Source organism: Schistocerca gregaria, chromosome 6 (genome assembly GCF_023897955.1).
Source record: "Schistocerca gregaria isolate iqSchGreg1 chromosome 6, iqSchGreg1.2, whole genome shotgun sequence".
Lineage (NCBI taxonomy): Eukaryota > Metazoa > Arthropoda > Insecta > Orthoptera > Acrididae > Schistocerca > Schistocerca gregaria.
This window is the reverse complement of record NC_064925.1, coordinates 377,613,691-377,735,586: the sequence shown is the minus strand read 5'-3', so window position 1 is coordinate 377,735,586 and position 121,896 is coordinate 377,613,691. Positions and strand designations below refer to the sequence as shown.

Here is a 121,896-nt window from a genome sequence, read left to right as displayed (position 1 = left end):
TGCCACTGTAGATTCGTTGATAATGGGTGCCCAGACTAAGACACACTTTTTTGTTTGAAAATAATAGCACATTAAAAAACATACATTCTTATCCTGTGTGCCTGCTGCCTCTTCCTCTGAAAGATAGCAACCAGTGTTGTTTATGTTCCAACCGACGACTCAGCACTTGAACTATTTGGTGAGCTGTTGCCTTGCATCACCTTGTTATAATATAGAAGAGAAGAATACAATAACTATAGCCAAATGTCTGAGAATGTTTTATCTTGACGGTACGCATGCACTTCTCTACTTTGCTATTCATGGAGTAATGAATATACCAGAAGTTTCAATAGAGGAGGTACGCATTGATGTTCCAGTTGATGATGAAGTACCATATATTAGATCTACTATCTTCCTGAAAGTGGATTTTAGTTCAAGGAATGAAGAGCTATTGAGCAACTCAGAAATTCTGCCCACATGATGTCTTTGCAATCAGGAATCTAGCATGCTCAAACATTTTACAGATTTATTTTATATATCTGTACAAATACAACTGTCATACATATTTTGTCCAGTAAAGCTTTCTGCTAGGACAATTCATTAACATTTAAAATATTTCTTGTACAAACAGTAAAGCAGGCAAATAACATTTGATAAACAATGTCTCCAGTAACAAAACAATATACATATAAAAAAATTGTGCTCCTTAACATACATAACAAAGGATAAAATCCATGAGATAAATTTTAAAATTCACACAAAAAACTTAAAAATGTCTATCTACAAATATGAAACACAAGTGTAAAAACAAACACAGAAGAAAAGAAATTATTTTCTATAAACAAGTGAGCATTTGCACTGTATAAGACCTTCCTGTCTGTATACACAGTTCATCTGTTGAATCGGAGGAAAGAAAATTGACAATATTGTCTTTCATGCATAACAAAGAATAACCATAGAAGTTAAATGAATATATCATTTTTGCTTCTGAACAACATATGATAAAACTCAGTAGGTGGAACCATAATGTTACAGGTACCATGTTCCTGTATATATCAGGGCACAACCATGATTTATAATAGTGTGAAATGTATAGTTTATCGCCCAGAAACACTCTCGACACCTTTTTGCTCTGTTGTTGCCTCAAGATCACTCTCTTCAATGTCAAATTCTCTTTCCCAGTCATCATCATTACTTTCTGAAACAAAAACAGCAATGTTAAAATTGTGAATTCTTCTTTAACTGGAGTTGTCTTGATGTGTGTTGAAATTATTTTTTTTAAACAGAAGCTGAAAGCTAGGATGTATGGGATGAAAGGGGAATGCGAACTTGCTCCACTTATTTTCCATGTATAAATTACACTACATCCAGGGAACATTTGTCAGTAATAACAGCCTTGTCTTTTACTGTCAGCAGATCTGTCCTTGTACAAGGCTGTCCCATTTTTGTAGACTTCAGCCTGTTTTTGGACTCCCTGCGGTTCTCCAGAAGTCTTAGTAGTATTTTCTTCTTCAACGAACTTTCGCCAAAGTACTACACTCATCTTACGTTTCAACACTCAACTGCAACATCTGTTTAGCCTTTTCAGAAATCTTGTTAACAAAAGTTTTCTTGAAAGTTGAGAAAGCCTTGTACAAGTTTTATAAGTCCATGAAAAAGATATGCATTATAAAAATTATACAGTTTTATGGTGTTGGTGCAATCAGACAGAGTCCAAATGACATTAACATCTGCCAAGTTTAGAGTGTTTGACAGTATAGTCTATTCAGCAACTACATTGTGAATCTAACAAGTGGTGCCAGTTTGTTCCGTCCATTTGTTTCAAATAATAGGCTGTTGGCAGCCAAGTCCATACAGAAAGAGGAGTTAAGGTAACAAATAAAATGCAATGTGACCATGTCAACAGATCTCTATCTCTAATGCGATAGGACTGTGGAAAATGGTGTCAGCAAAAGACAGAAGGTGAGTGTTGGCTGAGAGTCACTGGGAAAATACACACTATATACAAAAGGTACGAAGAGCTTCAACTCAAATACTGTGTACTTGTAAGTCACAAAATGATATGACTATTGTGGCACAGTTACAACCTGGAGAAATCAAACAGTGTGAGTGGATGTTTTTAATGTAGAAGAAGTGGTGTGCATTAAAATTTATGTATTACAGATGACTGGTAAGTGTGAAGTGCACTGTGGTTTCACCAAAACAGCAACAACATTGAGGAATTTCACTTTTGAACAGTGACCGGGAAAAAAATAGAATGTTATAGTTTGACATTCCATGACCACTGAGGTCATTTAAGACTGATCACGGGAATGGAGCAGGAAGTCAGTCTTTCATTCACTCGTTCATTCACTGTCTGCCATTTGATCATATTATCATGGAGAACCCTCTGGGATTACTTGTTGTTGCTATTGTCTTCAGAATGAAGACTGGTTGGATGCAGCTCTCCACACTAGAATATCTTGTGCAATTGTCTCAATCTTTGCATATCTAGGTTGTTTACTTAATTTCAACTTCACACAGTAAAATTAAATAAAAAACAGTTACTTTGGGGGGAAAAAAGAAAGGAAGCAACGAAACAAAAGGAACTGTGCTGCTTCCTCATTTCTATTAAATAGCCATTATTTGTCACCCACCATCGTCCTCGCTTAGCTGTATGACCAGACTGATATTTATCACACACCAACAGTTATCAATGTGCCACAAGAACAGAGGCCAGTTTACAATGATAATATTTACTTCTCACGCAATTAGGGGATATCTTAAATTCTTGAATGCATGCAATAAGATAATTTGTAAATAAAGTGGCTAATAAATTACAGGGTGGTTATAATTAAACTTTTGCTATTAATGCATTTAGATTCCAATGTGTTAATGTACTCAATGTCCATCCTCTCTCTTCTTTCCTGTGTTTCACTTACCCATTATTCCATTCTGGATTTTCAATTGTTTGATTTTGCATAACAGCTTTTCTCCCATCCTGTAACCCAGTAATATTTTCCTTTGTCACTATTTTCCAGCACATTGCTATACTCAATGTCTATCCTCTTTCCTGTTTTTCACTTGCCCATTATTCCATCCTGTATTTTCCATTGTTATATTTTAATTTTCACATTTGTTAATTGAGTACCATTTTTATGTTCAATGTGATGACTATATGCATCAATGACAGCCTGGAACTGCACTAGAGATTGCTCTACAACTGCCTGAAATATCTAAGATGGGATGTTTGCTATCTCCCTCGCTACACTCATCTTCAGCCTTCAACGTGTGTCAGTATCCCATTGATAAACCCTGTCCTTCAGGTAACCTCACAGCCAGAAATCACATGTACTATTCAAAACTGGTGATCTTGGTGCCCAAGAAATTTGGAATGATCAACCAATGACTCAGTTTTCTGCTAATGTATTATGGAGTAACTGAGTGACCTCACGAACAATGTGAAATGGAAATCCATCAAAACGGTATAGTCCGAAGCACCTCTCCCCCACAGAACAGGGGCCACATGATTGGGAAGCAGATCACAGTAAGATGTGCTATTCAAGCTGCATGTCCATGTTCCTTGGGGTACGAATACCAGTAGTGGCACCTAATGCTACTAACAACACAAACTGTGCAGCACTCAGTCTGTACATGATTTTTATAAAGTTGGGTACCCAACTGTAAATAGTTCCCCATCTACAATAGTTTAAGTTGTGAAAGTTTAATTATAACCACAAGGTACACGATTCTTTTTCTTTCGGATTTACAGAGATTCTCTGTTTATTCTTTTAGACCAGATATCAGGCTACAGCAATGACCAGAAAGGAAGGCAATCAACACATTTGTACCAGAATACATACTCCCACTCTGAACCTACACAAGACAGAAAATTTTACACACACATTATTTTTCTGTACTGATTTATAGTTGCTTAAATCATAATTCATCTGAAACTGATTTTAGTAACGCACAATTTAAGAGGTAAATGTAGTACTGGGAAGTGTAAAAATTCCGTTACATCTGAAAAGGCCCCTCCAAGATGTTTGGTTATCTATTTGACAGTATCCCTACTGTTCACCTTTGCTGAGTGCATACTTTCTTTAGTTTAGCTGTATGGCTTCAGAAAATAATCCTGTAAGACAGCATGGAGTGAAAGTATGTGAAATAAACCAACATCATGGTTTTCATGCCAACACAAAAACTGGTATGTGTAAGTGCTGATCTTTTTGATTCATGCATTAACTGCATTTTAGGTTATTATTCAGCAGGACCTCAGGGAATTTTACATGTAATGTTTCATTTAGTGCACAAGTCAACTTATGACACTAGGTCATTTTAATTAATCTGAAAAGGAAGGAAGGAAGATACGGTTTAGCATCCTGTCAACATAGAGGTCATTAGAGACAGAGCACAAGCTCGGAATGTGGCAATGATAGGGAAGGAAATTTGCTGTGTCCATTCAAAAAAACCATCCTCACATTTGCCTGGAGTGGTTTACTAAAATCAAGGAAAACCGAAATCTGTATGGCCAGATGTGGGTTTGAACAGTCTTCCTCCTGAATGTGAGTCCAGTGTGCTAACTACTGCACCACCTCACTCAGTTTCATTACTCTGAACTCATGTAATATGGGTCCCTATAATATTAAGACTTAAAATGTTTACTATAAAGCAGTTGTAAACTTCATCAACTGTAATCTGAGCTGTGTACGGTACTGTTGTTGACTTAAAATGGGGGAGGGGGGGGGGGGGGGGGGGACCAAACTGCAAGGTCACAAGGGAAGAAAGGAAAGAAAGAAGATGTACAGCACAATAATAGGAGAAAGGAAGAACCAGGAGAACGACAAAGGACAACGAACACTACTATGGACAAAACAGGAAAAGAAAACCACAGAGAGAAGCAAGAAACAGGTAGAAGGGGTAAAAACAAGAGAGCAGTGGCTGGCCGACCACGAGATTAAAAAGGTAAAGCCAGCCACTCTGCAACACATTAAAACATCCACCCTAAAAGCATTAGAGTGGAGAACACAAAGGGACAATGGGCATGCACTAAAACTTATATAGAATGGTAAAACCCACTGTTATGTGTAAAACGTAAAACTAAATTACCCGATGACTCATTGCCAGCTAAAATTAATGGCAACAAGTCCGATAACTGAAGAGTCTGTCGCAGGGCAGCCAAAGGAGGACAGCTCACCAAGATATGGGCCACTGTCAGCCGGGCGCCGCACCGACACTGAAGTGGGTCATCATGGTGCAGGAGGTAGCCGTGTGTCACCCCAAGTGTGGCCAATGTGGAGCCAGCAGAGAAACACAGAGTCCCTACGAGAGGCCCGCATGGAGGACTCCCACAAATTCGTAGTCTCCTTAATGGCACGCAGCTTGTTGTGCATGCTGAGGTTATGCCACTTCGTCTCCCAAAGCTGCAAAACCTTGCGGTGTAGCACTGAATGCAGCATTATGTTTACTCAACCCAGTGCACTACTGTGGCATTCGCCTAGCAACAGGAGCTTTTACAACAAGTCTAGTGACCAGAGTCCTTTTGGAGGCCGGAGTCCCTCCTTTCCAGGTTAGGCATTCACAACTGCTCACCAGTTACATTGCACATGTTCGTAGTTCTCCAGTGCATCCCACCCACAGCGGTTCATCTCCTGTGTCTGCGCCTAGGTCAGGGCTTCCAATTGCAGTTTGATCCCTTCTTTCCAAACTGGAGTCCTTGCCTTTACCACCTATACTTTGAGGTCCATTCACTTACACGGTGTACACCTAGGCCGCAGCTGCACAGAAGCACAGTTGCACAGAAGCCGATCTCCATAAGCGGTTTCCGCATAGCCTGTTTGACCAGCCTGTAGCAAAGTTCGTTGCCTGGTATTCCGACGTGACCCGGGGTCCAGACAAACAACACTGAATGACTGGACCGTTCCAGGACGTAGATGGACTCCTGGATGGTTGTTGCCAAAGGATGATGAGGGTAGCACTGGTTGATAGCTTGTAGGCTGCTCTAGGAGTCAGTACACAGAAGAAACAACTACCCAGAGCATGAACAGATATAGCCACCTGCTCGGCAGTGAAAACACTGCAGCCATCGGTCAAGGAATTCTGTTCAATATGTCCTCCACAGACATACACGAAGCCAACATGACCGTCAGTCATCGAGCTGTTGGTGTAAACTACTTCGTGGCCTCGGTGCATGTCGATAATCGAGAGGAAATGGCAGCGGAGAGCCGCGGGATTAACTGAGTTCTTTGGACCATGTGAAAGGTCCAGGAGAAGCTGCGGCCTAGGTGTACACCGTGTAAGTGAATGGACCTCAAAGTATAGGTGGTAAAGGCAAGGACTCCAGTTTGGAAAGAAGGGATCAAACTGCAATTGGAAGCCCTGACCTTGGCGCAGACACAGGAGATGAACCGCTGTGGGTGGGATGCACTGGAGAACTACGAACATGTGCAATGTAACTGGCGAGCAGTTGTGAATGCCTAACCTCGAAAGGAGGGACTCCGGCCTCCAAAAGGACTCTGGTCACTAGACTTGTTGTAAAAGCTCCTGTTGCTAGGCGAATGCCACAGTAGTGCACTGGGTTGAGTAAACATAATGCTGAGGGTGTCACTGAACCATAAACCACACTCCCATAGTTAAGGCGGGATTGAACAATGTCTCTGTAGAGTTGCAGCAGCGTAGAGAGATCTGCACCCCAGTTGGTATTGCTCAGGCAGTGGAGGGCATTGAGGTGCTGCCAGCACTTCTGCTTAAACTAATGAACGTGAGGAAGCCAAGTCAATTGGGGATCGAAAACCAGTCCTAAGAATCGATATGTCTCCACTACAGTTAGTGGAGCATTATTAAGTTAAAGTTCTGGATCTGGATGAATGGTACAACGCGGACAGAAGTGCATAAAACAACGACTTTGCGGCAGAAAACCGTAAACCGTGAGCTAGAACCCATGACAGTGCCTTGTGGATGGCTCCCTGTAGGCGCCGCTCAGCAACGCCAGTACTGGTGGAGCAGTACGAAATGCAGAAGTCATCTGCATACAGAGAATGTGAGACGGATCGCCCTACAGATGCTGCTAGACCATTAATGGCCACTAAAAATAGACAGACATTCATACAAAGCTCTGCAGGACCTCATTCTCCTGGATATGGGAGAGAGAGGGGGGGGGGGGGGGGAGGCACCAACTTGGACACGCAAAGAACGAAGCAACAGGAAATTTTGGGTAAAAATCAGAAGTGGGCTTCGGAGACCCCACTCATATAATGTGGCGAGGATATGATGTCGCCAGATGGTGTCATACGCTTTTCGTAAATCAAAAAAGATGGCAACAAGGTGTCTGCATCTGGAAAAGGCTGTTCGGATGGCAGACTCAAGGGACACAAGATTATCAGTGGTAGAGCGGCCCTGGCAGAAGCCACTGTGTACAGTACTGAAGCAAATGATAGAGGGAAGATTTTGGAAAAGAATAATGAAACACACATTGTATTTGGAGAGTTGAAGGCTTCTGACAATGTAGAAAAAGTAAAGTTTTTTCCATTCTTAGTGGGGTATCAACTACAGGAATAAAATATCTGTCCATTCTCTTTACGAGAAACAAGTGTGGGTGTTCAGTACTGACAGATGGTACCAGAGGCCAAACATGGGATTGGTACAAGGCAGGGTTGTGACCACCGATATTTAATTTGTATATTGAAGAGGCAGTGGGAAAAGGAAAAGACTGTCTCAGTATACGAATCTTCTGTCATAGACACAAAATTGATTTGCTGCAGTTGACTAATGGTCACCAAATATGAACAGGAATAGAGTCAGTTGCTTACTGATTGGTTGCTATATTAAGTATGTTAACAAAGGACGAGGGAGGTGCTCTTGAAGAGATGGACAAATTTTGCTATTAGGCTGTGATTGAAAGAGAGAGCATGTACCTGCACGTGGAACAGCAACGTTTGTCTTATGAGCTATTATATGATCCAACATCTACCATAAAGCAGGTAGTACAATGAAACCATTCTTTTATGGAAGAAATAGAAATTGGGGTGGCTAAAAAGTAACGTTGTCAGTTCAAGGCTACAGTTTTATCAGAATGAACGTGCAGATAAGTACAATAAGTTAAGCAAAATGGATGACAGTCAGAAAATTATTTCTTCAGCCAAATATAATGTTCATACAAATGGCACAGCTGTCTATTAAAACTACTATCTAATGCAAATAAACTGCACATACAAAAATGTTACCTCAGACTTCATTACTGTGTTGAACATTGTGGGCTGCAGTAAGCTGGGTTAACAGCATAAAAGCATGGCGTAATCCAGCAATGGGAACCAAAAGTTGACAATAAAAAATTTGGTTGTGATTTTACACGTCAAATTATTTTGTGCATATACTTCAACAACAAGCATATGCATCCTATGTCGTAAGTGACATCATGATTTTTTTACTCTCTTTAAGATATGTTATCACAATAAATACTTTCAGAATCAATGAAAGACATACTGATACCGTAACTAGTAATTTCACATGATAATGGTAAAAAAGAAAGGTCTATGTGAATTTTACACGTTTGCCTCTCTGCAGGAGAGACACTCAGTAGCTCGGTATGGGATTTTGTTAAAGTTTCGAGAACATACCTTCACCAAAGAGTCAAGCAGTAAATTGCTCCCTCCTACGTATATCTCGCAAAGAGACCATGAGGATAAAATCAGAGAGATTAGAGCCCACACAGAGGCATACCGACAATCCTTCTTTCCACAAACAATACGAGACTGGAATAGAAGGGAGAACCGATAGAGGTACTCAAGATATCCTCCGCCACACACCGTCAGGTGGCTTGCGGAGTATGGATGTAGATAGATGTAGATACTTGCATACTCAGCTTTCTTAACATTTCTCTGAGGTCAGTATGAAGTAGCTATAACAACATTGTTCAAAATACAATTTTAAATGAACAAAGAGACAAAAGATAGCGACTTAGCACACTGAAAAGAATTGTTTGTTAGTTACATGTTCCACAGGTCATATGAACAACATTCTGTGGAAATGGTGTGGAACCAATCAGTTTATAGGGTATGTACACTTTATTTGTTCCAGTGGATAGCTACATGTTGTCAGTTTATAAGTCCCTAAATCACACACTGGTGTAAATGTAATATTAATGAACATGCTACTTTTCAGTCCTCCTCATGGAGCTGCACTTAAAAATAGTGCTCTCTCTCTTTTTTTTTACAGGCTACACATGCTTAAATAAAAAATTATTTATGGACTAGTTGTTTCGCAGGTGAAATTATTTTCTGTTAGATTTATTACCTCGCAGACATTTTATGTTATTGGGCAAATGATAAAAATTGATCAGATGATCATAAAATAATTTTATGTTACACTTATTACTTGTCAGACATTTTATATATTTGCAGGAGCTATTAAATGGGTTAAGTTCTTAAAATATACTTTCACCATGACCTCTTCCAGGTGAACAGGTCTGTCTTTCATGCTGTCAATAAAAAGGGAGAGATCTAAAAGGCAAACATCAGGCCATCCAAAGGAAGATGAAGGAGAAAGAAGTGTGATTCTACAGCCTTTCTTCCATATGCGGGAAATGTTTCTTCAGAAATTGTCAGAACAATGAAGAAGCATAAAGTGAACGTGATCTTCTGCCAACTGGCTAAGACAGCAGCTCTTCACAGATCTGTGAAAACTGATCTGGTTTTGTGAAGATGGGTGTCCATGAAATTCTTTCTTAGACTGGTAAAAGTTATACAGGGCTAACAAATCTAACAAACTGGAAGTGACTGCACTTCACACTTCCACTGGGCATTCCATGGATGACAAGAAAGTCAAGATACTGGCCACAGCCTCATCCTATTGGCATTCAGTGGTCATGGAAGCTGTAGAAATACATTTGGCGAACCATCTGCTCAACAATGACAACAGGGTTTCTGGCCCCATAATTGGTGGAAATCATTCATTCCAGACCTCTACTGTCAGAGGAATTATTGTTCTAGGTCTTGAATACCTGGAATTCTAGCACTGTCATACATTTCAATCATGAATCACATAATTAGTGAGCACTTTGCATTTGCTGACTTGGTGCATGCTTTATTTTATTCTTCGATACACACATTTTATCTGTGACTGCCGCTACTGTGTCGGCTGTCCTATTTGTAAAGCAGGCATATTTTAGTCTGCAGTATACCATTTCATCACGTAGTTTTAATTCAGTCATTGATTTGTGTTGAAGACTGCTTTGTGGTTAATATCTGAAATATCAGAAGATGAAATATTGCTGTCTCAGACATATGCTTCAAAGATGATTGAATATTCTATCTGCTGGGAAAAGTACAAGATATACAATGCACTACCTCTTTGATCCCATCATCACTCCAAAATCATTGGACTGTCAAATTGTCTTTTGGGAGTTTAGACAGAGAGTAATACTAAGAGGTGGGAACAGAACTGTATAGGGGATGCTGTACAATCTGGAATCAACCAGGATGGCAATTACAATTGTTACGTGTAGATGAGTATTCTTGTGTAGGAGAACAACATATCTAGACTAAAGGCAACTATAATGGCTTTTTACGACTGGTTTCAGGCCCTCATTTTCACACTGCACTGTGCTCAACTGTACCTGACACTACACAGATTTACTCCTCTCCTGATACTGCTTGTAAATCAAACAACTCTTAACACAGCAGAAGAGGCCTTAGCAGTGGAGGGGTGAGGCATGACCATTTCCTTGGGCTGGTAAAGTGTGTTCAGTCACTCTGAAGAGTGTTTTTGTTTGTGGCTAAAATTGCTTAACCCAGTTTCCTTTCACCCTGTGCCATGAAGTAATTTCTTTCAGGATTTTATATCATAAAGGTTGTGAACGTCACTGTGCACATTAACCTCGGATTGTCATTCAACAACCCAAAATTAATGAAGTGCCCAGTTTTCAGTACTTGACATCTTCCATCACAGTAGAAAGAGTGAATATGCTAATATAACTCTCTGGAAAAGGAAAAAACTGTTGCTATAGAACTAGTTTAGTTTTCACATATTATGGCATCAACACACTCTCACAGTCTGCTTAGGAATGACCATGCTGGGATGGCCAGAGTGTTTCTAATCAAAGATATATATGTGACAGTTTAAAATACATCTATCAACATTGTATGGTTTCTCTCTCTCTCTCTCTCTCTCTCTCTCTCTCTCTCTCTCCCCCCCCCCCTTTTTTTTTTTGCACGTTCGACTATCAACATGTCCTTATAACATTCTTATATGAATAATTTGAGGTTTTAAAACTTACGACTACAAAAGACTTACAAATGCTTATTCTTCTATGGCAACCACAGGCCTTCCCAATGCACAGACTATTACATCTGTTCGTAAATGTCAATACCTTCTCAAAGCACGTATCTTTTCTCTGTAGTCATTTGAAACACCTGGCATATTCAATTCATGTAATATTGTGAATTTTCTGTTACTTATTACAAAATTCTCACAATAAAAGTTTAGCAGTAACAATTACCAATAAAAGCACTGCAAAAACTCATTTACTATGACAGATAACTTGTTCTCGTGATATATGACCCTCCATGAATAACATTCAAGATATTACCACCACTGAAGATGTTTGAGATTATTTAAGTGTATGTAACATATAGCATCTGCTTTGTCCCATCATACAACCTACATCTTGCTATACATACAGCTCCTCTAGTTCTAGAATCAGGATGTGAGATATGGTTATTCAATTTATAGTTCACATTATAACTATGATACACATTACTGTCTTTCATCTTGTTCAACAGTATGATGAGAACTTATTAATTATCTGTCCTTTTTTAATTTGACCAACTAATTTGATATTTGTATCACTAATTCAACTCAACAGAGACAACAATGATCAAAGAAGGAGATCCTATATCAAATGGCCAAAAGTTTATTTGATTACACACAGATACTATAATAAAGTCATCATATTCTATTAAAGGTGCTCACAGACATCAAGCAATAGCTTTTCTGACATAATTCACATGACAAATAATATTTTCATGTGATACACACATTTGCATATATTACATTTTTGCTCAAATCTGATGAATACTAATAATAAAGAGCAAAAGACAAAGGGTGAACCCAGGCATTCAAAATGTGTCAAGATTACCTGAAATATATAGTGTCACCTTGAAAGTTAGGGTTATCACCGTCACATGGTCACAGTCCAACTACTTATTTCCCAAATCAGGATAACTAAATAAATATTTCCAAATTGAATACATTTTAATTTATGTTTTCCATTATTTCAGGCTTTTTTCTTTGCATGCATATTTTCACTACATAAGTACAAAAAAAATTATATGTACATTGCAATCGATGATTTTACATTTATGTTTTTGTGCCTTGTGTGTTTTGTAGCACTTTTGTAACAGAAAAATACTAAACTTATGTGAAAGAGAAAAAAATAAAGTGATTCAATGATTATACAGGATTTTAAAATAAAAATTTATTTTCTAGTATTGTTCTATTTACATAACAGCATTTAACTTCAGAAACATGAAATATACTTAAGTGTCAGATTTAAAAAAAAAAAAGTTTTATAGCGCAACAAAATAACTGGACTAGAAAATATTTGCTAGTGAAAAATACAAAGCTTGAAACTAAAAAAGAATTCTTGAAATTCATAAACAATACTTATTACAGTTACATTTACCCATTCTCTCTCATTCAACTGCCTCTCTAGAAACAAAACTAGTGATTCTGTATGGTAGCTAACTGTCTGTTAGTGTCATGCCACCATCACTTCGAGTAGCTTGTTTTTATGCATGCAAAACATAGTGACACAAACAGCAATTGAGTTTTCACTCTTGACAGCGAAATAAAACACCAGAAGAGACATGCAACATTATTAAAGTTATTATGCAAAATTATGAAAGTAAAATATCTTAAACAAAGAAAGCAAACAGACTACCACATCATATTTAAAATCGTAGCAACCATCAAGTCAAACAATTTTCACCTCAAAGTTGAATCACAGGAATGTCAGTTGGAATTAATATACCTCACAGGCTGTAAGGAACACTCTTCTTCCTTCTTTTGTCCACAAAAAATGCAAATCTACTAAAAGCTACTGTACCAAAAACTTTAAATGGGTAAAAAAATCATAAAAGCAATTGCTGAGATACAAACACTGGAACCAGTAAAGATATTCCACTCATTTTATACTGAAGGCATTGAACTGTGGATAGGAACATAAACAAGAACGAGAAAATAGTAGCCTGAGTAAGACTTGATGCCACAGATGGGAATGGATGGTGGAAGGGGGAAGAGTTAGAGCATTATCTTCACTTACAGTAACTCTTTCAGCCTTGACTTTTATTTTAATTCTTAAATCCCAATTTTTTTCCTATATTTGATGTCTTATCTCAGAAAAAACTGTGCACAACCATCTCCTTCCTTCAGGATCAAGCTCTTTAAATTAAAGTGTGCCTTCAATCTGTCTCTTCTAGTTCTTCCTAGCTATCAGTGAAAATACATAAGGAGTTTGAAGGTGTTAGGGGTGCTTTATTGGACTCAAACATCCAACAACCTAAACAATACAACTTCTTTGAGCAAGTATACAGGAAACTTTCAGAAGAGAAATAATTTTGTTGTTGCACCAATACTGCCACATGCGCCCAGAACCTAGTCGCACAAAATATTTGTCAGCTCTGAAACTGAAAAATGAAATCTAGGCTTCAATGTCCTGTTGACTTTGTGGTCACAGAAGATAAGTACAATCCTCTGACTGTAAATGTATGGAGCAGATAACTGGCTGAAGCCTGTTTGAAGACACTATTCATCTGAAATTACTCGGGGAAACCATGGAAAACCTAACTCAGCTTGGCCATACACAGATTTGAACATGGCTTTTCCAATATACGAGTACAGTGTCTTAACAACTATGACACTTCATTTGGTAGCAAACAACTGTAATTTATTTATGGTAAATCATAGCTAATGTTAGCATGGAAGATGAAATGTGAAAGAAATTTTACGCCTCATGTATATTGCAACAAAAGGCTCTGTTTGTTCAAGAAAACTGCCTCACAGTCACAGGCACAAATAATAAATGAGAGAACTGTACAAGGCCTGACGGAGAAGGGGGAAGGAGGGAAGGAGAAAAGATTTGTTTTACTTTGGGTTCAGTAAACACAATTTTTGTTACTGTTTTGGCATGATTGGCTCGAAATGCATTTTGATTTGGCGACCCTACTGGATGTTTGCTTTTCCAGTCAACTGTCAAAAAGATAGCATTTGTTTTGGCATGCTCACAGATATCTAGTCTGTAGACATAATGGAACAAAATAAGAGCATAAAACTGCACCACCACACCAAAAACATTCAATGTTACTTTAGTAAATACTGTGTGGACCAAATAATAATTTACAAATGTTTCCAAGAAGTCAGAGAAGATGCTGAAAATAATGAGAGCTTTCAACATCCCAGCACATCAGCAAACAATGAAAACCCCAAAAAATGAAGAACATGATTACTGAGTTGAAAGGTTCTCAAGCATCGTGAAAACTGTGCAATATTCTACAAGGGAGGTGCTCATCATCTTCAGGTGTGACAGTAGGGAGTTGCAGCGGCTCACAAAGCTGTACAGTTGCTTACTAGAAAAGAGCAGGTAGCAAGACACGAGGCTAAGGTGCCAGCATAGGGAATATACAAATCCAGATCACCCAGCTGCAGAAATGAGCTGCAGCCTTTGCATGCATGATACAGGAACGCCCAGCTGCAATCTGCAGACCCCACCGTAAACATGTGGGCAAGGTGTTGGTATCTAGGCCAGCTGCCCCAGCTTTCAACCCCTTTGGTGCGATCTCATTGAATTCATTGCTCTGCAACTGACATGTCTCGGTGCCAAATCATTACATAGAGGTTGCTGATGTTATTCACATTTTGTGTCACACACGCCAGGCAATTATTTTTAGATGTGTTGAGCATACATCTTATGGCAGAAAAATTTGTGCTGAGACTGTTGAATTTTGACCAAAAGCACTGTCAAATGAATGTCAAGCTGCAGTTGCTGAACCAACAAATGCTCAAATGATAAGTAACTGGTGATGAACATAATTTCAAAACCAAGACACAATCATCCCCATGTAAGCTTCCCACTGGCCTAAGATTGTAAGAATAAAGGGGGGGGGGGGGGCATTTGTAAGTTTGATCCTTTACAAAGGGCAGGTTTACTATGTTCTTTGATTTTAATGGTGTAGAGATTAGTTTTGCCACTATGTCACACAGTGAATATAGAACACAACATGGAACTTTTATTGCATTTGCACGAAAGTTTCCAAGGAAAATTCCTGGGTTTGTGTGAAACAAATCATGGCAACTGCACCATGATAATGTTCCAGATCACACTTTAATGTTTGTTCATAATTTTTCTTTTCCTTTCTTCTTACAAAAACAACTTTATAATGCCTCAGCACCAGTATTCAATAAACAAACACATGTGACTTCATCCTATTACTGGAGCCAAAAAGAAGTGTAACAATGTTCCGTAAGTGTTTCAAAGATTGGAAAAGGCATTGGTATAAATACATATAATTTCACGGGGAGTACTCTAAAGGCAACAACACTAATACTGAGCACCAAATAATGATTTTTGATGGAAACAAAAATTCAGCAGATATTTTATTCAAATTTTATGTGCATGATGACAAGATCAGTTAATTCTCCTTAAACACTAGTTTCAAAGCCTAGAGAAACACTTCAAAGCTTAGGCTTATCACGATTCAGCAAGACATACAAAAAATGACATTAATATCACCTATCACTGATAAAACATCTGCTTGTTGGATGTTTGTGACTAAAGGAACAACCCCAAAGCTTGTAAACTACATGCCTCCTGTCTTCACATCAAACTTTTCACTCACAACAAGGATGAGGTGGTGAACAGAAAACATATCAGAATTTAAGTGTCCACTACCATATTTTACAGACTATAAGATGCACTATTTTCCTCGAAAAATTGCCTTCAAAATTCAGGTGCATCTCATACTCAAAATTAATGTAAAGATGTCCAGTGTTCAATTTAAAATTCCCACCAGTCTTAAAAGTGGTCATATATTCCATGCCACAGGAAGCCTCTTTCTATCTGACAACACTGGATTCAACTGGCAGCAGCAGTGCACCAGTGTGACGCGGGGATTCACAAGTTTGTTAACACTGTTGCCCTCACGAACAGCCAACGCAAACCCAGTACACTGCCTAGCTTATGATGTATCATTGCAGCCTACGGTCCCAGTGAACCTAGATTGCAAGTGATTTGTGTTATAGTTAACACAATAATATTTTTGTTAGTAGCTAGCTTTGAAATGGAAAAAAGTAAAAGGTATTCATAGGATGCAGGCTATAAACCAAAAGTTACAGTATGCGCAGAAGAATATGGAAGCAGTGCAGTTGAATGGCATTTCGGCATCCATCAACAGAAAAAACCATTGGCGACTGGCAGGCTCCTGAAGAAGAACTGAAAAAAATGAGGAAGACTGAATGCAAAATGGCCAAAACTGTAAGATGACATATTAAAATGAATTCAGAGACGCCATCAAAATGACAGTGGAATTAACACAAAAATTATTCAAATACACACTCTTCAGCTATTGCCACAGATTTATGAAGCATGACAGACTTAGCATGAAAACTAAAACCAAAATATCTCATAAAAGGCCACAAGAGTATGAAGAGGAAATATTGTCTTTCCACTGCCTTATTATTCAACATTGAAAGAAAACTAATGTTGAACTAAGCCAAATAGCGAACATGGATAAAACTCCTGTGACATTGGATGTGCTAAGTAACAGATCTATTGCACGAAAGGCACTAAAATTGTAACTATAAAAACATATTAAAAACAAAGATTCCAAGACTTACCAAGCGGGAAAGCGCCGGCAGACAGGCACATGAACAAAACACACAAACACACACACAGAATTACTAGCTTTCGCAACCGATGGTTGCTTCTTCAGAAAGGAGAGGGAAAGACGAAAGGATGTGGGTTTTAAGGGAGAGGGTAAGGAGTCATTCCAATCCCGGGAGTGGAAAGACTTCCCTTAGGGGAAAAAAAGGACAAGTGTACACTCGCACACACACACACACACACACACACACCCCCATATCCATCCGCACATACACAGACACAAGCAGACATATTTTATGTCTGCTTGTGTCTGTGTATGTGCGGATGGATATGTGTGTGTGTGTGTGTGTGTGTGTGTGTGTGTGTGTGTGTGTGTGTGCGAGTGTACACCTGTCCTTTTTTTCCCCTAAGGGAAGTCTTTCCGCTCCCGGGATTGGAATGACTCCTTACCCTCTCCCTTAAAACCCACATCCTTTCGTCTTTCCCTCTCCTTTCTGAAGAAGCAACCATCGGTTGCGAAAGCTAGTAATTCTGTGTGTGTGTTTGTGTGTTTTGTTCATGTGCCTGTCTGCCGGCGCTTTCCCGCTTGGTAAGTCTTGGAATCTTTGTTTTTAATATATTTTTCCCATGTGGAAGTTTCTTTCTATTTTATTTACATCATAACTATAAAAACAAATGGACATAAAAAAAAATTAACTACACTGTTGTACTTTAATGCTGTGCTGATGGTACTAAACTTAATCCAGTGATCATTTCCAAGCTCAAAACAATGTCAAAACCTTCAGAAATTTCACCAGCTGGTGGTGTTCACGTGCATGGCAAGAGCTGCATGGACGACACTGGTATGCAATTATAGATGAACAGAATGTGGGAGAGAATTAAAGGTGCGTTACTGAAGAAGAGTTCTATTTCTGAGCAAAATCAGTTTCATGGCCATTTGAATAATTTGGTGAAAGAGAAGCTGGGACAGGGAAATACAGAACTTGCTGTTATTTTGTGAGAATTTCACAACTGCAACCTCTTCATGTCTCGATAAATAAGCCATTTAAAGTGTATACGAGAGAGGAATTCATGCCTAAAGGGAGGTGTAAAATGACCTACAATCAAAGAAGTGTGTCAGTGACAAAATAGACGTGGCCTAGCGTGAGAGAAGACATTATTATTAAATATTTCAAGAGTGTGGCAGTGGCAGTGAAAACCATCTCACATATGAAAAGGACGATGACGACGACGATGAAGAAGAAGAAGAAGAAGAAGAAGAAAGTCCAGATGACGACTTTCAGGGATTTTAAAGGTCAGTTCAGTTTTATAAACTGAGATTATTTTTTTTAAATCTGACTTTGCAATCTAATAATAAAGATGGAAAAAATGTTATTTTTTTGAATAACTGCCAAAAAATCGTGGTACGTCTTATACCCCATAGCGTCTTGCAGCGTGTAAAATAAGGTATAACATGAATTTAATGTTACAGAAGAAAAGAAGGAAGATTAGGGTTTTAACGTCTCATCAACAATGAGGTCATTAGAGACAGAGTACAAGCTCAGATTAGGGAAGGACAGGAAGCGAAACTGGCTACAACCTTTCAAAGGAACCATCCCAGCATTTTCTTTAAGCACTTTCAGGAAACCACTGAACACCTAAACCTCATTTGCTGGACTGGAATTTGAACCACTGTCTCCCTGTGGGTCCAGAGTGTTACTGCTGTGCCACCTCACTCAGCATCTAGGGTTCAGGACCTCCACTACATGGTAAGAGTGTACCTTCAATCATTCCACTGTTTGTATTCAAGTATTTCCATTACTGCTACAACTGTTAAGATAAATAATAACACTTATCAGTCTACACACCTTTGTCACCAGAGCAAGATGAAGTATGACCACTTGGAGAATATCCAACTACAACCATGTCCTTTTTCTCTCTAGTTTGCAACATTCCAATACAGTCCTTTTCTAATGAATCAATATCATCTGAGTCTTTGTCGCAGTATCCTCTCTTGATGTCATCTGTTGATTCAACAATGTCAACATCTGCCTCTTTTAAAGATGAGCTTGGAAGTACCAAACTGCCATTTATATCTGAGTAGTGATTGAATTTAAAACTGGAATCTAGCAAGGTCTCCTGATCCTGTTTCAGTCTTTTTTCTTCACACTCTTTTTCATATTCTTGTAATATGCGTATCTGCTCCTCTTCTGAAAGCTCTATGTTGGGTCCAAAGTCTTGTTCTGTAAGAAGTCCAGTGAAAGCATTGTTGTGAAGAACTAATTCAAATTAAATGATGCTATTAATACACTTATTTCAGTCATAATTACAAAAAGTTAATACAGTCTGACAAAAGCATTAATTTACTAGAAATTAACATTAATAATACTAATATTTATTACAAATTCTGATGAGCCTTAGAAAAATGTACATTGATTTATGACTAGATTCTACTAAAATGAGCTATAGTTGGCTTCCTGCACGTCATACTTCATTCATTAGCAAGCAACAACAAAGCAGTGAAAATAATATAAATCTACAAGTTCTTACACTACACATTCTGTCTAATTCAGTGTTTGTTAGTTTCAAGTTCCATGGATCATTTGCTCGATAAATCATAAGGATGTGGAATGAGTCATTTTACATTCATATTACAAATTTACATGTAAATATGGTTACATGTTGAATGTGTGGCTTCGACAAGTATCAACTACACACCTCTGCCATCGCAAGTTCTCTGACGTTGAACCTAACGGCCCATGCCATCTTGCTTGTTCAGTTCGCTGTAAGATTTGTTGTAACAGGATGTCTGTATGAAACATACTGAGTATTACAGAAATGAGTGTGTTTCCTTGGGATACAACCCAACAGAAATCCCATAGTGATAAACCTGAGCAAGAATTCGCATGCCATTTCTTCGTAGTGCAAGTATCTTTGCATCTACCACGCCAGTTTTGTTTATGCCTTAATTCGTTCTGCTTGGCCATGTATCCTGCCATGCAGCACATGGATATCGAAGCTCCTGCACCTACAATAGGACATTTCGTCACTTCACCACCATTTGGATTTTAAAGAACATTTCCTGCAGTCTCATTGCCTCTACACTTTCACCATTTGACAGTGCAACAAGTGACTGCAGACTCAGGTTTTGCCTCTGCAGTGACACGTGCATTTCAAAAATGTTAACGAGGAGAGCAATGTTCCTGCATTTCATCATGCTGATGTGGATTCTGCATTTCATGCACAAACTATGTATCAGACGCCGGGCAACCATTACAACAGTGCCGTGTACAACCTCGCCTTTGTTAGGACAGATCACGTGAACCGATTGGCTCCTGAAACACCTGAGTGCTTTGCCACTTCATTGGTTTACAGAGTGGATAACTCCAAGTGTACATCACAAACATTTCCAGGCCAGTTTCTGTCCCCAGTGACCATTCGGCCACTCAGCGCACTTTAAGGGCCCTCACCCGATGTGAACAATGTGCTGCATACTGATATTAACTGTGGTTTCCGCCCCTCCGAACATGCCCCGGCTTGTCATGTTGACAGCCCAGTGGGAACATTTTACTGTGCTGCTCCACGCACGTCCACTCTTCTACCTCTACATCTACATATACGAGATTACTCTGCTATTCACAATTAAGTGCCTGGCAGAGGGTTCAATGAACCACCTTCAAGCTGTCTCTCTACCATTCCACTCTTGAACGGTACACAGAAAAAACGAGCACTTAAATTTTTCGGTGCAAGGCCTGAGTCCTCTTATTTTATCGTGATGATCATTTGTCCCTATGTAGGTGGGTGCCAACAGAATGTTTTCACACTCGGAGGAGAAAACTGGTGATTGAAATTTCATGAGAAGATCCCGTCACAAAGAAAAATGCCTTTGTTTTAATGACTGCCACTCCAATTCACGTATCATGTCTGTGGCACTATCTTCCCTATTTCGCGATAACACAAAATGAGCCATCCTTCCTGTGAACTATTTCAATATCATCTGTTGGTCCCACCTGATATGGCTCCCTCAGTGCACAGTAATACTCCAGAATAGGGCAGACAAATGTGGCGTAAGCAGTCTCTTTAGTAGATGTGTTGCTCCTTCTAAGTGTTCTTACAATGAATCTCAGTCTTTGATTTGCTCTACCCACATTATCTATGTTATCGTTCCAACTTAGGTTATTTGTAATTGTAATCCCTAAGTATTTCATTGAACTTACGTCCTTCAGACTTGTGTGACTTACCGCGTAATCGAAATTTAGCAGATTTCTTTTAGTACTCATGTGAATAACGTCACACTTTTCTTTTTCAAGGTAAATTGCCACTTTTCGCACCACACAGATCTCATATTGTAATTTGGTTTGGTCATCTGATGACTTTACAAGACGGTAAATGACAGCAACATCTGCAAATAATCTAAGAGGGCTACTCAGATTGTCTCCTATGTTTTTAACATAGATCAGGAGCAATAGAGGGCCTATAACACTTCCTTGGGGAACGCCGGATATTACTTCTGTTTTACTCGATGATGTTCTGTCTATTACTATGAACTGTGAACTTTCTGACAGGAAATCACGAATACAGTCGCACAACTGGAGCAATATTCCATAGGCACTCAATTTAGTTAGAAGATGCTTGTGAGTTACTACCACAAGTAAACTTGTAGGGATTTTGACTGCAGCCGTTCACCCACTCGCTTTTCACATGGTGCTGGCCATGCCTTCCGCACCGGACTTCCAGGCCACGAACATTGCATCGGATAGTTCTACAGCATCATTTACTAGTGGTTCGGTACCTTTTCTCATCCGCTCCGACAGACTGTTCGCTCGCAACCTATGCAGTGCCATCTGCATTGACTGTGCCGATCCGGCATCCACATGATACAAGGGACTCAGATACAGAACTAGCTCTGCCTTTGTCATCACCACCAGGCTGCTTACCGACCCTGTCCTCGCTATCCAAGGACAACCCAGCAATATCGTTTACACTGGTGGAGAACTTGTTCAAACTGTACCACATCACCAACAACAATTCAGAATTCCTGTGCCTCATGACTCAACTGCAGGGGCACACAGACCTGATCTGCGATCTATTTCTGATGCCGCTGCTAACTTCGAAACATGATTTTTCAAAACAGACTATCATTAAGCACCTCTAGTGTTTCCCACAAGAGGTCATTCTGCGAATACTGTACGAGAAACATCTCGACGAGCACATCCCATCTCAGCTTTGGCACCAGCTACAGTGACCAGATAAATCCAGACAAAACCCTGTGGTCGGTGTGGTTATCAAAACTACCTGCAGATCTCCAGGTTCATCTCCTCCCCCACTCCCTGGAATCCATCGGTTTGCATCTGCAGATGGCTGGCAAGGTATATTTGCTCCCCCACCAGCACCACCAGCAGGAGCTCGCACAACAGGTTGGCTCTCCTGCACCAGTAGCTCGCCCAGCTGCAGGCACGGGCAGGCTGAGCTCTGCCCCCCAGACTGCTGCGCCACCTGGCACCCAGCAGGTGCACTCTTTGCCCACTGAGGCACTGCATATCGCACCTGTGCCGACCACCCCAGCGTACGAACCCGAACACATATAGAGGTTGAACGGCCGTCTCCTCTCCCAAAGTATCCTCACTGTAGGTCCGTATTCATTGACGACGCAAAAAAATGAGTTCCACATTACAATAGTAAAGGACCCTCTCTCATCAAACGGGGTCAAGATCAATACTGAGCAACTGCAACTGCATCAACAATCTGTCCAATTCTTGTTGTACATAGCCACCTGTATACAGCCCCCTGAATCGAAGGTGCAATCAATCTTATCCATGTCACTCCATACCACATACATAGAGCTCTGTCGGTTCCTGGGAATGATAAACTACTGCCGTTGTCATTTGCCTGCAGCAGCCGACACCCTGGTTGCCCTCACTAGCACCCTCGGCAGCAAGCAAACTTGAGGGACGCGCCCCATTCTGTGGACGGAACCAATGTGCACAGCCTTCCAGGCCCTGAAAGACTCTCTCACACTCATCCAATCTCGGATGCTGAACTCTTTATCACCATGGATGCCAGCGACTCTACGGTAGGTGCGGTCCTAAAACACCACCACAATGATGTGGTTACGCCGCTTCAGTTCTTTTTGAAGAAACTTCCACGCCGCCCAACAAAAATACTCAGCCTTAGACCACAAACTTTTAGCAGATTATGAGGCAGTGAAACACTACTGCTGTGATGTCGAGGGCCAACCTTTCCTCATCCTCACCGACCATAAACCAGTAGCAGATGCCATATGCAACTCTCCTCTCAATGCCCCCCCCCCCCCCCCCCCATGCCCATGCTTTCAGTATTTCAATTTCATCTCTCAGTTCTCTAATGACATCTGCCATATCAAAGTTGCCGAAAACATCATTGCAGATTTCCTTTCCCGCATTACCACCATCTCAACAGTCGTCAACCTTTCTGAGCTTGTGTCCCTACAGAACCAGGTTGAGGATACACGGTAACTTGTCAACAGCACCTCCACTTCGCTGTCTTTCACTACATCAAAATTCACCGGTGTCGAAAACAAAGTCTGATGTGACTTCTCCACCGGCACCCTCCGACCCCCCCCCCCTCCCCCCCGCCACCATTCAGTGTTTGACAGACTACATTCTTTAGCAAAACCTAGAATTAATACATCGACACAATTCATGTCATGAGACACAACGTATGATTGTCAGACCTGGACCCGGAACTGCTTCACCTGCCAGCACAACAATGTCACCAGGCACACTGTTCCACCTGTCTGCTTTCTCCACATACACCTAGACCTCATTGGTCCCCCTCCCCCCTAAAAGGGCTTCCGTTATGTTCTTTCTTGCATCGATTGTTTATCTCAGTGAGTAGAGGCCGTACCTCTCACCAACATAACAGCCAAAACAGTGACTAAGGCTTTTGTTTCTTCCTGGATTTCCCACTTTGGCTGCCCCACTACAGTCACCACCAACCAAGGCCGGCAGTTTGAATCAGCACTCCTTGACCAACTCTGCCAGCTGTGGGGTATGAACAAATGTCACACGACTGCCTACTACCTCCAAGAATACAGACTGGTGGAACGATGGCATCGCACTTTCAAGACAGCGCTGCAGTTTCATGGCCGTCTTTGGACTGAGCCCCTCCCGTGGGTACTCCTCGGCCTATGGTCACCATACAAACCAGCATGAGTTTATCTATGGTAAAAACCCTGGTCTCTTCCCTGGGGAGCTGTTAAGCCTACCTCCCCCAACAAGCCCACCCTCCTTCCCGACATCATAAGCTGGATTCGAATTCATTTTGCAAATGTTTCCATGTCACCCTGTCCAGCCATATCCCCCCCCCCCCCCCCACTTCTATGTGCCCTATGATCTACTTTCATGGAAGTTTGTTTTTCTCCGGAATAGCACTGTCCGGACCCCACTTGCCCTACCATATTCAGGCCCATACGAGGTCATAAACTGTACCATTAACGCGATGGAACATCCGGGCTAATGATTTGCCACTCACTGTTTCTCTCCACTGCGTGAAACTGGGACACCTCAAACCAGCAATTTTTACACCTGACGACATTATGTGGCCTCTCAGCACTGAGGACCATTGCAGCCCTCACCAGAACATGCGACTGCGACACCAAAACTGTTCCTTGGGTTCTCGCCCTCTCTACCTCCTCCCCCTACTGCCTCTAGTGGTTCTACAAACTGATGTACCACCCAAACGTGTGGAGGATGTCAATATCCTCACAACCACATCTTCATCCAGCTGCAAGACAACTTGCCCCACCCAACTGGGGCCCAGTTCGTCAGTCAATTAACTGCTCCAGCATGGGGTTGACCACATGCTTCCCTGAGCTACGTAACCCTGTTAGGGAAGGTTACAGTTTGAATGCTGCCAGCCGATCACATGGGGGACACAATCACTCCCGACACTGCTCCATCTTCACGGGTGGGCCAATGCCTCGTCCGCCCACATCACCTACAAAAGTTCCACATCGATCTCCCAGCGTGGTCCCTGCTGCAACAACCTCTGGAGATGGGCATCCCCAGCAAATCACTGCCATCTCCCTGATCACCTACACTGTTGTACACACTCCCATTCCACTGCGCTCAAACCGTACTCCGCACTGTCAGGCAGGGGGTCTGGGGTGCGGGGGAGGTCTGTGTGGCATTGACAAGTACAAACTACGTATCTCCAACACCGCAAGTTCTTTGACTCTGAACCTAAGGCCCATGCCATCATGATTGTTCAGTTCGCTACATGATTTGTTGTAATGTGGACGTCTGTATGAAATATACTGAGTATTACAGAAATGAGTGTTTCCTTGGGCTACAACCCAACAGAAATCCCACCAATGTTTATAATATTTACAATATTCCTTGTCCTTTTTTAATTTTGTCATGAATATCCTGTCATAAGAATGCCATTGAAATGTAGAACCTATTTTGAAGGGGCAAAGCTTAGGTAGAAACAATAAAATCCCCATTAAACAGGATAATTCGCCTTTCTAAGCTGATGGAGCAACATTACTGAACCAATATAGGCATTGCCATTCAACAGTTTCAACAGGTTTTCTGTTAATTTGATGGATGGTGGTCTGGCATGTGTTATCAACGAATAATAATGACAAATAAGATGCTTTTTAGCCTTATATAAGTGTATATTTACAACAGAAGTGGCGCAATAATTTTTTAGAAATATATGATGTAGAGCAGGGCTTCCCAACGTGTGGTGTGCAGACCCCTTAGGGGTCCGCCAGTTCTTTCTAGGGGGTCCGCGGCCACCCTTCACCAAATCGTGTAAAATAATGAGTAAAATTATTGAATAAAAATGTGAAAATCAAATTCATCACTATTTTTTTTCGTGTGAAAAAAATGTCTACTTTTACTTCAGGTCGTATTCCCAAGCAGCCTTTGCAGTTCTTAAGTGAGAACGCATACACAGTTTAGTGCTGGAGAATGCGACTTCTCTGATCAACTGTTTCGCAACAATACGGGGGTCGTTTGTGCACTGTCTCACAGCGGTAGATGTGCTGAAACCTTTTATGCATGTGTGAAGTGAGGTTTGTCGACCAATCACAGCACTCGCTGGCACGTATGCCGCTCCAGACACCATTAAATGTTAAACTTGCTTGGTCAGTACACTACCTCTTTCATAAGTCGATTTTTGACCTTCAAGTTGTTTTCATTTATCTCTAAACCTATTGATACTTCCGGGGGGGGGGGGGGGGGGGGGGGGACGACACATTGGGAACATGGAACTTGCTTTAAGAAGCTTCCAGTCCCCATGGGTTTCGCTCTGAAATTTAAAGTTACTGTGCTCTTGACTGACTAGGGGTCCACCATGGATTTTCGACTGAAGAAGAAACTGACTGTAGAAGTGAATAATAGATGTACTTTACTACAAAATTATACGGAAAAAGTAAAAATATTATTTTTAATTACCATATTAATTTTTAATTGCCCAGAAAATGTAACGTAAGGAATGGTATTAGAACATCCCAAAAATTGTCAGGGAAAGTTGAAATGATCTTGCAATAAGTTACTATTGTTATACTTTTATTCGATTAAAAAAAAAAGTCAGTACGAGTAAATGTCTTGCCAAGTAAATATACCTATGCTTTATTTTTAAATGATGAAATGATAACCTTTAATATCTGGCAATGAGTTAATCATTTTAATACTACTACATTGAATACTTTCTTGAATCACAGTTAAAAATTCTTTTGATCACAAATGAAGGTCATCCTACCCTCTGGCTCCTACCCTTGCAACCGCCCCTGGTGTAAAACCTGTCCCATGCACCCTCCCACCACCACCTACTCCAGTCCTGTAAACCGGAAGGTGTACACGATCAAAGGCAGAGCCACGTGTGAAAGCACCCACGTGATTTAGCAACTAACCTGCCTACACTGTGAAGCTTTTTATGTGGGAATGACCAGCAACCAACTGTCCATTCGCATGAATGGACACAGGCAGACAGTGTTTGTTGGTAATGAGGATTGCCCTGTGGCTAAAAATGCCTTGGTGCACGGCCAGCACATCTTGGCACAGTGTTACACCACCCGGGTTATCTAGATAGTTCCCACTAACACCAACCTATCAGAACTCCGGAGATGGGAACTTGCCCTTCAATATATCCTCTCTTTCCGTTACCCACCAGGCCTCAAACTCCTCTAATTTCAAGTTACCGCCGCTCGTACCTCACCTGTCATTCAACAACTTCTTTGCCTCTGTACTTAAGCCTCGACTGACATCTCTGCCCAAACTCTTTGTCTTTACATATGTCTGCTTGTGTTTGTATATGTGCGGATGGATATGTGTGTGTGTGTGTGTGTGTGTGTGTGTGTGTGTGAGAGAGAGAGAGAGAGAGAGAGAGAGAGAGAGCGCGTATACCTGTCCTTTTTTTCCCCTAAGGTAAGTCTTTCCGCTCCCAGGATTGGAACGACTCCTTACCCTCTCCCTTAAAACCCACATCCTTTCGTCTTTCCCTCTACTTCCCTCTTTCCTGATGAAGAAACCGTGGGTTGCGAAAGCTTGAATTTTGTGTGTGTGTTTGTGTGTCTATCAACATACAAACACTTTCGTTTGGTAAATTACTTCATCTTTGTTTTTAGATATATTTTTCCCACGTAGAATGTTTGATTTATTAATTACTTTGCTTAATAGTGCACAGTACTATTTGTGATGATTTAACTGGTCAGGGGTACATGAATATATTGTTTTGGTGGAATATAAAAGGTGTCTCAAATCTTCATAGTTAAATTTACACACATGATACAGGGTCCTAAATGTGCAGTTTGAGACAGGAAACCAATGGTCAAATATGAATAAATATTTTTTAATTTACTCTTTTTTTTACTACCAGTTTTGGTATGTGTGTTCCAATGGACATAAAACTCTCAACTGTCATAGTTACCTGCTGTATAAGGAGACAGACAACTAGGATCCTATCAACCACTTAATCTTCTATTCCTATTGGGGTTTTATATGCCAGCATCCTAATGTAATCGCATGGTAAAAACAATTTGTTGGTCAAGTTTTTATTAATATCAATTGGGATATGGTACCATCATGTCAAAACTGCATCCTCTTGCAAATCTCAACAATTTTATCAGCACACTGTGGATGAGCACCAGGGAATTTACACATGAACAAGTGGCAGCTAATAAGGTCCTATCAGTTGAGGTTTTAGCACTCCAGCCTGCAAGTTGACAAAATCAGTGGGGTTGATATGAGACAAGTGTGCCCTAGGGATTCTCAAAACTTCAAGCAGGGCCATTTGTAGTAGGTGAGAACACCATCATGAGGTCTCATCTGTGAACAATTAAAACTGCAGGAAGTCTAGCGCTACAGTAATGCACTGGATAATTGAGTGACAGAGCTGAGACTGTATTCAATATCAATTGGCTCAATCACTTGTAAATGTTATTTTTGGTAAGGGTTTAGTTACTGGTTTCTTACAGTTCTCATTTTTGTTTCAAGATATCTTTATCAATGTGATCCCCCCCCCCCCCTTTTTTTTGCAGATCCTTTTCATTTTGTTGTTAGACAAATTATAATTGGAACCTTTCTCATTAAAGATATGTCCCCCTTCTACATACTGGAGGCCTGCCGTGAACCCCTAATCACATCCCCATTTCTTCACAAGTTTAATTCTTGCCCATCACGATCAGGGAGACCATCCACAGTTTTACCCCATTATTTGCTTTCCCTTGGTCTCTAACAATATTGTCAATTAGTGTGCTAGAACTTCAAGTTAGGAAAACTGACTGTAGTCTTAAGACTGTATGTAACAATCAAATTTTCTAGGTCTTGTCTCTAGTGTGTTTTAGGCAACTTACATCAGATTCCTTGAGAAACAAGGAGTCTCTTTCACAGGATGAACAAAAACTCCACTGACAAACTTTCTGATGTTGTTTAGGAATTCGTCCAGAGTATTTTTGTATAAGAGACCTACAGTCTCTGGCAGCTCATTAAAGAGTAAAAATGTAATTGTGATATATTCAGTTTGTGCCTGGAGTCATCATTGTTTCTGTGAAAATACCCTTCACAACAGTGAAGAAGTCTATGATACGCAATAACTAACATGTACGATGCATACAATAGTAATGCAAGAGCTTCCAGACTCAAAAGTATTGTGAAGTGGTTGCCACAGGTGCGAGAACAGCTCAGCACAGCGTTGTCACGCTGTTGTTCTATCGCATTCAGTGACGCCACACATGATGTGAATATTGGCCAACTCTTCATTAGCAAATCTAACCATAGTACTGATATGTATCACGGTTAATGCACAACTGCTGGACAACAAAACCCTACAAAGAACTGATCAGTACTGAATGCATGAACGGAAACTTAAGGGTTCAAATGGCTCTGAGCACTATGGGACTTAACTTCTGAGGCCATCAGTCCCCTAGAACTTAGAACTACTTAAACCTAACTAACCTAAGGACATCACACACATTCATGCCTGAGGCAGGCTTCTAACCTGTGACCGTAGCGGTCGCGCGGTTCCAGACTGTAGCGCCTAGAACCGCTCGGCCACACCGGCCGGCTAGGAACTTATGGGCATTGCGGTAAGAAGGGCATTATTCATATCAACAGCAGGTACTATGTGTGAATAGAAACAAGACACACTGCCAGTACGGTTGACACCTTAAGTACTACCCACTATTTTCAGTGCAAAACAGATAAAAAACTAATTCGGGCAAGAAACAAAATAAAATTCAGTAACTCCCTTATACCAAAATACTCAGAAGGTATCCCTGAAAAACTTCTGAAAGTTCGTCGATAAAACTTAATTAGACAGGTAAAAAATCTACTCACCAAGTCACAACAGGAGAAAACACATACAAAAGATATTGGAATGGGCAAGCATTTGGAGACAGTGACTCCTTCTTATTGCAGAAGGGTTGAAGGGAAAGGAAGATGGATGAAGGGAAAAACCTCATGCGACAGAAGAGTGGCAAGACAACACTATGCTGAGCTGTTCTCGCACTGGTGGCAAGTAAATGGGGAGAGTTATGGAAATGTCCCTCCATCCAGTACGTCTCTGCTGACCAGGTTTCTGGGTAACTTTGCCATGATTCTCATTTCCTGAACCCCGACAGTCCTTTTCCTCCATCTCTTTCCTTTCCCTTCAGCCCTTCTGCCAAAAGACAGACGAAATTGGCTCCAAAATCTTGCACATTTTGATATCTTTTATATACGTTTTGTCCTGCTCCCACAAGGTGAGAAATTTTTTTTTAATCTATCCCATAAAATTATATTCTGAAAGTTTGTCAGTAGAATTCTGGTTCACCCTATATTTCAACCTCCTTAGAGTCATCAGGCGCATTTTGTATGGTGTTTTGGCAGATATTTTCAATTTCATTTTTGCAATATGCAGCTGGAGTCAGACCATACAAATACTGCTCATTATGTTTTTCATGGGATGCTCAGTGTTGATAGAAAGCATCAATTTGTTTTCCGTTACAGTCGAAATTAATTTTGAAGCATAATTTTATGTGCCCATTCAATACAGCACCCCACTCTGGTACAATGTGAAGAATAGCCAGTCCTCCAGCAAGAACTGAGCAGCACTGCTTTACCATGGTAGCAGTCAGTGCAGGCCAGGTTGGTGCTGTCACTGAAGGAGCATTCTGGTTACTCCTTATGTTTTGCTGTCCCTCTTTATATGTATAGATAAAACAAGTATCACACACTAGAATTATTTGGGGATTGCTCTGTCAAATGCAATGTGAAATTCAAATTTAAAAATAATTTTGTTTGTAATGGGAAACAGACAGACACTTTTTGTCAATAGTGGACAAGGCATGAGGGATGTGATGAGCAGTATCTGTTTGGGCTGACTCCTGTGCATATTGTAAAAACGAAATTGAAAAAAATCTGCCTAAACACTGGGGTAAATGTGCCTGATGACTCTCAGGAGGTGAACCCTCTAAATAAGGGTTGAACCAGAAGTCCAACAAAATTTGAGTCTTTTTCACGGATACTTTCTTAGTTTTTGCTACAATGGCTCAGTGCTCTCTGATGGGCTGTTACATGTAATAATGTAATTATGATTTATTTTGTAGTTATGATTTACCCCAATTACCTTTGTTTCCATAAAATACCTTGACAACAGTTAATAAATCTGTAATATGGGATCACTAAATCGTACAACACAGAACACCTCTTCATAGATGCAACAGTGCTGTGACGTGGTTGGCGTTGCTGTGGAAACAGCCCAGTGTCATTGTGCTGCTATTTCACTGTATTCACTGACACCACAAATAGTGTGCATATTGGCCAGCTTTTTGTCAGTGAGCCTATCTGTGCTCCATTTCTTAACAAACATATCACTACCTTCACCTTTCATAGGTTTTCTTCAGTATGATGTCAGTATGTTGTAATCACTTGTTATGTTTCATCACGATCAAAGCATGTATGATGCTAAGTAGATCACAGTAAATGGACACTATAGAGCAATTAGCCCACAAGTTTGTATAATTTACTGCAGCACGGGTTTCTATATTCTTGTGGAATTTTGCATTTTTGGTTTTCTAAAACGGTTACCTAGTTTTGTCTACAAAAACTGCTGAAAACATGTGAGACACATTTTTGTTCTGTGATTTCACTGACCAATTGTCTAATGTAGCTCATCTATACAAGTGTACCCATAGTGTGTGGTTCATATTGAGTTCCTGGCACCATTAATATTACAAAAATTAAAATAGTTTTTTTTCACATCAGTTGAGAAGCAGTTTATTCACTGAGTAATATAGACTACTAAATGCATTTACTTCAATACACACCCTGTGTGTGTTGATGGCAGCAAGTCCAGATATGCATCAGCAGTACACAAAACTTGTTCCAGAACAGGTATGTCATGCATATTGCAGGAAAGAAGAAAGATGATGATGTAACAAGTGTATATTTCAAGGGCTTTATTTAGTATCATTCTAAAAATGCATCTTTTTCTAAAGTACCATAAACCAGACAACGGTTTAAAAAATCCAGACTTTTACTAAAAATCTTCCCTGAGCCTTTACTTTACTTGATTTTATCTGTACATGAAGTAATTACTCTGCACTTTCATAGGGCAGCAATTCACTATTAAAGCAATTGGGAAGGAAAGGAAGGGGAAACAACCGAGACCACATTGTACAGTGCCTATCTCACTGAACAGCCTGTCTGAGTAGTATATGTCCTTTAGTTATCTTCAACCAGTCAAACTTCCAAGTCACTACGAAGTTTGCCTACTTAATTTAGGGCACCTTACAGTTACCTTCAACCACTCCTGTTCTCCTTACGGGTCCATTTCTTACAGAATGTTATCTGATGTCACATGTTGTCTATGTTATTTACTATGTAAATGATGATACAGTGCTCAAAATTTTATTTACTTTGATGAGATATTCTGTTGTGTGTAAGAAATTTGTGCTATTCATTTTATTTGAAGCACAGGCTATAGTTACTAGTAAATACATGTGAAAATAAGCATGAACACAAAAGCGGGTTTCACATACCTTTCTCCCACTGGAACTGTTCAGCTGCTTTTCTTTCTCTCTCCGCTCTTCTTTCAAGTGCCTCTCTTCTTGCCTCCTCATCTTCCAGCAATGCTTTCCGGAATAGGTACCTTTGCCAGAATAATATGTGGGACACCTATGATATACACATTACTTTTATCAGAGGCTGCAGAGTGACATTTTCTATAAGACACAAATTAATGTAAGAAGAACTGAGAGAATTTAACAAAACTGAATGATTTGCTACAAAAAAAATGACAGCACTTACTTAACAACAATCGTACAGAGGTGCCAGAAGGACAATATGCATGACATACCTGTTCTGGAACAAGTTTTGTGTACTGCTGATGCAAATCTGGACTTGCTGCCATCAACTTAGAAAGTCGCTCTGTAGTTAACTGATCTTCAATAATTTCCAACCAAGCTTCATATTGCTGAGTATATTTCTCATCAGGATCAGTAAGAAAAGTGTTGGGGTCAAGAATTATGGAATGCAATTTAGCCTGAAAATTTTACATTGTATATCAGAAGAGAGTGTCAATTACATGTCCTGTATTTGATAAATAAAATGTACACATTATGAAAAAATAATCTATGAATAAAATGACAAGGTATTTTCAAAATTCAGCATTATACAAGCTTCAACAATTTAAATCCACTGTGTGTCTAAACATATTCACATAATACAGTAAAATCGACTTGTAAACATGAACCTGGAAATCAGGCTAGTCTCAGGAAGAAAAATCAAGTTGAATACACTCATAATCAGCTGTAATTTCAACTGCCTTCATGTTCTTCATAGACATATTCTATCAATATTTTTTTCTGCTCTACTATTGTTCACCACCTGGTCTCATCACTACACACACACACACACACACACACACACACACACACACACACACACACACACCTCAACTCAACTCAACTCAACTACTGACTCAAAAACATAAGTACTATCTCTCCATTCCTCCTTCCAATGAAAACTAGTTTAATGTATGGCCAGGAAGGCAAAAGCGGAAAGAAAACTCATCTGCAACAAACACACAGCAATCACCTTAACTTCAAAGACAAAATTATCAACAAACAAAATGGAACCTGACTTTTCTTTTGTACCATTTAGAAGCTGAATTTTTGTGCAATTTGCTGTCAACAAACACAATGAACACATTTACAAGTACAACATTTTTTTGAGGAGGCGTGTTGTCTTTCTCATAAATGGTTCAATGGGCATTACAAATTCAGTATCTAAAATAACATTTCACAATGAAAAGACATATGACTACAAGAAGTCCCCAAAATAGAGTGCTCCAAGTAGTACTGTATTGTACAATAGAATTATACCTGGCCTGTTCCATAAGGGAAACTTCCCAAGGTCACAAACTACATGAAATACTTGCTGCCCATGTAAAAAAATCATACTTCTTAGCTGCCTATAGTAAGATCATCTGAGCTGAAATTGACAGGAAAATCAACTCTAGAGCTTCCTGGAGTCTGTGACTCAGACAAACTTGAAGTGCATCAACTACTCCAGAACCTCCCTTAAACAACTAGTGCGAGTAAAACCAAGACTGAGATAAATTCAGGGGCAGGCAGTCTCCACCAACAGTTTTCAGGAGAGAATACATACAAAAGTGGTTAATTACTTTGCACAGAAAATAACTTAAAATTCTTAAGGATGTTACAATTTGATTTACAAGCAAATGCAGCACTTGTATTGGCATGGTCATAGCACCATAACAATAAAGATTTCACAACATGCACCTGTTAGCAGCTAAAAGGTAGCCATCTTGACAGGTTTCTTTGTGGGCTACTCACCAACAGATACAGCAGACAACATGGCAAGCAAATGTCTACAACCTCTCAGACTAGCTTTGAATACATAACAAGTTGTATACAAACAAAGTGACTGTTAAATGATGGTACTGAATGGAGACTTCTTGTGTTGATCCCACACTCTGAGACTGGGAGACACTCATGATGAGTCAAGGCTGCTGTCAGCACAGTTAGCAGCAATACACTGCAGAACTTACGGATTCAAAGAAAGATTAGTGGAGGTGGATGATCAAATAGGATACAGCAGGGTTATCAGAAGGGTGGCAAAAAATGGAAACCAACTAGATACATAAGGACGTGTTTTATTTCAGAGGAACAGAGCAGGGAGGAAATTTAGATACAAATTTCACTATAAATAAAAGAATTAAAAATATTGCAGGTACTGAATAAATCTCAGACAGATTAGCAAGACTTGTGTTAAAAAAGAAATCGAAAAATATTCAATGGAAATAATTCAAACCTACACACCAAAATGCTTACACTTTGATTAAGACTTAGAAGAACTCTGCAAAGAGTTGCAGAAGTTGTTTAGTAACACCGAATTTATTCTCGAAAATAATAAATCTGCCAAAAGGAGTCAATGACTTTAGAAGCTTGCACATTTCCATTACTTTCATCTGTGTTTTCTCATGCCACTGCTTAGAGAGTAGATTTTGTACCTATAAAATTTATTTTGTAACTTGTAACTGCTTTTTCGCCTTTGCATGCATGCCACACACACCTCTAGCTTAACAGATTCAGCATCTGGTTGACTTAAAACAACACAAAATAATGTTCAGTTTGGCAATATTCATAACTGCAAGTGCTTTAGTTTCTTTTTCTCCTTTATTTTATGTTGTTTGAATTACTGGAATTTGGAAGGCGATTACAAAATATCACTCTCTGGCCCCAGTTATTGTTATGGAGAAACTAAATTTATTTCTGAAATACAGTGTCAAATCTGTAGGACAATTTATGAAGTCTTGGAATTCCCTCATTTCCTTCGTGTTGGCAGTGATAAATACAGTGATGCTCTCTTTAATTCCAACTCCAAATGGTGTTGCGCTCTCTGCAAATGGGCTTTACTTGATTTGTTATAACACCACACTTCATCCTAGACGCAAACCAAAAACACTTACTTTATAATTAATAAGTATAGTATTTTATATGCCTGAATATTTCTCATACAGAGACCAATGATAATGTTATATTTATTATGAAGGCATGTACATCCCACTAGAAATTCCAGCCACTTATAAGTAAGGTGCATGTAGATTTTGTGCTCCTGTTTAGCATGCACTTCCTGATCTGTTAGAATAAGGAGGCATGTTGGGAAGTAAGGAAGGGAGAGGGAGGGGGGGGGGGACCATTTCTGTGACATATATTTTTATCAGAAGCCAGTGCCTGACTTTTTCTCTTACTTTTATTGTTACTGGCATCCTTGCAGTTAGTTTTTGTTTCTACTCTCATATAGAAGTATGTCAAAATTTTTAACATTTATAGTATAGTAATACTGTAATGTGTGTGAGAGAGGTGATTTTGTTGAGTACCCAGTGGTGCCCCACACCATAATGCCAGGAGCTGAACCCTGAAGTGTTATGTCTCAGTCCTGTCATGGAACTGAGCAAAAATGAAGTGTTGAGAGCTTAAGTTATGGTTCATTCCATAGTCACTCAACGGTTGTGGGATCTCTATAGATGTTACCAGTGATTTCTCAGAACGATAACCCACGGTCTCAATAAGCCACAATCCTGCCACTGCCTCATTCCGACAACCACTGTTCAGTTGTTCATTACACACAAAATGTAGATGGCATTACTCCTGTTTATCTTGTGTGATAGTGCTGAAATGTTTACTACTTGCATATCCAAATATGATGCACACTCCATGCCAATTTTATCTCTGTTGTAGGCCATCTTTGTGGTGTTGCAGTTTTAATAGACAGAAGTCATTTTAAACAATGGAGCTCCAGTTGGAATATCAGCATTATAAGGAAAAGACAGCTTGCTACTCACAGTAAAGATGGTACACTGAGTTGCAGACATGAACGACAAAAAACACTTACACATTAGCTTTTGCCCAAAGTTTTCTCAGAAAAGTAAACACACACACACACACACACACACACACACACACACACACACACACACACATATATTCATTCACACAAGACAGCACACCTCATCCACATGTGACTGCCATCTCTGGCAGCTCAGACTGGAATGCAACATGCAACTGTCATGTAGAATGATGGAAGCAGCAACCTGGAAGGGGCAAGAAAGGGGAAGGGAAAATACTGTACAGATAGGGAGAAGAGAAGTGTGCTCTCTCGTGGATTGTTCAGAGATTCGACTGCCAACAGGTGCAGTGTTGGGTGGATGGGGGAGCGGGAAGTTTTGAAGGAGGGAGGGGGAAAAAAGGAGAGGTGTGGGGGAAAGGGGAAGGCGGGCAGGTGTGCTGGCAGAGGGTTCCACACAAAGAGGGTGAGGAGACGAGAACAGGGAGGTGGTGATAGTCCAGAAGGAGTGGAAAAGGTGGATGGCATGGCAACAACAGGTTACTGTAAGGCAAGACTTGGATCATTTCAAAAGCAGAGAACCTGTTTTAAGAATAGCTCCCATCTGCGCAGATCAGAAAAGCTGGTGAAGGAGGGAAGGATCCAGATGGCTCGGGTACTGAAGCAGCCACTGAAATTAAGCATGTTATCCCTTCCCCTTCCCATCCCCCTTTCGACTGCTGCTTCCCTTCTACATGATAGCTGCATTCTGGTCTGAGCTGCCAGAGATGCCAGTTGTGTGTGTGACGTATGCTTGCTTGTGTGAATGAATGTGTGTGTGTTCCCTTTTCTGAGAAAGATTTTGACTGAAAGCTACTGTGTAAGTGTCTTTTTGTTGTGCCTGTCTGCAGCTCAACATGTCATCTTTACAGTGAGTAACAATCTATGTTTTCCTTATACTGTAGAAGTGTATTTCAATAATATAAAGATGCTCCGTCTTACGGTTATACATACAACCATGAAATAAGGGGGAGTGGGCGTTGTCATACAATACTGTTAGTAGTAGTAAGCAATGATCTGTATGTCATTGGCATTTAGCATTTTGGACTCTGAACAGCACTTGCTGCACACTAAACAGTCATTTGTTAAGATCTGGCAAAAACCTCTGGGATGTCTCTCACTTGAATTCTGCATAACAACCTCAGCAAGCCAATATGAACTATAGTTGTTTAAGTGTGTGATGTTTTGGGTGATCATCAATGTACTTACTATTGAATAAATGCTAGGGAAATACTAAATAGATTTTTTTTATGAAAATGTTTATTTTGAACTAGAAAATTTGTTGTTGCAATGAAATTCCTGCAGTAATCAAAAAGCAACATTAATGGGTCAGAAAATTAACAGGGGAATATTTTTCCTCTTCTTAAATTTGGGCTAAAACGACTCTTTTAACAGCTCAGAAAAATTCTAATTTCTCTAAATAGAATGCAATTTAATACACTTAAAATATAAAATTTAGAAAAAGCGACAAACACAAATCTCAAAGTAAATATACTTGTCAAGTGTGAACTGACCTGAAATTTTGTAAGTGGGACAGGTTCGGCATCAAATATGACAATTGCTTCCTCGTCATCATCCTGTGGACTTGGATTCAGCACATTACTCATCTGGCCCAGGAATGACGAGAAACTACGCTTCACTGTGTTCGCTGTTGATTCTGGTTCGTCCAGCTGTAAATGGGAGGAAAAAATTACATGTCATAGCACCTGCAACTCTTTGCTGTTTGATGCTTGATTGGGAATATACAAAATTTGAATTAGCAGTCTTCACCTTTGTGGAACACATTAAAACAGTGGTGTAGAACCGAATAAAGAATAAACAGCTGTAGAATAATGTCTGGATGGTTTACAGCAGTTGGAACGCTGCCTTGGGACAAGAGAACAGAAAAATGAATGAGGTGGACAAATACAACTGTGTGAAGGTGTATGGCATATGGGAAGAAAAGTAAGATCAGCAGATGCACTGATTAAACATGTTACCCAGTCTAGCACACAGTTTTAACTTTTAACACATAGCCAATAAGAACATAGTCAACTAAGAGTGTACCAACACAATTCCTGGTCTGAAAAGGTTGCGAGAACTCCCTCATTACTAATGACACTGTTAAAAATATGTTTTTTTAATATTGTTATGACAGTATTTTGTGTACCCATCTCATGGAGCAAGAAATTCATATAAGAGTGTCTTTGAAGATCTTCACTGCCAAACACAGATGAAGGTGATAATTTTTTAACACCACGCCCACCTGAAATAGATCGCATTACTAACACGCGTCCAACTTTGAAGCTGCAAAGTAATTTCATCTTGAGATTAAGCATGCTATCACATAAAAGTAGGGTGTCACAACAAGTGGCAGAGGGATACAATGAATGAAACACACACAATCTTATCTTCCCAATTCTCAGAAAATGGGAGAATGATAAGGAAATAAACTTCCGAGGGCAAATTTCACATGCCTTTAAGACCAAACGATCAACTGCCATTTCTGATCTACTTCTAAATTATTGAAAGCATCACATGCTTATATCATCACAACTTCTACCTATTCTCTCTTTATCAAAGTTTCATACCTTACGCAAGACATCATTTTAAGATGTTCTGAAGTGGAATGTAATTACTACAGCAATCTTGCAGTCATTAATGGCAGCTTATGTCTCCTTCAATAAGCACCTCAAATGACCTAATCAAACTGAGTACAGACTGTTTCAGTCTTCCTCGGAAGGAAAAATCTATAGTGGGACTGGAAGCCAATCAAATTTTCTAACTTAGGCAGTTACACACAAACCGCTCACCCATAGTTATTAACCCTCTATATTCATCCCTTTTTCCTTTTTCTATTGAAAATTCTGTTGTTTTCACGTGTTAAGGAAAAACTCACGATTTTTCAAAACTATAGCTTGGAAGCTTGCTAACTCTAATTATTGCCACATTTTCATCTTCATTCACTCACTTCTCTCATCTGTTGGGGGAGGTGAGGGCAAAACGAAAGAGAGAAAGAGAAAGAGAGAGAGAGAGAGAGAGAGAGAGAGAGAGAGAGAGAGAGAGAGAGAGAGAGAGAGAGAGATATATATATATATATATTAATTGACGGGGTTTATGGGACTAAATGGTGAGGTCATCACATGAGAGAGAGAGAGAGAGAGAGAGAGAGAGAGAGAGAGAGAGAGAGAGTGGGGGTGGGGGGGCATTCTTTTGCTAACTCTGAGGGAGTACTCTACCTGAAAGTTTAGTGACAACTTCATTTTACTTGTGTGCTTGTTGATTGCTCAACATCTCAACTACATGGTGAGTGGTTTCCTTTAATCCTTACACCATGTGTCTTCTACTTAAACAATCTAGTGTCAAATGATTAAAATTGGCACAACAAATTTAAAACTGTAGTAATACACATGCATTTGGTGTACAAGCAGCAAGCACTGAAAATCAAATCTTTTTTAAGACAAAGTGAAAATGCCAGAAAAATATTGGAGGTTACAAATCTCTAACAGTCTGCACGCTTGAACAATACACTGGCTGATCAGGATCCATACAAGGTTCTTGGTTTCTTGCACACAATTTTTTACCATTTGAGCAATGTAGGCAAGCCACACAGTTGAAATCAAAGCTACAATCTGATAGTACCTTTTTCCTAGCATTTTCTTCATTACACAAAATGGACTTAAACACAAAAAAAAGGAACAGAGGAAAATACTCATGGTCTTTCAATACAAACATGTGCAGTTATTCATAGATCTCAGGAAGGCATATGCTAGAAGTATATGCAATCTGTAAAAGCTTGCAGAGTGTCTAAACAAAATGGGAATAAAATTTTGTCACAGCCTTTTAAAATTACAAGAGGATTAAAACAAGGGTGCTGCTTGTCTTCTACATTGTTCCAGAAACACTAAGACTTGTGGAACAGGAAATATGTGAGAACGTGCATTCAGATAACAGAGACTCAATGTTTGTGTACCTTGCTTTTTGCTGGTGATTTGGTAGTGATGACCAGTGAAAAGGATGATACCTGCATTATGCTCAGAAAATTATTTGAAGAATACAGCGAGTGAGGACAGGTTTTTTTTTTTTTTAACTGTACATCTTTGCAGTGGAGAAAATGTAGGAAAGATAATAACTTGATGGCACGTAACAAATTTAAACTCTCATCAGAAAAGGGAACAATCATATGGAAAATACAACAAGTAGCCCATGACAAAGTAGTAATCCAGAAGCTAAATCCTATGCTACGGTCTTTTCAGTTGTAAAGTAAGGAAGATGTTCTTTAGAAGTATTTCAGAGCCAATGATGACTTACAGATAGGAGTGCTGGGAGCTTACTGGAAAAAATTAAAACAAATTGAGAGTTGTTGAAATGGAATATCTCAGAGGATTGTGTAGAACACACCAGTGAGGTCATGTCAGAAATACAATACTTAGGTAAATAACCCAGACTGATGAAAGCATCACAGATGTCAAATCAACACACTTTAAATAAAAATTTTACCTCACCCTCTTAGATTTTGCTGAAAGTTGGTAAACTTATAGTGGGTGCTGAAAATAAGAAAATACCAAATTTCAATTTTTTACCTCACAGCATTTCTGAAATATGGCTATGTAAGCTTTTCAAAAACCAGCCAAAAATGTGTGAATAGACTTTCTTTAAATTGTCCTAGGAGCTGCCCTAATTGAGCTAGAGAACTGGGAAAGGTGTCATTTTGCAGCATTTTCATGCTCTTTCCAGGGATATACAAAAACACATAGCTTCTAATTAATAACCTTTTCCAAAATACTAATTAATATTTTGATTTAATTTTTTTTACAAAAAGTACATAATTGAAAATTTTCAAAATATTTCTGTAACTACTTCATACTGTTGTAAATCACATGGAAAAATATAAATGTGGGATGATGATGGGTTCATTGTTAAAAAAAATTATTCCGGACTCTTGTGTTTCACTAACGGCCCTAGTTTGACCAAACTGATCTTTAAGGTAGTACGTCAGTAGAGGACCGTATACATAGGGCTTGATGTCTGTACAATAATTCAGAGACTGGAGCCATTGTTGAGATGATGTAGTCTGCATTGTTACCTTCTAAGGCTTCGTGTGCCTAAAGCATTATTGTGCACTGTGGTTTTAGTGTAAATCAATTGTTACCAGTCTGTGTCTATTATATTTAATAGTTCATTTTCAAGTAAATCTATAAATTGAAGGGCAGTTTATAAGTGGTTTTTGTATAAATATGGAACCAAGTAAAAAGTGCAGTGCTGTAAGAGAGCAGCGTGGTAATCCATTGAAGAAGTCAAATCATTTTATTAGAGACAGAAAATAACTGAGAAATGTCACAACATGGATGCCCAATTTTTTTTCTCAAATACCAAGTGGTGCCAAGATTTGTGATAAATGTAGGAAAGATGTAACCAAATTGAAAAATACACCAGAGCCCATCAGTGATGAAAGTGTTGAAGAGGAATCTTCTGGATCAGAGATAACCATCTGAGACCAAGACCCCGATTTCACTCCAACTTCAGTAGCTGTTAAAACATTTAACACAACACTTCAAGAACTAAGTGAGTCCCCAATTGACAAGAGAAAACAAACATCTAGGCATTACAAAAATCAAAAGTGAAGAAAATCTCATCAATGACACATAACCTTTTTGTTGCTCCTGAAACTTCTTCGTCAGATATGGATACCGATGACTCCGTTCTTGAAAATCTTAAAAGAAAGTTTAAAAATTCTATAAGTAGAGCAAAAAAACTAATGATTCTTACAAATTTACCTGAAAAGTGGAGTGTCAGGAAAATAATGAGGGAATTTAATGCTCCTAATTACATTGTTCGGCAGTCCAAAAAAATTTTGAAGAGAAAGGATTCATGGAAGGTCCAAACCCAAAAGCAGGGTAGTGTTTACCAACAGAAACTGTCAAAACTGTACATTCCTTTTATGAAAATGATGAAGTTAGCAGGGCAATGCCAGGTATTAAAGATTGTGTGACAATTACAGAAACAAGTGGAAATAAAACAAAAATATCAAAAAGACTTACTTTGTGTAACCTTAAAGAAGCTTACAAGCATTTTAAAGACATGTTTCCTAACATAAAAATAGGTTTCTCTAAATTTGCTGAGTTGAGACCAAAACATTGTGTATTAGCTGGCCGGAGTGGCACACACACTGTCTGCGTGTGCACAACTCACCAAAACATAAAATTAATGATAGAAAATGCGAAACTAAATACAGTAACAAACAGAAGCTTAAACAATTATAAGCAGTGCATTGCAAAAATGCTTTGCAACCCATCATCAGTTGATTGCAACATGGGAAACTGTGAATGCTGACCAGGAGGAACTGTCATACGTAAAATTTTAAAAGACTCTTTTCATGAAAACTTAATTGAACAAGTTCAGTTCTGACAGTGGATGTCAGTTGACCGATGTAATCTGGAAATTGTTCAGAAAACTTCTGAAGAATTCACAGATTTATTTTGTAGTAAGATGTCGATTTTGATTCGGCATTACTTCACTGCCAAGCAACAATGAACATTCCTTAACTCCAAAAGAGAAAACCTTATGGAATCTGAATTTGTTGTCATGTGTGATTTTTCAGAAAATTATAGTATAGCTCTACAGGATGAAGCTCAGAGTTTCCACTGGACAAGACAACAGATTACCATTTATCCTTTTGTAAAATTGAGCATATGAGTTTTGTCATTGTTTCTGATTGCCTGGAGCACAACACAACTGCAGTTTACAACTTTCAAAAGAAGCTAATTTCATGTCTAACAAATAAATTTCAAAAGATTCCAAAAAAGATATACTATTATTCTGATAGTTGTGCTGCTCAGTGTAAAAATAATAAAAACTTCCTGAACCTTTGCCTTCATGAGGAGGACTTCAACATAAAAGCTGAGTGGCACATTTCAGCCACAGCACATGGGAAAGAGCCTTGTGATGGAGTAGGGAGTTCAGTGCAACTTTGCAAAGGCCATACCAAAATCAGATCCAAACCGCACGAGATCTATTTGAGTGGGCAGTAGATAATATCACAAATGTTGATTTTGCATATTCCACTCAAGAAGACTAGGCTGCTTCATAAATATTCTTAAAAAGGCGACTTGAAGAGGCATTGACAATCAAAGGAACACAGCAATTTCAAGCTTTCATTCCCAACACTACATCAAAATTAATAGTCAAATACTTCTCACGTGATATGCAGAGTTGGGAGAGGGAAGTAACTACATCACTAGACAAACTTAAGTTACAAGATGTATCAGGCTATGTCACCACTGTATATGGCAGAACTGGTGGCTTGGGTGCATTTTAGAAAAAAAAAATAGATCTTGACGAAGTGAAAATAACTTTTCTTCATCCATGTGGACCAGCTAAGTTATTCTCTTATCCTGCACATGCAAATGTCCTGTGGGTGTCAATTGTGGATGTTCTCACAAAAGTGAATCCATTTACTCCGACAGGGAGAACATACATTCTTAATGAAAGTGATGTAAACCAAACCAAGTCTGCTTTATTAAAATGTAATATGTGAAGTTCCAAAACTATTTATTGGGAAACTGCTTTCAACTCAAAACTTAATTTTTGTCTCAGGTTAGTGTTTATGTGTATTTTATAGAAAGTCGTTTCACAATTATTGTTAGTACCTATTGTGTTAAATTTAGCTATGTACAGATACCTGTTACTCAAAAACAAGCATTACATATTTAATTTGTTTAATAGTTCCATTTCAAACATCATGGACCAGAACTGTTTTGTAAATACTTGTACTTATTCATACTTTATTTCAGTTTGTGGTAAAATGCTCAATTTCTTGTTTTTGTTATATCGGTTAATATACTGTTAGTGAAGTGGTATGAAATTCAAATAAGCAATCAACTTAATTATAAAATATGCTGATTAGTTTTGGGTTAATAAGGTGATATTTTGATATTTCTAATACTTCTTTTACTTACATTTCAGTATATTTTAAAGAAATTCCTCTTTGTTAAAGGTCAATTTGGTCAAACTAGGGCCGTTAGTGAAAAACAAGAGCCCGGAATAATTTTTTTAAAGAATGAACCCATCATCATCCCACATTTATATTTTGCCATGTGATTTACAATAGTATGAAGAAGTTATGGAAATATTTTGAAAATTTTCAATTATGTACTTTTTGTAAAAAAAATTAATTCAAAATTTTATATAGTATTTTGAAAAATGTTATTAATTAGAAGCTATGTTTTGTTGTATATCCCTGGAAAGAGCATGAAAAATGCTGCAAAATGACACCTTTCCCAGTTCTCTAGCTCAATTAGGGCAACTTATAGGACCATTTAAAGAAAGTCCATTCACACATTTTTGGCTGCTTTTTGAAAAGTTTACACAGCCATATTTCAGGAATGGTTTGAGATAAAAAATTGAAATTTGGTATTTTTCTTCGTCTCTGTGCCCACTATAAGTATACCAACTTTCAGCAAAATCTAAGAGGGTGAGGTAAAATAGGTGTGTTGATTTGACATGGAATGACTCACTTACGTTAAAGTGACATGTTCCACATCATTACGAAATGTCGTATTCATCATATATGGAACAAGGATTAACGTATGTATGAAGTAAGGCAGCTTATCTGGTATGGACATACAACTGTACAACAGATGACAGCTGTCCAAAGAATATCTCTATGTACCATCCTCAGGAAAGAAGAAGAGGAAGACCAAAGGTTGCTCAGTTAGATGAGGTAAGAGAGACCACAAGAAAAAAAGAGATATAGAAGAAGATGAGGAAGCATGGGAAGACAGACATCAGAAGCAACAGATATGTGGGATGCGATGAAAACTGTAGGAACCCCACATGGGTGAGAACATGTATAGCACATACAAAAAAGGTTAAATTCACAAATGTGAATACTGACATAGTACTTGCCTTCAATTTATCTTTCAGGGCAGAGGTAGTGCTGGTGACAACATTACTCGCTTCACTTTTGACAGCTGTTGAAAACTCATCCAAGTCTCTTTTAACAAACTCCAGGACTTCTGCAGACTGCATGCAAAAATGAAATCATTATTAAAGGTGCTAAAAGCAGTTAATGCATTAATTTGCAGTGATTAGTGATTTCCAGTTAATAAAACATACAGAAATAAGTACATTGATCCTAATAAACTAACTGCCATTTAGAACACAAAATAAAATTAAGAGTACGAATATCAACTATGTAAATTGTGCTACCTTACAGGCTTTTACAGCTACTTGATGATTTGTTGCCTATGGGACATATCGGGCATTTTAAGGTGAAGTGTGGTCACTTGTTTCAAGAGGTGGTGACTATCCTTGGCTGTTAGCAGGCTGGTGCTATTACCATAAAAAGATTTTTCTAACAATGTATCTTTGTATCGACTATCAGACTCACATCCAAGTGCAGCTTAAAACTTTTAAGAGTGAATCACACTATCATCATTGTCAGAAACTTTAATCATCCCATAATCAACTGGAGAAAATTACAGTTTTGAAAGTGGAGAATACAACATGACATCCTGTGAAACAACAGTAAATGCCTAGAATGGAAGTTCAGAAACCCACTTATGATGAAAACACATTACATTTAATGGACTCAAATAGACGTGACTCATTTAAGGATGCCCACAGTGAAACAGGTATGAGTCACCACGAGACAACAATAATTACCAAAATACTAAGGGGAACTAAAACAAAAAGAAAGATTTACATGTTCAGGGACGAGAAGGTAAGGAAAGAGTCCTTCCTTCTCATCCCATCTGGTAAGTCTCCCCTGACACAGGGTCTGGGGGACTTTTCCAAACCCTTTCCATTTCTTAAATATCGTCGCCCCCCCCCCCCCCCCCCCCAATGCTATTCAACATTCCTCCCAGAAGAAGGAGCCACTGACTCTGAAAGCTTGTGAATTCCCTTAACATTTATATACATGTGCCTTCCTGCCACTGCTTGGTGAGTAGATTTTTTATCTATCCAGTTACATTGCCTAAATATTCAGTCACATCTTGACATGGTTTCAAAGTGGTGCATGGACTGGCAATTCACTTTAAATCTTAAGAAATGTAAAAATGTTCACTTCACAAAGCCAAAAAAGTAGTACTTTACAACTACAATATCAATGAACCACAACTGGAATCAGTCAACCTGCATGTAACGTTTTGTAAGGATGCGAAATGGATACAACCAGAATATTTTCAGGAATAGACTGTAAATTACGAGTTGCAAGACATGGGACAATATCAATCTACAATCAGAAAAGGGGATAGGAAGAGGATACAAAGTAGCTCCAAATAAAACTGAGGTGGATAATTGACTAGAAACTAAGTTGAATTAATTAATGGGCCTCGTAATAAATTTGAACAGCTTCACAACAATGGAGGACACGAGTTCAATGCATATTGAAATGTACCAGATGGTTCTGCCAGTACCTCCGTCCACACCAAACCAACAAACCCCCAGCAATATCTCTATTTCAACCCATTCCACACCAAGAGTCCCTTCCATACAGCATAGCACCTGTGGTTGCCACATCTGCAGTGATAAGCAATCTCTCTCCAAATGTGCCAGAGGTCTTGGCGAGTCCTTCACAGATAGAAATTGCCCCTTGAAACTTGTCTCCCCTGTCACTACCACCCACCAAATACCCACTAACCAGACACAGAGGAGAGACCCATCTCATGACACAACATCACCCAGGGCTGGAGCAACTAAATGAGAATATCCAACAACATTTCAATGGCATCTCATTGTGTCCTGAAATGAGAAATATCCTTCAACACACCTCCTACAGCAGTCTTCTGTCATCCTTATCTATCTCCATTCCACCCATATACCCAACTCCTTGCCCCATGGCTCCCATTCCTATATTAGATCTAGTTGCATGACCTTTCAAATATGCGCTGTCACTACCAGCTACTCCAGTCTTGCCACGGGCATCTTCTACCTTATCAAAGGCAGGGACACCTGTGAAAAGAACCATGACATCTACCAACTTAACTGCAACCAGAACAACCACTGACGAACGGTCTCTGTGCTTGAATGGCAACTGCCAAACTCTGTGACCAAGAGAAAGCTGGACTACCCTGTTGCTGAGTGTGCTCCACTAAAAGGTATGCTTGAGTTTAGCAACTGCTTGAAAGCCTATGTCATCTGGATTCTTCACACAGACGCCAATTTTTCTGAATAGTGCAGACGGGAACTCTCCCTGCATATAACCTTTATTTTTGTAAACCCCCTGACTTCAAACTTTGCTAGGTCTGTCCCCACCAGCCTCCACCCTCTTCCCTCCTCCCACACCAGCCTCACAAACATCTTCTGATCCCCAGTTCACCTGCATAGTCATTTCACTTCTCCGGACCTCCCCTCGCCATCACCACCCCCCCAGGCTCACCCAAGCACAGCCTCCCGATATTGCATCTATAGTTGAGACATCGTAAGATGATCCCTGTCGGTTTGCAGCACTGTTTCCATCTCTCAACTGCAAAGTGATATGGCTGCAGGCTAAAACAGAAGCCATCTGCAGAGCTGTAACAACACTGAGGTGTTTACAAAATCTTGTTATGTTACTGGTTGAGGTAGCAGCACTCAAGCTGCCATTTCCTGCTCACTGCAGCCATCAGGGATCAACTTATACTGACACAACCATAGCAGCCCATTATCCCGTCCCCGCCACATCCCTGCATGCTCCCACGGAAGGCAACACAACAGCATTTTCTCCCACCCGTACCCTTGTATCAGTCCTCCCCCCCTCCCCCCCCCCCCCCCAGCGTCATCTGCACCCTCACTACCTACTCCACCCGAGACAGGTGTTTACTGCACCCTCTATGTAGTGAATACCAACTTCTCTTATTTCATATTAGTCTTACTTTACCCACGATTTTTCAATGTTACAATTTATAACTAGTTACAGGGGAAATTTTGATGATAAAAACAAATTATGGTTGTCCTTACACACCTAGTCCCTTCACTGTTCCCATTCCTGCACTACACAGCCCTCTATTCCACTAACGCACCCACAGCCTTTTTTTTTCTTCTCCTTTTAGCTACTCCCCCCCCCCCCCCCCCCCCAAAGCCCCTCGCCAGCACTGTGCCCTCTGTCCAACCTCCTAACTGCATCTACACCCAGCTGCCCTACCCTCACTCCACCTCATCCCTGTATGCTCCCACCCCTACTCTGTTATCCTTCCCTCTCCCCACCCCAGCCTTCTCCTTATCACCATTCAGTTGCTTCTCCCATCATGCGCTGCTTCCTGCAGTCACATCTCAGCAGTTGGAGGCTGTGGTCATGTGTGTGTGAGTTGGGTTTTGTATTTGCAATTGCTATGAATATGCGTGTGTGGTTGTGTGTTTGTATTTTGTCTATTTCAGATAAAGGCCTTTATGGTTGAAAGCTTACCTTCCGACAGTCTTTTTGTTGTGCTTATCTGTGACTCAGCATATCCACTATAGGCCTATGGTGAATAGCAACTATCCTTTCCTTAATATTGTCATATTCCATACTGGATTTTCCATTGTTAGATTCAGCTAGTAATAGTGAATATAGTGGTTGACAATCAAAAGAGGAAGAATTATACTTAGAAAAGGTCTGGAGACACTGGAAGATTTCAGCTGAATTACATCACGGTCAGACAGAGATTTCAAAATCACATATCAGATTGTAATAACACCCAGTAGCAGAAATAGACTCTGATCACAATTTAGTAATGATGAAGAGTAGACAAAAATTTATGATAATCGTCGAGAAGAATCAATGTGGAATGAAGTGGGATACTTAAGCACTGAGGCATGACGAGATGTGTTGTTTTAAGTCCTTTTTTATTTTGTTATGGTTTTAGGGCGCAAAACTGCTACGGTCATTAGCGCTCGGCCTGTGACTTACGAAAAGGTAAAAAAACGAAACTGGAAACCAGCAGCAATTGGAACAAACCTCAAAAATTGGAGAAACTAAGAACAGAAGGAAAGCTTTAAAAAACCACTATAGAAGAGGGTTGATCGTCCCCAAAAAGAGCTTCAAATGACTGACGTCATCTCACTGGCACTAATAAACTTGAGAACGCGATCGGCTGAGCGCGTGTCATCTGCTAAAATGGACGATATTTCAGGCGACAGCTGTAGACGGGCGCGTAACAGAGTAAAATAGGGGCTCTCAAGTAAAAGGTGTCTTACCGTCCACAGCTGAGGGCAGTGGAGACACAGTGGGGGAGGATCGCCGCTTAAAAGATGTTGATGGCTAAAAAGACAGTGCCCTATCCGGAGTCTCGTTAAAATTACCTCCTCCTGACGACGTGTTCGGGAGGAAGTGGTCCAAGCACAGGGAAGAGCTTTCATGTCCCGGGAAGTGTCGAGCAATGTGCATGCCCTAAAACATTCCATAGATGGATGAAGGGAATCGTGCGAATAGCTGGCCGAAGAAGAGAGACTGCAGCCTTGGCCGCTATATCGGCCACCTCATTTCCACAGATACCAACATGTCCTGGGATCCAGAGGAACACCACTGAGACGCCTCCCAAATGAAGCAAGCGTAGGCAGTCCTGAATCCGGTGGACGAGAGGGTGGACAGGGTAGAGAGCTTGGAGACTGAGGAGAGAGCCGAGAGAATCTGAATAGATAACATACTGCATCCAATGATGGCGATGGATGTATTGGACAGCCTGGAGAACAGCGTAAAACTCCGTAGTATAAACCGAACACTGGTCGGGAAGCCGAAATCGATTTGGGGTGTCGCCAACAATATAGGCACTCCCTACACCAAACAATGTTTTTGAGCCATCAGTGTAAATAAATGTGGCAGCCTTCATTTGTGCGCATAGAGCAGAAAATGACTGACGATAAACAAGTGAAGGGGTACCATCCTTGGGAAACTGACAAAGATCACGGAGCAGGCAGGTCCGGGGACGGAGCCAAGGCGGTGCTGTACCCCAAGTTGTCAAGAAAGTTTTAAGAAAGCGGAAGGAAAGTAAATGGAGCAGTTGACGGAAGCGGACTCCCGGTGGTAGTAGGGAAGAAGGGGGGCCTGCATACCCTAAATCAAAGGAGGCGTTGAAAAAAATGTCATGGGCCGGATTAGCAGGCATGGAAGACAAATGGCTAGCATAACGACTTAGAAGGGCAGCTCGCCGATTGTACAGCGGAGGTTCAGCAGTCTCAGCACAAAGGCTTTCCACAGGGCTGGTGTAAAAAGCTCCAGACACTAAACGTAAACCACAGTGGTGGATAGAATCGAGACGCCGAAGAACAGATGGCCAAGCAGAGGAGTAAACTATGCTTCCAGAGTCCAATTTTGAGCACACTAAGGTGCGATAGAGGCGGAGAAGGACCACTCGGTCTGCTCCCCAGGAGGTTCCGTTCAGGACACGGAGGGTGTTGAGGGATCACAGACAGTGAGCTGAAAGATAGGAAATGTGGGAGGACCAGCACAGTTTTCTGTCAAACATAAGACCCAAGAATTTAGCGACATCCGAAAATGGAGGGTTGACTGGTCCTCGATGTAAGGAAGGTGGAAGAAACTCCGTACAACGCCAAAAATTGACACAAACGGTCTTACTGGGAGAAAAGCGGAAGCCTGTTTCGATGCTCCGAGAGTGGAGGCGATCGAGACAGCTTTCAAGACGTCTTTCAAGAAGGCTGGTCCGTTGAGAGCTGTAGTAGATCGCAAAATCGTCCACAAAGAGGGAGCCCGAGACATCAGGAAGGAGACAATCCATAACTAGATTAATGGCTATGGCAAACAGTACAACACTTAGTACGGAGCCCTGGGGTACCCCGTTTTCTTGGGAGAAAGTACGGGAGAGAGTAGTGTTCACCCGCACTTTAAATGTGCGCTCTGCCATTCGCGAAGAAAAAGAGGCAACCGACCGCGAAAGCCCCAAGAGAACAGTGTGCGGAGCATGCCTGCCCTCCAACAGGTATCGTATGCTCTCTCCAGATCAAAAAATATTGCTACTATTTGGCGTTTCTGGAGAAAATTGTTCATGACATAAGTGGAGAGAGCAACAAGATGGTCAACTGCAGAATGATTCTTTCAGAAACAGCATTGGGCAGGTGTTAAAAGACTGCGGGACTCCAGCCACCAAGCTAAACAGCAATTCACCATACGCTCCAAAACCTTACATACACTACTCGTGAAAGAAATGGGGCGATAGCTAGAGGGGACATGTTTGTCCTTTCCAGGTTTCGGAACAGGAATGACGATAGCTTCCCGCCATCGTCTGGGAAAAGTACTGTCAGTCCAAATTCGATTATAAAGGCGAAGGAGGTAACACAGACTATGGTATGATAAATGCAGCAACATTTGGATGTGGATACCATCCGGTCCTGGGGCGGAGGAGCGAGAAGGAGAGAGTGCATGTTGGAGTTCCCGCATGGAGAAAACAGTATTGTAGCTTTCGCGATTTTGAGAGGAGAAAGCAAGAGGTCACACTTCCGCTGCACGTTTCTTTGTGAGGAACTCTGGCGGGTAATTTCAAGAGCTCCAAATCTCTGCACAGTGTTGACCCAATGAGTTAGAAATTGCGACGGGGTCCACTAATGTATCATGCGCAACAGTGAACCCAGAGACTGGGGAGAAACTAGGCGCGCCTGATAACCGTCGAATCTGACTCCAAACTTCCGAGGAGGGAGTGAAGGTGTTAAATGAGCTAGTAAAGAAGTCCCAACTTCCCTTCTTGCTATCGTGGATGACGCGATGGCACTGCGCACAGAACTGCTTGTAGCGGATACAGTTGGCCAAAGTATGATGGTGTCTGAAAACGCAAAGAGCACGTCACTGCTCACGTATTGCGTCACGGCATGCCTCGTTCCACCAAGGAACCGGGGGGGAGGCGCGGGAGGGGGGGGGGGTGGGGGGTAGCGGAGGCAATTTGGAGGTGCGAGGTATTGAACGTTCCTCAGCTGTAAGAATAACGTCTGTAATATGAGTGACCTCATCGTCGATGCTACGAAAGTCACGGTCATCGAATGTCGCTAAAGACGAAAAAAGTGTCCAATCGGCTTGGGCAAACTTCCAGCATCTCAGGCGCATATATGGCAGTTGTGGCTGCAATCGAAGGACGCATGGAAAGTGGTCACTCGAGTGCGTATCAGCAAGGGCGAACCATTCGAAGCGCCGAGCTAGCGGAACAGTACCGACCGAAAGGTCCAAATGAGAGAAATTTGTCATGGAGGCAGACAAAAATGTAGGGTCCCCAGTGTTGAGGCAAACCAAGATCCGCTTGGTGGAAGATGTCTAGCAATAGTGAGCCACGCGAACAAGGATGTGGAGATCCCCAAAGCGGGTGGTGGGCATTGAAGTCCCCAACCAGCAAATAGTGGGGGTGGAAGCTGACCAAGAAGATGAAGGAGATCAGCTCGTGCCATTGGTGTGGACGATGGAATGTATACAGTACAACGAGAGAAGGTGTATCCAGAAAGGGAGAGACGGACAGCGACTGTTTGGGAGGAAGTGTTTAAGGGGATTGGGTGATAATGGAGAGTATTATGGAGAAGAATCATGAGTCCTCCATGTGCTGGAGTGCCTTCAACAGAGGGAAGATCAAATCGGACTGACTGAAAATGGGGGAAAACAAAGCGGTCGTGGGGACGCAGCTCTGTTTCCTGAAGACAGAAGATGCAAGTAGGATCATAAGATGATCGTCAATTCATCCTGATTGGCTCGAATTCTGCGGATATTCCAATGGATAATGGACATAGGGTCGACAGAAAATGGAAGAATGTGACCAAGGTTGCCGTCAACTCAACGACTACTCAGAGCTTGTGACCGACAGCGTGGAACGGCACTCAGCCGAAGGCAGAAGATCCTGATCCATAGGTTGTTCAGGAGCAGCTCCTGCCACCAGCGATCGACCAGTTGATCGGCCGCCAGCTGTGCGCCTCGGCGACACAGAAGACGACCAAGGGCGGTTACCGCCAGGTGGTGCTGTAGATGAGACACGCCATGGCGGAGAAGGAGAGGAACTGGGTTTATTATTAGACGTCTTGGAAACATGATGTTTAGATGAAGGAGGAACCGACGCTTGTGAAGTTGGGGTACGTAAAAAATCTTCACGAGTATGCTCTTTTTTGGAAGTCCGGGTGTCTGACTTTAGGGATCGGGATTTAGCAGAACCCGATGAAGGGTGAGCCATAGAGTGAGAAGGCGAAAGTGGGGAGGTTGAACGGGCGATCTTTGCCCTGGCCGATCTGATGACCGTGTCACTATAGGTGAGATCACAAGTCTGCGTGGCTGCCTCCTTTGTTGGCCGAGGAGAGGCAACGACAGTGCTGTATTTTCCTGTCTGAGGCACAGTGGGCTTTCGACTGGCGAATAATTTTCGAGCAGCAAACGTCGACACCTTTTCCTTCACTCTGATTTCCTGAATGAGCTTTTCGTCTTTAAAAATGGGGCAATCTCAAGAGGAAGCAGTGTGGTCACCCATACAGTTGATGCAATGAGAGGATGGAGGTGGACAAGCACCCTCATGGGCATCGTTGCCATACGTAACACATTTTGCTGCGTTGGAACAGGAATGGCTGGTATGATTGAACCGCTGACACCGATAGCAACGCGTAGGGTTTGGGACATAGGTGCGAACGGAAATTATCTCATAGCCCGCTTTTATTTCCGATGGGAGTTGAACTCTGTCAAATGTCAAGAAGACAGTACGGGTTGGAACGATGTTCGTGTCAACCCTTTTCATGACTCTATGAACAGCCGTTATGCCCTGGTCAGACAGGTAGTGTTGAATTTCCTCGTCGGACAATCCGTCGAGGGAGCGTGTATAAACGACTCCACGTGAGGAATTTAAAGTGTGGTACGCTGCCACCCGGACAGGGAAGGTGTGGAGCAGTGAAGTACGGAGCAATTTTTGTGCCTGGAGGGCACTGGCTGTTTCTAACAACAAGGTGCCATTCTGTAATCTGAAACAAGACTTTACAGGACCTGCAATTGTGTCGACACCTTTCTGAATAATGAAAGGGTTGACCGTGGAGAAGTTGTGACCTTCGTCAGACCGAGAAACAACAAGGAACTGTGGCAACGATGGAAGAACTGTCTGTGGCTGTGACTCAGTGAACTTACGCTTGTGAGCAGACATAGTGAAAGATGAGGAAACCATTGCGGAAGAATCCCCATGATTACCGGAGTCTCCAATGGCGTGCTCCTCCCTTGTGGGGGCCCTCTCTGAGGGCACTCCCGCCTTAGGTGATTCTTCACACCTCAGGTCACACCTCCCCAGAAATGGGCGGAGGGACCAATCAGCACTTTCGGAAAGTATCAGCTCGGGTAATCACCACTCCCTGGGCTTTGCCGTTACCAGGGGGTACATATGTGTCCTACCTGTCTACCCGGGGCGGGGAATTACGCGTTACCCCGTCACTGGCTACGCATGAAAATGCGTGGGTCGGCCTTCAGACACGCACAGGGAGGAAAAAAAAGAAAGGGAAAAACAAAGAAAGGGAAGGGAAAGAAGAGAGGCCTCAAACGCCGCAGCGGAGAAAAGGATAAAGAGAAGAGGTAAGGAAAAGAGAACGACAAGAGGAGGATGAAGACGAGCAAGCAGAGAAAGCGAAGAATGTGTTACATTTTCAAGCATCCGTCTCTGGACGTAGGCACAAAACATACTCCCAGAGGGGGAGAAAGGGAAGGAAAGAGCCAGAGGTGAGGGGAGCGGGGGCGAAGATCGGGCATAGGGAAGGATGCGGAAAAGGAAGGTATGCAGCCCGGAAAGGAAGGAGGACCACATTAGCTCGGGGTCCCGTGCTCGCTACGCACATACCCACATAAGAGTTGTGGACCCCCTGCGGGGATTGTTAAGTCCTGTAAGGATCATGTAGAAATACTGCATAAAGCTGACAACCAAATATTTAGCAGAGACGTCTTCAGGGGTCTTGCAATTATCAAGTATTAACTCCCTAATGATATCTGTGGTTCATAATGAGTGAACTGATGATGAATCCCGCAATTTGTATCCATAATAATAAAAGTGAAGAATTTTCAAGAAGACAATGCATGTCTGTCTAGGGTTCAGAATAAAGTTATATATTATGGTGTGAAAGTCTGTAATATGTTGATGGTAGACATTAGGTAGGATACTGAAACTCCCCACATATTCAAAAGCAAAGTTAAAGGATACCCTGTTAGCCAATTCTTCAATAATCTATCAGAATACTGGCACTAAAGGAGATAAATTTCACTTAACTCCAATGTTTGTAAGCATTTGAGGTTTTCCACTGTATTAAAATTATATAAATGTGTTGCTTGAAGTATTAGATGAAATAGCAGTGAATAGTGTATGAAGAGGTGCATTGTTTTATTTCAAAGTACCTGATTATTCATAAACATAAGGTAATTCCCATAACCATTAAAGTGAATAGTTTAGTACTAATATCCAGTTAAAATTACTTAAGAGTTGACACTTCACATGATTTAGACGGTTTTACCCCCATGAACCATGAACTTTGCTATTGATGGGGAGGCTTGCATGCCTTGGAGATACAGATATCCGTATCGCAGGTGCAACCACATCGGAAGGGTATCTGTTGAGAGACCAGACAAACATGTGGTTCCTGAAGAGGGGCAGAAGCCTTTTCAGTAGTTTCAGGGGCAACAGTCTGGATGATTGACTGATCTGACCTTGTAAAAACAACCAAAATGGCCTTGCTGTGCTGGTACTGCAAATGGCTGATAGCAAGGGGAAACTACAGCCATAATTTTTCCCGAGGGCATGCAGCTTTACTGTATAGTTAAATGATGATGGCATCCTCTTGGGAAAAATATTCTGGAGGTAAAATAGTCCCCCATTCAGATCTCAGGTGGGGACTACTCAGAGGACGTTGTTATCAGGAGAAACAAAACTGGCATTCTATGGATCGGAGCTTGGAATTTCAGATCTCTTAATTGAGCAAGTAGGTTAGAAAATTTAAAAAGGGAAATGGATAGGTTAAATTTATATATAGTGGGAATTGATGAAGTTTGATGACAGCAGGAACAAGACTTCTGGTAAGGTTAATACAGGGTTAATAATACAAAATCATATAAGGGTAACACAGAAGAAGGTTTAATAATGAATAAAGAAATAGCAACACATATAAGCTAGTCCAAACAGCATAGTGAATGCATTATTGTGGCCAAGATAGATACCAAGCCCATGCCTACCCAGTAGTATAAGTTTATATGCTAACTAGCTCCGCAGATGACGAAGAGATTGATGAAATGTACGATGAGATAAAAGAAATTATTCAGACAGTGAAGGAAGGTGAAAATTTGTCATGGATGACTGGAATTCGATAGTAGGAAAAGGAAGAGAAGGAAACATAGTAGGTGAATATGAAATGGGAGTACAGACTGAAAGAGGAAGCCGCCTAATAGAATTTTGCACAGAGCATAACTTAATCAAAGCTAACATTTGGTTCAAGAATCATGAAGAAGGTTGTATACATGGAAGAGGCCTGGAGATACTGGAAGATACATAATGGTAAGACAGAGATTTAGGAACCAGGTTTTAAATTGTAAGACATTTCCAGGGGCAGATGTGGACTCCGACAACAATCTATTTCTTATGAACTGTAGATTAAAACTGAAGAAACTGCAAAGGTTTGGAAATTTAAGGAGATGGGACCTGAATAAACTGACAGAACCAGAGGTTGTAGAGAGTTTCAGGCAGAGCATTAGGGAACAATTGACAAGAATAGGGGCAAGAAATAAAGTAGATGAAGAATGGGTAGCTTTGAGAGATGAAATAGTGAAGGCAGCACAGGATCAAGTAGGTAAAAATATGAGGGCTAGTAGAAATCCCTGGGTAACAGAAGAAATATTAAATGTAACTGATGAAAGGAGAAAATATAAAAATGCAGCAAATGAAGCAGGCAAAAAGGAATACAAACGTCTCAAAAATGAGAGCGACAGGAAGTGCAAAATAGCTAAGCAGGGATGGGTAGAGCACAAATGTAAGGATGTAGAGGCATATATCACTAGGGGAAAGATAGATACAGCCCACAGAAAAATTAAAGAGACCTTGAAGAAAAGAGAACCACTGGTATGAATATCAAGACATCAGATGGAAACCCAGTTTTAAGCAAAGAAGGGAAAGCAGAAAGGTGGCAGGGGCATATAGAAGACCTATACAAGGGTGATGTACTTGAGGGCAATATTATGGAAATGGAAGAGGACTTAGATGAAGATGAACTGGGGTATATGATACTGCATGAAGAATTTAACGAGCACTGAAAGACCGAAGTCGGAACAAGGCTCCGGGAGTAGATAACATTCCATTAGAACTACTGATAGCCTTGGGAGAGCCAGTCCTGACAAAACTCTACCATATGGTGAGCAAGATGTACGAGACAGGCAAAATACCATCAGACTTCAAGAAGAATATAATAATTCCAATCCCAAAGAAAGCAGGTGTTGACAGATGTGAAAATTACTGAACTATCAGTTTAATAAGTCACAGCTGCAAAATACTAACATGAATTATTTACACATGAATGGAAAAACTGGTCGAAGCTGACTTCAGGGAAGATCAGTTTGGATTCCGTAGAAATGTTGGAACATATGAGGCAACACTGACCCTACGACTTATCTTAGAAGGAAGATTAAGGAAAGGCAAACCCAAGTTCCTAGCATTTGTAGACTTAGAGAAAGCTTTTGACAATGTTGACTGGAATAGTCCCTTTCAAATTCTGAAGGTGGCAGGGGGAAAATACAGGGAGCAAAAGGCTATTTACATGAGACAGGGTTGTACCCTATCCTCGATGTTATTCAATGTGTGTTTTGAGTAAGCAGTAAAGGAAACAAAAGAAAAATTTGCAGTTGGAATTAAAATCCACAGAGAAGAAATAAAAACTTTGAAGTCAAAGGACCTGGAAGAGCAGTTGAACAGAATGGACAGTGTCTTGAAAGGAGGATATAAGATGAACTTTAACAAAAGGAAAACGAGGATAATGGAATGTAGTCAAATTAAATCAGGTGATGCTGAGGGAATTAGATGAGGAAATGAGACACTTCAAGTAATAAACGAGTTTTGCTATTTGGGGAGCAAAATAACTGATGATGGTCGAAGTAGAGAGGATATAAAATGTAGACTGGCTATGGCAAAGGCAAAGAGAGCATTTCTGAAGAAGAGAAATTTGTTAACATCGAGTATAGACTTAAGTGTCAGGAAGTCGTTTCTGAAAGTATTTGAGTGGAGTGTAGCCATGCATGGAAGTGAAACATGGACGATAAATAGTTTAGACAAGAAGAGAATAGAAGCTTTCGAAATGTGGTGTTATAGAAGAATGCTTAAGATTAGATGGGTAGACCATATAACTAATGAGGATATATTGAGTAGTATTGGTGAGAAGAGAAATTTGTGGCACAACTTGACTAGAAGAAGGGATCGGTTGCTAGGACATGTTCTGTGGCATCAAGGGATCACCAATTTAGTACTGGAAGGCAGCGTGGAGGGTAAAAAATCATAGAGTGAGACCAAGAGATGGATACACTAAGCAGATTCAGAAGGATGTACATCGCAGCAGGTACTAGGAGATGAAGAGGCTTGCACAAAATAGAGTGACATGGAGAGCGGCATCAAACCAGTCTCTGGACTGAAAACAACAAGAACAGATGGATTTCTCCAACCAGAGTCAGTCCCAAATAGTTGCAGTTGCAAACTGCCACAACAATTAGTCAATTCACTTCCAGTTCATTGCGCAGCTTTCTTTTTTGGTGTGTTTGGATCTGGAATCCTGGAATCCTGGGTGTGGCCCTTTTATTTCATATTTCATCTCTCTCTCTCTCTCTCTCTCTCTCTCTCTCTCTCTCTCTCTCTCTCTCGCACACACACACACGCACGCACGCACGCACGCACGCACGCACACACACACACACACACACACACACACACACACACACAGACTGTTAATTTCCATTTTCTTAGATATGTTGCACTTCATGAGGTTGTGGTTATATGGCCAAAAAACACGTCATGTGCTGCAGTTCAGTCATCGGCCAGTTAAAATCATCTGTCGACTGAGCATCTCCCATTCTGTCATACTTCATACTTCACTGCAGCTGCTTCTAACACTGCTCCATGTTATTAACAACATTTGTTAAGTGAACCACCGTGTGTGTGTGTGTGTGTGTGTGTGTGTGTGTGTGTGGCGTATAACTGAGAGGTAGCCATCAGTGGGTGTAGCAACACTGTAGCGGCAAGTTGATAGTTGTCAACTTTCAAGTAATTTTAATCGGACTATAGTCATAATTTGTTGACAGTATGTTCATGTAGCCTGATGTGATTGCTTCCACAATAGTGTTCCATTCCTCAAGTGCTTGCCAGATTCCATTGTACATGTTGGGTGACACCTTTTCAAAATTACTCTCCTCTCAATTATCAAGAATACATTCTGAGTCATTTAACTCTCCTGTTACTGACATATTAATCTGAAGATCACAGTGGGCTACCTGAAACCCCTTTCTGTTGAACAGATATTATTGTTCCAGACAAGATACCTAACTCATTGGAACTGTTTTTATGTATAGAACAGGATATCATGGTGTTTCTACCAGCAGCTAGGCATATAAAAGTTCACCCAGACATAACACCACTTGTCTTGGTAAGACAGTGTACCACTAATGGCTTATCGAAAGCCACAGTCATTGTACGTATAAACCCAGCCTATTTTATATGTTAACCTTCACAGATATCATATTAAGTAAACTAAATACCAATCAACTGGATTAGAGAAACAGGATGAACATTGCATTTTAAAACTTGTTCATATACTGGTACTATCACTGAATAACCTTCTCTCTCTCTCTCTCTCTCTCTCTCTCTCTCTCTCTCTCTCTCTCTCTCTCTCTCTCTCAATTCAGGAAAATGAAGTAGCAGATATGGTAGGCAAGAAAAAGAAGTCCCATAGCTCAACACGCCATCCTAATACGTGTTATATCCTCGCTGTTGAGATACAGGTCAAGCAGTGGTGCTATGAAAAGGGTCTAAAAGTGGTGTAAATGAAACTGCAGCTGGTAAAATAAACTGCTTCTCTATGATTAAGACACAGTATAGTTACATGTGGTTTCCTCCTTTGGTGAGGACATTCTCCAGTTTGTGGCACTTGTGAGTACAAACTTCAGTATGCCACTTTTCATGGAATGTATTTTACACTGACACCAGAGGGCAGGTGTTTGTTAACCAACTGATCTGTCCTCTCTGTTTCTATATACAATGAGATTACTGTAACTGGACTACAGATCTCTTACGAAAAGACACAGTTTATGAGCACAAAGAAACTCTCATCTCTGAACACAAAGTATGGCACAATTTACAAAACAGCAAACTTCAAATACCTCGGTGAAACACTACAAATGAGTGGACATAACAGAGACTCAAACAAAGAAAGAAAGACTAAACTGGACAAGGCATGCAAAGTAGTGTGGAATCATTACAACAAGAAGTCTATCTCACAAAAAGCCAAATTACGCCACTACAACACAGTGGTGCTCCCCGAGGCACTATATGCAGCAGGGACCACACTAATCCTAGGGCATACACGTATCAGACAACTAGAAAAAGTAGAACGGGAAATACTTAGGAAAATATTTGGTGCAACTAACAACAATGGAATATGGATCAAGAAACCTACAGAGGAACTATACAAACATACGGAGACAATCACAGAAAAGATTAGAAAATGCAGACTACAATTCTATGGACACCTATACAGAATGCCATCACAGGCTGACCAAACAGATCTTGACTGGGTAATCACTAGAAACAACAAATGGGTGCCAGAGGTAAAAAACGACCTGAACCAACTCAACATAACAGCAGACACAATAAACGACAGAATAAAATTCAGAAACATCATTAAGAAAAGTAAACTACATGAGATACAATGTGACAAACGAACAGGCTAAAATGGGCCGAAGAACACAAGCAAGATCACAGCCGGAAGATGAAAGAAATATGGGCAACCAAAAAGGCAATTAAGATGAAGCCAAAGACACAAAGCCGACAAGAAGCATGGACAGAGGACTAGAAACAGAAACACAGCAAGCGAATGAGGGAAGTTTGGGCAGCAAGGAAGGCAGCAAAACGAACTGGCCATGTAGTTTACTCCAAATGCACTCTTTAAGGGCAAAACACCAATAATAATAATAATGAGATTACTGTGGTACGACCTTCAAGATTTTGTGACGTGCCTGACTTCTCCCTAAATTAGTGATAATTGTAAGCGATCAGCCAATCACACTTCCCTGTATTATTATTATTATAGCCTTTTTCTATAGCTCAATTAGAACTGAAACAGTTGATTTTAATAATGACAAAGTTTGATAACGTCCAGAGATTGCAACCAGTCATAGTCTACTATCGCACACAATATTTCATCTGACCACTTGCAGACATCTTCACCTTCAGGTCAGCCATCAAAGACTGCCATCAACCATTCATCTCGTACAATTTGTTAGTGTGCTATGCAAGCTGGCAAGTGCACTGGGATCATAATTTTAAGGTCGATCACACTGACAGTGAGCAATGCCTCCTGTGGCAGAAATGCCAGACTCAGCTCTCTGGTGGGTTGCACTCACAGGGGCCCTGTGCAGTTTGATGTGGTCTCGCTTTTTACAAGGATCCCACTCAGAGTTTTTGGCATTGATCAGCAATAAATTTCAGGCAGACCTTATCTCACCCTATTTTCTATTTGCTAAGGCATTTTTGAACAAAATGACAAGTTTATCATGGAAAGTCCTATTTCTTCCTAGTTACCAACTTTTTTATGGATGATTTTGAGAAAAGAACCGTGGAACCAGCTAAAATGCCTTCCTAGTGTAGCCCCACGAAAAAGGCCAAATTAATGGACATTTTGTTGCAATGCAACTCAACACTCATTAGGAGAATATACCAACAATATCTACAGCTTTCCTTGTGTGTGGTGATAACTTCTTAATCAAGATAAGCACCATCTTCCAAAAATTTAAAGTGGTTTCCCATCCACCAACTAAGGTTGCAAATTGTCTTGGATTGATAAAAGATGATTTATTATTGGGGAAAAATGAAGTCTATAAAATGCCTTGCCAATGTGGTATGGTTTGTACAGATAAGATCACATGCACTGTGCAAGAATATTGCACAGAACACCAATCTGCACTTGCTTTTTGTGACTATCTGTTATAAATGTGTATAGCCACTGGGTATGCAATAGAATATGATAAAATAACAATTTTGACTACTGTCACAATGGTTTGGGGTTCCATTATTAACTAACATGTGGAAACAGGCATGCCAGAAAACCTTATCAACAAGGAGAGCAGATATGAATTGGATAACACATGGAATCTCATTACTTCCATGATTTGCTCTTAGCAAAGACCAGAGACTGCGCTGAGGGCTAATGTGAGTGGAGTTTCACGTTAACGTAGTTGACATTTTACATTCTTATAAACTGGGTATAAGTGAAAGTGAATGAAAATGGGAGTGTGATAGTGATTTTAAGTGAGTTTGTATTTTACACGAATCAAACTTTATTGTTTTTAAAACATGTGCAGTAGTACATGAAAAAACACTTTTATCCAGTGTCACACGGGTGAGAAAAACTGTATAATGTACAAACCTTGGATTTAGCCGCATTATACCAAGAATCCCACCAGTTTCCACCCCTAGAAAAGAAAACAAAATATCTGTATCTATAAAACTCAGCTCACAAGTGATACATCCAAATTTTTAGATAGCACACAGAAAGTAAAATGTAATCAAAGATTTTCCACATCCAACACATTCTTAGTTTAGGTAGTACTATGTGAATGTTCAAAAGTTGTTTGCAAGTCATAAACACATACTGCGAACTTCATTACAATGACAATCATGACACAGATTCTACATCAAATTACAAGTCCATAAATTACTGACTGGATGAGTTGATTGACGCATTGGAGAAATACAAATGTGGACCACCTACAACATTATTATTTAAAGAGCTGTCTTCTTCAAACATTTTTCATGTGTATGACTGATTTTATTCTCAAGGAGTGTAAACATGTGCTTCAAACTTCAGATCAGGGAAACAGAGACACAGCTATGTCTTGATGCCACAAGCAACTTTATGGTTTGTGGTGTAGGCAATTGGTGTATCATCGTCACTCCTCCCTTTTCCTGTTCCGGTCACAAATAGCTCAAAAGCCATAAAGCACATCCCATCACATTAGTGTGTAAAATATCTGATACGAGGGTAATCCCAAAAGTAAGGTCTCCTATTTTTTTTATAAGTACATAGACCTGTTTATTTCTACAGTGGTTTAGATCAGTTTACAAGTTGAACATTTAGCTATTTTTTGACGTAATACCATTTCTGTTGATGCATTTTTGTAGACGCTGTGGCAGTTTTTGTATACCCGTGTTATACCAGCTCGCCGCCATGCTGTTCAGAAAATTATGAACTGGTGTGATTGTTGCTTGGTCTCAGGGATAAACTGGAATGCCCAGGTTTCGTCACCCATGACAATTGAGTCCAGAAAGTTGTCTTGTTCCGTTGCAAGGCGGTGAAGAAATGTGCGGGAAGCATCCACCCGTTGCTACATGTGGTCCTCAGTCAGCATGCATGGTACCCATCTTGCGCACACCTTCCAGTAGTTCAATGTTTCTGTTAAAATTCTGTGAGCAGTGCTTTGGGAAACCTCAGGAACCAATGTGCAGAGATAATCCAGGGTGATCCACCGATCTTCACACATGCTTTGTTCAACCTTCAGCATTGTCTCCTCAGAAACTGGCACTCTCCCACCCCTTTGTTCGTCGTGAATTTTGGTCCAACCAGCTGCAAACTCTCTACACCAATTACAAACATTTTTGACATCCATGCTCGACTCACCATACACTTTCGTCCATTGGTGATGGATTTCAATTGGCACAGTGCCCTTTGCGTTCAAAAACCGAATAACTGCGCACAATTCACACTTGGCAGTAACATCCAACAGGAGCTCCATTCTCAAATGCTGCCAAGCCAAGACTGAGTGCCACAGCACGGCATGTGCATTTCTACACACAGAGTGTGAAGCACTCTTCATAACAGTGTGACCAACCGCCACACAAACAGAGTTCTGTACTTATAAAAAATAGAAGACCTTACTTTTGGGATTACCCTCATAAATATTTACAATCAGTTATTAACAGGGCACATGGGAATTTTGCACCATTAAATAATCATGCATACATACAATACATACACTTGTCAGACAAACAACAACATACATAAACAAAATATGAGAGGGCTAGAAGCCATCATTAAATGTCTGAAAAATTGGACATCATGAGGTGGTTACCAGTACGAAGTGTACTCTTGTCTGATATACCTATACTGGCAGCAACTACTGGAACTAGCTGCATGAACTAGCAGAGGACAGGGAATTGGGAGTCATGTATTAGTTTTAGTAATTTATTTGTCCAAGTATCATTTTACAATATCAGATTTGTCAACTTAATACAAGGACAACGTGTCATATTAATGTACATATTCACTGTGTGCTCTGTTATTTCTTGAATGTGCAGATGAAGTTTAGGTACTTCATATATCTAACATTATAAATAGGCACTGGCCCCTGAAATATTTTTAGAGCTCTATCACACTTCATACCTCCAATGTAACATTACAGAAAAAGAAGTCCCTGAGTCAACTAGCACCTGATCCAGTTGGCCACCAATGAGACTTACTGCCATCTTGATAACTTTCATCCATCGAGAATTTTCGCTAGTGGTGCCCTCACCTCCTTAGATGGTGGCCTTGCTTAGTTTTCCTGAATTCAGTGTTAAGCTGAGAAGCTGATGCCTGTCTGGGAATGACAATGGCATGTTCAGATGTGACATTATGCAAAGTATGGTGATAAGCTTTGGCCCATAGATAAACTATAATTGTCTTCAGTTGACTGGGATGAATACGACTGTTTTGTTGCTTGTCATTTTGTGGTGTAAGCCACTGAACACACTTCTTTCTCTCTGCAGTAGTGGACATGTTCATGGCATCCACAGTGAAAAGGGACCAGTGTGTTGTCCTCCATCCTGCAAATGTGTGTCTTTCTGCAGGCGTTACAATAGGCAGAGGAGTTGGTTCTACCTATGTTGATCAGGTGTTGGGGTTGTTTGACAAGACCAATTTGGCCCAGTCAACTCTACATGGTCAATCGACTGGTCTTGGATATTGGTGCTAAGGACCTCTATTATGCATGGGCTCTACATTCGTGGCTGCTATTTATTGTGTACTTGGTTCAACATGACCTACTAAATATGATGGAAGAAAGAAGGAAATTAAAAAATTCTGTGAAGAGAGAAGACCAAGAGTAATACAGGAGACTGAAAAACAGAATCAACAGAGAGGCAAAACAAGCAAGTGAAAAATACATTGATGATCTCTGTATTTCAGTTGAGGACAACATGAGAAAGGGAAATATTGACAAGACCTATAAATGTGTGAGACATTTCTTTGGAGACAGAAGAAACAAGTGTAGGGCTGTGATGGATGAAAATGGCAATATGTTGGATGACGATGATGAAGTTGCAAGAAGATGGAAACAATTTATAGGAAAACTGTACAGCAGACCAAAACTGCCTGAAAACATCATGGAAGAAGAAACAGAAGTAGATCCACACGACATAGGTGAACCTATATTAAAGGAAGAGTTTGAACTAGCTCTGAAAAAATTGAAACAACAAATTGCCTGGTAAAGACAATATCCCAGATGAACTTCTGAAATCTGGAGGAGCAAAACTGAATCAGGAGTTGTATAATCTTGTTGTCAACATGTATAAGAAGGGTAAAATTCCTACAGACTTTGAGAAAAACATTATGCTCCCCATTCCAAAGAAGGCAAATGCTACAAGATGTGAAAATTATAGGATGCTCAGCCTAGTTACGCCTCTAAAATAGTAACCTCAATCATCCTAAAACACATAGAACAAAAAGCCGAAGCTACTGTCTCCGAAGACCAGTCTGGATTCTGGAAAGATAGAGGAACCAGAGAAGCAATATTTGGTCCAAAACTAATAATAGAGAAACGACTTGATAAGAACCTGACAACATACATAGCTTTCGTAGATGTAGAGAAAGCCTTTGATAATGTTAAATGGGATAAGATGTTTTAGGTACTCAAAAAAGTAGGAATAAGACTATAAAGATAGAAAAATTACAAGGAACCTGTACAAAAATGAGACAGTTGTCCGTGGACGGACAAAATAAAAAGAGGTGAAGATATGGAAAGGTGTCCGACAAGGTTGCGCACTATCTAGTGTTATCTTTAACCTATACATTGAAGAGGTGCCAAAAAAAGTAAGGGAAAATACACAGACATGTGTAGTAATTCAAGGACAACGAATAGATGTGATAAGATATGCTGATGATATAGCTGTCCTGGCTGAAAGTGAAGATGATCTTATAGTCCTACTGAATAGAATGGATAAAGTTATGGGGGAAGAATATAATATGAGAATTAATAAAGGAAAAACAAAAGTAATGGCATGCGACAAAAAAGATCAAGTGAAAGTCCAATTTCATGTAGGCAATGAACTGCTTGAACAAGTTGATAAATTTACTTATCTGTGCAGTAATATTACCAGGAATGGAAGGAGCAAGGCAGAAACGAGAAGTAGAATTGCTCAAGCAAAGGCTGCTTTTAACAAGAAGAAAAACATCTTAACATCTAAGAGCATCAGCCTTGAAATCAGGAAAAGATTTTTGAAATCATATGGGTGTGAAACATGGACACTCGCGACAGATGAAGACCAGAAGCTAAATTCTTTTGAAATGTGGTGCTATAGACACATGCTCAAAATAAAATGTATCGACAAGGTCACAAACGAAGTGGTTCTGGAAAGACCAGGTGATAAGAGAAGCTTCTGGAGTTTCACTGTTAATAGAAGAGTGCAATTTACAGGTCATATATTAAGACATAAAGGACTCCTGAACCCAACATGTCGAGGGAAAAAGACAAAGAGGAAGACCACAGCTGAGGCACATTGATCAAATCGTGAAAGATGTGGGATGTAACAGGTATAAAGAAATGAAGAGAAAAGATGAAATACGCACAGAATGGAGACAAGCTACGATTGTAGATGTTGCAAACCAATCCTTGGATTGACCACTACAGAAGAAGATGAAGGTTCAACATGTCTGGCTGTCATAAAAGGATACAGCTCTTCTCCTACTACCTGGCATAAGAAAAAGGTGAAGTAATAGTGGTCTACCACAACTGCGATAGGGACCACATTCAGGACTCTTTTTCTGTTGCATTTCCTCACTGCACTGGCCCAACTTGATGAATTGTTCCGTGGCTGTGACATGCTATACCAGAAGAGCCTGGTACATGCACTCTGCAACTCATTTCATCTACATGGTGACCCTATTGGCTTCTGTCATATTCAGATTGAGAATGTTGTGAAGGACCAAAACAGTCAGTATGAAATACAGTGTTGTTTCCACATCATGTTGGAACACATTCTTCAACTCTTCTGCTAAATAGACTTGCTGTTGATTGTCACTCAAATGTTTTCTTCAGTTTTGCCTGGAATTTGTCCCAGCTGTTGAATTTCTCGTCACTGTTCTCAAGCCAATACTGGGCTGTGACATCCAAGTAAATGTACACATTTTCCAAACACATCATGTCATCCAAGTGTTGTATTTGGCAACTTGGTCGAATTCCTTCACTCGTTTTGTTGGATCCCGCCCAGCACCTTCAGAAAACATTCATAGATGCCTAGTGTGCAGCTGACTTACTGCTGGCTTGGAATCTACTGATCTCCTGAATATACGGGTCTCTTGAATAATGTACCGTTTGTATTCCATTTGCTCCCTGAGTCGGTGTCAGCATTTACACTGTCTAATTAGGCCCACAGTGAGGTAGATATTGTGAAGTACCCTGCATATGAACCAAACAATTTCTCATTGCAATAGCAATTAACTCCAAATTATAATGGAGGATCTTCAACTAAGTACAACACTTGGCACTGACAGCACATTTATTAGTGACACCAAATACAAATGAAATAGAACTGAGCTCCTGGACAGACAGCGCTGATATTTACACAAATATTTATTATTCCAGAACATAAGTAATTTCGATAATCTTCCAGAAATAATAAATACATGATAACAAATACTTGCTGCTGATGGAGTTTCAATTGAAAACCTCCACGATGTATGCAACACGGCTCACAGCAGTATCACACGCACATCAGCAAACAATATTTTGAAATATCCATCATTTTGATTTGCAGCTCCTTGTATTGGCCGTGTTTGCAGTTAAAATTGTTGGATGTGAGGTCCCCCAGTTATGGAAAACACCGTTTTTCTCAGTACCCAAACATGTTTCGGCACCACTGTGCCATCATCCATGGGTTTTCATTTTCTTTTATTTTGCTGGGAGTTAACCTATCTTCTAGAATGTAATTCCATCTTTCGCACCTATATTCATTTTTACTTAGGTTTTCGTGTGGCAAGTACTTCCATTCTCCGCATAATGCTAGCACTTTTCACCTCAGGAGAACACAGTGTGATTGTGGTTTGTTATGTGGCCCAGCCCAGTCAGTGTTCATTTGTTCACCAGAGAGTTCGGCGCCAAATTTGAATTTTGTTTGCATTTTATCTTTGTGTGTGTGTGTGTGTGTGTGTGTGTGTGTGTGTGTGTTTTCTGTGCGCTTCTTAGCTGTATGTGTTGGCTTTTATATGGTATTCCTTTTGTGTGTAAATGGTGCATCTTTGCAGATTTTAGTTTATCTATTTTTCTCATGTGTGTGTGTGTGTGTGTGTGTGTGTGTGTGTGTGTGTGTGTGTGTGTGTGTGTGTGTGTGTGTGTGTAAATGGTGCATCTTTGCAGATTTTAGTTTATCTATTTTTCTCATGCGTGTGTGTGTGTGTGTGTGTGTGTGTGTGTGTGTGTGTGTAGACTTTATCCATTTGTGCTGTTTTTATTTGTAAAGTTCCTTTAATGTGTTGAACAGTGTGCCTTTTCAGAGTGTAGTGTATTTATTTTAAGACCTGCTTTCCTTCTGCTATTGCCTTATGTATATGGAAGTTTTCCTTAATGGTCAGTTTGCTGTATAGGCTGTGGCTGGGTTTTAGTATTCTTAGGTCTGTTTCTATTGTGGTTGGGTACTGATTGTTGGCTACAAGGTGGTCGGCAAATGCACTATGGGAGCTGTTGCTTTTTAAAGCTCTGATATGTTCTGAATACCTTGTTTTGAAGTTTCTGCATGTTTGTCCTATGTACACTGACTGACAAGTGTTGCACGTGAGTTCAGATATTCCTGATCTGTTAAATTTATCCATGGGTGTTTCTTGTGTTCTAATCTTTTTCTGTGTTGTGTTCTCCGTCCCGTATCCTATTTGGATTCCAGTTTCTTTAATATGTTGTCTATTCTGTGAACAATCTTGTTACTGTAGGTGAGTATGTGCCATTTAGTTTTGTGTGTGTGTGTTGTTGCTCTGTTGTGTCTTGTGTGCGGTCATTATTTGTGTTTTGTGTTGTTCTGTGCTAGGTGCGGATTTCTGCGTGTGTGGTGTGTTCATTTTTGAACTGTTTGCATATTTTTTTTATTTAACTTGTCTACCATATGTGTAGTATAACCATTTTCTACTGCTATGTGTTTTGTTGTGTTTAGTTCTTGTGTGTAGTTCTGTTTGTTCTTGGGTGTTCTGTTTAATCTGTGGAGCATGAATCTGAAGTTTGCATGCTTATGTGTCAATAGGTGGTTTGATAGGTTGTGCTTGTGGTTGTCAGTTTCCTGAATATTGTGAAGTTGCGTGTCTTGTTTGTTTTTTGTATGGTGAGATCTAGAAAGTGTAGTGTGTTGTTAGTTTCTGTTTCTAATGTGAAGTTAATTTTTGGGTGTAAGTTGTTTATTTATTTGTGTAGCTGTTCTATGTGGGTATGTGGTTCATCAATCAGGCATATTATGTCATCGACATAACGGTACCAACATATGACTTTGTAGTTCTTTGGTTTTATTATGTGTCTGAAGATCCTGTTCTCCAGGTTGTTCACGAATATGTTAGCTAGGAGGCCACTGATTGGTGATCCCACTGGCAGTCCTTCATCTTGAAGTAAAATTCTTTGTTGAATACAAAATAATTTTGTGATGTTACGGTCTTGAGTATGGTTGTTACACTACTGGCCTTTAAATTGCTACACCAAGAAGAAATGCAGATGATAAATGGGTCTTCATTGGACAAATAAATTATACTAGAACTGACATGTAATTACATTTTCACACAATTTGGGTGCACAGATAGTGAGAAATCAGCACCCAGAACAACCACCTCTGGCCGTAATAATGGCCTTGATACGCCTGGGCACTGAGTCGAACAAAGCGTGGATGGAGTGTACAGGTACAGCTGCACATACAGCTTCAACACAATACCACAGTTCATCAAGAGTAGTGACTGGGGTATTGTTACGAGCCAGTTGCTCGGCCACCATTGACCAGACGTTTTCAATTGGTGAGAGATCTGAAGAATGTGCTGGCCAGGGCGGCAGTCGAAAATTTTTGTATCCAGAAAGGCCCGTACAGGACCTGCAACATGCGGTCGTGCATTATCCTGTTGAAATGTAGGGTTTCGCAGGAATCGAATGAAGGGTACAGCCACAGGTCGTAACACATCTGAAATGTAACATCCACTGTTCAAAGTGCTGTCAATGTGAACAAGAGGTGGCCAAGACATGTAACCAATGACACCCCATACCATCAAGCTGGGTGATATGCCAGTATGGCGATGACAAATAGACACTTCCAATGTGCGTTCACCGCGATGTCGCCAAACACAGATGTAACCATCATGATGCTGTAAACAGAACCTGGATTCATTTGAAAAAATGATGTTTTCCCATTTGAGCACCCAGGTTTGTCACCGAGTACACCATCACAGGCACTCCTGTCTGTGATGCAGTGTCAAGGGTAACCGCAGCCATTGTCTCTGAGATGATAGTCCATGCTGCTGCAAATGTCGTCGAACTGTTTGTGCAGATGGTTGTTGTCTTGCAAATGTCCCCATCTGTTGACTAAGGGATCAAGACTTGGCTGCATGATCCGTTACGGCCATGCAGATAAGATCCCTGTCATCTCGACTGCTAGCGATATGGGGCTGTTGGGATCCAGCACGGCATTCCATATTACCCTCCCGAAACCACCAATTCCATATTCTGCTAACAGTCATTGGATCTCAACCAACGCAAGCAGCAATGTCACGATACGATAAACCGCAATCGCGATAGGCTACAATCTGACCTTTATCAAAGTCAGAAACGTGATGGTACGCATTTCTCCTCCTTGCACGAGGCATCACAACGTTTCACCAGGCAACGCCAGTCAACTGCTGTTTGTGTATGAGAAATCGGTTGGAAACTTTCCTCATGTCAGCACATTGTAGGAGTCACAACTGGCATCGACCTTGTGTGAATGCTCTTTAAAAGCTAATCATTTGCATATCACATCTTCCTGTGGGTTAAATTTCGCGTCTGTAGCACATCATCTTTGTCGTGTAGCAATTTTAATGGCCAGTAGGGTATTTCATTGATGTGTGTGTGTGTCTGGTATGTTTCCTTGTTGTTTTATTCTTTGTGTGATGATGTTGATTGTTTCACTTATTGGAATGCAGGTGTACATTGATGTGATGTCGAATGATATGAGGGCTGCTGTGTCCAGTATATGTATGTTCTTGATTCTGTCTATTAACTCTTTTTAGTTTTCCAAATTCCTGTTGTTTTCAAACATGTACAGTTTTTTAGTAGTGTGTGTGTTTGTTGGGCTAGGTGGTAGGATGTACTATTCCGGAAGTTAATGACGGGTCTTAATGGGATATTATCCTTGTGAACCTTTGGTAGGTCATTTATACGGTGGGTGCTTTAGGATTTTTCTGTGTCATCCTCTTTACCTGGCCTTTTGAGAACGCATTATTGAAGTTTTTCAGTGTCTGTTGAATGTTTTTCTGGTATCTTGCTGTTAGGTCACTGATCAGTTTTGTGATATTGTTGTCTTTGAGAAAAATCTAGTGTTTTCTCTATGTTTTCTTTTTCATCCATAATTACAGTAATATTCCCTTTATCTGCTCTTGTTAATATGGCATTGTTCTGTTTTAATTTTTGTTTAAGTTTGCTGGCTGTGATTTCCTCTGATGTTTTTTGATTAGAAATAATTGTGGATTTGTGTGTTCTGATTTTCTGTGTTATTACTGCAGCTACTAATTCTCTTGTCAAGTTTGCATTAAAATTTGGTGTGCTCAGTCTTTCTTGTTCCTGTATGATGTGTTCTGATTCAGTTATGAGATTTTCTACTGTTTTGTGTGATATGAATGCGTTAAAGTTGTGTTTTGCCCCTTTTTCTAGTAGGCTCTTTTCTTGTTTGGTAAGATTTATGTCAGTTAGGTTAACAGTTCTGTTATGGAACTTGTATTGTTGGTTGAGATTGTTTTTACTGGGTGTGTTTGTGCTGTTGATTATTCTGTTGAGTTTTCTGTTGTGTTTTTCTCGTTTTTCTTGCATTACTTTCTGAATATATGCCTTCTCTCTCTCTCTGTTATTTCCTCAAAGTGCGCTGGTATTGTAGATTTGTTGGCCAAAATCTAAATGTGTTTGGTAAAGTTCAGTGTTGAGTGCCTGCTTTTTAGCATATAATTCCCTAATTTCTTGCTTTAGCCACAAAATCTCCACTTTCTTTGGTGTAGATGACATGCTATTTACAGAGTTCTTAATATAATCTGGAATTACATTAGGCAATTTTTATTAAACTGTATATTGAGAGTAGCTTCATTAAGGTGTTCATGTATTTGTTGTTGAGCTTGCTGGTGAATGCCTGGCTGGGCAACGAAATAGCAGGTCTTAAACGAACACACTACACACTACACTTTGCAAGGACACACTATTTAACACATTAAAGGAACTTTACGAATAAAAACAGCACAAATGGATAAAGTCCACACAACACACACACACACACACACACACACACACACACACACACAGATAAAATGCAAACAAAATTCAAATTTGGTGCCGAACTCTCTGGTAAACAAATGAACACTGAGTGGGCTGGGACAAAAACAAACCACAATCACACTGTGTTCTGGTGAAGTGAAAAGTGTTTTACTACATTATTTGTGAAAAATACTTGTTATAGTTGCATGTGCATCATAACACCCCAGCATTATGCGCAGAATGGAAGTACTTGCCACACGAAAACGTAAGTAAAAATGAATAAAGGCACGAAAACATTGCAAAAAAACTGAATTACATTCTAGAAGATAGGTTAACTCCCAGCAAAAAAATATCTCATCAACATCGTTTGGTTGCAGATGACAGGCTACCTGTAGTAATTAACGCACAAGTGATCCAGAAAATTCATGCACACCAAATGTAAAGATATTTACAAAAGAAATGATCTGTTGTTTGAACTAAAAATGCACATAATTTTATAATCATTGAACAAAAATGTTCACATTGCAAAATAAAAAAAGAAAATGAAAACCCACGGATGATGGCACAGAGGTGCCGAAACATGTTTGGGTACTGAGAAAAACGGTGTTTTGCATAACTGGTGGATCTCACATCCAACGATATTTCGAAAAATGATTAGGGTCTACATGTAATTTTCAGTTTAGTACTTTTCTTTCAAACGCTTAATATACAAAATACTGGGCAGTACGCTATCTTTTTCATGTCAACTTCATTGCTGTGTTTTGTCACTGCATTTCTTTTGTACTTGGGCTCCTTGGTGTGAATTCTACATACTAAAGAATTTAAAAACATTTGGAGGCATCTGCTGGTTAGTTTTTTTCTGGTAAATAACTGAGTCGACATTTATTTACATGAAGTATGATTCTCAATTTTTTAGTCCATAAACTGACACAAAAAGCCAGGAAAGGACTTAAGTAAACGTATAACAGTGATATCCAAGACATTCAAACCTAGTTTAAGCGAATAAATCAATAAAAGAGAAAGACCACTTATTAAATTTTCTTCTTATTAGATTTATTTGTTACAATTCCAGCAGCAATTTTACTTAACAGTTATAAAATTATACTTGATTAATATAAGTCAGAACAAAAATTTCGTGGAATTGTTCAGGGAGACAGACTATGGTCACAGAACACATTTCCAAAAAATAAATGACAGTCAAATGAAAACGAGACAAGATGGAAAAATGTAAGTAAATGGTTTATTATTTCTAAAGTAATTGCCATTACTGTAATACATTTATCCCACTGTGAGTCATGATAGTCAATGCCTTCGTTGAAAAACGGTTGCAGTTGCCTATGGAACCACGACTAAACCACCTCTTCATCCAAAGCAAATCTAATGCCACGAATGTCTTTCTTCAGGGCTCCAAATACAATGCTATTCCAAAAGAAGGAACAGATTTTAAACATTTATTGATTCCAAACTACAAATGATAGAAACACAATCTCAATGTCCCTGGAAAGAGAAAAGTTCAAACTTTCATGCATTCAATGAGAGCACCATGTGTTACATGACAAATATCAAAACAGTGGCTCATTTCCTGCCACACACGAAGCAGATGGTCTCTCGTTATTGAATTCACAACTGCAATGTTGCAGATTTTCCAAGAGTGTCAGGGATAGGGGGGATAAAAACACGTTCTTTTAAGTAATGCAACAAATAAAAGTCGCGAAGTGTGAGGTCTGGAGATCTGGGAGGCCACTGCGATGAAGTTCATCTTCTGCTTTTCCTCTTTCAATCCAACATCCTTCAGTGGTACCACAAAGGTGAACTTCATTGCCGGTGGTCTCCCACATCTCCAGAACTCACATCTTGTGGCTTTTATCTGTTGCATTATGTAAAAGACCATGTTTTTATCCCCCTATGCCTGACACTCTTGAAAATTTGCAACATCACATTGTTGAAGGTGTGAATTCAATAACGAGAGACCAGCTGCTTCGTATGTGGTAGGAAATGAGCCACTGTTTTGATATTTGTCATGTAACACATGATGCTTGCATTAAATGCATGAAAGTTTGAGCTTTCCTGTTTTCAAGAATGTTGGAATTGTGTTTCTATTTTTTGTAGTTTGTAAGCAATAAATGTTTGAAATCTGTTTCTTCTTTTCAAATAGCTCTATATATGGAAATTGTATGGGGAGAGACTGGGACTGTACAGAAGATTTGTGGGAGAGCCCACATATTGTCCAGGTTGGTTCGACTATGCTGCCGAAGTTTCGCTGGAAAGCCTTTGCGGCCAACATCTTTCCATATGGGCATTTACCATTTTATAAACAGTTATGGCGATTACTTCTGAAATATTAAACAGTTTACTTACCTTTTGCAATCATCTCATTTTCATTTGACTGCACCTTGCAGCTCAGTCCTGTCGTACTGCCTTCTAAGGCACCAGTCGTCCAGTCAGAACAGGCCTAAGGCCTAATCTGCAAATGGTGATTACGTTTTTTTTTTTTTTTTTTTTTTTTTTTTTTTTACAGATGGTTGGCAGACTACCTTGATGCCTTAAGACTTATGATGCACACGTATGAACACTTCATAAGATGTCAGAAAATTAAATATTAAAATGTGATGACTAGTTTCAGTTGACTAAGCAAAATGACACAAATATGTTACATAAGGAAAATTATTAATAAGATAAAAATAGCAATAATATAGGAAAACAAATGTACCAAGATTTATCAGATTGCAGTCAATTATATACAACATCATTCGAAGTAACTCATCAAAGCTGGGAAATGTTTGTGTGTTCAGTGAGTCTGATTTGACTGTGACCTACTCAGCATCTAGCATGACATCTAAACATGCTGTGTGTACTTGCAACGGCCAAAGTTGTCATAAAGGCCAGTAGTTGGCCCATGAGTATACACAATTATATCAGGCCGCATGTATAAGAAGAACAATAATTTCAATGTAGATTAAAACATTATACAAGGAGGCCACTGACACAAAGAGAATATAATAAAATATACAGGAAAAAGTTCGACATCATTTGATGCATGGTTTTCAATACGTTATAAGCTGGCATATGTTATGATGAGTGATAGATTATTGCTTTTATTTGTTTCCTCACGTTCAAACTTTTGAAAGTTCAAAGTTTACTTAGCAAAATTTAACTTTCGGCAATTTTCTGTTCTTTACTTGTTCTTTTGCTTAGCAACAGAAATTAGTCACCACATTTTAATATTTTATAATGTATGTGTTCTAGAAAATTATAAATCTTTATTTTGATTTTTTTTTAAAGAACTCTTTAATTGATTGGTTTCTCCCTTTCTTGAAATTTCAGACATAGCTCGCCTATGGATGTCTTAGGCTTTCTAATTTTGAGGTTCCACAAGTGTCATAGCCATGCAAGCCTTTTGTCAAATACAAAACACAGAAACCAAACTGACTCATTAAAAATAGAGAATGGTGTCATTAAAAATGGTTCTGATTCAATAAAATTAGGAGAGACACAATTTTAATGTACCAAGCATAATCCTATAATGTAAAAGTAAGGTGATGACAAGACCAAACAATAACTGTTTATGCCTAATTTTTGTACATTATTTATCACTTAAAACATGTTCACATTTTGCATATTTGAAAACTTACTGCCAACCGCACAAAGATGCTGAAATGTGTTTCGATCTATACGAAAAAAATTGTTTTACATAGCACATGGAACTTATGACCCAGTAATTTTACCTGCAAACAAGGCCAAAGTAAGAGCAGCAAATCAAATGAGGAATACACACACACCATTTGGCTGAAAGACTACACAAAGAGGGGCCAATTATAAAACTGTCCACAAACACTTTTCACTGAATCATTCATACTGTTCACAGCAAAGGTGAGTAAAATTTACAATACATCCATTCTTGTCTATATTTGCCTAAGAGTGTCTCCTAATCAGTGGTACAATGATCTCTCTGCAAGAAAGCATTTGAATAAAACTGACATCCTGCCACACAATCTTCAGCTGAGAAGCTGTGTAAATATGTAGGGTAATAAGTTTTGTCGATTTCGTAGGCTGTAGCTAATGGGTGGTCTCTATGTAGGAAAATTTTCTGTTGTAACATGTAACAACTTCCCTGGATATGGTACAACACAGTGTGTTTAGTTTCATGGTTGAATGTAGCATCTGCTTTACTGTTTTTCCAGTGATGCTTCTTTTGACATGAATTAGGCACTCAATTGAGCAAACATTCATTTTCATTTGTCTTTGAGAGGAGGAGGAAAACGTATGGAATGATACTTCTTGAACCCACTTTGGAAAAGAATGACGAGTTCATTCCTTTCCAGTATCTACAATAAGTGATAGTTCACCATCTGCTCGGGGTCTTCCCTAAGCAACATATGAGTGTTGGTTTATAGTAAATGCTAAAGGAGGAACCATTTTAGGAAGGGTATCATAACTGATTCTCTCCATTAAAGTGAACACAGTTCCTAAGATGATACAGCAAGAATTACCTCTTTGCTATCTTGATAAATCACACAGCATGCTGCACATAACACTACCTGATCCTAGCCCATGTGCAACATTTTTTTTCAATTATGAATGCAAAGTCTTTATCACATTCAGTAAAGGCTGTATGAGAACTCTTCTGCACTCTGTTGTACCTTATGTGAGACACTGTGGGAATTAATGCAAGTAAAAGTCTTGAACATATGCACAGATTTTAAAAGCCAATGGTTCATATGGTGATCTTTCACGGTTTTCTTCCTTTCATCTTCTGTAATCCAACACAGCAGAACAACAGATGTCAATTTTGGTCTTCTCTGTTGATTATATTTCCCCATTAACCTCCATATCTGGTGAACATTCCCATATCTGGCACACTTGGGGGCACTCGATGGCAAACTAGCTACTCTACGGAATAAGCACATAAGAAATGATACTCAAACAAAAATACTGAAAACAACACAATGGTATCAACATGTCAAAATGATGCATGAAAAATGACATCTAAAACATATCACAATCTTGATACCAAACTGAAGAGGAAAGCAGGAGGATCTCCTAAGACACTACAGGCCACTGAATTTGCAACATTGTGGAGGATACACCAAATTGTTATTTACTGTGCACATATAGTATAATAGAGAGACTACTTTATTACATTTGTTTTTGTGTCTGTGGTATACCAGGTGGCAAATTTGGTAAACAGAGCTGTCACTTCTGGGAGTAACAATAGTTCTAATTCAGCTGAGTATTGATTTAAAATTTACTTGGAACTTTATATGGGTATGTCATTCCACGTTGCATTAATGCTATGCCAGAGATCATCAAACATAGAAGTTGCCACATGGTTGTGTGACAGTCTCTCTGAAGCCATGACCAGATGTTATCAATGAGTGAAAGCTTAACACCATCTGCACTGAGATAGGTAACGGCAGCAAGGCCAACATGAGATCTTGTGTTATCTTGTTGAAAGACAATGTTAAAGAGACTTCAACAATGACACACAATCTTTGGCTTTAATAATGCACCAGAAATGTAACCACTGTGGTGCAAAATTACTGGATAGTCAAACTAGAAGTGATCGTGTCGTGTACCTAATGGCACCTGACATCATCATGCCAATGTGCTGGCTCGGGATGGCAGTCACCACTGAAACTATCAGTTTATGATTATATCTTTTTTTCCACACTTGTTTAACCTAATTGTTAAAACTGCTTAAAATAACTTTTAATGCAGAAACTGAACAAAGATTGAACATCCCGTGTAGGCTTTCACAGCCGGCGTCTTCATCAGTAAACACTTCCGGGCTAAATTGCCGTGGTCGATCTGTAGAACTTCTTCGCCCTGACGTTTCATTCTCAACTACGGAGAACATCTTCCGAGGTGAGTCGACGACTGGCTGCTAGGAGCTGGGGTCGCAGCTTATATGGAGATCGTAGAGGGCGCCACTGCACGTCACGTGGCGTCAATATGTAGCTATCTCTGGCTATCGTCTGTTCTCTCGATTGCAGGCAATCAATTGTCACGTGATTGATGCAACGTTGACCGCCATATTTTGTCCAATTTTAATCCTTCTTCTTTACGATTAAAATTGTATTGATGTTTGTGGATTTCAATTGCCTCTCTATACATACGTGTATAATAATGCGACGTCCTCGCTAGCACGCTTGTCTCACCGAATCCTTAAAAACATGTTCCGCTACTGCCGATTTGTCGATATGTCCCAAGCGACAGTTTCTTTTGTGCTTTCTGTTCCGTCTAAGGGAGGGAATTTTGCAATCACTCCATCCAAGGTTCCTATGGAGGACATTATTGCTAATATAGAGGCAGGAATTCGTCAGTTACCATCATATTCTGCTGACGAAATTAGGATGGAAACCTCCAGGATATTACGTAAAGCTAAGCCACCCAGCAGCAATCTGTCTCAAGGGGAAAGGAAGGCATTGCGGGAGATCAATGCAGACAAGAATGGTATTGTAGTTGCCGCTGACAAGGGAAATGTTACTGTTTTAATGAATACTGAGGATTATCACAAGAAGATCAGTGATCTCCTGGAACCCAGCACATACAAGAAGTTGAAAAAGGATCCCACAACGAATGTGCTGAATGCCACCAATCGTCTGATAAAACAGTCTTCCACTCCTACTGAAGTTAAAAAGTATCTTTGTAAAACGGAGGCTTATCCTCCGAGATTATATGGATTACCAAAGATACATAAGCCTGATGTTCCTTTGAGACCGATAGTCAGCGCAATTGGAGCTCCTACCCAAGAACTAGCCAGACACCTTGCCTCTTTGTTACAACCTTACATAGGCAAAACTGAGAGTCATATTGAAAACTCTCTACACTTCATTGAGAAACTGAGGGAAATTACTGTCGGTCCGAATGAAATCCTTGTCAGTTTTGATGTAGTGTCTTTGTTCACTATGGTTCCAGTTGATGAAGCTCTCTCTCATATAGCCGACACGTTCCCTACTGATATAGTGGCCTTGTTCCAACACTGTCTATCCTCGACCTATGGTGTATTTTATGAACAGATTGATGGGGTAGCCATGGGAAGCCCCCTAAGCCCCGCAATTGCGAATTTATTCATGGAATATTTTGAATGTCAATCACTGCAGTCGGCCACAAAAAGCCCCTCGAAGTGGTATCGGTATGTGGATGATACCTTCGTAATATGGAATCATGGGAAAGAGGACTTGAATGATTTCCTGGTGCACTTAAATAGCATCAACCCAAAGATCAAATTTACCATGGAAAAAGAGAATAATGGGCAACTTAACTTTTTGGATGTATCAGTTATCAAACGGGCGGATGGCATCTTAGGCCACAAGGTCTACAGGAAAGGTACACATACTGATCACTACCTCCATAAGAACTCAAACCACCACCCTAGGCAAAAGAGGGGGATCATAAAGACACTAGTGGATAGGGCCAATAATATTTGTGAACCAGGCTACTTACAAGAAGAACTAAATCATTTACGAATGGCTTTTGCGAAAAATGGTTATACGAAAAACGAGATTAACCGAGCACTTCACCCAAGTAGAAAAATGCCTAAAAATAGGAGAAAGCAAAAACCATCAGCTGGAAAAGTATTTCTGCCCTTCATCCATAACATCACCGATCGCACTGGGAAAACTAGACAAGTTTGAGGTGGAGACTATTTTCAGACCTACTAAGAAAATTAGTGAGTGCCTAAGATCAACAAAAGATGCTCGTCACCCCCTAGCCACCCCAGGGGTATATAAAATTCCGTGTAGTTGTGGCAGGGTTTACATAGGAACTACAAAAAGAAGCATCAATACACGTTTGACGGAGCACAAAAGAAACTGTCGCTTGGGACATATTGACAAATCGGCAGTAGCGGAACATGTTTTTAAGGATGGAGATCACGAAATAAAATTCGGTGAGACAAGCGTGCTAGCGAGGACGTCGCATTATTATACACGTATGTGTAGAGAGGCAATTGAAATCCACAAACATCAATACAATTTTAATCGTAAAGAAGAAGGATTAAAATTAGACAAAATATGGCGGTCGACGTTGCATCAATCACGTGACAATCGATTGCCTGCAATCGAGAGAACAGACGATAGTCAGAGATAGCTACATACTGACACCACATGACGTGCAGTGGCGCCCTCTACGATCTCCATATAAGCCGCGACCCCAGCTCCTGGCAGCCAGTCGTCGACTCACCTCGGAAGATGTTCTCCGTAGTTGAGAACGAAACGTCAGGGAGAAGAAGTTCTACAGATCGACCACGGCAATTTAGCCCAGAAGTGTTTACTGATAAAGATTGAACAATTCTGACTCTCTCAGTTTCAAGATACACACACTGATCAGCCAAAACATTATGACCACTGCCCATTGTGACATTGGATGCCATATCACCCTAATGAAGAGATAAACATATCTGACAAAGGGGAGATTATTATTATTATTATTATTATTATTATTATTATTATTATTATTATTATTATTATTATTATTATTATTATTATTATTACACAGAACCTGCAAACAAGTATCTCAAAAATGGCGAAGCTGGTCAACCATTCACATGCTAAAGTTGGGAGCATCTACGGAAAGAGGAGAACAGTCAAGCTACCACTAGGCTCTAAATGGTTGGGCATCCATGACTTTTCACAGAACATGTGGTTTGGTGTTTTGTCTGCCCTGTAAAGTAGGATAGATAGTGATCTGTGGCATCTCTGCCAACGGAGCACAATGTTGGTGCAAGCACAAGTGTTTTGAGCACACTGTTCTTTGCACATTGTTGAACATGGAACTCCACAGCAGACGACCCCTATGTTTTCACATGTTGACCCAACATCATCAATTGTTATTGCAGTTGGCACGGGACCACTGGGATTTGACTGTCGATCAATGGAAACTTGTCAGTTCTTCTGGTGAATGACATGTTTGCTACACTATGTCAATGATCATCTCCAAAATCATCGAAGTGAAAGGCGGCTTGAAACATGCATTGCGCTCTTGGACACAGGATGGTGGGAGCAGTATTGCACTATGGGAGTCATTATCCTGCATTTGAATGGGACCTGTGGTAGTAATCAATGACATTATGACAGCTGCAAACCACCGCATCCATTTGTGCTTGATGTCTTCCCCGATGGCAATGTTATATGCCAGGAATATAATTGTCCATGTCTCGGAACCAGAACTGTGCTACAGTTGTTTGAAGAGCATTATAGTGAACTCAAGTTGATATCTAAGTGACCAAATTCACATGATGTAAATCCTATGGAATCCATCTGGGTTCCTATCAGGCGCCATCACCACATACGCACACCAGTGGCCCGTTATTTATGCGAACTACATGATTTGTGCATGGACATCTAATGCCACATACTTCCACAAACTTACCAACAAACTGTCAAATCCCCAATACTCAGAATCAGCGATGTATTTCATTCCAAAGATGGACAAACAAGCTATTAAGCAGGTAATCACACTGTTTTGCCTCATCAGTGTAAAATCTTAAACTAAAGAGGCAAATAAAATAAAAGTTAGTCTGTCCACCTTTTGCTCTTTTCTCAAAAAGTGGTAAGTGGTTGAATGTTACAAAACAATCACCAGTATTCTCCTACCAACTCTAGGTTTTTTGAAAAACTCTCAAAAGATCTGTTATGATTGAGGATCGGGTCACTAACTGATTATTACAAACAGTCGGTGCCAAAGGGTGAAAACAGGTTGAAGAATTCTATGTGTCATGTTAATTTATCAGGTTTCAAGGGCTGCGAGCAGATAAAGGCACATTATGTAGATACAAGCAGCAGATCAGCTACCTTCTATTTTTACTGTATACTGGGGCAATTATTGTTAAGTTTTTAATTTATTACTGTTGCCATAATTTCCTTCCTCTCATTATTTCATTGAAATGGGACACAACTGTATATTGCTATGTCGCTTCATAAAAATATTTCCATTGCCATTCTGTAATACAATGGACATCTGGCGACTGCTGCGAGAAATTACTGCATAGACCAGGTGGGTGCAAGTCTTGCACACTACATGTACACGCGTACCTTAGGCCATGACACACAGCAACTGGGACTTTCTTGTGTCAGCAATGCTTAGCAATTATTATAACAGGTGTTTGTTGCTCATTTCTGTCGGCATTGTTATTAAAAAAGCACTAATGGCTTTCACTATTTTCTATAATGACATTACATTTGACACCAATGCACATTTTATGAACAAAAATTACTTAAAAAAAAAAGGTTTGTTTAAAAATGAAAATTTTGGAACTGCTGCTATGGCTAATCAATAATATAATTTTTTTTTAAACTCGGTTATTAGTAAAAAACAAAAAAACACCATTATTCAGAACTAAAATAGCACTATCAGTTTTAACTGATCGGTTTTTCCTGTCCCTAGTGCTGGGCTCGTATAATGATGATGAAAGCAATCTAGCAATGCACATTCTCCTTGGAGCCTCCACAGACAGATATGGCCATTGTAATTTTGTACACAGAAGTGGGACTGTCTGAAAAGATGACATGATGTCACTCCTCTGTTCACAGCTGTCATTGGGCACACCGCTGTCAGCACACCTCTCTCTGCTGTCACATTAAGGGAAGTCTGAACAATGGTCACCACTTGACAGACCATAATGCTCAACATGTGTTTACATGATCCATTTGGATAATCGTCTTGCTGCAAACAAGTTCAAATCCTACTGAATTCTGACACATGCTTTGTAGTCATTTCTTCTCCTACCTCTAAGCACAAAATGATCTTCCAACAAACAAACAAACAAACAAACAACATCCAAATGTTATCTGTGAATGAGAAACCCCTTGTGAAAACTTCCCTTATACAGAGAATGTAGATGGTGCTTTAGATGTACAGTTATGCTCAAATGTTAAGCTTTTGCATATTCAAGCACGAAGTACACTTTGTGCCAATTTGATAATTGCTGCATGTTGATTTCATGGAGTTGCGATTTTAATGGTGAGCAGTTGGGTGGATTCAGGAGATTCAGTCATTACTAAGGAAGAACAATATTTCAGAACAGCCATGGAAGAACAGAAAAGCTTAGAAGAAAATAATTAGACACACACAGCTGTTACCACAGGTGTGGTAAAAATCTGTAAAGATTGTTAAACAAAATGAAATACATAGTTTCGCTCTGCAGTGGCAAAAGTGTGCAATCAATTTTTATTGTTGGTCGAAGTGCCTAAACACACACTTTTTGCTTAAAATTCCAATTTCATGAGGAAGCTTCTTCATACACTGAGTCCTGTAAGAGGGAGAGAAGTGTGATTTTATTCAAGTTCTCCTCAGTATCGGTCCATGCTGTTTGCTGATGATGCTCTACTGACTACTGAAAACAAGAATGACCTTCAGTGACATGTTCAAACATGGAATAACCACCTTGAACATTCTGGTCTACCCCTCAAAACAAATAAAACTAAATACTCAACAACATATGTAAATAATAAGGCCACTGTCAAGACAGTATTAACTTTACAAAGACAAACTTCTTCAAGTACCATGGCTCAAAAATTGTTATTGACAAATTCCCCATACTTGAAATCACAAACCACATTAGCTATGTGTAACTTAAATGGTGGACAATGGCTGGTGTGATTTGGGATATGAAAGTCCCTGACCAACTCAAGTTGGAAATACACCGCTCTGTAATCCACCCCTTTGCCTAGTACAGTGCAGAATGTCGGACGGCAACAAAAGAACCGGACCAATGACTTCCTACAATGGAAATCGACATGCTTTGGTGTACATCTGGCCTGACTGTCATGATCATGTGATGACCAATGGTGAAATCTACAGATAGTATGGAGTGGCATATCTTGTTGAGAAGATGAGTGAGAACCGTCTGCTGTAGCATGAATATGTATTTCCAGCAGACCAAGATATAAAAACAAAATAAGGGTTTTGGTGAAAGTGGATGGTAAAAAATCTAATGGGAGACTGAGACAACAACGGCTCGATATCCTCCATACGGATTTCCACCCTGAACAAGTGCAAATTCACATCAAAAGGAAACACAGAGCTGACCCTGCTGTATTGTGGGACAAATACTGAGAAAAAGAAGATAATAAACTGTCTTAATCATATTAATAAGTAATACTGTGTGAGAGAATGGGAATCTATCAGTCTTATTTATGTTTGTTGTACTCTGTGATATGTGAAGTCTATGGTGTGTGTGTGTGTGTGTGTGTCCATCATAATTTATTGATACTAAGTGATAAGTAATTCAAACATTTTGTATGCTGTTGGTGATCCATGTCACACTAAGTCATGTTTAGCTCTCCAACTTTCTGTGGTATTTGAATTGTTTCATAACTTAACTGAAAGAGGTTAATGAAATCTGAGAAATGTGGACAAACTGTGTTGTTGCGAGAAACACAAGAAAGTAACTTTACAAAATTGTAAACAAGAGTTACATAAATAAATCTTGACAATAGATATTTAAATCAAATAATGTGTTGTATAAAACAGAAAAACTTATAGTTAGACTGTTGATAGAGAGTTCAAATACAAATTACAGGCAGTAAACTGATCCTTTCAGAATCTACATTCTCCAACTGCTCACTATTGCAAATTCATGGGTGAACAGTGGTAATTAAATAATGCCCTACTTTTGTCTGGAAATAAGAGCGCCAACAAAAAAAAAAAAAAAAAAAAAAAAAAAAGTTACATATGATTGCAACAGCAAAAAGAAGAGAGTGACCTAATAAAACATGGTTACATGAATTTGTATATTAACAAATGAAAGGACTTCTCCCTAAATCATCTTGGAGAGCAATTTTGACACTTCAGCATATTACACCCAGATATGGCTATGAGGTGGACTTAGGAAGACTTCTAGAACTAATAAATGCCCTCTTCAATAACCATAGGTGGAACAGAAAAAGCATGCCTATAGGTTTAACTTATAAAATCTGCCTTTCATCATGGTTTCAGAAGTGTTTATTAAATCTCGATGAGTGATGATACAGCTTACTTAAGGACCTGGACATTGATTAAAGGGCTGTGTTGAATAAGGCGGCTTTTGTGTGAGACAATTCTTGCACCTGATAATACTTTTTCGAAGCAACAAATGCAAGGTCATCCTATTTTTTACTGTCCGCATTAAACATTGGGTGCTCTGCAGAGAGATAGGCGAGATGACTCCTAGGCTTGGGAAAGGTAAGAAATACACACTCCAAATAACACTACTAACTTACACATCTACCTATGACTGTTGCCTTTTATCATTTTCTTAGAAAAATAATAATAAACATGTCACATTTCTCTGTTTTCCTCCACCTCTCACAACAATAAAAACAGAAATAATTGCCACTTATGTCATGGAATGGTACATTATAGACATTTTAATTATTGTGGCTCTATCATGTTCACCTCCTTATGCCCTACAGAAAAAGAGTGTAAAAAATAATATATTCTACATAATGTGTGTGAAGATGAGAATCTGAAGCAAAAGGAGAAGGGGAGGTGGGAACCAACAACCAAAATCAATTCTGTCAACCTTATTGCACATAACATTTTTTTTTGAGTTAAAAACACACACACACACACACACACACACACACACACACACACACACACACAAACAACGGGCACGAAATGGACAGCACTGTCATTCAAATTCGTAGCAATAACAGCCTCAAAAATGTTACAAAGGAAGGCGAATTCACACTACTATAAAAAGTTGGTGCTATCAGCAACATCAGAATTCCTCTGCAAAATGTACACTCTAATAAACATTGATATCGGACTGTAAATATTATTGATAGTTTTGAAACGAGTCACCCGATGCACACTGGCGAATGTTGATAAGCTTTCAAAATGTATTGGTTACCCTTCTGCCATTGTAGAACTTGCGATGTTAAGGCTCTCAGACGAACCAGGAGCTCATCGGCTAGTCCGAACTGTCTACCTGTTAAATAACAGAAGACGTTAATTTTTGTAAGCTTTCACACTTTCAGTAATTTTAATGTTTACGAATGCTCTTGTCATATCCATATGACGTAGCTCCAAGCACATCGTCAAATAACTTTTCGACAGAATACGAAGCATGAACAACAAGACTGAAAACTATACCCGCATTTTAGTTGTTCCGTGTAAGAATGACAACAAAGTGCACTGTATTTATCTTGTTTTGTTTGACGAAACAGATGTACCACACATCATCAACGAACTACTTTCTATACTGCCACCTGGTAGTGAGCTTCTTCAACTACAAATGTCAATAAAAAACATACGACGAAATGGGACAGCGTTTGCAACTCATTTTTCGTATATATTCATTATCATTCTCTTATATAATATTGTTCACGACTTTAATGATCGACCATACCGCAAATTTATTTTTCCCAACGAAATGACCTGCTCTGCTGTTAACAGTAAATCAATGTCTCAGAGAAAGTGCGCAGGGAAGTGATCGGAGCAAATATCCTACATAAAAATTTCAGACTTTGAATCCCTTTTTTTGGAGATGATCGTGGTATAATTGATGCAATTTTGAGCTGTTTGATCGTATACTTAACCGACGGCTTTCACATTAGTTACCGTTTTCACTATATGTGCAGACTGTGTACTATAGAAATTTGGATAAGCGATTTTAAGATCAACTTCAAATGCAGTTGTAAATGGTTCGTCAATAATGTTGGGCGCTGATGACCATGCTGTTTAGTGCCCGAAAACCACACACACACACACACACACACACACACTCAGTAATGTACACGGTCGTATTATTTATCATCACTCTTTGCATCGTATACGCATCAGATTTCCCTTATACCTAACGTAAACAATTCACTTAGCCGACAATGGAAGCAGCTTAAGGTACAGAGGAAATGATGGTTTCGCGCGTTCACTCACTGACTTTCTGTAAATCATGTGTCACTTCATATACCGGGTGTTAAACATAGAAAATGTAACAGCCCATAACTAGAACAGCATGTTAAAATGTCGCGTGCGTGCATACCAAAAGAATTTCTATATAAAAGAATACTATTTTCCTAGTTATCAAACATGTTGGGTCTAGGGGTCCTGTACAGGGTTGACAGGGACGGTGTTGTCTTTCACTGAAACTTAAACTAAGCCAGTGGAACTTTGTTCACCTGTTCTGAGGAAACCTGATTTGCACCATGCCAAGATGATGCAAACACAAAATGGTAGAGGTCTATTAAAATCGACAGTTAAGTCGTATTACAAATTCTGGTATCCTTGGGATATGGCAACAAGTGATGACATAAACACAAGGTACGCTCAGTGTGTATGCCTGGAGACCTCATTCAGCATGCTGAAGAGGCTATTCTGACAGTCATTGGAACAAATGATGCCTGTTGTACAGGTTATGGTGTCATACTTGGATCATTCCAGTGACTAGCAAAGAGGGTTGCTCAAGGACTTTCAGTGAAGTTCCCTGCCTGCAGCATTGTTCACAGCACAGGCTGTGGCCACCTGTTTCTTAGTTGAGTGGCTTGAACAAGAGTCTCTGAGGGTTCAGTGACAAGCTATGCTGTGACTTCTTAGGCCTATGACATAATGTTGAGAGTTGTAGGGCCTCCCTAAATGGGAAATTTGCTTTACGTATCAGAGGCAGCTACTGAAGTAGCTGACTGTGTGTGAGGGGCACCAAAGTTTTTTTTTATATAAAAAAAGGCAACTCTCCATCCAATCCAGATAATTATAGCTGTGGGAAACCCAGAAGCATCAGTGTAACATCCAAAGAAATGCCTCCTACAGATGAGAGAGTATCAAAACCCCTGTGGTTAACTGCCGAAGCATTTGCAACAAAAGTCAGTGTTTGAAGTGCTCATAAAAAGCACTAAAGCTTGCATAATGTTAGGCAGAGAAAACAGATAAAATCTTAAGTTAACAGTAGTAAAATCTTTGAGGATAATTTAAGTGTATACCAAAAGGATAGGAAAATGGAAAATAAAGGTGATATGTTTGTTGCATTAGAGAAGCAGCTCGAATCCACCAAGATAGAAATTGAAGCTGCACGTGATATTGATTGGGCATATTAAGTATCAAAGGCAGGTGAAAAATTATAACAGGGCCCTCCTAGTGTAACTGAAAAACTTAGGAATAACCTCGGTTTGCTTGTACATAAGTTCCCTAATGATACTGTAATCATCCAACAATCAGTTGTGGTAAATATAGTTTTTATAGTGTTAGGCATGACACGACATCCTGTGAGATGTTACTAAATGCCAACTCTGAAAACTACATAGAAAAGATAATTCAGAACTCCTCTCATAATGGAAATATATTAGAATTAATGGCAACAAACCAACCTGACCTCTTTGAGCATGTTCACATTTACTCTGGTATCAGTGACCATGAGTTAGTTTTAGCACCAATCAATACAAAGACACAAAGGGCAACTAAAACAAGCAGAAATATTTGTGTGTTCAGCAAACTAGACAGAGAAAGAATAGTATCATACCTCAATGAGGAACTTGGAACTTTTAGTGCAGGACAGAACTATGCAGGGGAAGTATGGCTCAAGTTTAAAAGAATAGTTGACCATCCACTGGATAGACATGTACTTAGCAGGACAGACCTCCCCTCAGGGAGAGATCCTCAATGGTATACAGTCACTTTAAAGAAACAGAAACTACTACATAATAGGTATAAAACAAAGCACAGGGCTTTAGACAAAGGTGTGCCGAATGAAATGTGTTTGGCAATCACGAGAGCAGTGCACGAAACCTTTGATGATTATCATTGCAGAATATTATCAAATGATCTATCACAAAACCCAAAGAAATTCTGGTCACATGTGAAGGCTGTTTTTAGCACCAAAGTTAGTGTCCAGTCACTGATGGCCAAAACTGGAAATGAAATTGAGAGCAGCAAAGCAAAAGCAGAAACATTTAACTCTGTTTTCAAATGTTCCTTTGCAAAGTAAAACCCAGGAATATTCCCCAACTTAATACTTGTACCACTGAAAAGATGAGTGAAATAGATATTAGTGTCACTGGTGTTGAGAAACAGCTGAAATCATTAAAGTTGAACAAAGCCCTAGGCCCTGATAGACTCGCCATCAGATTCTATATGCAATTCACAGCTTTGTTAACTACCCAGTAGTTGGAAGAAAACACAGGTTGCACTTGTCTACAAGAATGTTGGTAGAAGTGATCAACAAAACTACTGTTCAATTACCTTGACATCCGTTTGTTGTAGAATCTTCGAAGGCCACATTCTCAGTTTGAGGACAATCGTGTCAAACCCAACCCGCACTGTTCTCATATGACATCCTGAAAACCATGGATCAAGGCAGTCAGGTAGGTGCAGTATTTCTTGATTTCTGGAAAGCATTGGACTCAGTACCACACCCACACTTACTATCAAAAGTACAATTATATGAAGTTTCAGATGAAATATGTGACTGGATTGAGGATTTCTTGGTAGAGAGGTCACAACATGTTATCTTGGTCAGAGAGCCATTGACAGATGTAGAAGTAACTTCAGGCATACCCCAGGGAAGTGTGATTGGTCCCTTACTGTTCATGTTGTATACTGATGATTTTGTGAACAATATTAATAGCAAGCACAGATGTTCCACAGATGATGCAGTTATCTGCAACAAAGTACAGTACAGATATTCAGTCAGATATTGAGAAGATTCCAAAGTGGTGCAATGATTGGCAGGTTGCTTTATATGTTTAATAATGTAAAAGTGTGCCCTTCACAAAATCAAGAAGATAGTATCCTATGAATATAATGTTAGTGAGTGACAGTTGGAATCTGTAAACTTATACAAATACTGTGGTGTAACACTTAGTAGGGACATGAAGTGGAACAATCACATATGCTCAGTGCAGGTAGCAGACTTTGGTTTATTGGTACAATTCTAGTGAAATTCAACCAGTCAACAAAGAAGATTGCTTACAAATGACTCGTGCCAGCCATTCTAGAACATGGCTGAAGTGTGTGGGGTGTGTACCAAATAGGCGTATCAGGAGATATTGAACATATACAGAGAAGGGCAGCATGAATGGTCACAGAATTGTTTGACCTGTGGAGAGTGTCTTTGACAGTTTGAAAGAACTGAACAGGCAGATTCTTGAAGATAGACGGAAACTGTCCCAAGAAAGTCTACCAACAAAGTTTCAAGAAACAGCTTTAAACGAATACTCTAAAAATACACTACAACGCCCTACAAATCACTTTCACAGGGATCAAAAAAATAAGATTAATCACTGTACACACAGAGGCAGTTAAACAGTCATTTTTTTCCACACACTGTACATGAATGGAATGGGAAAAGTCCTTAATATCTGGTACAGTGGGATCTAACCTCTGCCATGCACTTCACAGTGGTTTGCATAATATCAATATACATGTAGGCATTACTGCTAGCAGTTTTTCTTTTTCAAACAACAAAAGAGAGTGGGGGAAACATGTAGTGCATTGTGCAAGAAACAGGTGATGAAAATTATTGTTTCGTTATTTTATTTTTTTAAATTGGCATCAGCTTACATCCAAGCAACATATTACTCACCTGGGGGTTTTCATGTTAAACATCTTATTACACAAGTGGGGCATGTAGAATTCCATGATACAGCTGCTCTGCCTTAATCAGTGACATCGCCATCAGTTGCGACCATGGTGACATACTGATAGCATAGCTCGAAGTGATGAAATTGGAAGGTGACGGTTTGGTTGTGAGTTGTCATAGCCAAAAAATGCATAAATGAATAAATAGTGACACTCTTTTTATAAACTATTGTGGAATATGGAGCTGCATTTCAGCTGTTTCCAAGATCACATTATATTTTCCAAAATTCTGTTACAAATTACATCAGTGGTATGGATCAATAATTCAATGGATTACTTCTGTAGCAATTACTGTAGGGAAGGTATTAGCAGTAAGCAAATGGAAACAGCAGTTGATAAAAGACATTTTCTTGCTAAGAAAATTGCACCAGTTGAAAGCTGTATTTACAAGCCAATAGTTAGAGCCAGACTTCTGGAAGCAAAGAACATCTGTGTTAACCCACCTCACCTCAGGAGGATGCATGAGGGGTTACTTTGTCAGAGGTTATACATTTGCAATTTTTCTGACTGCTTTGCAGTCTGCAGTCCCCAGAGAGCCCCCCCCCCCCCCCCCTCTGCTCTATAGTATGTAGTATGATTCAGTGGGGGAAAGCACATTGACTTCACTTAGTCCAGAATATGATTCTATAATCCATTATACATGGCTGGGTTGGCCGAAACAGAATTGCTGTTTATCGTCTGGATGCATATGAGCAGAAGCTAGAGGCAACACTTCTTGTTCAATGTAGTGCTGTGAAGGGGATTGATACTCCTCTGGCATGTTCGCAACAGTGTCTGACTAATGTGTGAGTGGATCATTGTTGAGGATCCAGGCTGGTTTCAAATGATGAACGGAGAGCATTGTAGGCTCATCATGCAGTAAAATGATAAATGTGTTGTCTCCCCTTTGGAGAACTTAGTGTGGCCTTGAATACGAGGGTTGCTGTGTCAATCATATGGTGTGTTACTTTAATATCACATAGTCACAAGACACGAGGGCCTTTTACACAAAAACTTTTGGTATGCTGTGTGGTTGTGGCAGTGGTCTGTGGACCCATGCAATGTGCTTTCATACTCTGCTGACTATTTTCATACTCTGCTGACTACTTGCGGTTACTCTGACGTGCTCAGTCGTCCGATGGGTTCATAAAATTCTGCTGGGAGATGCAAAGGTTCATTGTAAACGACTTCAGCTAGTGATGCCTACAAGTCCTCATTGAAGTATGACAACCAAGGAAATGTGTTGCACCATTGTCCCCTGTGGCATTAAGCTGCCTAAGAGTGCGATGGTATTGCTCTACCAGCCTGTTGCTTTGAGGGTGGTAGGTGTGGTGCAAAAGTGCCTTGCACTACAAAGCCTGCATAGTTCCATGAGCAGGGCTGACTTAGATTGACGGCTCTGGTCAGTGGTACGGTAATCACACCTGGACATCCCAATCTAGAAACCACAGCTGTACGAATGCTAATTGATTCTGTGGTAATATCTGGCAGTGGTGCTGCCTTTACCTGGCAATTGATCAGTCAGAGAATGTATTTCTAATCATTGAATTCCAAAAGGGACCCAGCCAAGTTTAAGTGAACATGGTGTAGTTTGCCTGTAGGGATGTCAAACTGGCCTAGGGCTGGGGAGGCATCTTGTTTTGTTCTGCTGACATACTTCACACACTTTTTTGCTTCTGGCCACATGAAATGGTCTGTTACCAGTTTCGTTGAGGATTGTTCCCTGGGATGAGAGAGCTGGCGCAAGCAGTCAGAGACATGTTTCCACGTAGTCGAAGGTTCAAACAGATGGGCTCTGCCCCGTGAAATGTCGCACCAAATCTGCTTCTCCAAGCCTGTGAACATGAGAATGGTGTCACATTGTGCAAAAGCTCTTGAATTTGTGAGTCTCGTTCGTATGCTGCTGCAAGCTCCTCATAATCTATGCATATGGACAACGCATTGATTCACAACAGGCAATTGGCCACCACATTTTTGGCTCCCTCGATGTGCTGCACATCTGTTGTGAACTAACTGATGGAGTCAAGATGTTGAAATCATCTGGGTGAACAGTCACTGCCTGGGTTTATTATTGCTTCCGCTTGTGTGTAGCAATCTGTAAAGACAGTAAACTGTGTGCCTTCCACTTCAGTCTTAAAATGGCATACTGCTTCATATACTGCTAACTGCTCACGATCAAACGGTGACCATTTGTGTTGTGAGTGCATGAGTGTTTCTGTGAATGAAAACTGGTGGTTGTTGCTTGCCATCAACGAATTGCTATAGCACCACACTGATGGCTGTATCACTCGCATCAGCTGTGATAGAGAAAGTATCAGGTATGGGATGTGCTAATGTGACTAACCGTTGTAAGCATAGCTTGATGTTGTCAGAAGTGCGCTGCAGTGCTTGGGACCACTTTAGTGGTTGTTTCCCCTGTTTGTTTTTCTCCTGTGAGGGCACAGTGAGCAGTACCAGTAGTGCTGCTGCCTGAGGTAAATGATGCCTGTGGAAGTTCACTGCCCCTGCAAATCACCTCAGTTCCTAGTAATCGGGAGGTCTAGGTAGTGCTTGCAGAAGTTCTGTACATTCCTGCATGGGGTGGATGCCTGCCTAATTTAATAGGCATCCTAAGAAAACGACTCCAAGTTGTATTAATTTATTACCATGCTGTGTTGCTCTAAAGTATTAAAAGCCCTGCAGAGGTGTTCCACATGTTCATGCAGGGAAGCCAAGAAAACTAAAATGCCCTCTAGGTAAAACAAGCAAAATGGAAACTGGAATAATGAAATGCTTGTCAGTGAAGTCCTGCTACACTTGCTCAGTACTTTTTAACCCATACAGCATGAACAAAAATTCGTAGAATCCAAATGGAGTGATGACAGCCTGTTTCGGCATGTCTTCACTTGCTGTAGGAATTTGCGGACATGCATTTTTACTGTCTATTATGCTGAAAATGATGGCACATACCAGTGATTTAATGTCTTAGATAATTGGGTTTGGATATATATTGAGTTTTGTCTGTGCATTCAGAGCCCAACGGTCAACATGAAGTCTATAAGAACTGCCTTTTTGCAGTAATAAATGTGTGGGTGAGGCTCACGAACTGTCTGAAGGCTGCACTACTGCTGCACACAGTTGCTCATCTGTCACAGTTTTAGCTGTGTGCAGTCTACCTGGCACTAAGTGCACCACTTTAAAGTGCACCAACAGTTTGGGTATAGTGTGTATGTGATGCATAGTATTGTACTTGAATCCCCACTGTGGCCGGTGTAGTAATTGTTTGATACGAGTATCACACAATGGGGGCACATGCACATTTTGAATACTGCACTGACTAACCTAAATGTTCTGCAAGGAGTGTGGCTGTTGCTCTCAGCATGGTGTGCTCAAATGCAGCTGTTAAACTGGCTGCTGTGATGTATGATTTTGCTGTTGATGCTGAAGTGGTTGTTGTTTGCATTATAGTTTTGTGTAACTCTTCCTCTGCTGTCTGTATTTAAGTTTTAAGTTTTGCATTCTCCTGGAATAGTAGAATTCTTTAGTGCTTGACTGCTTTGTATCTCTCTATCGCATCTGACAGTACATGATTCAGATTGCCTGCTGGAGTAGAAGTTTGCAGATATCATGTGTGAAGTTCTTCTGTGCAATCGGCATATTCATATACAGTATCACCTGAGTTGGTATGCCTAAATGCTTTTGTCACTAGCTGTGGCACATGGTAAAAATGGTGAAGGAATTCACTCCTAAGGTTGGTTCACACACTTATGCTATTATGAACTGCCATGTGTACTTTGTTGCCAGTCCAAGATTTACCATTAATTTGACAGTTCCAAATTGTCACGTGTGTGTATTATTACCTGCTCTCAGTTGTGTTTGTGTAGATCCTGCTGCCAGTGATGCTCTACCTGGGATGAAGGTGACCGGTGATCCTGAATCCACCAAGAACTGCTTCTTTGACATGTGATCAAAGAGGTGGAGTTGGGACTCGAGTGTAGAAATTGCCAAACTGCTTTGGTGTTTCTTTTCATTGTGTAGGCATCTTGATTTCATTGGGCAGTCGTGTGCATCTATTGTTGGCCACTGTCAGAGGTAAGGAACTTGTAAGAAGTTGACAGTTCCATGCTCTGCGAACAAAGCATGTGTGTAATCAGCAAAGATGAGCCTGCACATCCATACCAGTTGTTGCACTGTTATTATTTACAATGGGAGGGAGGGCTTCATGTGTCTGTGGCTTGTTATCCTGCAGTTGACTGTTGTTGGCAACACTTGTGCTGGCTTGTTGTCCAATGTTGTTTTGCAATGTGGCTGCTGCGGCATGGCGATTGGTTTGAAATCCAAGGTATTGTTGTGTTTTGAAATTGCTTCTTGTTGTCTGTGTAATTTAGCTTGATATCAGTATGGGTCCTGTTCCCTCATAATTAGCACTGACTGTAGTTGAGGGAGGTAATCATAGCATCCAAACGAACAAATCTGGCATGATGCTAGCGTCCAGTATTGCTCACCGACTTCTTCAAAATTGCAAAAATGTTTGTGGGTCAATCGTCTTTTTGTATATAACTTCACATAGCTGTTGTTCTGGTGTTTTAACAAAGCATTGTAGGATTGCACCTTTAGGTGCCTCATAATGTAATGTGTGATGTGCTAACGACATCTCTGATCAACTGCACATGCTCAGAAATGTTGCTCAATAATGCTTCAGATTTGTATATATTGTCTGTAATGCCATGGCTCTGCAGGATCACTTCAACAATGTGGAACCATGTGGCTGCATGGTTGGGTTGGAAAGTTGGTAGTTTGTGAATCGTTCCATGTCTGAACTTAACCTCGCAGATATTGTGTTCCTGTTGCATGGGGACATGCTCAATGGACAAAATTTCTGAGGTGTTTGTGGTGCAGAAGGAACCATGGTACTTATTTTGTGCCCAACCATTTGGGCTCTGTTATTGACAGTGAGCAGGTTGGTGTGTGCAGTGACTGGTGTGGATGGTACGGATAACATGAGCAAGAAAACACTACATAATAGGTATAAAACAAAGCACAGGGCTTTAGACAAAGGTGTGCCGAATGAAATGTGTTTGGCAATCACGAGAGCAGTGCACGAAACCTTTGATGATTATCATTGCAGAATATTATCAAATGATCTATCACAAAACCCAAAGAAATTCTGGTCACATGTGAAGGCTGTTTTTAGCACCAAAGTTAGTGTCCAGTCACAGATGGCCAAAACTGGAAATGAAATTGAGAGCAGCAAAGCAAAAGCAGAAACATTTAACTCTGTTTTCAAATGTTCCTTTGCAAAGGAAAACCCAGTAATATTCCCCAATTTATTATATGTACCACTGAAAAGATGAGTGAAATAGATATTAGTGTCACTGGTGTTGAGAAACAGCTGAAATCATTAAAGTTGAACAAAGCCCTAGGCCCTGATAGACTCGCCATCAGATTTTATACGCAATTCGCAGCTTTGTTAACTACCTAGTAGTTGGAAGAAAACATAGGTTGCACTTGTCTACAAGAATGTTGGTAGAAGTGATCAACAAAACTACTGTTGAACTGGGGGCAAGACTTCAGAAAGCATATACTTTCATAGATGTAAATGGATGGAAGAGCCATGATTTTATATTCCTTGAAAAACTCCCTACATGGATCTCTAGGTGCAGCTCCTTTTATGATCCTTATCGCTCATTTTTTAATAATAAAAGAGCGTTTTGCGTGACTTGAATTGCCCCAAAATGTGACACCATATCGCAAAAGACTATGCATAAATGCATAATATGTACACAATACTGTTTGATCACTGCAGCAATTTTTGAGCATTCTAAATATATAGCAGAAAACAAAGATGATGTGACTTACCAAACAAGAGCGCTGGCAGGTCGATAGACACACAAACAAACACAAACATATACGCAAAATTCAAGCTTTTGCAACCAACGGTTGCTTCTTCAGGAAAGAGGGAAGGAGAGGGAAAGACAAAAGGATGTGGGTTTTAAGGGAGAGGGTAAGGAGTCATTCCAATCCCGGGAGCGGAAAGACTTACCTTAGGGACAGGTATACACTCACATACACACACATATCCATCTGCACATACACAGACATAGCCCAGTAAGCCTATCAGATGAACCAATTCTATGGGTGAGCACAGCTTTAATCCCATAAGAAGATGCATCCACAGCTAACACAGCAGGCTTAGCTGGCTCAAAATGAATCACATGACAGTGACATAATAACGGGTCCTTCAATTGTTGGAATGCATCCCGACATTTTTGCAACCTGACAAAAGGACCACATTTCTGGCACAGCCATTTCATCAGAGCAGCAATTTACCCAGCATCTGAAACGAATTTAATATAAAATGTTAGCTCCATCTTAACAGCTTGGAGATCCTTAATGGTGTGGGGCACTGCCAGATCTTTAATCACAGACAAGTGTGAATCAGTATTATGAATACCCTGTCCATTTATAACATGTCCTAAATATTCAAGTTCTTCATGGAAGAATCACTCTTTCTTGTTTCACTTTAAGTCATCTGCAGAAATACCTTGAAACAGGCAGTCTAAATTTGCTAAATGTTCAGCAAATGTGCAACCCATGACAACAATATCATCTAAATAGTTAGTAGAAGAAGGGAATTTTGTTGTTAATGTTTCAGGAACCACTGAAAATAGCAAGATCTGAAGCATTTCCAAATGTTAGTCTTTGAAACTGGTGCAATCCCGGGAGATAGGTGATCATAAAATATTGGTAAGTGTAAATATGCCTTACGTAAATCTATCTTGGAGAAAAATCTGCTCTATCCCAATCTGTCCATTAGTTCCTCTGGTCGTGGGAGAGGAATTCACAACAGTTTGTGGGTTTACTGTGGATTTAAAATGTGCACACAGAAGCAAATATTTTTTGATGCTCACTGACTTTCAGAAACAGTTTGTATAATCCCATTGTCTTTCCATGGTTGCAGTTCCTGAGCATCTGGTTTGTGTATTGCATGCAGAACAGGCATTATATGAAAAAATCATGGTTGTGCATTATCTTTAACTGTAATGTGTGCTTCAAAATCCTTAACTCATCTGAAACCTGGTGTGTGCAATTTGCCAGCAACTTTCCATGATGTTACAAAATATGTTTTGATTCATTTACTCAGGTCCCTGTAGTTATTACACGAATAGGAAACATTAGTATGAGGCACTGACACTCCAAATTGTAACACATTGTCTTGTATGCACAGGTTGAACAAACGACAAGTGTTTGCACTGTTTCCAGAACTGAGATCATAAACTGAAACATATTTTGTAACATCATGGTAAGTTGCTGGTAAACTACACACACAAAGTACTTTTATTTTGTGTTTGTTATAAGCACAATGGAACTAGACCTCTGAAACTGTGGACAACTGATCCTGTCATATGGGTTTTTATCGATTAGGGAAACAGATGCACCCATGTCTAACTGAAATTTAACTGACTTTTGAGTAACTCTTAATTCAACACAAAGTTTGTTCTGCTGTCTGTGTACTACGACAGAAGATTTTTGTGAAGCAGTAATGTGAGACTCCATTTGTGCTGGCTCTAATGACATTGCAGACACAACATGAACTTCCTGAACGGTTCACTGTAGCTGAGGACTAGCCCGGTGTGAGCCTTGGGTCCCTTGTAAACATGCTGTTTGGATATGACCTTGCCTACCATAGTGGGAACAATGTGCATCATGACAATGACAGGTTTTTCTGACATGATTTGAAAATGGAGATTTGTTGTCGTTACTAATTCATAACAGATAAATAATTGAGGAATGGTGGAGCTTCCACCAATTAACAAACCTCCATGTCCATCAACATGAATAAAAAACTTGGAAAGCAAAAAAACACTCCTTAATGTGTGGTTGGATTTCTGAAATGATGGATATGTTTCTGACCATGGGCCAACCAATGCATCTGCCATCTTTAAATAAATTCAGTCAAATGTTCAGAATATCAAGCAGGAAATTTGTGGTGAATAATGTTCACTTTTCACAGTATTTTAATTTTTGTAATTTTATTGCTGAAGAACATGGTGTCACTTCCCACAATTCACAATCATTTGTTATTGAAATAATAACTGGCTGTGTGAGAGGTTAAATAAACTGACCAACATCACACATTTACACTAACATCCGAAAGTACATGAACATCAGTTAAAGTTCCTTTACCACAAATATAAAGTGGAAATTCCATAATATTGAAATGACAAAATTCTAGTGCAGATCACCCTTAAAGTTGACTGCAGAAAAGTTCTTGAAGTTTAGATTAAGTCTCCTAACCTGAAATATTCAGGATCCACACACTGAAAATGCTGTACAGCATTTACTCAAACACACACAAAATATTACAAATCCACAACAACAAAAATATTTCTGATACACATACGAGTCAACATTCAGCCACATATACATTCTGTATCATCGATCTCAGCCTAGACTGCCAGATGACTGCAAAGTTCCAGTCTGTGTGAAAATGTCCACTGTTATTTTTACTCTCAAACTAATATGAGTCAAGTTCGCACACTTCCGACTTCCAAAATCACACTTTAAACTATAAATCTGAGGCTATATATGTCTTATTCATCAATTTGTGACACAAATTTCATCAGCTTTCTAATGCCGATTGTAGTTCCTCTGTATCTTTAACAGTTTTATCACAAATAGTGTTTTTGTTCATATGGACACTATTTTGCCTTGTTATAAATTCAATAAAGCTATACAATTAAAATTAATTACAGTCATACATCCTTAATGCTAATGCTGCTAGTGCTGTCACTGTTCATGTTTTATTTATGAAAAAATTCAAATTTTCAAGTATGGAGTGTACATTCTGGCCTGTTGTTTAAAACACGTAATATTCACAAAAAATATACTATAACATTTCGACAGTACTCACTGATACCTATTCATAGACTCTACATTAGCATAACTTGCTGACAGCTTTAGTGAGTTATTAATTTTTTAAAGATTACTTTAGATATAAAGCATTTAACATTAAATAACTTGAAAACTTAATCTCCTAGTGACGGTGCATCTTCACTCATGCCATCATGTAAATTTTGTCTTTGAAACCATGTTACTGGCTTCTCTTGTCACTGATTGGGTTTAGTTTTTATTAGAGTTTCCAGTATTTGATATACAGTCAAGTTAGCCCTGATGTATATTCTTCAAAGTGCACCATAAAGGACTGATTTCTCATACTCTGAACTCTGCCAGTCATCATACCTCAAAGGTGCCACCACCTACTGATGACACTATAAAGCTTGTTGAACTCAGCATGGACCCTACAGCTATAAAAAAAAGGCCTCTTGGCTGTCACAGCACTCGCCTATTCAGCTGCTATCATTGCAACATGACATGCATACACAGCCATATCTGTTGTTAAAATTTTTGCTAGGCATTTTCAGGCTGTAACATGTCAAGTGCACACCAGAAGTTCTAAATATAGTGTGAAAAGAAGTATTCTGCAAGAGCCTTGTAGGGCAAGCAACTGAGATTTGCAATGAACTGTTTACAGAATACCCAAAGTCTGATGTATGCAATGTGTACAAACTGGGTATAGGATACATTGTGAGCCTCAGGTGAAACATTTTGATTGAACATCATGCCAAAGTCAACCTTCAGCAACAGAAAGCTATTGGCAGTGTAGAGCTGTCATGAGAAAGTCTGACATATGGGGAAAACCAGTTAAACCATGTACAAATACACTGAGACATACTTCACATGGTATAGTGCCACCAGGCATCAGGAAGTTGATTTGGGTGAGTAGGAATACTAGAAAACCATTCATTTTGAGGGGAATTAGATCTGTAATGAGTGTTACAGTGGAAGGAATAAATGGGACTTCTTGTCCAAGTCTTATGAATGGTAGTGCTGTATGTAGTTTTCTAGTGAAGACAATTTTGTTGGGAATGTGTAAGGGGAACTGTTGCAAGGTCAAAGTTCTGAAAGTTGTTAAAAAGCACCAGCTAGACAGATGGGATGTCAATCATAAGAGTTTAATGGAGCGAGACTATGTAGTGTTAAAGGTGGTATGTTGAAGATAATTTGTTAAGAAAGAAAGAGAGTCATTTTTAGTTTGTAAGTATGAAAGAGAGTGTTAGAAGTTCTTTGTGCATGAGCAAGGCGAGAGGCCCTTGAGAGCTGTTGTGAGATAAAGCAATATGAGGAGAGAGTCCAAGATGACAGTAGTCATAGTAAATATAAATACTGGACAGAATTTTTTTTTTTTTTATGATTTTAAGGAAGGCTATAAGCATGGAGAAAGCCAAGTAAGGGACAAAGATGTGCATTGGGCACAGATATAGTAAGTGATGGATGTGCTGAAGGAATTAAAAGGGAGCAGCCATAAAGTTTAATGTAGTATAATAAATATATAGTTAGCCTAGTATAATACTGACAGTGTCACTTTGTTGTATACTACTTCATACAAATGGTAAGGAGAGGTGAGCCACAGAGTGGTGCAGTAGTTGTTGTCGCAGGAAAGCTGGACAGAACCAGAAATGATCAGTGAACAAGTAAGTACAGTAAACAGAAGCTATACTTAACTTATAACTTTCTCCAAGTGTACAAAGACTCTTTACAAATAAATATCCAGCAATAAAGTCTAGCTAATGCTAATAACAACGAGAGCATCGAGGGTGAGTCTTTGGACAGAAATCACACGCGATATTCTCCTCCAAAGGGAGCATTAGTATTTCTTCATTGTGTAAATGATGTTCTGTGATACAAATAATGCCATTGTCAAGATCTAGCAGTGTTTCATGTACATTGCCTTTAATTCACCTCATATTTTTATGAAATAAGCTTACTGCACCTTCTGATCTCCATTCCCCATTTTTTGAACTATGTTCCATTGCTAAAGGAAATTTCTAAAAGCATACTTCCTACCCAATTCCATGAAGCAAGTTGATGAATTTGTTTCTTTCAAGTCATTGCGTCCATGAACCAATAATACGCCATACACTCAAGAAGGTGGCCATTTCCTCTTTTAGCCATACAGTGGAACCTTGCTTAATGAGCACCTCTCACAATGTGCAGTTTGCACAATGAACAAAAGAAATTGTAAACAAATGACTTGCTTAATGAGTGATGGTTCACATGATGAGTGACGATGATTTAGTATGACGTCACCAGCCGTTTGCACATAATGGGGGAAATGTTCAACAATATGAATACCTTCCATTATTGGCAGCTGCATATGAACAATGTCTTAAGTACGTACAGCAGGCTGGGTTTAGCTCTCTTTCTGCTACTATCTTTGTGCAACTTGTGATCACACATTTTTCTAAGCTTGTGTTCACACAGTGTTTCTTGTGTGCAAATTTTAGTAACCTTCTTAGAAATGTCCCTGAGGATAAAGCCACAAGAAGACAGTAAGAAAAAGAAAATGACCTTAGAAATGAAATGTGAAATCACTGAAAAACTCAAACTTGTTGTGAGCATTGCTGATTTAGCACACACATACTATCAGTCTACATCAAGTATTTGCACTAACCTGTAGAACAAGGTTGGAAGGTGAGGAGGCTGAATGTATGCCAGAGGGGATGGACCTGGATACCCACTAGGGGTCTCTGTGCTCTGGTGTGCTCCTGCACTGCGAGCCTCGCCATGCAAGCAAGCCACTCTGTGTACCATGTGAAGTCCACAGCCAATCACATTTCTCACAGTCATGTATTTAGGCAGCTGCATGGCACTACCCTGGCAGTCAGGTGCTCGTCTTAGTTTGCGTGTGCATCTCGGCCTACTGCATTCCAGTTCCATGTGTTGAGATTCATACTGTTGTTGTTTGGGGTGTTCCTGCATTGTTGTTGTCTCACTGTGTTTATCTCCTCAGTTCTTGCTTGCTTACCTCATGTTGTGTCCTGGTTGATTGTAGTGTCTGTTGTCCCCTACTTGTTCATCTGTCCTGTCTGTTCATTGCTGGAGATACCACCCGTGGCTGTCTGGTGGCTTTGCATCTCCATTCTCTGCCATGCACTGCTCGTCGGTCACTCACAGTTATAACAAGGACCAAGTGAGGTGGTGCACTGGTTAGCACACTGGGCTCGCATTCAGGAGAACAATGGTTCAAACCTGCATCCAGCCATCCTAATTTGGGATTCCATGATTTCTTTAAGTCACTTCAGGCAAATGCTGGTATGGTTCCTTTAAAAGGGCACGGCCGACTTCCTTCTCCGTCCTCTAATCTGATGGGACCAATGAGCACGTTGTTTGGTCCCCTCCACCAAATCAATGAACCATCCAAGGAAAAGATTAAGGAGATAGATGTTTCAAAGGGAGTTACAAGAGTATCTAAAGTATCTAAACAATGGTTTCATATTCTGGATAATGTTGAAAGGTTGCTTCTTATATGGATAAATGAAAAGCAATTGCAACATGACACTTTTAATGAGAACATCATTTGTGAGAAGGTGAGAATGATTTTTGCTGATCTTGTTAAGAAGACACAAAGATCATCAGTGGCCTAAGAAATGTTTAAGGAAAGCTGTAGGTGGTTCAAGAAGTGTAAGAATTGGCATCCACAGCATTGTGAGGCATTGTGAGGCATGGTGAAGCAACCAGCTCCGACACAAAGGCAGCAGAGAACTTCATTAGCAACTTCAAGGTGCTTACAGATTCTGAGAGTTATCTGACACAACAGGTTTTTAATTGTGATGAGATGGTTCTATTCTGGTAAAAGATGTTGAAACGTATCTTTGTAACAGCAGAGGAGGATGATGCATTGCCTGGTCACAGACCAATGAAAGACTATCTCACACTGCTATTCTGTGAATTGCAAGTGGCGATTTGAAAACTGAACCACTGCTTGTTTACTATTCAGAAACTCCACGAGCCATCAAGAAGTGTAAAGCACAGAAGAGAAGGTTAAATGTGATTTGGAGGTCCAACAACAAGGCTTGGGTGACATGCGTTCTTTTTTGTGATTGGATCGATGACGTGTTTGGTCCTTTGGTGAAAAAATATTTGTTTGAGATGAATCTGCCGCTCGATGTCTTGCTTGTTATGGACGAAACTCCTTCCCAATCTCCAGGCCTACAAGACCACCTCCTTGAAGGATTTCAGTGCATCAAGATCCAATTTCTGCCTCCCGACACCACTCTGTTACTCCAGCCTATGAACCAACAGATTAAAAAGCTCTGCACTAAATCACTCTTCAAGCATTGCTTTAAATTGACTGAAGCTACCAATCTCACTCTGAGAGAGTTTTGGAAATATCATTTCAACATTGTAGCCTGCGTCGAGATGATTGAAAAGGCATGCAAAGGGGTTACCAAGAGAACTCTCACTTCTGCTTGGAAGAAGCTTTGGCCAGAGTGCATTGTCCAATGTGACTCTGAGGCATTTGAGTCAGTACCTATGGAGTGTTTAGTCAATGAGATTGTGTCTTTGACTAAGAGCATGGGGCTAGAAGTGGATAACATTGATATTGATGAGCTTGTGGAAGATCACAGCCAAGAAATGACCACCGAAGAGCTTATGCAGTTGCATTGTCTTTCACAGCAGGAAGTTGTGGAGAGGAGTTCTTCAGAGAAAGAGGAGGGGGATGGGGGTAACAGCAACGCAGAAATCTTCTGGTGCAATAAGAGAAATACTGAAAGCATGGGAATTGGTTGCATTGTACATTAAAAATCATCATCCCAATAAAGCAGTGGCTACATGCACTACAAATGTATTTGATGATAATGCTGTATGATAATGCTGTTTTGCATTTTTGCCATGTGTAGAAGTATTGACAGAAACAAATGACAATAGATAACTTCCAAATAAAAAATAATAAGCTGTGTATCATGAATAATAAAGTACATAATACTGCATGTACAATTTTCTTTGAATAAATGGTATGAATAAGATAAAACTTTTAGTACTTTTCCTGAATGTAAAGCATTATGGTATTTCACATTAATTTATAGGGGTTAAGTTGTTTTGCTTAATGAGTGTTTTGCACTATAAGTAAGATTCTGAAATGATTTATGCTTCCTGTCCGAGGTTCCACTGTATCAAATAACCTGCATACTTAGCTTTGTCACTTTTCTATTTGCCTGGCCAAGGTATCTGGAGTGGAGGAGGTGAGTTCATCATCAGAGTTATTCAGGAAGTGATAATAATGTGACCGTGTGGGCTTTTTAAGTCTCTCCAGTCACATATCAGAAGTAGATATGGAGAACAGATGGAAATATTAACCAGATTCAGACTCTTTATTGGTCATTCAGCATTATTACATGCAACAGATTCCGTCATTTCACTTAACCTATTAATTTAACAAAATAAATTTTTACATATTTAAGTTTATATTGGGCATTTGGCTTGATGGCGCATTCTTAGACAATTTGTTATATATTTTAATTGCCATATACTTATGACTATTGTTAGTTTTAGCTAATCTATTTTGTGGCAACAGCAGAGAAGTACAGATTCCTGTATAGTAGTCATACCTTTGATTTGTTGCACTTAAATTAGGTAGTTCAGCAAGTATGTAGTTAATGCTGTCAAGAATATATAAATTAATAACTGTTAAAATTCTATATTTAATGAACAATAGTTTACAATGTGTTCTATTATCTACCTTAGCCATTACTCTGTTTGCTTTCTTCTGGATCACCATCATTTCATTTATTTTTCTGCTGTTTTCCAGTTTATTAACCCATACCATAAAACAGATTGGAAAAAAGTAAAATACGCTGTCCTTATGTACTCAAATGTCACACAACACATCAGTCTCTTCAACAAATATATAACTCTTGACAACCTAACCACTATGTGATTAACATGAGAGTTCCATGTTAGACTGTTGTCAAGTATGATACTTAAAAACTTTGCCTTTTGTTTTTCTATTTTTGTGGTCTTTGAAAGACTGAACCACATATTCTGGGTCTTCTCCTCATTTAATAGTAGACCATTTGCATTAAACCACGATGTTGCATTTTATTTTGCCAATTTCATATTACTTACAAGGTTATCAAATACATGGTTTACAGATAGAAAAGTTGTATCATATGCATACATATACATCTTTACATCTATATTTCCTGGTAAGTCATTTATGTGTACAAGGAAGAGAAGTGGTCCCAATTTAGATCCCTGTGGCACTCCATGTTGAACCTCGAGTGTGTTTGACAGACGCCTTCCTGAACTCACCACCTGTTTCCTTTTATTGAAGTATGATTTGATGAGTTTTAAACTTGTATCACATATTCCATAGTATTCAAGTTTAGAGAGCAAAAGTGAGTGGTCAACACAGTCAAAGGCTTTGCTCAGATCACATGAGGTTACCTGTGTGTGAGCATCGTCCTCGAATGCTGCTAAAATGTCTCTGACTAAGAGCTCTATGGCATATATAGCTGACCTTCCTTTTCTGTAACCAAACTGTGATGCACTTAACATATCATTTAGTTCTAGGTACTCATACATCTGCTGATATATTATGCCTTCAAAGACTTTCCTAGTACTGGAATTAGTGAAATTGGTCTGTAGTGTGCAGGATCTGATTTTATACCCTTCTTAAAGACTGGAGTCACCTTGGATAGTTCAAGAGGATCAGGAAAAAACCCTTATATGAGACACAGGTTTATAGGACATGTTAATGGTGCTGCAATGTAATGTATGATTTCTTTAAATAGATTGTTTGACATATTAAAAATATCTATACTGTATCAATTTTTCATTTCTTTGACTATTTTAAGAACATCATGTTGGCATACCTCTTTAAAGTGTTTCAATGATGATCTGGCCCTATTATGAGTTATGTTTGCACTGTTAAGATAATCTGATCAACTTTTCGATATCATCAGCACAGTTTACAAAATATTTGTTGAATGTATCTGCTAGTATTGGGACTGTCTTGTCAGAGTTTCTGACTTCACCCTGAACAGTATTAATTACTGACCAGGCTGTCTTGCATTGGATTTTACTATTTTTTATGAGATTTGTGTTGTTTATTTGTTTCTCCAATTGTAACTCTTTCTTGTACAGTTTCATAGTGGTTTTTTTGAGATCCATGATTTCATTAGAACTGTTTACTTTGGCGAGGTGCTTCAACAGCAGTAGCTTATTTTTTAGATTCTCCAGTTCTTTGGTGTACCACAATTTACCCTTTCTTGTTTTGTGATATTTCTTTTGAACAAGATGGGCTTTTAAAGTACCTGTTAAGTAATTGTGGAATGTTTCATAAACTGTTTGGGCAATGGAATAATAGTTTTGAAATAATTTGTCCCAGTTTGTTATGCTCAGCTGGTGTGTTAGTTTTCTGAGATTGTGTTTTGTTAATATTAAGGTATTAGATTTTGTTAACTTTTGTACAGCCCTTTTATAAAATGTCTTAACCCTACTGTTAACATGGAGTAGTCTGAGAAAACAAATTCCTTTACCTTGGTGGAGTACATATCATGAGCACAGTTGACAAAAGCATTATCCAAGCACATTTTTAGTCTTCTTGGTTCTGAATTTACATGATGAAAGTTGTGCTGCCTTAGCATATTAAGTAACATATTTACACTGGGTTTGTTACATGTTACATCAAAGCTTGAATTAAAGTCTCTCCCAATTACAGTTACATATTGTTTCCACTTCATTATGTAGCAGAGCACACTGTCTAAATTATCTAAAAAAGTTTTTATCATCTGAGTCAGGCGAATGGTAGATACATAAGTTTCATTATATCACATATGATCCCAGTAATTTCAAAGTGTTTCTCTACACATGCCCAACTAAGATCTAGTGCTCTACACTCTATTTCATTTGAAACATAGATAACAGTACCACCATTACAGTACTGAGATCTGCAAAAAACTGTTTTCATGTTTATAACCTGGTATATAGTATTGTATTTGTTCTGGTTTAAGCCAATGTTCAGATAGACATAAGAAAGAGTACTTATTCTGTGGCAATGACTCCTCCAGAATTTCAACTTTACTTTCAAGACTCTGAATTTTTAAACATAAGATGTTGCCGTGACTTATCTGTGAGTTAGCAGGTTGGTTTTTCATATTTTTATTTTCTTCTTGGCTTGAAACCATAAAAAATTATCACTGAATGACACAGATGTATTTTTCCTTTGGCTCCTCCTTAAGCACTGCTGTGTTGCTGCTCCAGTTGTTACTGGTTCTGCTACTGCTGCTGCTGTTCTTGTTGCTGCTGCTGTTGTTGTTGTTGCTGCTTCTGATGTAAATGATTGTGCTGGTGCTGTTTCACTTATTTCTGGTGTTTGTTGTTCCACAACTGCTGCACCTTTCTGTGAATTGTTAACATTTGAGGTGTTCACTTGCATTAATAAAATTTCATATTTGTCTTGGAGAGGTGTAGCTCCAGTGACAGCAGATTTCACATTTGAGTCTCCAGATAACACACACTTCCTGTCCATGAGAGGTATGACTTTTCTATCATCACACTGCACATTTGAGATTTTATTTACTAGTTCTAAAATTTTTGTTACTATTACATTTTTTCCAAGTACATTTAGATGAGAACCATGTGTTGTGTGAAATCTTTACCCTAAATTGCTGATGTTCACAAATGTTACGTTTTCAAACTGCTTGAAAATATTTTGCGTCTGTTTATTTGCGGTTTCAATTTCTTTATTTACACAAGACCATTCTATCAAGTTTGATCCCTCCAGGAAGATGAAAAAGTCCTTTTTGTCCAATGAGCAAATTTTTTCTTGACTCATTGATGTAGCAGCACTGAATTTTGCTCCTGGTTTTATTACACAATTAAAATTAAAATTCTGACTGCTTGTTTGCCGAAATTCAGTGGCTATATTTCGTCCTTGGCTGTTGGCATACAGTTCAATTTTACCGGTACTTGCTGTTCTGAGATTACCTGTTTTCTGCCTACCTTTTCAGTGAGTGAAGTCTTATTTGGCATTATTTATTATCATTGAGTTTATCTGATATAGTGGTGCTATCATTGTGGGTGAAATGCCATTTAACTATGCAAGATGTAGGCCTTCTGTTAATGGAAGTGTGCCACATCACTTCAGTCTGTTGCCTAGCACCTCCATGCTATAACGTGAGCATTAAGATCACTGTAAGTAAAGTGCCTGAACCAGTGAGAAAATTTTCTGCACTGTGACTTATTTCAGTTGGCAGTGTAATAAAACACTTGTGAGTTACCAGCTAGTAGTTTTATGTGTGCTATCATGAGCTACAATGGTGATCATATTTACAGTGTACACATTGTTGTTAATTGCTAGCTTGCTTTCAATTTGTTGATGAATGAGGTAGTGTCAGCCTTCCCATCAATATGGTCCTCTGGAATTATGCTGCATATGGAGGATCTAATTCGGAAGTTAGGCTTATACCACATCTCTGCAATCTCCAAGGTTGAGGGGAAATGGTATTAATTGCACCTCTGTTAAATCTTGCTGAACATGTGTTTCATAGGAGGATTATAAGATCTATTTGTTGAGCTGAAGGTGCTGCTGTTGAGGTTTTCAGACTGAAGATGCAAGTTTTTGTGGCAGTTTGTGCTGTGCAAACCTCTTCATCTCTGCATAACTACAGCAATGTGTATCTATTTTGAACCTGCTTACTGTGATCAAGCCTTGGTCTCCATTTCCAATTTTTATTCCCCAAACTTCTCTCCATTTCCAAACAGATGATTTCTTGATGCCTTAGGATATGTCCTCTCAACCAATCCTTTCTTTTGGGCAAGTTGTGCCAGAAAGTTCTTCTTTCTCCAATGCAGTTTCGTACTGCCTTATTTGTGATTCAGTCTAGCCATCTAATTATCAACATTCTTTTGTAGCAACACGTTTCAGAATCTTCTGCTCTCTTCTTTTCTGAACTTCTTATTGTCCATGTTTCACTTTTGTACAAAGCTACCTCCATACAAATACCTTCAGAAAACACTTCCTACCACTTAAATTTATGTTTGACTAGTGGTCTGCCTCGGCTTTGCATGAGTAGCAGTAAGTATTTATAATTCTTTGAGTTGTCTGGCACAGAAATAGTTTTGTCTACTGTCCACTGCATTTAAATATAATAAAAATATAAAGAACAATAATAAGTAACTGAAAACCACAACTTTCATGTAACTTAAATGATTAAAGCAGTACAGCCCAATAAAGTTCTTAGGATTTGCTATAGAAGTTGCTCGGATTATCCTGAATGTACAGATAGAAACCTCATGAGGGTCTTCAATTTATGCAGGTGTATGTAAAGAGGAAGAAGATGGATGTCAACAAATTTCTCTTTCTCAGAAATGCTTTTCTTGGAGTTGCAAGTCTGCATTTTACATCTTTTCTACTTTGTCCATCATCAGTTCTTTTGCTGCCCAGATAGCAAAACTTGTCTTCTACATTTAGTGTCTCATTTCCTAATCTAATCTAATTCTATCAGCATCAACCAATTTAATTTTACTACATTCCATTGCCATTGTTTTAGTTTTGTTGATATTCATCTTAAAATCTCTTTTCAAGAAACTATCCATTCCATTTGGCTGCTTTTCAAAGTCCTATGCTGTCTCTGATGGAATTACAATAGCATCGGCAAACCACAAAGTTTTTATTTCATTTCCATGAACCTTAATTCCCTTTCCAAATTTTTCCTTGGTTTCCTTCACTGTTTGCTCAATGTACAGATTGAATAACATTGGAATTAAAGGCTACAACCATGTCTCACCCCATTTGACTCTTATAGCTGCAGTCTATTTTCTGTTCAAGTTGTAGACAACTTTATGCTTCCTGAATTTTACTCCTACTACCCTCAGAATTTCAAAGAATGTCTTCTGATCAACGTTGTCAAAAACTTTCTCTAAATTGTTAAATGCTATAAATGTAGGTTTGCCTTTCTTCATCCTGTCTTCTAAGGTATTCATATGGTTAGTGCGGCATCACATTGTCCTACATTTCTGCAGAACTCAAACTTTTTTCTTTTTAGCTAGAAACTATTGTCTTTATTTATCAGCTCATCATGTAGCCTGATGGGTACAATCATGAAATGTTTCCACTTGTTTTAATAATTTGCTCCCACTATAATTCATGTTGTATTGCTTGGAGAGCTGAATTTATTGGCTGTTCTTTAACTATGTAAAGCTTGTGCCATGGATATATTTCCTGCATCATTTGAACTGTGTGATCTATATTATCCTTTGCAGGAGCAATCAACACAGGACCAAGTTGTTAAAATAGGCCAATACATTCTGGGATTGTGTTTAGAAGCATCTTTTGAGACTCATCTACAAGATAAATACAGCAGTTTCCAGCTAAGTAAGGCTTGGAATCCAGCCTTGAGAGTGCTCAAACCATGACATTCTGTTGAAAAATCCATTCATACCACACCAACTGAGAGTCACATTAATTTGAGTCTACCACATAAGAAAACTTTCCTTATAATGTGAAAGCAGTCACGTATGTGTTCTCATCATAAACATTGTGTACAGTTCCATTTTATTACAGCACGGTCTTTTAATTCTCTTCTCTTCATTATTTGTTGCTTTTCTAATCCTGTGTTGGCATCACATTTCACAAAATTTTATTGCTCTGACTGATTTTCTTTCAACAACTGACTTTGAGTAATGTTGTTTATTAATCCTTTAACTGCTCTGGACGTGGTAGCACATGCACCTTTTACCTGCCCCTGTGTCTTCTGAACGTGTTTACACACACCACCAGTCCTTCTACCTGGTACTCTGAATGTGTCTGCATGTAGACACTTTCAGAGTACCAGGTAGAAGGATTGGTGGCACACATAAACACGTTCAGAGCACACGGGAACCGGTACAAAGGCGTGCACTTTTAACACGTCCAGAGCAGTTAAAGGGTTAAGGCTAACTGCCAGAGACTTCAAAGGATAACATATTGTTCCAAAAACTTAAGGATGAAAGTAACTTTCACATGATGTGTCACTACCAAACAACATAACTCGAAGAAACTCGAACCATACACAGAAAGAATTGCTACAGTGTAGTACAGAAGCTCCCCTATGCTCTGTAGAGAAGTATGGGACTCATCATCATCTTCAGTACAGAAGGTAATTGAAAGAAATACATAATGACACAAACAGGGCTGGCATTTATGATGGTCCCCTGGACATCACGAAATGTGGGACATGGATCTTAATAGGGTGGGCAGTCACTCTGTATGTCAGGTTACGCTGTGCAATGTGCTCCCATGCTGGCCACACACACACACACACACACACACACCACACACACCACACACACACACACACACACACACACACACACACACACACACACACACACACACTAACCCACTGTCCCCATACTCTCTGCCAAAAAGTTTCCCCTTCCTCTCTCCTGTCGTTACCTCCAAATTCACTTCTCCAAGTCATCTTCATCATGCACCACATCCCTCCAGTTGCATTAGACATACATCACATGGCTATTCTATGCACCCCTCCCTTGTGCCCCCCTGGTGTAATACACATGCACCCTCTTCCCCCCCTCCCCCCTCACTGTGGTAACCCACTCTCCTTGATACCCTACCTCCTTGACACTGATTCAGACCTATCCACGTTCCCTTACCAGTTATTGCCCTTTGCTGGACACCATTCACTTTCTTCCCTACTCCCCACTGCAGCTAGTGGCTCAGCAGTCACAAACTGCTACTCCCACACCTATCCCATCATCCTAGGCCTTGGCAGAGGCTTCCCGTGGACTTTGACTGTGGCTGACAGTATGAACCTCATCCTTGGCCCTGATTTTATTTCACACTGTATCCTTCTTCTTGACCTGGCAAAACACTGTATTGTCGATGTCACCTCCCACCATTCCATTCCATGTCAGTCCTACTTCACTACTCTTTGCTTCATCAAACAACTCTCCTAATCTGGCCCCTCTGCCGACTTCCTTGTTGAATTTCCCTTTCTTATCTGCCCTTCCAGCAATCCCCCTCCCCCTCCTCCCCCGAGATGTACACCATGATACATGCACCACACTGCAATGACTCTTGGACCACTGATTTCCTGCCAACCTTGCCTCTTTCCACTATTCCACTGGGCCACAAAGGCCAAAATCGAGGTAGCCATCACTGCTGGGGTGTTGCACCTCTCAAAGAGCCGATGGGCCTCTGCCTTGCACCTAGTTACTAAAAGGGATAGAACTCAGCACCCTTGCGGCGACTTGTGCATCCTCAACACCAGGCAGTTCCAAACTGTTATCCGGATCCTCTATAGCACAGCTACAGTGACAACCTGTTGAGTATTATTGTGTTCAGCATGGCAGACAGCACTAAAACATTCACGCAAATTCCGGTCACCCGACAGATATGGAAACAACAGTGATAATCATGCCTTTCAGTTGATTCAAAAGCATTTTTATGTCATTTGGATTCTGCAATGCCACCCAGACCTGGCAGCACTTCCTCAATATCATTCTGTGCAGCAGCTCAAGTCACTTTGTGTACTTGGCTGATACCCTCGTGCAATGGCCTCCAGAGGATGGGAGTGATTATCAACCTTGAAAAGTGTGTTTTTGGTTTTCTGTAGATCAACTTCCTGGGACACTGCATCAGAATATTTGTGCCACTGCCAAATAGTCATGCCTCAAATCATTCAAAGAACACCAAAGATTTCTTGGAATTGCAAATTTTTGTCGATGTCACCTGAGGAATGCACCTGGCATACAAGCACTAGAGGACCAGACTTGTACCCTGCACAGCGAAAATAACAGACAGCTTTGATGTAACAATGCTGCCCTTCTAGCCACCCCCACACGTCTATCCCCCCCCCCCCCCCCCCCCCCCCCCGCAATCTGCCATTGGTGCTGTTTTTCAGCAATGTGTCTAAGGTTCGTGGTAGCCACTGGCATTATCTTCTATGAAGCTAGCTGCAGGAGATTTGGGCCACATATGACAATGAGCTCCTTGCCATGTTTGAGGTGATAGGACACTTCTCCCCCATCACTAAAGAATGTGTCTTTATGGTATTCACTGGCCACCACCATCTTACCACAGGTTTCTGCCAGAAAGGCAGCAGCCAAATTTCCCCTTAGCAGTTCTACCAGCAGGAATATATGGTGCAGTTTATGACTGACATACAACACATGGCAGGCATCAACAACATTGTCACCAACTGTCTTACTTAGTCGCTCATGCACCATTACACCCTGGCAGCCACCCAGGCAGCTGATCCTAAACTACAAAAGTTGTACAGTAAACGCAGCAGCAGCCTCAACCTATGGCTGTACACAGTTCCTGATGTGGTACTGTACATCTGTTGCTGCTTCTGCATGAGTTCCAACTGCTGAGACAGCCCCATGGAACATATATGCCCCTACCTACCTCCTGACTTCCACTGATTGTCTTTTGAGCACCTCCATAGCCTCTTTCACCCCAATGTTGGGGCACCCATGGTACTTGTATGAGAGTTCTTCATATGGATCGGTGTAGAAAGGGACTGCATCACCTGTCCATACTCTTGTCTCCCTTGTCAATGTGCCAAAGAAGATAACCACGTTTGCACTCTCATCATCCCTTTCCCTCCCATAGACCACCAGTTTTCGCATGTGCATATTGACCTTTTTGAATCCCTAACACTATCAAACTGCCACGGGTACATACACACTGTCATCAGCAGGTTCATTCACTGGCCAGAGTGCGTACCATTGCCTGAATATACTGAATAAGTATATTTTTTGACACTGAGAAGGCCTACGATACTATCTGGAGGCAAAAATCCTCTAAAAGCTTCATCAATGTGACTTCTGAACACTTCTTGATTTAAAAAATTCCTGCTCTCACTACATTATTTCAGATATGGAGTCAGAGATATCCTCTCTGACTGCTTTGAACAAAAGAATGGTTTGCCTCAAGGCAATGTTTTAAGTTTGCCTGTGATTGGCATTGCTATTAATAGTAAAACAGCGAGTGGGTGGCTGCAGTTTTCATGGACACTTGGGTCTCATGCTTTTTGTGCCTCCTACACATAAGAGCAGAATGTGGAAAACCGTTCACTTTCAGCCTATTCAGAACACATTTGGATTCTCATGCATTTTACAACTAGTTAGCACCCCACTTCTAATGGAAGGGTGGGAAGATTTCATAGGGCATTAAAAGATGCCCTCACATGCCATACCACAACTTGGTCTACCACCCTGCTGCTAGTTCTCCTATGTTTGTGTGTGGCCCTCAAAGCCAACTTGGATATGTCTGCTGCTGAAGTTCTCTATGGGAATTCACTTGCTATTCTGGGACACTTCATTGAGCACCAGTCCCTGCTGACTATCATCCATGTTACAGGCTTTGTTCAACAGCTACACAACTGCTTGGCATGGCTTTGCCTAGCACCCTTGAGTGCTACGGCAAGTGTGAGTCCTTCATGAACAAGGACCCACCTCGCATGTGTATACATGTTATGCTTCAAGTTGACGCCAACCATCTGCCTCTCCACCCACAGTACTCCAATCCACTCCTGATGCACAAGGGATGAAAGGAGACTTTTCCTGTGCACCTCCACAGTAACCGGAATACAGTCTCCATCGACAGTCTAAGGCTGGCCTACATGCTCGACCTTCCCAGACCCTGTGCACCACCTAACATTGAGATTGAGCTGCCATCAGTATCTCAACCACCATTGGTGACCCAGCAGGCAATGCATGGGACGCCAGGTTGGGAGCCATGCTGCTGCTCCCACCACCACCTACCTCAGCAGAGCCACCCACGACACCTGCTGCAATGTGCCATGCTGCACCTGAATCACTCACTATGCTGTCTTCTTGCTTCAATTTAATTAATCACTCAGCATGCCAGTAAATGTCTGATGGCATTTCATAATGAACTTTAATTCATAGTCACTGGAAAAACACATGTGGACACACCCTCCATGAGCATTGTTCGGCATCTCCACGGGACATGCAGTCGATAAGAAGTTTCCTGCTGCATACCTTTCTGGGAAAACCAAGGCTTGACAAAGAGGTAAGTGCAAAACATAACTACCGTTTGTTTCTACACGTGATCTGTGATGCTGTGTGGGCCAGATGCCTACTTCGGCAGAGCCACCCACAGCACCTGCTGCCACCATGCTCCAGGTGCTGGAACCACACACCATCATCCTACCTGGGTTGCGTGTCTTCAGTTCTACATGGCGAACACTGAGTAGTGGGCTACGAACACCATTACACCACCTTTCACCCACTTGGTAATGCGTGGCCCACAATTCCAGCAAGAGGCTACAACAGCAGAGACCTTTGCCACTGGCACACAATGGTGCATGCTATTCCATGTTCTTGGGTATCACGGTGGGTCATCTGCCTTGTACTACATACCTCGGCTCAAGGATGCCACCACACACTCTGCAGGCCACCCAACCCACTTCTACAATCACTCCTCGGTTGGCATTGTGATGGTCACCCTGCAGCTACCTTACCATGGGATCTAGAGGTTGCCACGTACAATGCCACTTGCATCTGCCATCACCACACAAGCTGTTACCCACTACAGAGTGCTCACTCACCACAGAGTGCCGATCAACACCGGGTGTGGCCACCGCATCCATCTGGTGGGGGGGATGGGGGGCTGTATGCAATGCACAAATAAATTTTTGTGCTCACCACCTATCTGCTATAGCAGATGAGCTAACACTGTGGCAGATGATACTTAATCCGGCACACACAGCAGATAACATGTAGCAATGAACAGCAGTTATATCTTGCACTTACCTTTTTGTCAAGCCATGATTTTCCCAGAAAGTGTATGCAGCAGGGAACTACTTCTTGACTACATTTCCCATGGAGGCACCAAGCAGTGCATATGATGGCTGTGTCCACATACATTTTGCCAGTGACTATGAATTAAAGTTTGTTAGAAAATGCCATCAGATAATTAATGGCAAGCTGAATGTTTAGTTAGATTCAAGCAAGAAGACAGCATAGTGAGTGAGTCAGCATTGAAATGCATAGCCCATTGCATTGCCTTTGAACTGGTGGTAGATGAAGAAAAGATCCAGAGTAGTTGAAAAAGGTAATTGATTCGCATACATGGAGTACTCAATTAAAGGAATCTGCCAAATTGCTGTGATGGTATTGATCATATGCTAATTCTGTTATCAGCTGGCCAAGAGCCAAAACTGCGTAATATGTGTCTTCTGAGCAGTCTAAGTACTATTCCTCACTAAACTCAGCATGCTAGTTTTGATGTTATGAATTTGTATATAAGCAGACACAGTGTACTGACTGAGCCATTATTTTTAACACTATCCACTGAACAATGCTATTGCATGTGAACATTTGTAGAGTAGTTGGGGTGGCCATGACAGGAGTGTTCTGCCCAAGACTCTCTTAAATACAAGGTTAAAGTAGCTACATCAGTAGTGGAATCAAAAGTCATCTGTTATTACCAGACATCATTAGGAACTGTCTTCCTGCATATGTGATCTAGATTATGATTCATGGTATATGTGTTTCTTAGCTTTAGACTTAGTTTAACCATACTAGTCATGGAATGAGTACTTGCAAAATATTGAATTTCATATTAATGTGCAGGTGTTCACTTCATATGTGGATCCATATTTTTGTTTCTTTGTTGTTTAGCATTGAGAGTAGGTGCTCATGTCTATTTGATAATTGTAATCTGCTTATTGTTTTTTCTTATTTCATTAAATAAAACTGTTATTTGTGACCAATATCCAGTCATCACACATTGCATATCTCCTGTGCCATTTTGTCTTGTCTATCCCATGCCACATTTAGATTGATCAGAGCAGTTCTTTGGAACCACAATATGGTTCCCACAAGACCAAAGTTAATACCTGATAAGAATCATTCATTCATGTGAGACATTTTATATGCGTGAGAAATATAATTAACACTGATCATGGCAAAAGAGCACAATTGTATAAAAGGAAGGAAATGCTATGTATTTTGTAAATTATTTGAAAAGTACTTTTCATAGGGAACATGCAGATCCGTTATTCATTTATTGTGTTAAGAGTGCCATCTCTGAAACCTATGCAATGCCCGTAACTGATGACAGATAGAAAGGTAGGGGAAAGTTCTTCATTCTGCCATACATGGGCCAATTGAGCCCTACCAGTTGCAATGTCATCCTCTGCCAATGGCATCATTGGACATGGTATGAAATGGCATGTGGTCAACACACCACTCACCGATATGTTGACAGGTTTCTTGATATTGGAGCTACTACTGCTCTGTTGAGTACCTTCTCAGCTGGCTTCACAAGACTGAGTGAACACTGTTGCAGTCCTTCCATTGAGGAAAGATCCCTGACATTACCAAAAATCAAACCTGGGTGCTCAGCATAGCAGTCAGCTTGGAGAGTAGATGCTCATGCCTATTTGATAATTGTAATCTTCTTATTGTTTTCTCTTATTTCACAAAACAAAAATGTTATTTGTGACCCACATTGTCATATCACATTGCACATGTCCTGTGCCATTCTGTCTTGTCCATCCCATGCAGAAGTCTCACCTATGGGAGCAAACACAACAGATAATAGTTGATATAAATTCTAATACTGGAAGAATTTCTGAGCCTGAACCTTTATTTATGCCTGTTATGGGTGAGCTGCCTGTGGCCATCCAGAATAACTAATCTGCTGTGATATCATTTCTTCAGCTAATAGTCCACAACATTCCAGTGCTTTGCCATACCTGTGGGATTATTAAAAAATCCGAGATACTTAATCCCAAGTTGTCTGTGTCTTAGACCAGGAAGCTGTTGTCACATGTGTTAATTAAGTAGGCATTAGTATCTTACTTTAAGTTGGTGCATTGTCCCCTTGCTCTGTTCTTTTCTATGTTTTTATCACCAGTATTGTAGCCTTTGTTGGTGTATGCAAGTGTGTAGCTGGCAACATAAAGTGTGTGATTTTTGTGTCTGTGCATTACTCTAGAGTCCAGTACATACCTCAACATATATCCTATATCCATATCTATTAACTTCATGTACCATTGCTTCAATGTTACACAATATGAATCAGTTTATCAAATGATCCTTTTGTGAACTATCATTTTTAATCTCAGATCATTTACAGTATCTTCTACGCTTATTAAGAATAAGGGAAAATTGTCTGCAGGTGATCTGTGTGTACAAATAATTACAATACCATTGACTGTCAGCTCATTGATACAGTGTCCAAAAGAATTTTCTGTGCATTTCAACTTGTAAAGCTATATTTCTTTTGAATTAAGGTGTTTTTTAATATAAATACTTACAGATCTTTCCCTGTAAGACTTGCTGATCATTTGAAAATGAACAAGTGTAGTTGTACAAAATTTTGACTCCTGTAAGTAGAGTTCATTGATAAAAAATACAGAGTTGTGACTTAGATTACCACTTAATAAGATTTTAGGTTCATGTAAGTTTTTACTTTAGCCCTGTACATTCTGAAACAGCATACTAATGAAATGGTTTGGCTGTCCCATGCTTCTTCTTACTGTTTGTGCTGCTGGTATGGTTGGAGCCGATGCTGGACTGGTTGCAACGGAAGGAAGATTAAGGTTTAAGTTGACACCGAGGCCATTAGGCCAGAACTAGTTGCGTCTGCTGTTGGCGAGATTGCTGCTGATCCTAGTGAGGCAGTTGGAGATCCTGTTGGAGTTTTTTCTGGTGTTAGAGTGCTTAGTGATGCTGCTGCTGTTGAGGCTATTGGTCCTGCAGCACCACAAGATCCTGCAGTCACTGAGGCAACACTGTTGGCAGATGTAAGATGTTCATGGTTGCACCAGTGGCCATGTTCATACCTACTTACTTCTGTGCAGTTTTGATGATTCGATCACTGTTGATTCCTCAAATTTCTTTACTGTTATTCTGAACCACTGGGTCAAGTGTAATGTGGATTATTTTGTTTCTTATGTCTCCTGCCATTTCTCTGAAATCCATAACAATGGCAAGAAATTGTCAACTGATGATACCATTTATACGACATGTGACAGAAATGTGTCTGCTACTGTGATCTTAGTAAACATCCTGACTAACCTTAAATTCTTGGTGGTCCAGTTACGTCTGAATTGTGTGTATGATGAACATGCAACCTTCCTTCAGCATTAATAGTGTGTATGATATAACGGATTCATGTTTCAAACAACACACACTTTTTTTTCAATGGTATACTTAATTTGTATGGAAGTGTAATTCTGTTTTATTCTTTTACACAGTACGTCTTGAACAGTTCAGGTGGCCATACATCTTACCAAACTCACATTTTATACAATGGATGGGACTTGACTAGGCAGTAACAAGATAACAAAGCCTCAGCCCACTGTCCCACTATCATTAGAGGAGTCCTCACAAACATCTGCCTTAGTGTGCCAAATGTAAGCAAACATAACTCAGGAATGGTGCATATATTTGTTATTACGACTCTTACATTACACACTTGTAATGGTGACCTTGAGCACTGATACATGATGTAAAGTGATTATGGGCAGACAATACTGCAAGTCAAATTTAATTTGGACTAATCACACAATAGGTCCATATTAAAGGGAGTTAGAATGGAGGTTATTTTTTCGCATTTTCGGATTTTTATCTCATTGTCATTCCAATCCCGGGAGCGGAAAGACTTCCCTTAGGGGGAAAAAAGGACAGGTGTACACTCGCACACACACACACATATCCATCCGCACATACACAGACACAAGCATTGAAATGTGTGCGCGAGTATATACCTATCCTTTTTTCCCCCTAAGGTAAGTCTTTCCGCTCCCGGGATTGGAATGACTCCTTACCCTCTCCCTTAAAACCCACATCCTTTCGTCTTTCCCTCTCCTTCCCTCTTTCCTGAAGAAGAAACCGTTGGTTGCGAAAGCTAGAAATTTTGTGTGTGTGTTGGTGTGTTATTTTATTGTGCCTGTCTACCGGCACTTTCCCGCTTGGTAAGTCTTGGAATATTTGTTTTTAATATATTTTTCCCATGTGGAAGTTTCTTTCTATTTTATTTATATAGATAGATAGATAGAAACACTGCATTAAACATGTGGCATGTGAAGTTACAGACAATGAAATACAGGCAAACTCGGCAGTATCTAGAGAAACACCCATTAGTGCCTCAAAGATTAAAATAAAACGTTGTGTTACACAGTTTTCTCAAAACAAAAGTGATGTAAATGGTAGGTTAGGTTATATTCTGATAGATTTACACATCTTACAAGGGTGTTAGGTGAATGCGTGTCTGTTGCAAAATATGTGGAGGGCCAGTTAGTTTACACGAAGACATTGAGGTATCAAATGGACTAGCAAGGCAACTTATTAATTGTGCCAATTGTAAATATACTCTTTCATTTTGGAATTCAGATAACTGTAAAGGTAACTGTTGTTGTTGTTGTAGTCTTCAGTTCTGAGACTGGTTTGATGCAGCTCTCCACGCTACTCTATCCTGTGCAAGCTTC

General features: G+C 39.9%; 1 protein-coding gene across 1 annotated transcript; it reads right to left on the bottom strand.

The window, feature by feature from the left end:
• Positions 1 to 491: 491 nt before the first annotated feature.
• Positions 492 to 87,443, bottom strand: LOC126278059 (BSD domain-containing protein 1-like). The gene is made up of 9 exons (XM_049977878.1): positions 87,140 to 87,443; positions 86,898 to 86,975; positions 62,728 to 62,773; positions 45,076 to 45,192; positions 37,704 to 37,859; positions 32,636 to 32,821; positions 32,319 to 32,454; positions 18,679 to 19,053; positions 492 to 1,177 (listed from the first exon to the last, which is right to left on the bottom strand). Exons 2-9 carry the CDS (start codon positions 86,906 to 86,908, stop codon positions 1,077 to 1,079), a joined length of 1,128 nt encoding a protein of 375 aa, XP_049833835.1. The 5' UTR covers positions 86,909 to 86,975; positions 87,140 to 87,443; the 3' UTR covers positions 492 to 1,076.
• Positions 87,444 to 121,896: the final 34,453 nt, after the last annotated feature.

What these genes read in the sequence shown, in the direction of transcription:
- LOC126278059 (XM_049977878.1), bottom strand. An exon ending in CCCTGAAAGATAAATTGAAG is followed by an intron (nt 37,860 to 45,075) that starts GCAAGTACTATG and finishes TCCCATTTACAG; the next exon opens with CTGGACGAACCAGAATCAAC. An exon ending in ATCTTGCTCTGGTGACAAAG is followed by an intron (nt 1,178 to 18,678) that starts GTGTGTAGACTG and finishes TTTTTGTTTCAG; the next exon opens with AAAGTAATGATGATGACTGG.